The following is a 110537-nucleotide window of genomic DNA, read 5'->3' as shown; positions in this document are numbered from 1 at the left end:
TTTCTTTCAAGGAATGTTTACACACACTTGCTAGTAAATTTCACAATTATTTACAAAGTTACGACAAGTAACACATTGAATTAAATGTGAAATTTTGAATTAGAAAGACTGAAATAGTATTTTCTTGTCAAACGTACTCCAAATTTTTACGGCGTACTACTATTGTCACAAGCTATTTTCATTCTCATGGAATTTTAGTGTGCTTATCATTATTTTCTGTTATACAATATGAAGATCCAAAGATGACGAAGAGTCAGACAGTTTCCAAATACTAAGTGATTTAATGATAAAATAAACTCCAGCCTGTGCAACAGACACAAACAACAACCGACCAAGAACCGAGGAAACAAAGTAACTTGAACACGCGAAACGTGAACAAAGACAACAGGAAATCATGATAAGCAAACTAAGGAGCTGTTTACACGAAAATGTTTTCAACTAAAAACGTAAAACTTTTATGCATTTTGGCCGTTCGTTTACACGACAACGGCGTTTTGGGTGCATGCCTGAAAACGTAAACTTTTGAAAACGGGTTTCGTGCAAGTTTTTGAAAACGGTCTCCGTGTAAACTACAAAAACGCGAATCTCTGAAGACGATGACGTTGTGCACATGCTTATTACGTGTTCAGTCTATAGTGTTTCATCGCCATCTAATGGCCTGGCAGCAGAAAACAGCGTTTTTAGTCGTTTTTGCGGGTCTGTGTGAATGGGGATTGTTTTGACAATGGACACTTCGTTTTTCAAAGGAAAAACTACAAAATTCGACTGCTTTACGGCATATACGTCACTTCCACCACCACCCCCACTTCCTTAAAATCGGACGTGCGAGCCAAATGTTATAGTCATGGCCGAAGCAGCACAGAAAAACAAGAAAGTAAAGGTTTTATCGGAGCAAAGCAAAAAGAGAAAGTGATCGCGTTAAAGGCAGAACGAGGATCAACATTGGGCCAGCATTTTCTCGCTGGCGTGAGCTGAAGGAGGAGGAGGGGTGCCCGACCGATGCGGACTTGGCAAAAAAAAAAATCAAATGAAAGCCTGTGTCTAAACGGCGTGCACAAGTTTGGTAGGGGCTACATTCTTGCAAGTAAATATATAAGATGTACAAAATCATATTTTAGGATACCTAACATGTCTGTGATATTTGTTTATTTGTCTTGCCTCAAGTTATAATGCAAATCGATTTGTAAAATTTGCAGATTCATTTATGGTAGCTTGATATTATAATATTGACGATATATGGTTATTATCAACCACTCAAACATTGCTTTGAAGTATCATATAGATTCAGTAAAACGGCAACCAATAGACTAGGCTACTATAATGATGCTGGCTTGTAAACGTGATCATCGCGATCATTTGTCGTTAGAAAAAAAATAAAACCCATGAAATTATATTCATATGACATGCTGAAATATATGCCACTGTACCTGGGATGAAGACATTTCACATGCGACGCAAGCAGAACACCTGCATGTGACCTCCTCCTACAGTGTTCAGGGCTATCATGGTTGTCAACAATTGCACGTGCATGTAGGATGACAGAGTTTACGACAGTAGTAGAGGTCTAGAGGACAATACTGTTTCCCAACTGTAGGGGGACCCCACCCCGAGAGCAAAAGTTCCCTGGTATTACTTTAAGCATATCGTTGTCGTGTAAACGTACCCTAAAAGTCCATGAGAATGAAAGCTAAACTGGCAGTTCATGACAACTACAGCCTACATAATCAAGAACATATTTTGAACTTTGTGGCAGTATTATTCAAAACCATAACAATTAGATGCTAACAGTTTTATAAATGTTATACTCTTCTTGTCCTCTTATCCAGATTATTCAAAGCTAAAACTGTCTGCTTGTGTCATTAACTGTGTTGCTTAATGTCCGTGTGAACATCACTGATGAAAATGGCGAATCGGAGATGACATTGGCCGATTTGGTCCTCCCTGTACTCCCCTCATCATGTTTCATGGGGGACGGGGAGTTCCCTCGGCTGCTCAAACCCTTACTGTGCCTCTTTCCAAATGAACAGGTGATCATAGTCTTAGTTTGTTGCCTGGGGTGACAGTATCGGCCAGTATTAAACAAACCGGCCTCACTAATTAAGGGGTGGATGGGTTTAGTTTGGCATCTACGCTCTCTTTGTAACTCACAACCTCTCACACACATACACAAACGCATATACGTGCCCCAAGCACATGCTCGTCCTCATAAACCCATGTATGCACACGGAGCTTAGTTAGGCAACTTGGACTGCTGTGTTGCACCACATGAGAAGGTGTGTGAGAGGGAGATCTGTGCATGTGTAAAACAGGAAAGGAAGATCGAGCGAGAGAACTTGCGCGTGCCCTCTCTCCCTCAGTCCGTGCCACCCCAGGGTGGGAATGCTAAGACAGACAGGCGGTTTATTTTTGGGTCAGTGACAGTGTGTCAATGGCTGCAGATGCGTCGCAAAGGAAGGCTCTGAGATACCAGCAGACCGTGGTCAGTCACCATCTCTGTCTCTGCTCTCTCTCTCTTTCTCTCTCTCTGTCCCTCACCTTTTTTTGGTTACTGTCTGGTTACTCTTTAGACAGTTGTGAATTGCTGTTCTTCTGTCATTTGAAATCATATGATCTCAAAGATGTTGCACAATCTCTGCATGACTTGTATGACTTGAGTCACTGTGCTGCTGCAGAACTCGCGGGAAAGTGCAGCTGTTTACTCAATCTCTCGTTTCTCTGAGGACTTCTGCAGTCTGTACTACCTTTTTTTGTTCTTTCTATAAGTTTGACAAAAACCCAGTCCATACTATAGTGTGACTTTAAATAGGAGGTTAAATAAAAATGAGTGATCCTTAAATTATGGAAAGGATCTTTTAATCACTTTTTCTTCATTTCTGTTTTGAGATTGACTTTTAAATCATCTGAATAAAAGTATTACAATCAGGGAACGTCTACTTTGCACTTTTTCTAACAAGTAAAAAAAAAAAATGTTGACCAAAACCATGATCAGAGATTTATTTCATGTGATAAATGTTATAACCTAGATGACAGATAGAAGATATAGAAATAGATTTATTTTCCAAGATTTAAAGACAAAAGACTAATCGAAGAATCGCCCACATATACATTGTAAACTACAAAAAACTACAAACCCATTCAAAAGTGTGGAGTAGGTATTACTCAAAACAGTAATATTGTGAAATTAAAAAATAAACGTTTCTGTTTTAATATATTTTAAAATGTAATGTATTCCATGTAATCGAAGCTGAATTTTCAGCATCATTACTCGTGTCTTCAGTGTCACATGATCCTTCAGAAATCATCCTAATGCTTAAGAAACATTTATTATTATTATCAATCTTGAGAACGGTTCTGTCATGACAACTCTCGGAGTGTTTGCCATGGTAATGGGTATGACAATGTTGATATATTTGGTCTTGGCAGAATAGATCTGCTACACTGCTGCTGCAGAGCAAGTACAGGACTACTATGACACACTGTGAGCAAGTAAGACATGCTGTTGCTGTACAAAAATAGCATACATAAATTCACATCTATACAGGTGGAGCTGGGGAAGGTGGAGGGTGTCTGAAAGCGCGCTGCACTGCTATAGCAAATGCTGATCAAGTTTGATCAGCGAGCTCATTGGCTACTGATACAGCAGGAAGTGAACCAATCAGCTGTGCCCTATAGAGAAAGATATGATTGCAAGCAGATTGAGTTAAGGATACGCCTGTGCCATCTACAGAACTTTGTATTTGTGCTGCTATGATGCTTTTTTCGGGACTCTTTGATGAATAGAAAATTCAATAGAGTATTCATTTGAAAGAAATCCAATTTAATGCATCTTTGCTAAATACATTTGTTAATTTATTTTATCTATTTTTTAAATCTTACTGACCCCAAACTTTTAAAAGGCAGTGTAAGTGGAAACCCAATCATAAATTATAAATGTATTCCTTAATCCCAGCCTGTCATAGGAGGGCAGCAATGTGGTCCCTTGAGCTCCAACGGCTGGTGTGATTTCTGCTTTGACTGAAGGGGTGAAGAGTTGTATGGGTTTTTTTTTTTTACGTGGTTGAACATTTGAGCATTTGAAATGGTGTTGGTAATAGATCTTGTTTAGAGTGTAATATAAATAAGGTAGTATTGCTTTCTTATGTAAGCAGTTAAGGTCATCTTTTGTGAGTCACTGTGTCACTGTGATTTACTGAGCAGTATGTAACATTGATTGAAAGAGCTAGAGGAAACGTGTAAATGTTCTATCAATAAGCATATTTTGGTTTCAGGGTCACCAAGAGTGTACTTCACACTAACAGGGATTTACAGCAACAACAACAAAAAAGTTATAAATTTTTGTTTGATCTCTTGATTTCTGAGAGTTCAACTTTATGTAAATGAGCAGAGATTCTATGCAGCGACAACTAGTGGGAGTGTAGAATTTGATCACGTGATATAGTTGGATGCTACAATAGAAATGGCTGCTGTAGCAACCAACATCACAGAAACGTCTCAGGCTGTTTATTCGCAGTCAGTGCAAACGGGGCTTTAACCGTATTTACGGTGATATGTTATTTTAGAGCACAGTTCTGGTTGGATTTTTTGATTTGCTGTTATAGTTCAACCTGAATCTCAATCGTTTCCGGTGTTTTTTTAGTATTATTTTAGGATTCATTAATATTTTGATTTAACTTTTCTTTTCTTTTTTTGTTTAAGTTTTATTAATTTTAATTAATTTGAGTAATTCTGAAAGTTTTTTATTCTTTTTAATTTCTGTTTAGATTGAATTTATTTTTTATTTCCATTTTGGTTTTAGTAATTTCAGTACTTCACCTTTAAGCTTATGTATTTCAGTTAGTTGCCAAGACAACATTTCAGAAGAGTTTTTCATATCTCATACTTACATTTTATTTTATTTCAGCTTTATTTCAATTACTAGAAAATATTTTTATAGTTTTAGTTAAAAATAACAACACTTCTTGTTTCACACATGCGGCCATTCTTTTTTAAAATAATTTTTTCCAATTTTATTTTATTTTACATTGCATTGCTGAAGTGTACATGTAGCAAAGTTAGCTGAATGAAAGTCTCAACAGAATGGCCAGGCATGTTGGGATATGTTGACAAGTGTGGTCATCACAGCATGGGAAGAACATCTATTTTAGAAGACCTTCAACAGATTTACATATGACTTTACATAACATCTGGTGATGACACCATGACAATTGCCTCAAAAGTCTTCCCATACAGCCATCAACATGACCAAAAGCACAGCAGCATGTCATCAAACAACTCTTCCAACACACTAGCCCATTAGCCCCACAGCACATTAGCCCTTTCTGATATAATTACTTGTTTGTAGATGTGTTCTTAGAACATATTAAAATCTTTGATAGTGATTTACATACATGAATGTGTGAGCTGCACACATTGCCATTTCCTGTTAGTGCTCCAGTGCATGACAGTGTTGTCTGGTAATAGGTTTCCAACTTTTCTTTGGGAGTCTTTGAGAGATAGATGAATAAATTGGAAGAAAGAAAGATCCACACAAAGGTGTATGGGGAAGTGTGACTGTGATCATTGGGTCACACCAAAGCTATTATTAACCCACCGGCTAGTATTACAGGCCCTGGGTAGAAAGGGGGTAGTTCCAATCTATGGCGGACATTGGGTCAGCAAGGGGGGTGTAGAAGGCCGGAGGTGTAGAAGCAGACTGGGAAGGAGGGGGTGAAATATGGAGAAAGCAAGGGATAACATGTACAGTGGGAACGGGTGAAAGTAATTGGATAGATGCGTGGAATGAGAGTGAGAGAGATGTGTTACGAGGAAGAGGTAAACCTATCATCTACATGGGCCCATTCCAAAGTTGAAAGTGAGCGCTTTAATTCAATAAAACTGCAAATGGTAACACATACAGAAACCAGTTAATATCCTCTGAAAAATAATAAACCACAGAGGAATGGTTTTAAGCCAAATATGTTATAAATGTATAGCTTATATATTTCTAAAGTCACAAACAAAAATGAGGTTAGTTCACCCAAAAATGAATATTCTGTCATTAATTACTCACCCTCACGTCGTTCCAAACCATAAGACCTTCGTTCATCTTCGGGCCACAAATTAAGATGTTTTTTTGATGAAATCCGAGAGGTTTCTGACCCCCATAGACTGCAACGTCATTGCAACTTTCAAGGCCCAGAAACGTATTAAAGACAAAATAGTCCATGTGACTCCAGTGGTACAACCTTAATGTTATGAAGCGACAAGAATACTTTTTGTGCGCAAAACCCCCCAAAAAACATGACTTTATTCGCTAAAGTTCATTCCCCTATGCTATTGGCGTAGTAAACACAGTGCAACTCTTCCAGGTTCTACATTAGAACGCCGGCTAACTATTGGCTAGGTCCTGCGTCAGCATCACACGCATGTATCATGGTGCTCACGTGACCTGCATTAGCCAATAGTTAGCCGGCATTCTGACGTAGAACCCAGAAGCGCTGCTCTGTGTTTACTACGGCAACAGCGTGGAAGGAAGAGATTGTTGAATAAAGTTTTTTTTTTTTTTGGGGGGGGGGGGGGGCTATTTTAAAGATGTCTTTCACGACGTTTCTGGGCCTTGAAAGTTGCAATGATGTTGCAGTCTATGGGGGGTCAGAAACCTCTCGGATTTCATCAAAAATATCTTAATTTGTGTTCCGAAGATGAACGAAGGTCTTACGGGTTTGGAACGACGTGAGGGTGAGTAATTAATGACAGAATTTTCATTTTTGTGTGAACTAACCCTTCTCTTAGTTGTCTGTCCTAGATAGCAGCAAGGTTAAATGGAGAGCAAATTGACTATATAATGTGTGTGTGGTACGTAAGATTTTTTTCTCTTTCCAAAGCAAGCATTACAAATTTAATTAACGTACCCCTATTATGCTTTTTCGGATATTACCTAGTGTGTAATATAGCTGTTTGTGAATGTAAAAGGTCTACAAAGTTTCAAAGACCAAAGTGCATGATCAATGGAGTTACATCTCTCAAAATAAATAATTTAGTCTGAACAAGTCATCAGTAATTCCAGTTTAGCTTCCTGCACGAACCTACGTAGGTTTGTAACAAATTAGCATAATGCCAGCCTATATTCTTTATTGGCTGCCCACAAAGAACATCTACTTTGACCCTCAAACACTGTAGTTGTAGCCCAGAAGAGTAGTTGTGGCCCGTAAGAGTTTGGTTCATGTTGTTGACATTTGAGAAGACGCTGTTTTCGCTGCAAATCCACTTTGCATGCACTTCCAAAGTATGGGAACTCGGGCTCGAATTGATACAGTAAAACCGACGCCATCCCTACTGTTCGTATTACTATGCAAACAAGTCCTGAGGAAGCCTCCGGAGCTGAAATTACACTGTAAGCTGTAAAAAAGACAGTAACATTAGAAGTGCTACAGTGTTGGCCAGAAAGTGTCCCATTTTCAGTTTATTTTGGCTGATCAAGTATGACAAGTTCTGCATGTTTATCAACTTTATTCAATTCAACCTTTATCTCATGTTTTTTGTAAACATATTTGATCAAGTTTAGTCTCAAGTTAGATGACTGAAGTTTTTAGCACTTAACATCACATCTAACTTTCATTGTTTACTTCATTACATTTCTTAAATGACGCATAGGCATTTCAGTCTCACTAATAGATTTCAATGAGAGTTGTTGTGTTTTTTTTCCAGGGCAAATTATGTGTGTGTGTGTGTGTGTGTGTGTGTGCGCGCGTGTGTCTGCGCGCGTGCGTGTCTGTGTGTGTTTTAGAAAAAGTGATGGGAATGAAGACACGGGAAAAGTGTTTTCCAGATGTCTGGATCTTATCCGGATGATTAGCCTATAAATCTGAATATAGACCAGTGGAAGTCGAAGCATGTCAAGAAGATTTCCCTCTATTTTTGGACTCCCTCTCCTCTGCCACCTTTCGGGTGTTGTTTTGAAGATGAGGGCGATGTCTTACTATTTTTTTTTTTTCTGAAGGAAAAAATTATTATGTGACCACACTAGTGAGGAATATTAAAAGCACACACAAATAGTTTGTACTTTGTTTGGACAAATTTGAAAGGATAACACAGTGGTTTGTCTTGCATATCTGCACTGAAGAGCTTATGTGTTGGACTGGGAAATCATTTGACCTGGTAACTGTAACTGTATCATTGGATATAATATTTTTAATTAATTTTTAGTTTTATATTTTCCATTTTAGTTTTAATGTTTTAGTATTTAATTTTTTTTATGTGACTATATAATTTTTATTTAGACTTTAGAAAATTCTGTCATTATTTACTCACCCTCGAGTTTTTCCAAACCTATAAAGCAGTTGATGGACCCCCTGACTTCCAAAGTATTAAAAACAATACAACAGAAGTCAATGGGGCCCATCAACTGTTTAGTTACTGACTTTCTACTAAATATCTTCTTTTGTGTTCAGCAGAAAAAAGAAATGAATACAGGTTTGGAACAACTTGAGGGTGAATAAATGACGGAATTTGTCTAGCCTACTGAATTTTCATTTTTGGGTCAACTATCCCTTTAACTATATTAACCCTACTGAAAGGGCATCCAAACCTTGCAAAGGACAGTCTGTGAGATATCAATATAGTGCCAGTTTCGGTTGATCCAGGGGGATTATCCGTGTAAGTTGTTTCGGATAAATGTGTCTGTTATTTATCTACGGATCTCTCGTGTAACAAAACCTTGTTATTTCTTCTGTGACCAGCTGTATGGAGAGTACAGAGAGCACCCTGGTGGGTCCCAGCGGAGAGAGGCCACTCGCCTTCTGATGGAGAGACAGCGAAAAAAGCATGGACATCACCACCATCATGGACACCACCATCACAGTCACCATGGGCGGAGGCTCAGCCGAAGTCGCCATCACAGCCACCATCACCTGGAGATAGGGAGCGTTCATGACAGACAGGAGGAGGAGCAGGCCCACACCTCCTCATTCAAGAAACGCCGCTCCTACTCCAAGTGCAGAGGTCAATAATAATGAGCCTTGCAAAAGCAGATACGAAATATGTTTCAGGTTGGAATCTGATATGAATTATGTTTTCCCAGACTGCGTGGCTCGAGTACAGAAGTTCCTCGTCTCTAAATTGGGAGAAGACTGGATCTTTCTGGTGTTGTTGGGTATTACCATGGCATTAGTTAGCTGGACCATGGATTATGCTAGTGCCAAGAGTCTACAAGGTACTACACTACCCAGAATTCCCCACCTACCGCCTCCTTCTCATTTGCTTTATCCTTCTGTTGATGAATTTTGCTTGTATGTTGTAGCTATTTAAAGTCTAATTTAATTTCCCCTGTTCTATTTTTCCAACTGATATATCCCATATTCTTGTGTCACTTTTCCATGTTTTCCCCAATTCTCATTTCTAAAACGTCTCCATATGGCTGGCATTTGTCTTGCTCTTTATCTATCGCACGTGCTTCATCACTTCTGTCCTTCTCTGTGTTTCTCAGCCTATAAGTGGTTTTATGGGGAGTTGAGGGGAAACATCCCACTGCAGTACCTGGTCTGGGTTTTCTATCCCATGGTGCTCATCTTGTTTGCCTCCCTCTTCTGTCACCTGGTCGCTCCTCAGGCCATTGGTGTGTAGTCTCGCTGTTCCCCTTTGTTTTTAATTTGATAATTTACTATTTTTCATACACCTTCTGCTTTTTATTTTAATTTTTTTCTTTATATCCTATTTATATTATTTGCAGATCTCACCTGTTGAGACAAAAAAACCTAGTTTTGTCCTTATAACAAAGGAATCATTTAGTTATTTTCTGCCTTTTTGTGGCAAGTGGCACGTCTCAATGGCTGTGTTGGAAAATCATACACAATTATTTTCTGACATTGGGTGTTTGGTGAGTTGATTTTGGATCCTGCCTCTTTATATAATCTCAGTTTTTCATTAAGGTGTCTACATACACTGTGTCCGTCTTTTGGAAGCACCCTTACTGTATTATGTGCCCCTCAAACTTACCAGCAACATATTTTTCTTTTCTTACACTACTACTGTAACTGCTTTACACTGTTTACAACTCAACAATGCCACCTCCTGGTTTATACAATGCAATCACTTTAAAAAGACCATCCAGATCTTCCCAACCAGGTTATAAGGAGAGATTTTCTCTGATCTTATAAAACTAAAATTTTGAAAACATTTGTCTGTCAAAAGGTTAAACTCAGCATGAAACAGAAGTTATGATAGTCTTTGCTTTCTTATTGTGACGTATATCCAAGTGAAACGGCTTCTTGAACAAGGAAAAAAAATTAGGGCAGGACTTGATTTTGTCCATCAGGAATTGATTGGATGATTTGCTATTGGTCAAGGTCATGTGAGTGACAGATTGTCCCGCCCCCACGACAAAATTTCCTCAACGTCATCAGAGAAGAGATGTTGTTGAAAGAAGAAGGGAGAGTTACTTTGAACAAAGATCACGAGGGCACATGAAAAAATAATAATAATGATGTGCACAGATAAATCATTTATAATAAATACTGTAATATTCCATAAAACAATAAGAATTGTCCATTTAGAATGAATGACTTTAAAGTAATTAATCGAAATCGGTTTCTTCAGTTCCCTTTATTTGTTAATTTCTCCACTTATTACAGTTTTCCAGAATTTCAAAATTAGATTCTAAATTCTTAGTACTTGACCATATAAATAAAAAGGGGATTTAACAAAAATTAAGAGCTAAAAATGTAACAAATATACAATGTTTTTCCTCAATAAAGATATACAGTAAAGACATAACTTAACCTATATACTGTATACATAAAAAAAATCACAATCCATAACCATGAAAGAAACATACAAAGTCCCTTTTTAAGGAAGTCCAGTATATGTACAGTACACATTTCTGGTTTGGTGTCGATGAAAAAGGTTGGAAAACAAAGTTGCAGATTACATTATGATCAGTTTCAGCTGACTTTTCTATATCCTCCTGGGACCCAAGAATAGACTTTTGTCCACTGTAGTGGACATTATATTTTAGTGAATTTCTCTGACATCATACATGTCACATGACACAACCTGGGTGTCCTGTAAAGAGCACATTCAGGACTTTTCAGAGATACCAAATGTTTGGAGGTTTCACCATGAAAACAACTTCTCCTTGGTCTTTAAAAATGTCTGACATTAATTTAGTGATCAAATGTAGCATTCTTATGGAAATATGATAATATAGTGTAATTATAATATAAATTGGACTACTTTTCAAATTGTATTTCATAAAACAACATCTCAGGAAAATGTTAAGGGGTTTAAAAAAAAAAAAACTTTCTGTTACAGAACAGGGCATTGATTTCAAACGTGTCCACTGTAGAGGACATCAGGACTAAAATCATGTTTATCAGGCATTCTGGGAGACACGACAAGTGAATATGGAAATAAATTATACATCAATATTCCTATGAAATGTTAGATATTATTATTAAAATGTTGCCAATTATTACTCCAATTATTACCCTTTATTCTTTTATTAAATGTTGCTCCCAGAACACATTAATGTGCAAATTAGATACAGTGTATAGATACATTGCATTGAATGGGAATATTAACTTATGGCCATTTTACCCACATATTGCAAAAAGTAAAATGGTGTATCAATTCATTCCATTATTTCTTTCATAACATAGTTGAGAATAATCTTTATACAAATTTTGGTTGAAAAAATCCTGAAACCCCAAAATGTATTGGTGATTGAAAAAAAAATCCCATTGTTTTTGCCTATACATATAATTTCATGTCATTTTATTTTTTAAACAACTTAGTCCTGGCGTCCACTACAGAGGACATAGCATAACGTATGAATAAAATATTATTTTATATATATGTTTTTTTACTATTTGTTTATTGTGCTCTAAACAGTGTGATGACATGGAAAAAAACTAAATTCAAAAAACTTTTTTTTCTGGGTCTCAGGAGGATATACAGTAGTGTACACGATCCATATTCATTATCATATTTAAATTTGTTTAAAGACCTTTCACATTGATTTTTTTATATATATATAATTAACAGGCATAATTTCATAATTTGATTGTTTTGTTTTCATTTCTCTACTAACTCTTATTTTTTCCCTCAGGCTCTGGCATTCCAGAGCTGAAAACCATACTCAGAGGTGTTGTGCTGAAGGAGTATTTGACACTCAAGGCATTTATTGCGAAGGTGGTGGGACTCACTGCTGGCCTGGGCAGTGGTTTGCCAGTTGGCAAAGAGGTTCGATTTTAATTTTTTATTTTACAGTCTCATCTAACATACACAGGGGTACAATTTGTCATTTCATATTTACAAAATGCAGAGTGATTTGGTGGGCTTGAGTGCCAGTTGTGTCAACTTGACTGGCCTCAGCATTCTAACCTTTAAATTGTGCTATTTTTATACATTAGGGTCCCTTTGTTCACATAGCCAGTATCTGTGCAGCTGTGCTCAGCAAGTTTATGTCTTTCTTCTCTGGAGTCTATCAGGTAAGCAGAAGTGCATGGAGATCATGTGATGCATATTTGGCATCTCCATTCATAAAATGCTGAATGCTCGTTTATCATCAGGTGGCAGGACAGAGTTTTTTTATTACACATTATTTTTGAGGACAGTGCTGACAATGCTGATTTATCATCCAGTGTGTTTATATTACCATGAATTATTACCACCTTCCCCCACCTGTCCCCTCAACTGTGTCTGCTTCCCTTTGTTTGTATGCCTCTGTGTCAGTAGAGCCCATATTGTTATACAGACATCCTCACTGTGGGTTGTGCCGTAGGGGTTGGATGCTGTTTTGGAACCCCTCTTGGAGGTAAAGTGTATGGTGCAAAGGCATTGTCTAGTTTTTTCTTAACCTTAATCAGTATAAATCATGACAACTTTCTGAATAGTTTTAGCATGTTATTGAATATATATATATATGGCTGTCTTGATGTTTTGGTCTTGGCTGACTAGATCTGCTACACTTCTGCTGCATAAATAGACATACATAAATCATGTAGCAGATCTAGGCAGGTGGAGCTGGGGAGGTAGAGGGTTTCAGAGGAACTCTGATAGCACGCTGCAGGACTAGTACAGCAAACAATGAACCAGTTGAGCAAGTAATCTCATTGGCTGCAGGATTAGCAGAGGACAATCACCTTGTGCCATGCAATAATTATGTGAATGCTTGCAGATTGCATGTAAACAACCAGCTTGTGCCATGTAGAGTTTAATGACTGAACTAGATATTTATTTTTGTTTGCCAGTAAAATGTATAAACATCATTGTCAAACTTCGTTTTAAGTATACATCTAACAAAGATTAATCAACTGAAGTAATACACTTAATTTAACATAGCCTACTAGCGTTCAAATGTTTGGGGTCAGGTTTTTAGTTTTTTTTCCCCCAAGAAATTAATACTTTTATTCAGCAAGGATCATTAAATCAATCAAAAGTAACAGTAAAGACTTTTACGTTGGTACAATACAAGGAGTGCGTTCTCGAGACACCAGGCACTGTTTTGTACGGATGGGCGGATGGGCGGCCGGAGCGCGTTAAGAGTTTTTGTGTTAGAACGGTGTCGTGTTAGCGGCCCCTAAGTTAATAACTAATGATCTTCGCAACGGAAGTGAATCAATCAAAACTAACTTTAGCTGGACAATAACTTTATCCTAATGCTGTTGTAAAGCCTAAACAATCTGTTACGGTAATTTCTATTATAACTGTAAAGCTGCTTTGAAACAATCCATATACTGTTAAAAGCGCTTTATAAATGAAGGTGACTTGACTTGATTTGACTACAAAATATTTCTATTTAAAATAAATGCTGTTCTTTTGAACTTTCTATTTATCAAAGAATCCTGAAAAATATGAATAAAAAAATATTACATAAGCACCAAATCAGCATATTTGAATGATTTCTGAAGGATCATGTGACATTGAGGATTGGAGTAATGATGCCGAAAATTCAGCTTTGCCATTACAGTGTCACGCTGTATAGTTGCACAGAAGCGCACGACGATAGAGAATCCAAAAATAAAGTCACACACATTAAATCACATCAGAACATGCTAAGAAAATAAGACACACAACCATGTTAAACTCAGACAATACAGGAACTAAGGTGAACTCAGGGCTTAAATACAAACTGGGTAATCAAGGTAGAGACAGAACAGGTGTGGGGAACTAATTGACAACCAAAGAAACAAACTATGGCGGGAAAATAAGAACAGGAAACAAGGAAACAGGAACTAGAATTAAACCAAACATACACGTGACACACAGGAATAAATTAATATTTTTTATTTATAAAAAAATAGAAAACAGTTATATTAAATCATTATAATAGTTCACAATATAACCGTTTTACTGTATTTTTATCAAATACACGCAGCCTTGGTGGATATAAAACTTTTGAACGGTACCGTAGTGTTCCTATTTTATCATCACATTTGTGGTCTTTGGCATCAGAAAGTTTGAAAATCCCTGATGTAGATGACAGTAAACCATTCTAAATGTGTATTTTGTTTATCCAGGTGTTTTGTTTAGCATTGAAGTTACATCAACATATTTTGCTGTGAGAAACTACTGGAGGGGCTACTTTGCTGCCACATTCAGTGCTTTTATTTTCAGAGTGCTGTCTGTGTTCAATAAGGATGCAGGTGGGATACTAAATAATATTCCTGAGTGAAGGTCTTAACAGCCTTGAGATGATCATATATCAGATGAGATGACGTTTCTCTTCCATTTGTTATTGTTTCAGTCACCATCACTGCTCTCTTCCGCACCAACTTCCGCATGGATTTTCCTTTTGATCTGCAGGAGCTCCCGGCGTTCGCCATTATTGGGTGAGAGTGCGGGGGCGAAAGCGTGTCGTTCGTGGTGAGGGCACAATCCTGAAGTGTGTGTGTGTGTGTGTGTGTGCCATACTGTAACCCTTGACACACTAGTTGACCTGAGCACACAGCACTTTACCTTCTGTATTATTGTCAGCTGACCAAAGTGACCAGATGTTGGTATTATATTTGATTTGTTAAAACATCATCTTTTGCTATTTGATGAAGTTATTCTATTATCCTCCATTATGTTCCATAATACATGTGTTTACATTGATCGGAAACAATTCCACAATCCTTTCAATATCTGTCTATTTCATTATCTTGTTTTATTATAAAACTGAAAAGGCCAGAATGGCTAAAATGATGTGATAGTTTTTGTCTTTCTTACTTTTTTTTACCCGCAGGATTTCTTGTGGGTTTCTGGGAGCTTTCTTTGTTTACCTGAACCGTCAAGTTGTCCTGTTCATGAGAAGACCTAACATTCTCACACGATTCCTAACAAAACAGTAAGCACCAAATGACAACAGACAATATTAGCTTTAGTATTAACTTCTTTAGCATTATTATAGGAGTACCGGTATGTAGTACTCGCTTGAGAGTTCTTTTGCTGTAATCACAATCTTTAAAATGAGTCTACAAACAAAATACTTGCAATATGTGTCATATTTTCTCTCTCAGCCGGCTGATTTTCCCTGCTGTTGTGACATTAGTGATTACGACACTGACATTTCCTCCAGGGTTTGGGCAGTTCATGGCTGGAGAGGTCAGATTTGGTTAACAAATAACAGTACAATTTTGTTCATTGTTATAACTTAAAAATTAGGATCATGCTATTATGCAGTGGTTCTCAACCAGAGGGCCTCACCAAACTTCCAAGGGGGCCTCAAGATGATTTAAAAAAAAAATTAAATCAAGATATTTCATATTTTAATTCACCCCCTCAACAACTGTTTTTTGTCTTTGAAGAACATCTGTTACATTTGTAACCTTTTCCACATGAGCTAGGAACAGAGCCTGCCCACAAGGCTGTTTATAGGCGCAGATGCTTGCTGAGCGCAGATTGGATTTGGGTCGACCCTGAAGGGCTCGGGATCCTGGGGTTATATCCATATGCAAACTGTAGAACCTGATGAATGTGTGCGGAGAGGACCAGCCTGCCGCACCACAAACATCCTATAAAGGTGCACCCCTTGCAAGAGCTTTGGAAGACGCTACACTCCTAGTGGAGTGGGCCCTGACCCCTATAGGCAAAGCCATTTTGTGCACCTCATAGGGAGAGGGTGATAGCATCTGAAATCCAATGCGAAATATGCTGCTTGGTGACCGCATTACCTCTTTTGCGACCACCAAAGCATACCAGAAGCTGAGTGGATCTACGCCACTGGCCTGAGCGGTAGACATAGATCCTCAGACAGAGCACGGACCGGACATAGCAGGTGGAGGCTTTCTTGCTCAATCATCTCATGATGCGGAGGAAAGAAAGCCTGCAAAGGGACCGGCTGAGGAGCCACAGAAGGTACTTTTTGGAATGTAGTCCTTACATCACCTGGTGCAAAGTCTAAGCAAGAGGAGGCTACTGAAAGCGCCTGAAGGTCTCCTGCTCTCTTGAGTAATGTTAATGCTAATAACAGAGCCACTCTGAGAGTCAGCATTTTTTCTGAGACCGACTCTAAGGGCTCAAGTGGGGTTTCCGTTAAGGCCCCTTCGAGCAATGCTTGGTCCCAGGAGGGAACTCGCAACTGGCAGATAGGCCTCAACCATCTGGCACCGCACAATAACCGAGACACCAAGGGGTGCCTCCCAACCGAGGCTCCATCCAAAGAAATGTGGCTAATGGAAATAGAAGCCATATATACTTATATGGTAGCTGGAGCCAGCCCTGCTGAGAGACGCTCTTGAAGGAACTCCAGCATGATGCAGCATCCTCTTGAAAGGGAGGATTCACATGGACATTTTTAAAATGTGTATACATTATGCCAAGCTCTAAAATATTTTATCAGGTATCCTATAAAGGTATCCTTAATCCTTATCCAGTAAATGTGTAACAATTGGGAAAATCATGGACATTCTTGGAAATTCATTGGTGAAAATGAGTGGGAACCCTAAAGAACATTCAGCTCTTAAAACTTCTGGAATCTTGAAATTTAATCCACGGAAACTAGGAATGTCCACCAATTTTTTTAAAGTTTTAAAAAACGAAACGTTGCCATTATAGCAGATATTGTTGTGGAGAATGGTGGGGCTTGGAGTCACAAAGGTTGAGAACCACTGCGCTAATGTTTATGGTCTTTTTTTTATTCAGACAGTCTTGGAATAGTGTCATAGTTTGGTTGGATTTTTGAAATATATTATTTGATTTGGTTGTAAATGTGGCTTAAATTTGATGGTATTATTCCACAGCTGATGCCCAGGGAGTGTATTAATTCTCTGTTTGATAACTTCACCTGGACTAAAATATGGGGTTCCTCTCTCCCGCCTGGTCTCGGTCGCTCTGCTGTGTGGTTTCACCCTGACGTCAGCATCTTTGTCATTCTTATTCTCTTCTTTATCATGAAGGTTGTCCTTTTCAATCACTTGTTCACATTGTCCTCCATCAATCATCTGTTATTTATCTTCACTGTTTTAAGGTCCTTCTGTTGTCTTTAACTATGTTGGGTTTTTTCACGTATCTTTGTCTAGCATAAAGTGCCACAGCCACTCAACATGCTTTAACCTCTTAACCTGCAATTGCATGTTTAAAACAATAATATCTTAGTAAAAAACCTAAAGTAATATTGCCAAACTATATATCATTTGAAAGCTTAAAATCTCTAATTTTTTAATATTTGGTGGCTGTTATCTAAAATAAATTACAGAGGAGCAGTAATTTATTAATTTGCAACAAGAATATTTCATGTTCATTAGGAGTATTTAGGCCTTTATTTTGAAATAACAATAAACACGAAAAATCATGAAAGATTGGTAGAAACCTCAGTTTGTTTTCATGCCATGAGTTCAAAAGACAACACCAATTCCATTTTATGAGAAAAAAAGGTCTGAAAATGTTTTAAATATAAAGAAAAATGTATGGATTCTCGATTTCTGATTGGCTGCGAGCTATAACGCTATAACGTAGTATTTTTATGCATTTATTAGAGGTTGAATTCAAATCAAATACTGCCAAACCACCCATACTACTTCTGAATAGGATGTCTACTTCATAAATTGTATGAAAATTATGGAAATACATGGTTCAGATCACTCAAAACATATGAAAATGGAGGCGCCCTTATATGGGCAGTAATGGAGTCTAGTGAAAAAGTTGGGTACTGCGCCCAAATAAAATCTTACTGAAAGCTCTTTTTTTTTAGATATCAACCTAAAATTTGGAATACAACTTGTTCAGATTTGTGTCTTTAATTTTCTTGCAGTTTTAGAGTAAAATATATTTTGTAATATATATATTTTATATAAAATATTAATAATTATATTTTTACATTACACCATTTCATAAACTCAAACTTATATAACTTTTTTTCTGTTTCATTTTTTATCATTTCTAGACTTCTACAATAATCTGGAAAATGTCTTCTTTAAAACAAGACCAGCCATAGGTCTATATTCCAAAGCATTCCTGAATTACAACCATTTAAGTTTGGATAGTGATGTTTATGTCTATGCAAAAAAAAGGGGGGTGCCAGTTAACAGGTTAACTAAAGTAATGGTTGTACTTTATTTAACAGTACGTGCACTTTCTGTATACTTAGTGTTTTTCATTTTAAAACACTAGAAAAGTACCATGCACTGACATTGGCTTTAGTTATCAAATCAGTAGCCAGTAGATGGCTTCAACAAAACCTGCTTTTATTCAGGACAGTCATTATCTCCCTCCATCTGTCATGTTTGAAGCTGCTGAAGCAATAATTTTTCTCTTGAGTTAGGCTCGTACAGGTTGTGCTTGTGCTGAAAGAGATTTTACAATTAAGGCAATTGTGTGTGAAAACATTATTATTCATCTCACAGTTCTGGATGTCTGCAGTTTCCACCACGATGCCCATCCCGTCTGGAGCTTTCATGCCTGTCTTTGTACTGGGTAGGTCTTAGGTCTTATTCATTTATTGGTGACTAGCATTTATGGATTCATTATGATTTATTTAAGGATCACTTTAACATACTGCATTGAAGGTTTTTTTAACAACATCAGGCAAAGGAGCTGCTGCTGAAAAAAATAGACTTTTGGCTAACTTGGGTAGATTTACAAATATATGAATGTTGATTATCAAATAATCACTTCACTCAAAAACATACGAAATACAGTCATTTTTTACTAGTAGTCTCACACTGTAAATACGTAAATTAACTTTACACATAGAACTCAGCCAACCACATTTTGTTTTTTATTTGATCAATAAAACACTGGGCTCAAATCTTCTCCAACGTTTCTCTTACAGGTGCTGCATTTGGTCGTTTAGTGGGTGAGATCATGGCAACTCTCTTTCCTCACGGTATCCTGTTTGATGGAATACTGTACCGCATCATCCCTGGAGGGTACGCTGTCATTGGTCAGTCATCCTTTCCTCCTCTTCCGATCCACCACTATTTCCTAATGTTTGCTCATACTGTGTTGATGATCTCAGTCCCATCTTCTCATAGTCTTCTATCTTCCACTGCATGTGTCCATACTCTGTCTGTCATTGTCACTCCTGTCATGACCCTGTCTTATAGCACTCCATCTTTCTATCCTGTTACTCTATCGGTCTATTCTTTTCTCTTACCGTGAAGGTGCGGCGGCGCTGACGGGAGCCGTCACTCACACCGTTTCCACAGCAGTGATCTGCTTCGAGCTGACCGGTCAGATCTCTCACATCCTTCCCATGATGGTCGCCGTCATACTGGCCAACATGGTTGCTCAAGGCCTGCAACCGTCACTGTACGACTCCATCATCCAGGTCAAGAAGCTGCCCTATCTCCCCGAACTGGGCTTCGGCCACATAAGGTGTGCAGACATTGCAAACGTCACCGCTGTGGCTCCACGCATGCGACAAACCAGCTTGGCTCACAGCGCAGCCAGGTTCCCTCACCCTCGCATGCTGACAGCACCTTAGAGTCCTTGTGATTCATTACCAGCGGGAGCCATTAGTAAATACACTTGTCAACGAGGGGCGGCAACATGAAGCCTTGGCACTCTTCCAGCTAACACTGAGCCGCTCAACACTCATTAGATTTGGCCTATTCATACCTCTTTATCAAGGACACACTCTCCGTCTTAATATACCTTTTTGTGGGCTGGAGCAGTGGTTCTACTTCAGGACCCAGAGTTAACATTGCAAGTAGTGACCCAACACAGTGCAAAAACTGTTTATGGTACAAAAATGTGATTAAAATCAAATGCTGAAGACTATTAACATTAATATGAACTGCCTATACATTTATATACACACACACACACACACACAAAATTGACTAATACCAAATTAAATCTTTAATATTGGCCATTATGGTACAGATATATTGTGCAATCCATAGAATACTGACAATTATGTATATGCATAAACAAACTGAAATTTAATGTACCACTGTATTATGAAACAAACTCTGGGACTAAGTAATATGTTGATTAAAACTTAATAGACCTATTTATTTTGCTATACTAACTACACACTATTGTATGGCTAATTGCATTTTATTGTTTGGATTAAGCATAATTTTTCATGTTGTCAGAACAGACCTGTGATCCACTTGAGAAATTAAACTTTTTAAACCATGTCACCCTGTGGTCTTACCATTCTGTTTCCCTCCAGCCAGTATAATATCTTTGTGGAGGACATCATGGTGAGGAAAGTGAAGTTTTTATGTTCCCAGTCTACATACAGAGAAGTGCTGCATTTGTTGGAATCGACATCTCTAAAAACCTTCCCGCTGGTTGACTCAAAAGGTAATGTCACGCAGGCCGTCGAGACAAATTACCTGACTCTAATTGAACCTCTCATTATGGCATTTTTCTATCTGCATGTAGTATACCTTGGTGAGCGGTGTATTTTTATTTTTTTTCAACTCAAAGAGTCTAAACCAACTTTCAACCTCATGTTGTTACTAGCAACATGAAGTTGCTGCTTTGTAGAATTTCAAATAAGTCACATCCTATACAAGATCTATCTCGACAGTTTGGAACAGAGCCCTAGTGTCTGACATCATTTTAATGCTCATTTGTAACTGGATTCTGAACTCACTTCACCTTCAACAGAATCTATGATTCTATTGGGCAGCATTGAGAGGTCTGAGCTTCTCGCCCTCTGTGATTGGTGGGTGTCAGCAGAGAGGCGGATCCTAATGCAAGGACAAAGCTCGCAAGGTCAGGTGCCTAGTGCCAAAATCAGCTGGGAATCATTTGCCTTTGTTGATGAGGAAGAAGAGGAGAATGAAGATGATAAGGTATCTGCTAAGAGAGGATCCTACCTATCCTTCCATCCATAATGAAAATATAAGAAGAAGAAGAAATTTTGCTTTTGTATTCCTTTTCAAGCTGACAATTTGTACTTACTGTTCTGTGTGAATGTTTAGACGATACCAGTTCAAGAGGAAAGAAACGGCCCTCTGCCTCCACCCAAACCTTCAGAACCATCCACCAATCACACGTCTCCTGGTGAGAAACATAACCAATCCTCTTTAAATCTTTAATAAACCTCAGGCAAGCACTTCTATTAAACAAGCATCTTGAGGCGATATAAGTGATACTCATCCTCTAATCCGCCTTTTCATTTTTTTTTCCTTCTCTCTCTCCTCCTCTTCTTGCCTAGATAAGGGTCCTTCCCAGTCTTTCGGGACAATTTTACGTAACTTCTTTTCATCCTCTTCAGAAAGACACACAGAAGGTCAGCCACAGGTACAATGTTTGTGCTTAAAGGTCCCTTATGAAAACCTGCATGTGTGTGTGTTCCATCAAGTGAATGCACTAAATTAATTATTGTCAGCATGTATGAAATTTTAATGAAAGGTCGATAAAATGGGAAGAGCAAATATATTGCTAATGGTCTGCATTAATATTCATCAGTGTTTTTCAAGGACATGTGCGGTTAAAGGGAAGTGAACGGTCTTACATAGAATGTGTCAATATGCAAATGCTCATTCTAAAATATCAATGAGTTTGAATAGTTGGAACAAATGCACCATGTCATCTATTATTGAATTATCTTGCCATTTATTTTCAACCCAGGAGCCTTATCCTCCACCTTTAACTGACACAATGACACCAGAACAGGTATTACCAATTCCACAATACAATAAAAAAATTAACTTCCAAGTAGGCATTTAAGCATGAAGAGAAATGTAATTAATTTAGGATCTGCATATTGTTGGATGTTTTAATTCCTATGCAGTTTATAAATGCAGATGAGTTGCTAAAATAAAATAAGCCATAGTGGAGTTGAAAACTGGTTCTGACTGGTTCCCATAGATCAAAGCCTGGGAAGAAAAAGAGATGGACAAACCTCTGGATATCGATCAGATCAGAATAGATCCATCCCCCTTCCAGCTGGTGGAGAGAACGTCACTTCATAAGGTGAGCGACATCCCCAGTCAAGTTACTTTTACACATAATATGGCGCTTTATACAATAGAGATTGGGTCAAAGTAGCTTTACAATAATGAACAGGAAAATAACAGTGTTAGTGTTGCAAAATTCATAAATTATGAAACCAATTCAACTTCAGCTATAAAGCAACCATACAGAAGACAATAGTTTCATTATTCACCTCAAGTCAGTTTAGAGTTGATTCAGATCAGTTCAATAACTGTGTCGAGGTTGCAAAGTTCATCAATTATGAAACAAGTTCAATTTAGCTATAAGCAGCTCTACAGAAGACAACAGTGACATGATATATCAGAACCATGGCTGAAATGTTTAACATTTATGGATATCTGCTGATATTGGACATATTTGAATGCTTTTTCCCTCCATTTTTACATTTTAGATTACATTTTCCGTCATCTAACTCTCAAACAATCTTTAAAAACACTGATAATTTAATTGTTAAATGTAATCTAGCAAATCTCAAAATTAATACACATTTTCATACTATACATTATAATTTTAGCTTTTAACATATTTTTATATTTTATTTTTTATCTATTTTGACAAAATAGTGTCTGTATATATTAAATCATTGTATTCATTTATATATATATATATATATATATATATATATATATATATAAATGAATACAATGATTTAAAGGGGTCATCGGATGCCCATGCCCAAGTTGGTAAGATTCTTTAGGGTCTTCATGTAAAGTTTGTAACATACTTTGGTTAAAATTCCTCAATGGTTGTGTAAAACAACACCCTTTTTACCTCCTCAAAAACAGTTATGACTTAATTCATCATTAGCTTTTCATCAACCCACAAACATCTGCGTGAGAAACCCTGGCCTAAATGACACCTTTTACCAAATATAAAATGATCCAGACTCTCAAGATGATTCAGGATTTTGAAGGTCAATAAAAACGTTACCTTTTTTTTCACCAGACTCATACCCTGTTCTCTTTACTGGGCCTCAGTCATGCCTATGTAACCAATACTGGAAAACTGGTGGGAGTTGTGGCGCTGAAAGAGGTAGTAGCTTATCCATCTGTTGTCATAGCTAGTTATTTGTCTTTTGCTGAATTCGCTTATTTGACTGTTGCTGAATTCAGAACCGCATACTAACATACTACTCGTACTATTTTTGCCATAGAAAGAGTAGTTTGCTAGTATGCTGTTCCGAATTCAGCATATTTAACCCTTCTTTCTTCTTCTTCATCAGCTCCAAAAAGCCATCGAGGGCTCAACGCGCAGTGGCGTGCGCTTGCGCCCCCCTCTGGCCAGTTTTCGTGACACCATTCGTAAAGCTGCGAAGCCCCCTCAGGCCTCTTCCCCTCCATCCTCGCCCGTCTCCACCACTGCTCCTTCCTCGCCTCTGTCCTCACCCGTGGTCCCTCACGCCCATTCCCCCGGCCCAGCGGCCCCAGTGAAGGAAGGGAAGGAGGAGATGGAGGTGTGGATTGAGGGCGTGAAACGGGAGGTGATTGTGGGGAACAGCAGTAGCACAACCACAGTAAGCAGCAGCAGGAGCAGCAGTAGCGGGACAGAAAGTAGTGACAGTGAGGCAGGAAGTGCCGATAGCAGCCCAACCCTGCCGCCCTCCTCCTCTCCACCCCCCATCCCTCTCTCCATCCTGCAGCCCGTCCCCGAAAACAAAGAGGGTGAAGAAAACGAGGACGAGGAGCCCCTTTAGAACAAGTAAAGTTTGCTTTTCTTGTATTTGCGGTGTGATCCGTGTACGTTCGTCCACTTTTATTTTTATATAACTATTTCATGTTTTTTATTCATTGCTCGTTTAAAAGGTTTTAAAACATCTGTTCCTTTGCCCCACTCAATTTGTGTTCATCCTCTCTCTTTTCCATTTCTTCTTCCCCTTTCTCCTCTTTATTCTCTTTTTGTAAATAATTTTCTTTTCCTTTTTTTCTTCCTCTTTAGAGGAAGAAGAAACATAATAAGAGAAAGAGTTCTCATCTTATTTTTCCTCTTCTTCCTCTAAACATTTCTGCGCATTTTCCCCCTCCTTTTCTTCTTCTTTGTCCACTTGATCTTTCTCTTCTTTCTCTGAAAATATCAGTAAATCTTCTGCCTTTTTCTTCCACTTTTTTCTTCCACCTCCCCTGCTTATTTCAACGCATTCTCATCCCAAGGCGTTATATACTGACGCTTTTGCCAAAGCGTCTACATCCGACGCACATGGCACCCTTTAGCGTCAATATAACACGCTTCGGTTATGGGTAGGTTTAGGTCTGGGGTAGTGTTAGGGTTAGACCACTAGGAGGCGCCATATATCTGTGTCTCATATTGACGCTAAAGGGTGCCATGTGCGTTGGATATGGGGATGAGAACGGGCTGCTTATTTCTATTTCCTCTATAGATGTCTTTAAATAAATGCTTTCTCTTCCACCTGCTCTTCCTCCTTTTTTCTCTATTTTAAAAAAATCCTGTAAAAAAATAAATGTAAACTGCCCAGTAGAATATGTATCATGTATCATGAGACTTGTTATTGAGATTATGGTCAAATAGGTGCTAGATTTTTTTTTCTCCCCAATACTACTTTAAATATTCCTTCCACGTCTTTTCAGTGGGAATCTGAAAACAGAAATGGGGAAAAAAAAAGGTTTTATATAGCCGAACCATTAACATTTTCCTTGGTGGCATAAATCAAGCGCAGCGTCAGTTCTGGCAGGTCACGTTAGTCAAGCTCGCATCAGCTGACTCTCAGCTGATCCACGTCTACCTATAGGAATACGACGCCTATCACTGTATACATATATAAGCTCCTTCAGTATTATCAACAGATATGGCGTTTCTCAGGAGCTGATTACCCTCCTCCATCCCCAGCTCCTCCTCTCGCCCAGTCAGGATTTGGCATTCTGATTCCCCTTGAATCAGAATAAATTCTCGAATTATGTTGTACTTTAAAATCTTGATTTAATGAAATCTGTACACATTCATGTTGGTTCTGTTCTGTTTACCCTAAGGGGGGTTATTGCTCCTCTCCCTGCTCTTATCCATGCTAGGCTGCATGGATCCGCAGGGAGTTCTCCCCCAGAACGGAACCATATCACCAATCCTAACTGTATGCTAATTGTCAATCGTATTTGACGATAGTGGTCCTGACAGAAATGATGCTGATAAATGCTAAATCAGGTTTACATGCGGCAGTCTGGGACATTCTTTCAGACCTCATAAAAGCACTTAAAGTCTTCATGCACCTGGACCTGAACCCTTTTTATATTACCAAATGAGCAAAAATTTACAACAAATCCAAGATATTTCAAACAAGGAACATTTTCACTGCATTACACTTCTGTAGTTTTCCAAAATATCTGAAACAAAATGTGGCCAGCAGGTGGCACATTGTGGACCTTTTCAAAATCTGAACCTACTTTTCACCTGAAACATATTCTCCTCATACCCTCTTCGAGTTATACATTTGTAAGCGATTAAAATTCAGGGTGTGCGCACTATCGTCTCTTAATGAAACCCTTCATGTCCTGCTGTCATCTATCAATCTTTTCTCTCAAAACTCTCTCTCATGTCTTTAAACCAAGGACTCTTATTTATGAACAATCTATGTTGGTTCATGTGATCTACTGTCCTCGATTAAATTTTTCAGGTAATTTAATGTGATTTTTGTGTCTGTTTAGTCAGTGAGCTATCACTTTATTTCCCTCATCTTTTGCTTGTCTGTTTTTGTCTTATTTATTAATTTATTTTATTCATCTCTTTCCCTCTTGACGTTATGAGAAATTGACAGAAAATGTATTATAAAGTCATTTCGAAAAGGTTAATGATGTTGTTTTTGTCTCATTGTTGTTTCAAATTTGTAGTTTACCTTAGGAGGAATGACATTTATATATCTAAAACCATTCAATCTTGGTATCTTCTAGGAATAAATAACAATTCAATAAACAGTGACAAATTTTTCTATTGGCCTGGTCGGGCCAGTCGTTAAAAAAACTTTTTGTGGCCTCACCACAAAAAAAGTAATAAATAGATAAAATAGGCCTAGTTATTATCTCCGTTGTTTTTGACCCATAATCTCAATAAATAAAGTTGTGACACCAAAAATTAGCCTAACTATATATTTCAAATATTGTTAAAGACAAGTAAACTGTCAGTAATAAAATAATATCAAATTACAAATAATCTAATTATGAGCAATAGCATAAATACAATAGAACACACATACACATACGAATAAAATAAACACTGCTTTTCATGTTTTTCAGGTAAGTCTAACCAGCCCGATCTCACGGCAATTCGTACGAATTTTACGAGGTGGCTAATTCGTACTAATTCATACGACCTCACTCGTACAAATTCGTACGATTTTTGCTAATTCGTACATATTTTACGAGTTACCAAATTCGTATGAATTCGTACGAATGACCTACCCCTGACCCCACCCCTAAACCTACCCATCACGTGGGTTTAGACAAATCGTACGAATTCGTACGAGTGAGGTCATATGAATTAGTACGAATTAGCCACCTTTTAATCACTCGTACGAATTCGTACAAATTGGTCGTGAGGTAGCGTTGGTCTAACAGTCATTTTGAGGTATAGAAAATGAATGATCAAGTGTAAAATAGTGAAGAGCAGTGAGTGATTTCTTTTCTTTGTCCTTTATTGATGGATTAACATTAAAACAAAGACAGCAGCAGGTTTATTAAGCGGCTGTCACTTTAAGAGCTGCACGGATCCAATATACTGTTATTATACATGCGTTTTCTTTCTCAACTGTTTATGTTTACTTAAGATATAACAGACTATGTTTACTAGGATACTCGCAGTGACCGGCATTCTTTGACGTGATTTTTTATGAATATGTCCGTTCAAGCGCAAGAAGACATGAAAGGGCCATCGGGCAGTCCTTATTGTCGAGCCCTGCTTCATAAATGGCTTCATCACACACACTTGACTTCTTTATCCTTGCGTCCTTTAAAAGGAGCCATTTGCCACCCTTTAGGTGGCTGCATTTTTCTTTTGCATTTTGTGATTTTAATTATCTTTTGTGCTCTTGCACCCATTACATTCCATGCACACATTTTACTCTACATTACTGACCTTACTGACGGTTACATTAACACCTGTTTTTGTTAATAAACCTTGAGTTAATTTTGTGTGTCCTTTATTTGTTGCGGCCTTTTGAGCCACAGGCTGTAACAAAATGGGTGCTCGTCCGGGACGAACAAGACACTGGGTGGTCACAGTGAGAGAATATTCTAATATATTTCTATCCTATTTCTCGTTACTGATCATTTATCAATCTCTAAAGCCATTAACAAATGAGACAGTGCTTCACAATAAGGATTTTATTTACAACACATTATAATGCACATGATTTGAATGAGGTTACATGATGACACCGAATGGAGTTGAAGAAACTGTAAGATCGCTACCTACCTAGCTTTATTTTTTTTTATTCCTCAACAATCAGAAATCCCATTCTGATTTCACTGCATTTCTTTGTCATTTTGCACAAAATGCATCATATTTCACAGAGTATGACAGAATTATGACCTTGTGACATCATTGCTGTCAGCTATTAATGTTGCCATCCTTTGGACATTTCACAAAGAGCTCTTACATCGAAGATGCTAAAGGTGTATTTTCCAAAGAATGTGATTTTGTTCGTTGAACACAAGAGATTATTTTCACTTCTCTCTAATTTTGTCTGGTTTTGAATTTCGATCCAAATACAGCAATTGAAAATGACTCTCCCTCAGCAGATACTAGTCCTACGATGTTCGAAATATCACAAAGAATGACAACTTGCAGGCCTCGTTAGTATAGAAAAATAAATGTTGCCTCAGTATTGCATAACGACATTAATCAAAACTCTCAAACTCATCAAAGAATATAAATCATTGCTAAACCAAACGGCTTCTAAATCTAAATTAGTGTTAATGTTGCCACATCCAAAACACTTTTTCTCTCTCTTTTGGAACGTATACAAGTATCGACAAAGATTTGAGATGTGCACGCTAGTAGTCGAGGGCACTTCTTTCTGCAATTACAGCTTATTAAATAATTAGTGGAAAGCCTGCAAGCACAAACCAGAAAAGCACCTTCTTTTTACTTCTTTCCACAGTCATACGGTCTGTCGTGACAAAAACATACTCTGACCAAACATGTCAATTAGCCCATTACCACATGATTTTACTGAGGTAATGAGTTTATCTCTTTGTATTATGTCAGCTACAGGATTCGAAAGCGACAACTTAACATGGAAAATATGCATGAAGCAAATAGTTCATCAAAACTTGAAATGGATGGATCCATGAGTTGTCTTCAGGATTCCCAGTTTAGTTTCCTGTAGTCTCAGACTCAACGGATTAAAAGTATCCAAAGTTTCCTCATCTTTTTGCATGAGAAGATTGATGGAACTTCCCGGAATGACGATGATGACTCTTCAGTTTTCCTTTTGTTGTTCAGTGCAAATCAATATTGAGCAGCTCAGCCAGGCAGTACACAAACAGATAAACACAGATATCGATGAAAAAATGAAGTAGAACTGAAAAAAACTTTAGGACAGAACTGGGCTGTCGCTAAAGAAGATGGGCAATACATTCGTTTATGTCCATAGTAGTGCATAAGTCTTAGTAACAATACAATTAGGATGTTGAAAAGGGCAGCACTGTTTCCATTTGGGCAGTATTGTGCTTGGTTATATTAAGAACAAAAATTGTGTGTGTGTGTGTGTGTGTGTGTGTGTGTGTGTGTGTGTGTGTGTGTGTGTGTGTGTGTGTGTGTGTGTGTGTGTGTGTGTGTGTGTGTGTGTGTGTGTGTGTGTGTGTGTGTGTGTGTGTGTGTGTGTGTGTGTGTGTGTGTGTGTGTACATACAGTAGGGGACACTTCACGCAAACAGCAAATTCGTAACGTTTTTTTTTTTTCGAGAATATACCTTTAAAGACACATTCATACATTCGTACTAACACACACAGTACATACATGTTATATATACAAATACATATTGTTTCATTGGCTTTTAGTTTTATTACAAAAATCAATATATATATTATTACTATGTTGATACTGTTGATTCAGTCACTTAAATACTCAAAAAAACGCATGCACTTTCTTTTGGTTGTATTGATTTCTCAGTATTGCACTCTTTGTTTTCATTTGCAAGTGGCCTTGGACTTCAGCACTCCAGCAATAAAACAGCAGGAGCACATATCATCCCGGCTTTGACGCTCTCCGACGTTTGGTCTCTATGCGCCCGCCGTTCCGAGAGAGCACTCTTTCAGCGTTTATAACGAATAAATCTGTGATGTAACAGTTTGTACACATCTGGGGTAAAAGGGCATATACAGTAGCTTAATTGGTTTGATAATTTCACAGACAGTTTAGTTTTTTTATGTTCCTCGCTCCGTCCTTTCAGCTGGCCCTCAATTTCAGTTGGTCGCCACAACAACCACGGCCCCATCCTCCATCTCTTCTTCCTTCTCCTCCAGCGATTGGACGACGCAGGATGTGACCTCGTAGGTCATGTGCTCAGCCATTGGCTGTGCTGGTGCTCTTCCTGGGCTCATGACCCCAGCTGGGGTGGAGTCCTCTCTCTGTGTCAGGATGGAAATTACAGATGTCGGCTCGGGTTCAAAGGTAAGTGTTATGTCATCCTCCTTGAGAGAGAGAGAATTTTTTTTTTTGTATCATGTTAACATAAATTGGTGAATGATGTAGAAATGAAATATCCTACCTTGACTTCCTCCTCCTCTTGCTGCTCTGGGATGCATTCGGTCTCCATGACAGATTCCTCACCGTACACTTCCCCCATGCCCATATCAGCCGTGGACAAGCCCATGTGTCCCATCAACTCCACCTGATGGGGCTCCACCTGAGCCGCCGCCCACAGGTCAGCTAGTCTCGGGTGAGTGGGCAGCCCCAAACTGTGAATAGTGCTGTTGGGAGTGGCTTGTAAGGAGTGTGAGGCGCTGTGCAGTCGATGTTCCAATGACTTCAAGAGAAAGCATGAGAAAAAGAGTTGAGAATGTATGAAGTGATAATTGGTAAAACACTTTGATTTGACAAAGTACAAAAGTGCACACTGACCATATTTTATGAGGGAGTGAACTACAATCCCAAGGAGCGTTGCAAATGATGAAAATGATTGAAAATGATGAAAATGATTATTTATTATTTATTATAAAAACAACATATTCTAAGTTTATTTACTGATGAGTTTGGGAACTTTTTAATGTTTTTGAAAGAAGTCTTTTTTGCTCACCAGGGCTGCATTTATTTGATCAAACACAAAGTAAAACAGAAATATTTTGAAATATAATTACAGTTTAAAATAGCTGTTTACTATTTACAGTATTAAAAACAGTATTTAAAGATATAATAAAATTTCTGCACCCATTATTCCAGTTTTCAGTCAGTGTCCCATGATCCTTCAGAAGTTATTTTATCATTATCAATGTTGAAAACAGTAATGCTGCTTAATATTTCAGGATTTTTAATGATTTAAAAGATCAGCATTTATTTAAAATAGAATATTTATGTAAAAATGTAAATATTTTAATGTAACCTTTGGTTGTCATCCTCGCTGAATAAATAATTTCTTTAAAAAAAAAATCTAGCTGACCCCAATCTTTTGAACGGTGGTATTCTGCAAACTTCATTAAACTCGTTAAATCATCTAAATCAACAACTTGTATGTTAGACACTATACCGACTAAGACTAAGCTATTGAAAGAGATGCTTCCAGAGGTCATAGATCCTCTTCTTAATATCATTAATTCATAGGATACGTACCAAAAACTTTTAAGCTGGCTATGATTAAACCGCTTGTTAAAAACCACAACTTGATCTTAGAGAATTAGTCAATTACAGGCCGATCTCAAATCTACTGTACCTTTTCTGTCAAAGATACTAGAAAAGGCAGTATCCTCACAACTATGTTCCTTTTTAGAAAGAAATTAAATCTGCGAGGATTTTCAGTCAGGATTTAGACCGTACCATAGTACTGAGTCTGCTCTCATTAGAGTTACAAATGATTTGCTCTTATCATCTGATCGTGGTTGTATCTCCCTATTAGTGTTACTTGATCTTAGTGCTGCATTTGATACCATTGACCACACCATTCTTTTAAATAGACTTGAAAATTATGTTGGCATTAGTGGAATTGCGTTAGCATGGTTTAAATCATACTTATCTGACCGTTATCAGTTTGTAGCAGTAAATGAAGAGATGTCTTATCGATCAAAGGTTCAGTATAGCGTACCACAAGGCTCAGTACTAGGACCGTTGCTGTTCACTCTGTACATGCTACTCTTAGGAGATATTATTAGGAAGCATGGCATTAGTTTTCACTGTTATGCTGATAATACTCAGTTCTATACTTCACACCCTGACGAAACATTCTTCCGTCTTGAAAAAATATATCTAAATTACGTCATATGCTCTCAACGACAAATGCGGAACAGTTAGTTCATGAGTTCATAACATCAAGGCTAGATTATTGTAATGCTATTATGGGTTGGTACCCTGCAACTAGAGTTCTTACCAGAACCAGGAAGTATGACCATATTAGCCCGGTTCTGTCAACTCTGCATTGGCTCCCTATTAAACATCGTATACATTTTTAAATATTGCTGATTACTTACAAAGCACTAAATGGAGCTCTTAACACATTATAGTCCGTCACGTCTATTGCGATCTCAAATTTTCGGCCAGTTGATAATACCTAGAATATCAAAATCGACTGCTGGCGGTAAATCCTTTTCCTATAGCACCAAAACTTTGGAACAGTCTTCCTAACATTGTCCGGGAAGCAGACACACTCTGTCAGTTCAAAGCTAGACTAAAAACACATCTCTTTGACCTAGCATACACATAACACATTATAGACTTCTATAATTCAATATTAGGCTGCATAGATTAGGTCAGCCGGAACTGGGAACACTTAAATCCTGATGTACTTGTTACATCATAAGAAGGATGGCGTCTACGCTAATATTAGTCTCTCTGTTTATCCCGAGGTTTACCGCAGTCCGTCGGATCCAGGCCATATCCGGATCTGATGAAGGACCTGCGCCTGTACATGACGACAACGCAGTCCTGAAGTGTCAACTAGTCTCTCCCCTGTGAAGGCCTCCTTCCCTTCCCTTTACCTCTGTACAGATAAAACGTTGTCAGGATAATTCCGGTTCACATGGCTACGCGGAAGCGAGAAAAAAAATTGGTATTATATATTTTTCAAGGTTTGTACCTTGGAACCTATTTCATGGTTTGTGTTCTCGAGCCACCAGACACTGTTTTGTGCAAATGAGCGGCCGGATCGCATTAAGGGTTTTCTTTCTGTTAGAACGGTGTCGTGTTAGCGGCCCCTAAGTTAATAACTAATGATCGTTGCGACGGAAGTGAATCAATCAAAACTAACTTTAGCTGGACAATAACTTTATTCTAGAGCTGCTGTAAAGCCAAAACAATATATGTTACTTTAATTTCCTATTATCACTGTAAAGCTGCTTTAAAACACTCTATATTGTTAAAAGCGCTATATAAATGAAGGTGACTTGACTTGACTTCAAGCTAACTAAAGAAGCTAAATGACAAATGTTTAATTTGACTATTTGCAACTTGTTGCAACTGTTTTATAATATATGTGCCATAATGTTTTAACGAGATTAGTTGTCATATTTACATATAATGACATTATAAAGTGAATCTGTAGTATTTCTAATCCGGAACTGGATAGTGTTTTGAATGTGTATTGTTTACCTACAGTAAAATGCTCCAGATTCATCAAATGCAAGACATGACAGTTGCACTCCGTCACCCTTTTCAGTCATGTCAGTGCTGTTCTCAAAACAGCGAGACCACCTACAGCTCCATCCCGTAGACCAGGGGTTTTTCAATCCTGGTTCTGGGGACCCAACGCTCTGCATATTTTGTCTGTCTCTCTAATCTGGCACACTCAGTTCAGTACATGAGCTGATCTGAATCAGGTGTGTTTAATAAAGGAGACATATAAAATGTACAGAACGGTGGGTCTCCAGGACCATGATTTAAAAGCCTTTGACAACACCCGGCTACAAGAGATCAAGTTGTAGTACTCCACATAACTCTGTAGTGTTTCTCTGAGCATGTTAACATGACAGCATGTGCTTTCTGACCTGTTGGTACTGCATGAGCTGCTGCTGCTGGTACTGCTGATATTGTTGGAACTGCTGTAGGTTGTTCTGTTGCTGCAACGTCAACTGCTGCTGCGTCAGGTAGTGGGTAGAGCCGTCAAAACCCTCACCCGAAGCCCCGCCCCCCATGATGTAAGAGCCGGCAGCGGGAGAGGCCATGCCTGAGGGCTCGTTGCTGATTGGCTCCCACGCATCAGAGGAGGATAGACAGTAAAGGCCTTGGGAGACGTAAGTGTGAGGCCACACGTCTGCAGAGGAATGATGCAGCGGCTGGTCTGAAGGACAGACGTGAAAATAAAGGAGAGACAGACGAAAGGTCGTAAGGTGAAGTGGAGAATTCAACTGCAGATGGAACCAAAGTGGTTTCTGAGAGAATTTCTTTTTATGTTCTAATCCAGGGATTCCTAAACTTTTTTGAATAAGTACAATGTAACTAAGTCACTTTAAAATAAAGGGCTACACTTTATTTTAGGGTGTCCTTGTTAGGGTTGGGGTTAACAGGTAACAGTGTAATTATACATATAAGGACTGAGTAATATTGTAAGTATGTACTTACTATAGGGTTAGGTTTAGCAAAAGGGTTTGGTTTAGGGTTAGTTGCATGTAATTATGAATAATTTATAGTTATTACTATAGTACCTACGTGTAACACGTGTAACAAAAACACTGTAAAATAAAGTGTTACCAGATTATAGATAGATAGATAGATAGATAGATAGATAGATAGATAGATAGATAGATAGATAGATAGATAGATAGATAGATAGATAGACAGACAGACAGACAGACAGACAGACAGACAGACAGACAGACAGACAGACAGACAGACAGACACAGACAGATAGATAGATAGATAGATAGATAGATAGATAGATAGATAGATAGATAGATAGATAGATAGATAGATAGATAGATAGACAGATAGATAGATAGATAGATAGATAGATAGATAGATAGATAGATAGATAGATAGATAGATAGATAGATAGATAGATAGATAGATAGATAGATAGATAGATAGATAGATAGATAGAGACAGTGTTGTTCAAAGTTACTTTTAAAAGTAATGTGTTACCATATTGCATTACTCCATAAAAAGTAAATAATTTTGTTACTTAGTTACTTTTTATGGAAAGTAATGTTACGTTACTTTTGCATTACTTTTACTCACCTGGGCTGGGCTTGCTTGTTTGTTTGTTTTTAAATAACAAAGAACACAAAAATTCTAGTTTTGGCAAATGTAAAGGCCCTTTCAGACCAAAAGTGAAAAGAATAAGCCTCAGGCTAAAGGAAATGCAAATTCACGCATGTAAAGGCGCAGCTCAAACAATCCTTTCAGCTGTGCTGCCATTCTGGATTTTAGACGAACAAGGAAGTTCAACACTCTTACTTCAGCGATAAAAACAAAAAAAATAAACAATGGTTGAATTGGATCATCGAAGGTCAGCAAGAAAGGCAATGTTTAATAAAGTGTAATAAATACATAAAGTATATTTATATTATTTAACACATTTAATCACTGCAGGTTTGCTTAATATTTTAAAATTCTACACATTCCGTTCCTCCGCCATTTACGCTCGCTATGAGAAATGAGAAACTCTCCCAGTATAGATCGGGCAGAAACAGGTGAAGGGATACAGATTGTTAAACAGTTTTCGTGTGATATTATATCGCATGGCAGTAAAACGCTCTCAGCCAATTAGTTTAGAGAACCAGAACTACCTGAGACCTCTTTCAGGATCTTTATTATTAAATTATTATTATTATTATTATTATTAGTAGTAGTAGTAGTTTTAACTGAAGCAAATTACAGTTGTCCTGTAAAATAAAATAAAAATCATAAAAAATATTTTATTTTACAATACAAATTACCAATATTTATGTCTTAAATTCTTTACTTTCAAAAATTCAGTCGCTTTGGCTTTTAACATTTTAAATCCTTGAGCTTTTATTTTGGCGACATTTTGGTGAAAATCTGTAGAAATGTAGGAAATTATGGGAATGTGTAGCCTATTTAATGTGAACTAAGCCCAAAATGCACGATCGTGAGGAGAAGCATTTACTGTGAACCGAGCCACACTAACATCCCTTACCATTTAATTAAATCTTTATTTTGATAATTGCACTGAGCTATATTGCAATTTCTATTTTATTTTTGATTAATTCTTTTTTTATATATTCGATATAATTCATTATTAGCTTCTTCTCATCAACTCACAAACTCCCTGCAGTTCCCACACGAAACCCCATGAGTTCATGAACCCCCATTTGAATTAGCCTTTTCTAATACCATTTTAAAAACTATAACAATCATGATTTTTCATCGTTACTCCGCTACATTAAATCCTCATTATTTTGACATAATCAGGCTGAAGAGATCCTTTTTGTTAGGTGTTACTCTGCAACCTGGCTTCTTATAGCTCTGACAACTGAACCTCAGGAAAGCCGCTGCTCCGCGATTCTCCCCTATTGCCTTTGGGCCTGCAGCTATCAGGCATCTCTGACACATTTCCACACACTAAAAAAAGTGGTGGCAATGCGCTCTAGACCTGTCAAACGGACTCCAAGGCACATCAGTCAAGGCTAGGTAAAGGCTGTGACCACAATATAAATAAAATCTGCAGAAATATCTAAGAGCTAACATCAGTGAAACAAAGAGGTTTGGCTATGAGTCTCCTGTCAAAAAATCCAAACAGTTCTTACTGCAAGAGCGGTTGAATATTCACAAGGTTTTAAACTGCCAGTGAAATAACCGTGCAAGCATGAGCTTAAGAAGTGTGTGCTTGTAATATCTGAGCCGTAGCTTAAACGATTGTTCTATTCATCTGTAGTCAAGCAAAGTAAGCAAAATGACAAATCGTTGATGAAGCATAACAGAAAACATATAGTGCCTTATTAAAACAATGTCTGCATTCTGTTCCGGCACAAGGTGGTAATTCTGAATGAAAGTTGTTTGTGACCCTCACCTCTGCTAGTGATGCTCTCCTGGTTAACCTCACTGAGGTGAGCCACGCTGCCCTGGTTGGAGTCCACACAGAAACTGTCTCCATCCATAGAGGTCCAGGCTAAGAGTGTGGCCTCAGAGATGGCAAACTGCTGCAAAATGCCTGCAAAAAGTAGGATTACATTTTTTATTTTAAAGATGAAATATACTGAATACACATTTTAAATATTTACATATTCATAGCAGTTTTGTGGGGCGGCACAGTGGCTCACTGTCGCCTCACAGCAATAAGGTCCCTGGCTTGAGTCCCAGCTGAGCCAGAAGTCCTTTCCGTTTGGAGTTTGTATGTTCTCCCTGTGTCTGCGTGGGTTTCCTCAGGTTTCCCCCACAATCCAAAAACATGCGGTAGCCTATAGGTGAATTGGAGACGCTAAAATTGTCCATAGAGGTGAATGCGTGTGAGTCCCAAGTCATGTAATGTGGAGGGTTGGGGAAAGACCTGGAAACCTATCCCGGAAAAATAACTGGCAAGAAAATTCATGGTCAGTCTCTCGCGTATAGCAAGAGATGGCCATAGAATATCATAGTCGGATATGACTGGAATGGTCAATGAGAGAGCAAGGATGCATTAAATTGATGAAAAGTGAAAGTAAAGAAATGTATATATCTGTTTTACCTTAGTTCTAGTTTACTGTTGGTCGCTATGGTTACTGGTTAGTTTTCACCTGTTCCTTGTTTCCTTTAATGATCTGTGTTCCTCTGTGTATATGAGCCCTTAGTTTACTCGATTCTGGGTCTTTTGTTAATATTTGTTAATATTTATGGATCTGTGATATTATTATATGTTCTCTCTGGTGTTTTTTTAACGTTCAACTTGATCATTCATTCAGTGTTACTCGTCGGATTTAATATACATGGCCACCGTGACAATATCATAGTTTCCACAATTTTGGCAGAACAACTGTTTTCAATATTGATATTTGATATTTTAGCACCAAATCAACACATTACAACAGATTTCTGAAGGATCATGTGACACTGAAGACTGGAGTAATGATCCTGAAAAGTCAGCTTGTTAAAATATATTAAAATAAAAAAGCTATTTTAAATTGTAATCATATTTCACAATATTACAGTTTTCACTGTATTTCTGATCAAATAAACAGCATTGGTGAGCAGACGAGACTTCTTTTAAAGACATTTAGAATCTTAAATGTTCCAAAATTGGGGGGAAAAAAACATTATTAGATTTTCTGAAACTTCTTGTTAGTAAAATATACAATATTACAATTTAATATAAAATATTGCACAGATTTTAGTCCCTGTAAACTATTTATTTACATCAATTTCATCTTTAAAGTGCCCATGATGTTGTGCTAATAATACAAAGACAATTGGAAGTAATTTACTGCAAAAAGAAGCAAAACTGCATGAGATTGAATACTATTGAGCACTATTTGTAAGATATTTGGGTAACACTTTAGTTTAGGGTCCAATCCTCACTATTAACTAGTTGCTTATTAGAATGCATATTAGGATATTGACTGTTTATTACTCATAAAGCCCATATTAATGCCTTATTCTGCATGACCTTATCCTACAGCCCTAATACACAATACCTAAACTTAACAATTCCCTTACTAACTATTAATAAACAGGAATTATGAGTTTATTGAGTCAATAGTTAGTGAGAATTGTACCCTACTCTAACGTGTGACCAATATTGGATGTGATTTTAATGAGCAATTTGCACTTTTCAGTCATCTCAACATCTTCAGTCAAACATCTCACCCGCTGCCATTCGTGCCTCTTTTTCACCGTCACTCAAGTCACTGTAGGCGTCATTTTCAAGCCGTCTCTCCCTCTCGCGGTTCAGGTTGGAGCGGCCCGCTCCTCCTTCCGGCCCTGCAGAAGGTATACCCCAGCTCTGCCACTCAATCATATGGGCCACGCGACCCTGGGCCATGGCGGTGGGCTTGGTCACTTTGTCCTTCATTGATCTGGAAACCCCTGAAGAGAGAAAAACACAAATCAGCAACTGCACAGACTCTACGTGGAGCTGCAGAGAGGGGCGAATGAAGGCAGTGCATTGTGGGATATGTGCCTTTTGATTAATCACCTATAAGGCATACTAGTGCAAGGCACTGTGCATTATAACAACTGAATGAGTGATTATGAGCTACAGCCTGTTGATTTGATCGATCACGAGGCGTGAGAGGGATGCAATTTGGTTGACCATCTTTAGAAATACATTATTCACAAAACTAATGAATTACATGAGATTCATAAGCTTTTATGCATGTATGAATAATTAGAGACAAAAGAGAAACGTCTAAACATTTCCTATAAACAAAATGGCTCATTAGCATGCAAATTTCTCATCTGAACGAGACGCATTAGTTTAATACCTAAGCCTCTGAATGCAAAAGAGAGCTTAAAGACAAAGTAGTCTGAGGGTAAACTCGTTGACGGTTGTGTGATTTTTCTCGAGGCTGCTGACAATGATAAAAACCCCATCTGATGAAGTGACTGCCTCTCTTTAAATACTTTGATAAATCACCTCCATTTGTTCCCAGGGGAAAACAATCTAATGGTATCACTTAAGCACCTCACCCCATTTTCAAGCATTTAAGAAAAACAAGAGAAATACAAAAGATACAGGACATGAAACCAAGAGATATTCAGATACCTACGTTTCCAGAAACCTGTTGTGACAATGAGCAGTATCTATTAAAAACAACACCACACACCACTGTCCAACAATTTGCTTCACAAAAGAGCACTACACCTCACATAACCACAAAACACACTACAATACACAGCTGACGTCACACCGAAAGACTACGTTTCCCAGCAGCAAGCTTGTGGAGATGAATAGTGCACTTACGTCAGGAGGTTTTTTTTTTTTTTTTTTTTAACTCTTGTTGGATCTGACTGGGGATTTCATCAATGGCTAAAGAGGCCATTGACATGCACTAATTAATGGAGGAGGCAGGTGGTGAAACTGGAAAGGGAGGGAGGGGGGGGGGACCCACAGGGGCAGCCATGTTGGCTCCAATCGCCATCTCCTCCTCTGGAGCCAACATGGGGTCGGTTACCAGCTACCGAGACAGACACACACCTGACACACCTGTCAGAGAGGACTTAGCCAGAGCTCCAATCCCATAGGCGTTGGAGTTCCGCTTCAGACGGGGCAAAATGGAGGTGGTGTCCTCCACGGACAGCTGGTGAAAGAAAGAAAGAAAGAAAGAAAGAAAGAAAGAAAGAAAGAAAGAAAGAAAGAAAGAAAGAAAGAAAGAAAGAAAGAAAGAAAGAAAGAAAGAAAGAAAGAAAGAAAGAAAGAAAGAAAGAAAGAAAGAAAGAAGCATTAGAGAAGCAGCAAAAGTACGGGAAGTGGGAGTAAAAATCGATTAAAGCAATAAGCCACGAAAATTTGGCCTATTACTTTCATTATGCAATGACAATGATAAAGGATACCATGACCAAGGCTCAATTAATAATTACATTTATTCATCATAATTCATTATAAACAATCCTCCTGTCAAAATAGTTCATTAGCTTAACTGTGGACTGTTTACGGTTGCTGGCAGCAACTTAAACTAAAAGCACAAAAGGGTTAGTTCGCCAAAAAAGGACAATTTTGTCATCATTTGCTCACCCTCATGTCGTATTGTTCACGATTTCTAATTCAATGAAATTCAATAAGAATTGAAGCTGTGAAACTTCAAAATGACAAGAAATGAACCTAAGCTCGCTCCATACAACAGTTTTCTGAAACTTCTGAAGCTATTCAATAACTTTGCATGGAAACAGACTAAAATTTAAAGTCAGCAAGAAACAGAAGATGTGATAGTCTTGTCTACCTTATTGTGACGTATATCAAGTACAACGGCTTCTCGGACAAGATAAAATGTAGGGTGGGACTTGATTTTGTTTATCAGGAATTGATTGGATGGTTGTGGTTTGCTATTGGTCGATCTCATGTGATTGACAGGTTGTCCTGCCCTCGCACCAGAAAACATGTCATCAGAGAAGAGAGAGATGTCACTGCAAGAGGGAAGGGAAGTCATTTTGATTGTTGATTTTTGTTTTACCATGCCATGACTTTACCATTTACCAAACTCACTGAGAATCTTCACATTTGCCCTATTTCTCTTTTATTTAAAAAATAATGTTGTTCAGTTTATGAGCAAACCATTCTTTTGAGTCTTTACAAATTAATCATTTTATTCAGTTCACAATGATTGGGTCACAACTGTTAACAACGTAAATTCAGTTCATAACCATCATATGGCTCCAGTAAACGTGAAATTTAGTGCACACACAGTGTAAGTCATAGTGAGTCATACACAGCACCTTTAAGATATAAAGTCAGCAAACTCTAGTTGGCATTCGCTGTAATTGCTTGGGTAAAAAACAACAAGTACATGATGCAGAATTGTTCCTTTTGTGTTCCATGGAAGAAAAAAAAGTCATACAGATCTGTAATTAAACATTTTTAATTTTCTGCATGAATGAGGCATAAAACCGAATCAAGATAGCATTTTTGAACTTCCATTGTCAACAGGTGTTTTTTTTTTTGTTGTTGTTGGGTAAATGCATGAAATAGGTCTGTGGTAAACACAAGCTCTAGATATTTTCATGTTTTATTCTATTACAACATTACACTGTAAACCCGAATAAGTTGGCAAATCTCAAATAATTTCAGGTAATCAGTTACATCAAATTTTTAAGTTAATAAATGTTACGTTTAAGCAGAACTTGCAGATTTTTATTTTGTAATCATACATTTTAAGTGGTCTTAACTTGAAATATTTGAGTAAGCTTATTCACACACAACTTAAAATTATCATGTAATCTCAACTTAAATATTTTTCGTAGTGGAAACTTGGCTGTAACCAGCTAATTAAAAAAATGCTACCTTGCTAATTGTTGACACAATGCTTTGATAGCATTAACATAGCATAGCACTCAATAAATGAGTACAGTTATTTAAAACATTTAACAAACACTGTTATCAAACCAAGCTCATGCTCCACTCGTCACCATGATAACCCCGCCAAAAAAAAAAGAAAAAGGCAAAGCATGCTGGGAAATAGAAATCCCAGGCAAGTTTCATTTAAATTTAAGTTTGTCTAAATTAAAAGAAACAAGTTAATAAAACTCAAAACAATGAAACAATTTAACAGCTGCTCCCGACGAGCTGGATGGCGCCTTGCATGGCTGCCGTCGCCCTTCGGTGTATGAATGAGTGAGTGAATGGGTGAATGTGAGGTAAATTGTAAAGCGCTTTGGTGGCCATTGGGTCTGTGAAAGCGCTATATAAATGCAGTCCATTTACCATTTACCATTTAACTTACATAAAATGTGTAAGTTTTATGAACCTAAAAGAAAAAGAAAGTTCTAAATACTCATAAAAGTTAATTTGATTAAACTAATTTGTATAATTTAAGTTGGCCCTACTCAAACCAATTAATTTTTTTTAGCGTTAGGGTTTACAGTGACCCCACTCATGATTTTAAACTTTTTCGTGTCTTGAAAAAAGCTATTCCTAACAAGCGGTTAAATGGGACTACAGAGGTTGCCAGGGAAAATAAACGTCATCACACAGAACAGGTAAACTCATACTCACTAGTCTGCTTTTACAGCCTTGAAATATTGATGGTGATGTTGAAGTCGTGCGACTGTAGTTCGCTTATAGCCTGACATTAAGTTTTTACTTAAGCGATTTTAGGCTTCAAAATATGTAAGCTTGTTTCCACCACAGAATATAAACTCACAATTGCGAGAAATAGACTCGCAATTCTGACTGTCTTTGAGTTTCGAGTTTATATCTCACAATTCTGACTTTATAACACACAATTGCGACTTTATATCACGCAGTTCTGACTTTATAACACAAAATTGTAACTTTATATCACGCAATTCTGACTTTATAAAACACAATTGCGACTTTATATCACGCAATTGTGAGAGAAAAAAAGTCAGAATTGTGAGATAAAAAGTAGCAATTACCTTTTTTATTTTTTATTATGTGGCGAAAACAAGCTTCCATATCAAAAAGACTGGGTATAGTTGTAACACCTCTTTGTTTCAGCATCTGTAACTCACTGAATTTTTGAGCTTGAGTGCTCAAACTTGTATACAAAGTACCCACATTTGTTCGCTATACAAACGGCACCAATTCAAACCTTGTGAAGAATATCAGCCCTTGTGAGTCGATGTCAAAAAGATGGTGTGCCTTTGTTACAACCTACCCCAGGGTACAGTAGTTTGTAACACATGCTGGGGTAAGTTGTAACAATTAGACAAAAGAAGCAAAAATAGAGGCCACACCATGCAATATGCTTCAAAAACTTTTTTTTAATGAAAAACCATGGCCAAATTGTAAACAAAACGTCATAATTGCAGCACTCTATTCAGCTAATTTGCAGTCACATTATCTATTTTAAAACAGCTTCAAATGTGATTCATCCAGACCTTTGTTAGAATTATTCATGACCACATTTCTACTGTCAAAAACAGGATAGCAAGTAAAATTTGATTTGACACTTCCTGATTTATCTCTAAAGGTGGCATTAACTGTCCTTTTTTTATTTTAGAATGAGAGCAGATGTCTCTAACTCCATGGGAACCACATTGTGTTATCATCTCCCACATCCAGTGCCACCTACGATTCACAAAACAGGCCGAATCTCAGATAACATGACGTGGCCTATCGAAGACAGCTGGCGACAGCTCAAACCCCCAGAGAAACCTGCCAGTGACGAAACACTGTGGAGTCACAGCAGATATTTAAGATTGGCACTTTTTGATTTATATTAATACAAACCCTTTAGTACTTTTCAACCATCATACTATTATGACATTTTTCTTCACAACATTCCTGTTCGTTTAAAGTTATTTGGTCATTAATAATGTTTAGCACAAAAACGTGAATTATACATTGTCCGTGGAACATTTTTTTCCTGAAACGGTTTAGTCGGATGTTCGTCTAACATTTTTGGAATGTTATTATTTGTTTCAGAATGTTTAGAGAACATTCAAACGTAACATTCCCATAATGTTTGCAAAATTATAAAATGCAATGTTCCCTTAACGTTCATACAACACTTTTTAAACGTTAAAATTTTTATTTATAGTTTCACTTTATTTTGATGCTCCCTTTAACACATTCTGCTGACTATAAGTAAAGTCTATTAACTATCATTTGTAGAGTATTAGTAGAGTGTTAGTAGACTGGTAGGGTTAGGGTTGGAATAAGGGTTAGAATAAGTTGACATGTAGTTGCAAAGATACTTATAGTCAATAGAATGTCTGTTGGAGAACCATCATAATAAATAGTTAGCATATATTAAGCAGACAGTCTACTAATACTCTAATGAGAGTTAGTTGACATGTAGCTGCAAAGTTACTCATAGTCAACTAAATGTTCAAAAGGGACCATCAAAATAAAGTGTTAGTTATTTCAGAGAACATTCAGATATAACATTTTTATAACTGTATGGGTTGTTATCAAAATGTTTCTACAACATTTTTGTTAGCTGGGCAGAGAGTAATATGATATAGATTGTTATATTGATTAAAAATTATAAAAGAGAAATAAAACATGAGACAGAGAAAGTATAGTATTAAACGCAAAAGTGTCAATATCAGACTTACATTGATTCCTTCCCAGGAAAACTCGCCATGTCCTTGCTAGAAGAAATTAATTGAAGAATAGATGGGAAAGATACAGTAAAAGAGAAGAAAAGGCATGCTTTCAGTTATCAGGAAACAGCAGACGGCTGAACATCAAGCCAAGTACAGAACACTAGATCTGGAAGAACAACAGATAAACAGAAAGAAGGAGAAGGAGGCGAGATGCTGTTCATCTGTTACGAACTGTTGTGCAGACCAAGATATATCTTTGTATGAACCCTTGTTGCGATATATACAGCTAACATGGTGTAAAATATTCATGAATGAAGTACCACCTAGTATCCATGTTGATATCTGCCTAGAAGTCTTTACATGAGGACAACAGCAAGAGGAGATGGAGGCGACTTTGATGAGTAGCACTGGAGTAAGTAATCCTAGACAACCCAAACATACAGCGAGCGAGCGATCGATCGATCGCATTTACACCGCACCCAGCGCAGCGAGACAAACGCCGGTGCCAGTGCGAACAGCAGTAGCCGCTCATTGTTCATTAAGAGAGAAATCAATATGAAAGGTCAAATGGAGGTCATTGTCAGAAAGGCATTGGCGTGCCGTGGGGCAAATGTCTGCCCCTTGGAAACTCTGAACAAACTACCGGCACGGTTCGGCTGTTCAGGGGTCGATCGATTTGTTTCCCACCATCTTAGTCTTTATGGGTGCTTCTGTTACATAAACTGTGGAGCTGGCTCCTAAAAATACATTTTTGAGGCTGGCTTGCAATTATGGCAGCCACCTACAATTTTTCTGTGAGGGGCGGATACAGCTAAACGAAAATTAACATCAGTAAATTAGTTTTCTTTTCCACTGCAGTGATAAAGTGATTAATGTTTTGCCTCACATTTTAAGGGGACGCCTTTTAAAGGCCTTTCAGATAGGATTTGATTTCAAAACAGCATTTAGGTCACAATCATTAACCTTTTTATTACTAAAAAGAATGTGTCTATGTGGATATCACAGAAATCACATGCTCTGGATGTGTCTCGAAACCTGGGTTGGTTCTAGACCCTTTTTAGGGGGGCTTCAGCGCCCCTGTTTGTCATCTCAGCCCCCCTAAAACTATAATCACCTATTTGAACGATCGGGCCAGTGCTGCTTCCTCTAGAAAGTTGATCATTTTCAGGTGTTTTTAAGTCTTGCCAATATAAACATTCAAGTGATTTTAAGACACTGCGAAAGAGAACTCAATGCGGAACTCGCACGCTGTGTGATAGATCGTTTCAGCGCAGTCGCACACACACCCGAAGCGCGCACACAGAAAGCTGACTCTCACGAGTACCAAACTGAGCTCTCTTTCCCGTCTTTATGTAGCCTGGGAAAACCCAGACGACTTCCGGCAAATTTAGATTTGCTCTGAAAGTTAGTCTGGCAAAGAGCTCATTCAAGCCCATTTCCAATCCGTCGAAATCGAGGCACCAATCAGAAACGTTGGGGCGGGCTTTACACGATGACGACAGCGCTGGGATTTTGAAGCAGATTTTGTAGCCTACATTACAAAGATGGATGCCGCCGTCGAACATCTCTCGGTCGAATCAGCTATCGCGTCTGTTTTAAGCGGTTTGAACGTTTCCTTTTTGTTAAAAACCGAGAAAAGAACAACATTCGGAGCTGCATCGCCGCCGCTCTGCATACGTCATCTCCTTCATCGCTCTGATTGGTTTTAGGTCTATCCGCGACGTCCGTTGGTGACGCCCCTCTGGAAATGATTTGTCTATGACGCTTTGCCAGACCATAACTCAGTTCCAACTGAGAATGGTCTGGTTTTAACCAGGCTAGTCTTTATGAGCAAATACACATAGAATTATGTAACAAAGACTTTATGGTTATCCATGTAGACACAGTCTTAAGTGAACTTAAACAGTTAAGAAAATATCTGTTGTGTGTCACCCTAACCCTAACCCTAACCCTAACCCTAATATAACAGATCCATGCATTAGGTCTTAAAGGCCCTGTTTACACCTGGTATTAAGAAGCGTTTTAGCCGATCGGATCACAAGTGGATGAATCTAAATACAGGTGTAAACGGGGACTAAAACTTTTTGAGATTGTCTGCTTTCGAGCACTTCCAGAGGTAGTCGAAAACACATTTGACCGGATTGGTTTCATAGTGTAAACGCTTATGTGATCGAATGCGTTTGAACAGCCACAAAAGACTGCCTACTCTCCGTCTACTGAGCTAATGCGTAAACATTATGGGCACGCTAGCCAGACGGGATTTAAACTTTGCATTAATACCCAAGTTTAACTTGAAGATGAAAAACGTACTACCAAGCACAATGTTCCCTCACCATTCCTGATTTCTAACACCCTCGCAGCGTTCGGCATGGTCTTGTAGCTATCAGGGCAGAAACGAAAGTCGAGAATTGTGAATCAATGTTGGCATCATTACATTGGTCAAAACAACATTTCTTTAGGCAGAGCAAGTAAATATCTGAGCTAAAAAAAATATTTAGTGTTGTCAATATTTTTTGTTTTTTAGTCATTTTAACTTAAATTAGATTAAACTGAATTAAAATGAGTTATAACTTATAAAAAAAAGTTGAAAATTGCTGAAACTTATTTGGATGAGTTAAATCAATGTAAAAACATAAGTTGTCATAACTTATTTATCATATAATTTTTTCACAGTGTAGTTGACATTAATACTATAATATGATGACAATTTTCTGTTAGTCATTCTGTGATTGCTTCTGAAGAGTGAAATAGAGTGTGAAATACAGACTGAACGGAACGTCAAAACATCCCACCGCTATATGGGCAGATGATACACAAACTATGTTTCTTGGCTGGATAAAGCAAACCAGCTTCTTGCTAGTAAAGTTTTGATGGATGGGGATTGCAATCAAGGCAAAGAAAATGGCGGTGAGGTACAGGAGTCGTACTGAGTCTGTTGTATTGATGATGACCAAACAACCATGTGTTGGCTCTCGATGCACTGATCACACATTTCAGTAAATTCAAGTTGTTTCCACACACATTCAGGATAATATTTTGATTTTCTTGTATGTTGATGTGTTTAGTAATTCTGAATGGATCTGTGTACTGTAGGTGTATGCAGTCAGGGTAAGGCGGTGGTTTATTTTTTTTTTTTTTTTTTTTTTTTTTGCCATTTCTGATGTGGTCCTGTTCGGTATCGCAACCTGACTTGTCTAAAATGCAAACATGCTCTTTGCTGGTGTACTGTACACATACAATACACAGTGAATTCTGAAAGGTTTTATTCTGTAATGTTGTTGTTTTTTTCATGTGTGTGCATACATTTCTGAATTATATGGACTTCTTATATAATTTGTTCGGTGTCTTTTTTTTAGTCTCCAAGTGTCCTTTTTTGGAAAGACACCTAAATTTAACTTTTTTTAAAAGCTTGCAGAACATTCAGTTTTGTGAGAATCACCCTTCAATCTGATGATTTACTTGGATGTAGCAAATGATGACAAAATGGACGTGTTTTTCACCCAAAAAGCTGTCAAAAAGGTCTAAATCCTTAATGAAAGTGCATTAGGCAGTGAAACAAGAAATAGTTACAGTATCAGATGAGGGACAAAATCAATCAGGAGGATTGTAAAAAAATAAACCACTATCCCATATATTCCTATTAGATTACATTTCTCAGAGGACACCAAGTTAGTTATGTAAGCTTGGCAATTTGCTGCTTACTTTTTCAATGTGAGGATAAACACAAATGTTTGATTCAAACGGGTTTAAAAACACAAAAAAAGTCTGTGAAATCCAAACTACTTCCATCTGGCCTTCTAATTAACCATATAATGATTTATTTTAGTGAGGATTTAGGTAAGTTTGAGTGCAATTTGAGATAGCGCTAAGCTAGCTAAAGTAGCCTTGCTACTTAACAACTAGCACCTGATTCTTCAGAGTTTTACATAGACATTTTTTTTCTTTTATTATTATGATTCTTATTTTCGCAACCAGCAAGTGCCTTAATGAATTAAGAGATAGGCCTAATGAATGATTTATTATGGTAAGGTTTGCTAAGTTTGAGGGCGATTTGAGCTAGCATTAAGCTATATAGCCTTGCTACTTGGCAACAATCAGCTGATTCTTGAGAGTTTTTCATTGCTAGGCAACATTTTATGACTTTTTTTTTCCTTTTATTATTATTATTCTTATTTTGGCAACCGGCAATCACCTTTTTGAGTGCAGCTCTCTAACACGAACATATACATGCACAGACACTGTTTCAATTCGCTCCAGCTACAGTGAGATGACACCACCTTTTGGCTCAGCTTCCAAACTCTGCATTGAGATATAAAACATGTCATTTTGGTTTGGATGATATCAGAATCCAAAACAGTAGATTTTGAGCCAAATTCATCTGTTGATGAGTAGAGCGACAAGCCAGGAGCCGATGCCCTTGGGTAGGACGTGAACACGGACGGCAAATAGAGAAGACGGATGAGGCTACGTCTTCCCAGGGGACAAACCCGTTATACGGAAATACTGTATGGTAATAGCCGGGCTCTGGGCTCTGGTTCCCGCGGCCTTGGTGAGACATGTAATATAGTGGCTTTTCAAATACAGATAATACCATCATGCTTTCTCTGACTTTCAGCACTAGGGGGTGGCAAGACATGAGTTTGGCACACAGGGGGTCCTTGCGTTAGCTAAAGACTTCATTAAAGTGCCATGAGGCACAAATGTCAGCACTTGTAGGTATAATAGCTTTGGACAGAAATGCAGACTTCGCACAAGTATCATCTCGGCAAAGGATGTCATTTAGATGTGATCCTTAAAGCTTAAGCTCACAACATGGGACAGAGGTTTGGTGCCCAAGCAAAACTTAAATATGCAAAGAGCTGTTTTACTTACCTGCTCCCCATCTTTCCGAACAGGAACTGCATCCACCGCTGCAGAGAGAGAGAGAGAGAGAGAGAGAGAGAGAGAGAGATAAGGGAATAGCCATGTGGCTTATGCAACCTTTACCAAATAAGCTAAGTCAAACTGACAGCTCCTCTCTACATTTTCTGCTGACATTCACACAAAGACCTAAAATTAGATTAATTATCCATCCAAAACCGCCAGCACTCTGTGAGGAAGGAGATTTGTAGCATCATGTTTCTATATCGCAACGTTCCTATAAAATGATAAAAAACATTAGTGATTGCTCTGCGTGATGCAATTATGCAAATTATTAGGAATTGTATTTCAAAAATAGGCTGAAGAGAAACTGAATTTGAGATTAACCCTTAAACAAGCACTTATTTCATTTTATATTCTAGCTTCCTATAAATTTGCACTCTAGCATCATTTGATTATGAAATATGTTGACGGTGTGTGTGTGCGTGTGTGTATGTGTGTGTGTGTGTGTGTGTTTACAATGACTCATTCAAACTGACAAACAAGAAATGACATGTAACCCAGTTTCCACTAACATTTTGAATGATGTGCCTGAAAACAATCAACCTGTAACATTAGAGATTGCATAAACACATAAAATTGTAGCATAATGACTGTTTTTAAGGCAAAGCAATAAATGGAGCCTCGACCATTCAGTGATGAATCTCAATACAGTGCACAATTAAGGCCAACCAGCAATCAAACAATCAAACACATGTGAGTTATCATGTGCACTGACTGTACGCTTATTTAAAGGGGTCATATAATGCCATTTTTGTACAAGTTAATATGAATGTTTAGGGTCTAAATGAAAACTTTGTAATATACTTTTATTAAAAATTCTCATTAGTATTTTAAGAAAACACTAATTTTACCTGGTCAAAAACAGCTCTGTTTTCAGCACGTCGTTTCAGTGCATATGCCTTTAAATGATAATGAGCTTCGCTCACTCCGCCCCTCTGTTCTGCGGGCGTTTTGATACAACGCACGTGGAGTGTTGCCTTGACAGTTGAGGGTATATATTTTGGAGAAAGAATGACAGCGGGGGTCTCTGACGACACATCTGTGCAATCGTATCAATTTGAACCGGAGTCGGACCCGGAACAAGATGACGGCCGCAAAGAAGTTCGACAATTAAGGCTCGAACAGGACATTTCTGAATGGTTGGTTTTATGTCACTTTAATCTATTTTTGTATTCACTGGCAGGGTAGAGAAGTGAGATACGAACCCTATGTGTTTACTGATGTATACGTTAGTTCATTGACAGATTGACGTTACAACTAATGGTCATGAAAAACTTTTTCGCGATTTGCAAATATTAATATAAAGGTTAATAAAACTTTACACTTACTTCTTCTGGAGGTGCAGAGGGAACATAAATAGTTGCTACCGATTCTTTTTTCAGGAGCAGCTTCTTTGTTTCCAGCTCATACTGACCCTCGTTTATAAAGCAGTCTGGTGAGAAATGATTCGCGCAAACATGAAAGCATTGACGTTGCTCGTGGGGAATATTCCCTTCGAAAACAAAACTCAGCCACTGCGTCTTCAGCGGTTCGGATTTAGGAACATTAAAATGACTGCTGTGTTCGTTATTACACCCAAGAACAGAACACCACAATCGCTTAGACGCCATTCTGCTCCAGCGTATTAACAATAAGGACTATGATGACAGCTCGCTCAGGGCGTGTCTGTGTTGAAACACTGCTGTCAATCAACAATCGTGGGAGGGGCGTCCGACCGTGTGACGTCACACGGTCAGACGGCTCGATTTAAGGCTGGGAAAAACATATAAGGTGATTAAAACAAAAACAATGGATAGATTTTATCATTATATGATGGTTGTGTACAGGCACTGCCAACACACATTTCAGTACAATCAACTTATAAAAGTGCATGTACCATTATATGACCCCTTTAAATGGTGTTTTTTTGTGTTTCAACTGGTTTTGAGAATGCCACACTTGCTGCTTGTGCTCTCATCTTTAGTGAGAGGAAGGATATGTTTGCAAAGAGTGATAAATGGCTGTACAAGAGAGGTTGTGTGGAAGCCCTTATTGCATATAGAGGGGGTTTGGTTGTGTATTGCTAACTGCAGTGACACTCTCCCTCATTTACAATAATCCAGATTCATCAGTTCATTGTAAAATAGGGGTTAAACCAGGTGCATGCTGTGTAATATTGTTGCTTGTCAGATTGTATGATATGAGCAGAATAAGAGTTTGCGTAAAGCTGTATTCGCATTGTGCCTGTCGCTGCCATAATAATGGCTCGCTATAGTGGAGCAGTGACACAACATTATTTTTAGAAACAGTAAACACGTCACACTAAAAGATCCAAGACTGGTGATTTTTTCCATACAACAAAATAAATCTTTTCCAAAACAAAAAAGTGTCAGACAGCAAAATTGTTGCCAAAATTGTGTTGTGAATCTTGCAGAAATTCTGTAAGAACCTTCACTGTGCACAAAATTATTATTGAATGAGACCCTGCCTAGCTGCACATCACATGCTCTCTCACTCCCCCGTCTCTCTCTATTCAATTTAGTTCTATTTAATTCAGCTCAATATCAGTGAAATTGAGTTGAGCATTGGCTTGATTCATTGAACTCATTTACAACAGTCCTAAACTGTTGACGCAATAGAATAACAAAATTGTGATGGGGTTAATCACGTCAAAACAGAATGTACCAGTCCTTGTTCTATCTGCATCTGATTTTATTTTGTCCACTACAGACTGATCTCAAAATACATTAATCGCATCCTGTGCATGTGTGTGTGAGCGTGTGTCTTTTAATTGCTGGTCTCTCTCTGTGTGTAAGTACAGCAGAGCCTTTGGGCCTTAGAGCCATTTCCTCAATCAACCTAACCCACTCTGGAGAGAAGGATAGAGCCAAGCAGAGCAGTGCAGCTCTGGAGGAGACCAATGAACCAGAGTGAAGAGTAAACAGAGAAAGACAGATAAAGTGAGTTAAGGTCAAGCAGATCTACTCATAATCAATTAAAGGAGACAGTCAGAACTAACATGGCAGAAGAACATTAACAATGATGAGAGCATGATGGACGGACAGACAGACAGACAGACAGACAGACAGATAGACAGATAGATAGATAGATAGATAGATAGATAGATAGATAGATAGATAGATAGATAGATAGATAGATAGATAGATAGATAGATAGATGGATAGATGGATAGATAGATAGATAGATAGATAGATAGATAGATAGATAGATAGATAGATAGATAGATAGATAGATAGATAGATAGATAGGGATGAATCCCTGCACATCCCAGTTGTCAGGACCCATAACTTTCTAACTGTCTGTTCCACCATGATGTTGTTACGGACAAAACACTTCCACTCATGCAGGAAAACACATTGAGAAAATCCCAAGAGACATGAAGGATAAGCCATCACATCCAAGGTCGCTAAGCGCCACATGGCCGCTGCACTGTTTACCCTGCCCATCTACATTTATGTCTGAATCTGACACTGGGCATTATGAGGGCCCGAGCTTCAGGGCAAAGGAAAGAGAGAGCGAGAGAGACGGATAAAGAAGCAGTCAGACGAGCTAAATAAATATCCATTTGACGAGGATAAAAGCTAACGTCAATAGACACTGAACGATGAGGAACAGTAAGGAAGATTCCTAGACAGCCAGCTTAAGCCTGACGGTCTCACGGAGAGAAGCAGCAGAAGATCTGCATTGCCAAGGACCAGATGGAGGAACAACTGGACCATGGACAATCTGGCTTGACAGATCTCACAGCCTAGAGAACATCTTTGAGATTTTATTCTACAGCAAAAAGGTATGAAGAAGTAGGAGAGAGGGAAGAAAAAGGGACAAATAATGGAACGCAAGCTGGAACTCTGACACACGGTGACGCTCACAGTGACTCTGATTAGGAGTGAAGTCCAAGAGGCTGACTCACCTCCAGTACTGAGCCAAAAACACATGGAGAGGGGGGAGGGAAAGGAAAGACAGAGACAAAGAGGATGAGAGAAAGACCAAGACACTGAATGAAGGGAGGAACACTATGCAATACGGTATAACAAAGAAAAACGGAGGACAAAAGGAGGTAGGCGTAAAGAGATTAAAATGACACGGAGTTAGAAGACACAGAGAGAGACTCAGAAAGAGAACCGAGTCACAGAGAGAGAGAGAGCAAAAACTTACTAACCATCACAAAATTGACCATCAGGGTGAAGAAGGGAGGACAGTGAGGCACACAACGGGTGTTTACACTTTACGATTGGGTTTGTGTCTACGCAAAATGGATATGAATCAATTGTTCCCAGGCTATATAGATGCTAACACAGAGCAGTGATATTTTCTGTTGAATGCTCTCTTCGGCTCAAATGAAAATTGGTGTTACATACATTACATACATGTGTGGCCTAAACAACAAGATGCATTTACACTTGACTGGGAGGCATCTTTAAACCACTTCATGATGTGGTCTGACTGAGTGACGTCTCAAATTTCTTGGAAGGGCATTTAAATCTTTTCATGATCAAGTGCAAATACCTCTAAAGTGCAAAAGACTGAACATGGGTGAAAAAAACATGGACAGTAAGGGATAGATGAGGAGAATGAGAAATAGAAACCTAAGAAATTAAGTGAACACATTACTTTACAATCAGTTACAACGAAATGAACAGCAGAAATTACTGTTTAGATGAGTCAGCTATAGGCCTAGTTATTAAAGTAGGACAAAGTCTGGTTTGAGAATAAAATGATATGAAAAATCAAATTTGTGATTGTTTTTCCATCTCTGTTCGAAATCTGCAATTGCAGTCATTCGCGGAATTATCAACTTTACGTGAGTTGTACTTCGACACCGCACAGCGCGGATGAACACATTGAGGAGAGTGTGCAGCTGTCAATCACCGCGCCGGTGTCGATACTGGCATTCAGAATCACAGATATTCTTTTTGGAAGTATGACTAACATAATAATTTTCACCGGACAATGTCATCTGAACAAGTAAGTAACATCCACTTTTGTTCTGGTTCTGACATTGCAGTAAATCGCGCTGATTAAATCCAAAAATCGCTTATCATCACGCAAAATCGTGCAAATTATACTTTGTTCTCAACTTGTTAATGTTAACAATGTCAGCATTGCGTGGCTACATGTAATGTCCTTCCGATATGTATCCTTGTTTTCGCATGGGCCCGGTTGCAGTCTCTTTTTTTCTGTAGCCACTCCGAAGTCCGAACGAAGTCTTTTGCATTTTACAGCGGGTGAATCTGTTGTCACTGGTGATTGTCATTTGAACCTTTCTGGATCCGCCATCAAATTGATACGTTTAATTATATCAAGTGCAGTGAGAAAAGGCTATAAATCTCCACCTCCAGCATCCTCACACGCAATATAGCCTACTAGCCGAGACTCCTTCTTTATGTGTACAGATGTGACGTAATGACGCAAAGACATGCTCGAATCTCCCGCGGAAATCCACCAGTGCCACTGGAATTAAAAACATTATTACAAGCTTACCGTTTTGAATCGAGCTACGGCAAGCAGATAGCGTTGAACACTGGCTGGTTATGTATTTTCTCAAATATGTATTTTGGATCATTTTTAACCCAAAAAAAAGCTATAAAAATATAATTTAAAAAGTAATTTATTCTTGTGATTTTTTTCAGGATTCTTTAAATGTAATAGTTACTGTTATATAATATGCCCTAAATATATTACAAGTCTAACTGATAGTCATAGTAACAAAGGCATTGCACTGATTTATCTGTACGTTGTGATGCCAGTTGGGCATTTCTAACTGAAGCAACATTTTTCAGTTACAAATAAAGTTTAAAGAGAGAAAGAACGAGAGAATATTTTATTCCATTTCATTGCGGTATTGATTTGTGAACATTTCTTCACTTGGGATTTAAAGGTGCCCTAGAATGTGAAATTGAATTTATTTTGGCATAGTTAAATAACAAGAGTTCAGTACATGGACATGACATACAGTGAGTCTCAAACACCATTGTTTTCTACTTAAATCTCGTTTTTGAAAAACACCCCTGAAAAATAGGTGAATCTCCACATAACACCGACTGTGACGCAACAGTCGGGATCATTAATATGTACGACTCCAAGAATTTGCATAATGCCAGCCCATGTTCAATGCCAGGCGGAACTGCGCAGCCGAAGCATAGCAGTTGCTCAGTGTTTGGATGTACACATGAACACAAAAGTATTTTTTAGTTCCTTCATCCGAGCCTCTGAAGAAACAATGGGTTAATTTTATTTTCTCTGGAAATTTCCAAACATTTCACCGACGACTGTTTCCTCAACTTGGGCCAATACAGAGCTGGCCTCGGATCGAGCTACCAAGCAACACTTTCTGATGTGTAATTGTTCAAGTTCAGACAGGTAATCTTTCTCTCAAAATCGTTCAATACTGTTTATGCATCAGTAAGTCAAGCCATAGTGACTAAAATATCAACTTCACATCGTTTCTTTTAGTAGGATGAAAAAAAACGTATTTAAATTGTGAATAAATTATATACAGAAAGCGATCAAAGAACAATCTTTCCACACAGCGCGAGTTTATCTGGACACTTGCCAAACTCGTTATGAATTCAATGACGCACGTTACACTGCACAACGAAGCTCTTACTGTATTTACATGATCGTGTTTGCATTGGTGAAAGCATTAGAGAGAGTGCAGAAACTGCGTTGCAGTGATAAGATCTTCATGCTCACGATCAACAGACTGTGATCTGCTTGCTCAATGCTCAGTCATCACGGCAACATTGTATGTGATGGGAATAGATCTAAATACTTTAAAAACATCTCACGATTCGTTCTCGATCTCGATAGCTGTAATAGTAAAAACGTATAATAGCTGTAGTAAAATTATTCGAGAGAGTTTCACATGTAATACAGACCTATTTCATATGCAAGCATGTCAGCCAATCACAGCAGAGGCCGGTTACACACAGCAGACACGCCCCTTCAAACAAAGCGTTCAAATCAGAGGCTAAAATCAGGCTAGGAAAAATGCCTTTTATTTCTAAATTATGACTATTTTTTATCTAAAAAACATACTAACATTATAGGGCAACCCAGGAAACATTATAAAATAATTTAAAAAAACATTCTAGGGCACCTTTAAAACTCACCTCTAAATGATTGGTTTATGAAGTGACCTTCAACCTGATATTAATGGAAATATTTAAAAGAAACAACTGCTTCTACTGTCTCAAATTTAATTGGAAGGAACAGACAGGTGAAACTGGATGTCAGTGGCTTAAAATAAGGAAAGTCTTGGGGCACCATTAGAATAAAACCTAAAAGTGTCCCGAGGATTGGTTCCCTGTATAGACAGCACTGGATAGGAAGTGATGGAAACACTTTAGAATACTGTTATTGTTAATTAATTACTACACTGGAACAAATGAGTAATGCAATGTTAACATTCTAGTAAATGCTATTAACTAACAAGAAACTCTGATTAACTAATTAGTAAGTATTAGCACTGAGTTGAATGTGGTAGTTCACTATTAGCTAATCAATAACTATGTTTTCATATCTCCCAGTGGACTAAGAAGTACTATACATGTTTATAATTAACGTGAATAATGCATAATATAGGTGATAATGAATTCTAAAGTGAAGATCAAAGTATTACCAACTGAGATAATGACTAAAGTGTTACCAAATCCTTCAGAATCAATTACTAATTATTTGGATCAGTATTCTAAAGTGAAAACCATGATAACTCCCTAGCAATTGCTGAAGTCATTGTAAACTTTTGAAGTTTTTGGATAGTAATTGCTTCTGATGGATTTGGTAACACTTGAGTCATTAGTGGGTTACCATCAGTGTTAGGTGTAAATAATTACTTAAGTCATTAATTACTGTAAATGAATTACTTTTCCATTGAAAAAGTAAAGTAAGGGATTACTCTTCATTTTTCTGTAATTTAATTACGGTTGCTTCTGGTGTTATTGCATTAAATACTGTAGACTATAGAACAATTCTATATAAAATAATAGTAAATTTAACATCAAAATTAAATGTTTAATGTTAAAATGTATGTTTTTAATTGAACCGTCTCCCTTTAAATACTTTGGTCAGTTCACAAAAAAATTATGCAATTTTATATTATTTATTTGAAAGAATTAAAAGAGCAGTTTCATGTCTATCCTTGTAACTGGTTGAGGTAGATATGGGATTTAGATGGTAAATAGTAATAAGTAACGCATTACTTTTTAGAGAGAGTAATTAGTACAGTAATCTACTGTTATGAGTTGGTCTGAACAAGGCACATGACAGGAATAATCCAGGACACTTTAATTCAAAAATACTCAGTAAAACTCAGGGAAACAGATTTCTCAACACCTAAACATTGACTAGAAAGGACAAGGACTGCAAGAACACAGGGCGTATAAATACTAGACAAATTAGGGCACGAAAAAGCTAATAAATTGGACGACTGGTTTAATGAATCAAACAGACACAGACTAGGAAAACTAGGTCAACTGACACGGCACACAGGTAAAAACAGGACCGAACCGAAAACACAATGAAACAAAGTAGACACAGAGAATACATGTTACATTATCCAAAAGGAAGGGGAAGTGGAACAGAAGAAGACAAAAACAGTCCAGGGCAAACAAAACATTCCATGGGGGAGTGGAGGGTGGGAGGAGCCAGGGGGAGCCAGGAGCAGGAGGAGCCAAATGAAAGTCCAGAGTCCAGCCAGGATAATATCCCAGGGCGTAGTCGAGGCAGAGAGGAGCCATGGTAGAGACTTGGCTGATGACACCCTGGGGACGACCGATGTAGATGGAGACCCAGGCGGAGCTGAAAGGATGAAGAGCCCATGTAGGAAGGAGCGACGTCTGACGAAGCCAAGTCGGTGAGACGAGGGAGCCCGGTGGAGCTGTCAGGACGATGGTTTCTGGTGGAGCCAAGGGAGGGAGGAGCCAAGGCGGAGCCGATAGGTCTACAGGCTGTCGTGGAGTGATGGATTCGTAGGCTGGAAGTGGAGCCAGGGGAACCTCCTTACCGGGCAGAGCTGGAGAACTGAAGCTCCGAGGCAGTTCCTCACAAGAGTTGGAGATGCAGAGGGGCTGAAGGGAACCAGCGGAGGTGGGTCTGAGGAACTGGCTGATTTGGGAAGAGAAGGCAGGAGAGGGAGGCTGGGAGGGATCACAGGGAGCACCGGCGACATGGGGCTGGGCGGAACCAGTGGAGATACAGGAGACTCAGGGCTAGGCGGAACCAGCGGAGAAAGAGGGGATATAGGACTGGGTGGAAGCAACGGAGAAAGAGGGGATACAGGACTGGGTGGAAGCAACGGAGAAAGAGGGGATACAGGACTGGGTAGAAGCAGAGGAGAAAGAGGAGATTCAGGGCTGGGTGGAACCAGCGGGGAAACAGGAGACTCAGGGCTGGGTGGAATCAGCGGGGAAACAGGAGACTCAGGGCTGGGTGGAACCAGCGGGGAAACAGGAGACTCAGGGCTGGGCGGGACCAGCAGGGGTGGAAGAAACAGGGGATTTACCTCCTCAAATACCTCCAAATTCCTTTCAGAGTCCAAATATTTTCCAGAGGCCATTTAATTCGCATCCACAATGGCAGGGTTGTGGGTGGGGCTTCCCTCCATGCTCTCGGACTCCACAAGCACTCCCTAATTGACGCGCAGTGTTTCCGGCTCACACACCTAGACTCTCCGTGAGGCTCAGGATCACGCCGCAGGCCGATCACAATCTATGGTGGGCTCTCGCCAATCTCCCGTGCAGATAATAATCCAGGAGTCTTTAAAAGTCTTTAATTCAAATATACTCAAAAAACTCAGGAACAGATTTCACAACACCTCAACATTAACAAGACAGGACAAAGACTGCAAGAACACAGGGAGTATAAATGCTGGAACAAATGAGGGAACTAATAAGCTAATTAATTGGACAAGTGTAATGAATCAAACAGACTCAAGACTAGGAAAACTAGGCCAACTGAGAGGACACACGGGTAAACAGGACAGAACCAAAAACACAAGGAAACAAAGTAAAACAGAGCATACATGTTACAATAACACTGTTGAAGATGTAATTAGTTGCTATAGTAATTAATTACACATTGTAGAGTAACCAACACTGGTTACCATGATGTTCACTTTAGAATACAGTTCCAAATGACTAGAAGGGTGTGGTAACACTTGAGTCATCTTCATATCATATCATACCTTACAAAAACTTCAAAAGATTACAATGACTTCAGTCATTAGGCTATACTTAGAGTTATCATGCTTTTCACTTTAGAATACTGTTCCAAATAATTTGTCATTTCTCATTACTCATTTGTTCCTGTGTAGTTATTCATTAATGACGGAACAGTATTCTGAAGTGTTAGCAAAGCGATAAGAGGTAAATTCACCATAAGACATTTAAGAACTTCCTGTCTGTCACTTCCTGTGCCTACCTCAATCACCCTCTTTCTCTGCCTTCCTCTTTCCCTTTACAGACGATTATTTGAGGTCCTTCTCTCTCTCTGTGATTCCTCCTAAACCTTTCAATCATACTGAGCCAGTCACCTTGGACCGTGTCTGTCACCACACAAGCTGGATCATGCAATCACATGCAAACAGCACACACACACTCAGGGAAGCATAAGATTGAGTGTGTGTGAAAGAGACAGAGAGAGACCATCTGTATGTCAGCTTGTCTGACCCTCTTTCAGAGCTTGAAATGAAATCAATACAAAGAGGTATCCCTGAGTAACGCAATAGCTCAGAACAGAACAAACACGTACAGAGAGCGACCCAGTGCAAACATCGACATTAGTGCCAAGATCGAGCCATCCACCTGATGCCCACCTAAACACACCCACACAATGTTTCTCACCGACAGTCCTGTGACAAACAAATATGAGACGTTTTACCGATCTTTATACAGTTATTAATTTAGCAAATGCTTTTATCCAAAGCGACTTCGACAAACACAAGCATAAAAGAGTCAACAATATGTCACAAATTTTAATAGGCTAAACCAGAACACCACAAAGTTGGTAGACAGGGACAGTAAAAAGAGAGATTTTTTTTTTTTTTTTTTTTTTTTTTTACAGAAATCTTTTATTACACAGAAGTGTGTGATTTCACTTTCAAGATTGCCAACACACACTTCTCAACTTATTGCCTTGTATACCCACACCTGGCCCCGAGACAACTATTTGGGACGGAACTACTTGGGTCAGATCATTCATCATTCGGCTACAACAACAATACTTTTACACTTTTATATTAAATATAAATAAAATATTTTTGTATAGTAACGGAAACTAATTCTGACTGCTATATTTGATGACATATGTAAGCAATAAGGTACGAGAGGCTGTGCGGTATCGTGAATAAGTCATGGCTGAAGGGCGTTGTTAGGCATGACATAGACTGTAAAAAAGAGCTAGTTACCTTATTGCTTTTATAAAACGGTTAACGTTACCACACAATACAAATATTAAAGGCAAAAAAAATATGTATCAATGCAACTTTCATGAAGTAAAATCACTAAAAGCATTCCTTCCGCTGGAAAAAATAGTCCCTGACCGTGAACAGCAACAGAAGTTACATTATTTCGCCATTAGATGGCAACAAAGACTGTCTTTATTAGTGAGTCAGTCAGTATTAAAGGGATACTCTACCCAAAAATGAAAATTCTGTCATCATTTACTCACCCTCAAGTTGTTGCAAACCTGTATCCGTTTCTTTCTTCTGATGAACACAAAGGAAGATATTTTGAAGAACGATTGGAACTTTGGCACCATTGCTTCCATAGTATTTTTTTTTTCTACTATGGAAGTCAATGGTGCCAAACAACTGTTTGGTTCCAATCGTTCTTCAAAATATCTTCCTTTGTGTTCAGCAGAGGAAAGAAACTCATACAGGTTTGAAACAACTTGAGGGTGAGTAAATGATGACTTTTTGGGTGGAGTATCCCTTTAAGGACTGAAACTTCTTGTGAACACGGAGAAGCTAGCAGCTAGACCCAACTAAAACCCCTTGGTTAACTGTTAAAAGGACAAGATATCACAGCGGACATTCAAACCTGATTTTTTATTACGAATATAGGACTTCCTGAAGGAAAATGCTATATCTACTGTAAATGCAGGTAAGTTACACTCACTTACTCGATCTCTCACAATCTTCTTTATAAGCTTCAATGAACAATATCAATGAGAACAAACGCATCTTTACGTTGCTAAGAGTGGTTGCTAGGGTTGTTGTGTAGTGATCTATGGTAGCGATAGTGTTTTAGGTTTTATGGTGAATCAGAATCAAGGACTGGAACTAACCGTTTTATAAAAGTAAATATAACATAATATCATGTTTCAAATAAAGATGTTTGTTTTCTGGAATATAAAGAAAAACATAGGTAATCTATAAAAGGACCATCACCATGAAAGAGTTTTTATAATATATTCAAGTCTCTATTATATAGACTTGAATATATTGTGTACGTATATAAATAAATAAAAATCTATATAAATAAATAAATTCTTAATTAAAAAGTCTTATCCCTTACCTGTAATAAAAATTTGAAAATGTATAGGCCCTACTATCTTAATCCATGATAATATGTTAATGCTTAATGCTGACCCTCACTGCTCAAGTACAGAAGCGTATAGCAAATTCCCAGTGAATATGTTTGACAGACTATCTAACATAACTTTAATGAGGAAAGTGTTATTTCATGCTTGTTTACCGAAAGGTGCAAGGACATTTCTAGTTTAATACTTTGATTAGTAAATTGCAATTGCCCTTTACAGTCTGTCACCAGATTCAGGTATAGTGCCCTTTAAAGGCTGTGCTTGATTCATTACACAATATTGTGAGAGGAACAATAGCTGTGTAAGTGCTTCTAGGACTCCAATTAAAAAATCCAAACCTGATATAAAAAAGTTTCCAAGTAACATATGCAGTGCATTTTACTGTTAGCACTGAATCTCTAAAGGATTTTTGATGATCAACGTAGACTAACAATGTTTCTATTTCTGGCTAGCAACAATTTGCTTTGTGAGCTCATGAAGTCAAGAATAACAAAAAAATCGATAACAGGGCCTTGGTTGAGCCATTAAAAGTGTCAGTGCAACATGTCAACAGCACATAAATTTCCTCAGCTTACATAAAAAGTGTTTGCCTCACTCAAAATAAGGGGGTGAACAACCACAGGCCCATATCAGGCACTTGACCCATATTATTTAGCATGCATCTTGTCCTCTCTCCTCTCCTTTTCGGTCACTGTAAAGTAGACACTATTTATAGCCAAACACACTAAATATGCCATCCACGCTCCTCCCCAGAGCACATAACAGATAGCCAGCTAAATTCAGTGCCACAACTTGAAGCTGCAAGAATTTTTAGTCTAAAAAATAAGCATTTCTATAAGAGGTGATTAAATTTAGCTCTCTCAGGAGGATATAAATACGGGCTTCCCTAATTACCCAATATGTCCCGCACTGACACTTTCTGCAATAGCTTTTTATGTAAAAGAAACCTAGACTCCGTGTTCCTGTGACATCACAGCTCAATGACAATCAAAGGTCAAATACAGCGGCATTTTTTTTTTTTATTAGTCCATCAGCTGTCTGTGTTTGTTTTGATACTGCTCCCTCGTCTTAATGGGCGTACAACATCATAAAACACGTTTAAGAGGAACAATTCTGTGTCCTCTCTCTGTTTGCCTGCCTGCAGCCTCACGGTTACAAGAGAATATTAATCGCACCAAAACACCTGCAATTTGTCATCGACGGCTGCGTTAAAGCGTACCCATTTGGCGGGAACAGGTGCCCACCGGTGTCATTGACTTTGCAGAATTTGACCTACATGTGAGGCGCATCCAGCTCCACGTCACACCTGAGCGCTTTTTGCTCGTGAGCGCGTGGGACCCTGCACCTCTGATCCTGAAAAACACCCTCTTCAGTTAACCTCTTCGGGCAACTCACGAGCGTACGCGCTCAAACCTGTGAACTGCTGCTATTTTCACACAAACAGCTCCTGACGTGACCTTAGCGCGGTGTCAAATGTGGCGAGTCTTTGAGACTGTACGTTCTGGATATGCATCGAATTCAACCATTCGCTCCAAAAATTCCACTTCAGATCTTTAAAACCGCCGGGTGAACAGCACCTACCGCATGCAGACGGACACATACGGATATCAATTCCAGACGCACTAACGGCTCTCAAAAGCAGACAGCTCAATCCCGGCTTCCCTTGAGAAGCGTGCCGAATCACTGTCAAAGCCTGGAGGACAAATGGCCTTTAACCAAAAGGTTTCCATAGAAACACACACGTTTTCCCCGAAAGGGGGGATGCTTGCGAGCAGAGCGTTGCCTATCGCTCCTCTACCCCTGGCTGGTCTCCTTTCAACCTGGAAAAGAAAGGCTATCAAAACAGAGAGGGTCTTACTGATGGTGCGGGATCCGATACAGCCCATGGTGTCTCAGCGAGGGCCGGTTTGTGAGCGAGGAACGAGAGCCACCCTCTCAGCAGACATTCTCTCCTTCTCTCTCTCACACACTCCTCTTCTTCTTCTCCACGTCTCTGACTCTCCCCTCCTGTCTCTGTAAGGCTGTATGCGAGAGCGAGTGTGTGTGTGTGTGCCTCCAACACGCTCTCGCCGTCATCCACCCTCCCTCCCTCCTTGGCTCACTGCAACCCCCTCATTACTCTCTGGTGAGACGAGATATCAGAGTTAGTCAGTCACTAAGTCAGTGTGTCTGTGAAACAGGTGAGATTGCTGTGAAATCTCTCTCCGGCCACTTATGTTCCCTTAAATCCCTTTGTAATCAATACAAACGTTTGAAATATCAAACAGCTGACAGTGACATTGAGAAATGTCAATTACAACAAGAGGAAAGAGCGCTGATCAGAAGTTACATGCAATTCCCTGGAGTTCCAGGACTGAGAGGATCAATATCTTGGCTAATCGTACGGGGCATCTCTTTTCTTTGGTTCTCTCCATTATCATTTGACAATGCGGTGCATCTGTCTCCCCACCCAACTCTTGCCGCCCCTCCCTTGCTCCATTTTTTTCCTGTTGCGCTTGCACTCTCCAAAAGCAAACACAACCATCTATTTATCCCTCTCGGTACCTCAGACTCCCTCTTTGCGTCATTTCTCACGCTCAAATTGAAGAGTTTCGTACATCTATTTAAAAACGGTTCATCATGATTGCTTGTCATGTCCAGCGTGCCCGTGGAGACCCGTAACCTTGAATATACCCACACACAGGCACACACGCTGCCCAGACTGTACATGCGCACTCTCCCTGCCTCAAGCAAGCAAGGTTCCTTCCTTTTCCTTCTTTTTTTCTTAAACAAATTCTGTCACTGCATTCAACCAGCACTGCCGGAAGAAGAAGCTTTGAAGAGGAATGGAGAGGGCTAACCCAGGAGGTGTGCTTTGACTCATATTAAGGAGCATGAGGCTGTGCAGCTTGAATTAGTATTCAGGAGGAGAGAGAGCAAGAGTGATGAGGAGAGGAAAGAAGGGATGACAGGGATGGGAGGAGGAAAAGAACGGATGAAGTATGTGTGCGTGTGGTAATATTACAGGGAGCTGTCCAGACAGATGCCGAGGTTGACTGCTTTTCCGCTTCGCAAATGTGTTATGAAATGTACTACAATTCTCTAAGCATTTCGTTTTTCACTTGGTGTTATCATGTTTTAAATCAAATCGACAACATAAGCTACATTTTTAATTGAGGGCATTTTGTTTATCATAAACTTACACTTTAAAACACATACACAATTTGTTTCTGTGTAGGGACAGAGCAGGGTAAGCCCCTGCAGACTTTTTGCCACGTGACCATATTTACATTTAGTTATTTGGAAACTTTTATTCAGCAAGAATGCAATTAATCGATCTAAAGTGCCAGTAAAGACATTTAGATTGTTACTTATATATTTCTGTTTCATATGAATGCTGTTCTTTTGAACTTTCAGGTTCATAAAAGAATACTGAAAAGCAGCACTGTTTTCAACATTGAATAAGTGTTTCTTGAGCATCAAATCAGCATATTAGAATGATTTTTGAAGGATCATGTGACACTGATAGTGGAAAGGCCCAGGTATATTTCATTTTCCGCTCCGTCAAAGTATACTCCTTTGGAAAGACGCGTTTGCTATCTATTTTTCAAGCCCTCTAGTCACTTGCAAATCGGCTGTTGTACACGCACCGTCCTCGTGGACACAAAGGCTGCGTCCATAATTCCATAAGGTGCTTCTCAATACTCTAATTTATGCTTCCTCATTTCCTTGCTCTTCCGGATTGAATTCAGCCATCTTGAAGGACATCTCAATTCTCTAATTGGACTTGCGAGGAATGAGGTGTGAGGAAGCTTCCCAAAGAAGTCATGAGTGAGGATATACAGGTGTATCCTTCCCTCGCATCCTAAGGGGGTGTAGATAAGACGTGAATAAGAAATGAGAAGCACACATACTCTCTTGAGTAGATACTTATTTTGAGTAATTGTTTATTCTGGTGACCTACCAGAGTCAGTTGCATCGCTTCACCGCCATTCGTAAATCCTCTCCCGTGGCCTCAAGTGTCCATCGTATGCGCACTTAAGAATCTCGCTGGAAGTAGTAGGTCATCCGGGTACTTTTTGCCAACTATTTTATGAGTACTGTTACTTCAGGCATATACATCTTTTGTAACACTGTTTTTTGCCTACTATATTATAGGGAAGTATGCGATTTTGGATGCAGCCCAAATTTTGGCTGCATACAGATAGTGTTTCGCGGACATCCGCAGACCCTCCTGATAACGAAAATTACGTCACACAGTCAGTGCTTTGACAAAGCTCACGACGAAGGAGATACTCAAAATACATCTTTAATCCAAGAATCAAAATAATAACTAGGAGAATAACTCGGAGGAAACACAACCACGAACACACTGACATCAAAAAATGCAAGACCAGGAACAGTCTGGAACTGAGGGCTTAAATCCAACAAAAGAGCAATCGAGATAATTAACAGAATACTCAAATCAATCAGAAACCATAGTGACAAACAGCCAGGGAACAGAGGAGAACTGAACTAATTAACAAACTGGAAAGCTAACCTAGAAATACAGACATGACACAAAAACAAACTCAAAACGTGACACACGGAAAACTTTTTCAAAAGCATGTAAAAAGAGAAATAAGGTTTTACCTCTACCTCATTTCCTCTTGTCTACAGGACAACTTAAGCAAAAAGCTTAACCCTCTCTCTTCCTAAATAGTGAGATTTTTTTTTTCTTGTATCAAAAATGTCTTCACTCAGCATCAACTATTATTTAGCAACAAATCTTGCTAGCAAGTTGATTTAAGATAGGTCAACTTACCCAACGCATTTGTCAGACAGTCAAAACACCATTGATAGCACATCAACATACCAACAGCTTCATAAATTCAGAAGCCCAAAGCGTCCACACGTCGTGCTATATAAATGACTACACCAATCAATGCCTCAACTTTCCCTAACTCAAAAAAGGAGGCGTATACCTGACACTGAGGGAGATAAATAGAGAGGAAGAGGGAGGGAGAAGGCTCATCCAGACATCACAAAACCAACATTGGGACACCATATCATAATTTATTTATGCGCCCAACAGCTTGCCTGAAGTTACAGGAGGCTCTCTCAAAGGGTGAGTCATCCTTTTCTCACTCTCTCTTTCTCATTCTCCCTCGCTTTCTCCACCCTATCTCTCATTTTCAAAGCAGCGACTGACATCAAATTCACATTGAGGCTTTGACTTCCTGTCTCTCTTGCCTATTTTATGTGTGTTTGTGTATCAAATGATCTTAACTGTATATGCACCATATACATTTAAGCTTGCATGCTGTCAACTTAACATTATTGTTGCATGCTTTTAGGCTATACATGCTTGCCACTTACTATCATGTTAATAGCATAACTATAAATAGCACTGAACATGTACTGACCTCCCAATGTTCTATAGAAGGCATGATGATGGGGGAAAATGCTCTGAACAATCCCCATAGCAAACTGCACTACAGCCGCTGCAAATCCGATTTCTTCCCTTTACATTTGCAGTGTGAGTGCATCTGCCCTGCGCTGTGCCGAAAGAGCTTTAATTCAGACAGAGAGCCAGGCTCCGGCCCGGATCTACTGCCCTTGGCCACGATCAATAACTCCATGTTAGACCAAAGTAATTCAGCAGGGTTTTATTCACTCTGAACATTTCTTTGGCCCACGGAGAATGTGAATCACCCAGAGATCGCAGGCCCTGTCACTTTGTACCTGTGCAAGGGCTCTATAGTTTACTTGATCTACAAATGTGTTTGCTTCAAAGGGTTAGTTCGTCTATCTATCTATCTATCTATCTATCTATCTATCTATCTATCTATCTATCTATCTATCTATCTATCTATCTATCTATCTCAACCCAAGCATGCATGTTAGCATAAGGGCTTTGTTATAATATAATATAGAACACTCACTGGCCTCTTTGTACCCCCTTTTGCCCACTTTTGCCTTCAGAACTGGCTTAACTCTTCTTGGCAAAGATTCAATAAGGTGTTGGAAACATTCTTTAGAGATTTTGGTCCATATTGACATGATAGCATCAATCAGTTGCTGCAGATTTGTCGTCTGCACATTCATGATGTGAATCTCCCGTTCCTCCACATTCCAAAGGTGCTCTATTGGTTTGAGATCTGGAGAGTGACTGTTGTGTAGTGAACTCATTGTCATGTTCAAAAGTTTCATTTTGAGATGATCTGAGCTTTGTGACATAGCACGATATCCTCCTGGAAGTAGAAGATGGGTACACTGTGGTCATAAAGGGATGGACACGGTCCGCAATAATATACTCAGGTTTAAATTATGCTCAATTGGTACTAAGAGGCCCAAAGTGTGCCAAGAAAAAATCCCGCACACCATTACACCACCAGCAGCCTGAACCGTTGATACAAGGCAGGATGGATCCATGCTTGTATGTTGTTTACGCCAAATTCTGACCCTACCATTTGAACGTCACAAGAGAAATCGAGACTTTCCAGACCAGGTAATGTTTTTCCAATCTTCTTGTCCAATTTTGGTGAGTGTGTGCGAATTGAAGTCTCAGTTTGCTGTTCTTAGCTGACAGGAGTAGCACCCGGTGTGTTCTTCTGCTGCTGTAGCACATCTGCTTCAATGTTCGACGTATTGTGCATTTAGAGATGCTCTTCTGTAGATCTCGGTTGTAAACGACTGTTGTCTTTCTATCAGCTCGAACCAGTCTGGTCATTCTCCTCTGACCTCTGGCATCAACCAGGCATTTTTGCCAACAGACCTACCACTCGCTGGATATTTTCTCATTTTCGGAACATTCTCTAGAGATGCGTGAAAATCCCAGTAGATCAGCAGTTTCTGAAATACTCAGACCAGCCCGTCTGGCACAACAACTGTGCCGCATTCAAAGACACATAAATCACCTTCCTTCTCCATTCTGATGCTCAGTCTTGACCATTTCTACATGCTTAAATTCATTGAGTTGCGTTAACGAGCAATTGCACAGGTGTACCTAGTAAATAGGCTGGTGGTGAGTATAGTAATATAATATAAAATAATAAACAATGTTTATTAAAAGTAAAATGGCTGAATGAGCAAATTTTAAACCTCAGTTTAAAAGGTATTATTTTAAATTATCTGACCTACTAATGTAATTTCTACTTGAGTTGTTTGGAATACTTGTACATATAAATACATAGCAGCACATTTCACAATTCAGCTAATGATCGACTTGTAGATTTGCCAACTCAAGAGGGAAAAAACATTCACAATATCAAGTATTTCTCGTAACCAATGTTTCGTGTCCCCTGATAGTCTCAAGCAGTGGCGGCTCCAGACAATTTTGATTGGGGGGGCAATGGGGGGTCCTGGTCATTTCAAGGGGGGTCTCATGAAAACCAACAAAAAATACAGTGGACACGGCTAATAAATGCATATTGCTGCTACTTAACAAATGGTAAATGGACTGCATTTATATAGCGCTTTCACAGACCCAATGGCCACCAAAGCGCTTTACATATTGCCTCACATTCACCCATTCACACACCGACGGTTTTTTGTTTTTAATTAATTAATCAATTGCAGTTTGCAAACAATATGCTCGAACTTTAATTGCCATAGCCACACCCATGACAGAAAACATATTTACAAAATAGTATCCTCCTCATCCTCCAATTCCTCGGTGTCCTGTTTCCAGTCTTTACTAAGAAATCCTATGAAAAATTATTTACAAAATCTTCTGCAGGACAGTTCAATTCTTTACAATAATATAATATATTATAAAAGAAAGTTAAGCTGTTACACTGAGATGGTTTAGGAAAACCATAAAGTGTTTTTGTACAGTCAATTAATTGTACAGGCAGCATTAAACCATCAAAGTTAAATGATTGTTTATAGCTTATGAATTTCCTAGCCTATATTTTCTTTAGCAGGGGGTTTCAAACTTTTTAATGGCAATGAGCCCTAAACAATACCCTTGTGAGATTCTTTATTTAGGCTTATAATATAATAAAATATATGCCCAATATAATATAATATAAAAAAATGAATTGAAGTATTTGAAGTGATAGTTTAAATGCTTCAATTTGTTTTCATATTATATTATTATAATATGAAAACAAACTGAAGCATTTACTGTAAATAGCTAGATCTAATAGCTAAATATTTTCAAGAAAAGTCAAAATGTGAACTCTTTTATAGTAGCCTAATCTGACCATGCCTGAAACTATTTAAATCTATGTAAACTAATGATGTATTTTGAGTTTGCACGCGGGTGGGTGTGTAATTGTTACCGTTCTGTGTCCATCATCCGTTATTTCCACCACTTTAATCAAACCACTCTTCTTTAAAACATGATATTGTGATTTTATTTCACATGTCTTTGCGTTTCTCGTCGCCTCTTGTATTGAGATAGGCTTTGGTCCGCACACACGACTCACTGCCAATCACACGCGCTCACATCATTCTCTTTCTTTGAAACCTGTTAACTGCACTCACCAGTTTGAGCACTGCAATTATTTCTCACATACAATCAAATGGATTTCCCCACACATTTCGCGTCAGTGGCATATTATTCTTTTCTGCGCGGCCGCGGCATCAGAAGTGCACGACCGCGCACGCGCGCAGCTTAGAGGGAACGTGATTCTTATGTTTATATATTTTGTATGTCGAATAAATTATTAATTATTATTGTTCTGCGTAGTTTGAAGATAAACATTTTTAAATATTTATCCCGGATATATATTTTTTTTAATCAGGAAGGGGGTGGGGGGTCAAATGGGGGGTCAAAGCATTTTTTGGGAGGGTCTTGAGACCCCCCAAGACCCCCCCTGGCGCCGCCTCTGGTCTCAAGAAGTAATAACGGTGGAAATCAAGTTACTAAAATAATATGATGGCATGCTACCCTAAATGAGAGCCAGGGGCATTGCGATTACTACTCTGTCTATGAAAGAGTGCTTGTCTTCTCCCTTCTTAATTTGCTCAAGGGAGCATAAATGCTTATTAGCATTGCCACAGTAATTTCTCCTTGAGGGAGACCACTGACAACACCCGCTAAACAGAGTCTTCCCTTAATACTTCATATGATACGTGGGTGTTAGCAAGGCAAAATGATACCAGTCACAGCTAGAGGAAACTTTGTGAGCTGCTTTATCTGAACCGACATTTCTCCTTAAAAATGGAAAGTGCTTTAAGAAAAGAAAAAGCAAAAAGAAATCAGCATGCAAATAACGGCTTTTAAATTGTACTTTGCAAGTGATAATCTCGCCAGATCTTAATTACGGTTCATCTACTGCTATTTTAAAAAATAATGATTCAGCAGCACAGCTGATTCACAGTGGCATGCTTGCTTACCAGACAAAGTCTTGAATATATATACGAATACAAGGCCAAGCAATTTGAAAATAAAGAGGAAGCCTGTTTAGACATGCATCTCGATTGGGAAAGCAGCAGAAATGATGTTCCTTTGGCAGTCCTGTGAGGTGACGTGTGCCAGCCCTTGCTTAAATGAGATTGAGTATCCTCTCCATACTGCACAATACAATCTCAAATCATAACTGCTGTACTGTAGTCTTGCTGTCAGCTTCACTTCTGTTATGTGTTTATTGGGATAATGACTGTACTGGGAGAGTCTGGCTATATACAACCACACTCCCTGGAGCTCAATCTCCAGGTTTTCTTGCTAAACAGTTCGTAGACTATTGACTATTGCCCTCTTCTGGTGAAAACTACACACTACATGCCAGGAAAAGCTATTATAAGGTCAATAGAGACTAGATTATGCTGGTACGGTCATGAACAACACTAAAACAATCTGGCCCTATAGGGACCCATTAGGTAATGTGTGACAAAAAAAATGTCCTGAACCCGGTACATTTTTCGACACTTTTGATATACACTATAGTTCGGGCTGTGTTCAGATTGGAATATATACTGCTTAGTTACTGCATACTGTGCAATATAAACTGTATAGTGCATACATTTTTTTAAAGTAGCCTACAATGTGATACTATTTAACTGTATAGCAGTAGCAGTATGCTAAATGTTGTCACATGACCATATAGTTGGGAAATATGAGGAAAGATGCTCCCCTTAACAACAATGTGCAATTACTTTTAAATTGTAACATGTTTAGATAAGACATTTGAGCTTGTGCATGATTATGATGCATCAGCCAATGTGTTATTAAGGGAAATAAATAGAAATGGAAATGGAAATAAATAGAAAACTAATTTAGTTCTCATTTTATTTTATTTTTTGAGATGGCCCCTGGTCTGAATAATTGAATGAAGACAGAAAAAGCAGCACTAAAAGAGATTAATCCGAAAGGTAAATGTGTTCTTATGGGCATAATTATTTAATTGCCCATATTTTAATTGAAGATACAGTATATCATAATAGCGCTAGTTGAGTGAAATCAGTCAGTTTAAATGAATAGTGTTTCATTTAAACTGACTGATTTCACTCAACTAGTCTATTGGTTTTAATTAATAGCAAATGAATGTACATGAACTCATGCAATTGTTGAATAATAATAACCCCAAGAATTACAATAAATATTAGATAAAACAATAATAAGTATAGCAGCATGCCACTCTGTCTAATAAATAATTTTATTTATTTTTTATTATTTCCCTTTAAAATAAAAACTTTATTATATATATACAAGTATTATTTTTTTTTACAAACATTAATGTGTCCACAAATTCCTCATTAACAAAATGACACAAGAACCTTTAATATTCAATATAATATAATGTCATAAACCCTTGGAAAAGTAAAGTAAGGGATTACTCGTAATTTTTCTGTAATTTTAATAACTGTTACTTTCGATGTAATTGCATTAAATACTATATAGACTAGAACAATTCTATATAAAACAATAGTGAATTTAACAATTTAGCATCTCATGTTAAAATGTATGTTTTTAATGTAGCCATATAACTTTAAGTAGGAAGAAGAAGAATTTAAATATTATATTAAACATTTTAATAAAAATTTAAATTAATACAATTTGAATTTTATATTATTAATTTGAACGTATTAAGAGCAGGTTCATGTCTATCCTTGTATTGTTCAATTGTTCGAGGTTGATATGTGATTTAGAAAGTAATTAGTACCGTAATCTAATTACACTGTTGAAGATGTAATAGCTAGAAATTAATTACAACCCCATTTTTAGAAAAGTTAGGGCATTTTGTAAAATGCAATAAAAACAAAATTTGTTTATTCTCTTGAACCTTTATTTAATTGACAAAAGTGCAAAGAAAAGATTTCCAATGTTTTCACTGACCAACTTCATTCTATTTTTAGAATATAAACAAATTTTGATATTTAATGGCTGCAACACACTCCAAAAAAGTTGGGACAGAGGCTAAATAAAAGTGAAAAGATTATAAATCCAAGTTAAACAGTTTTGAAACAGTCCACAATTAGCAGGTGAATTAGTAATAGGAGAGGGTAATGTCATTGTCAAACAATAAAATCACATTTCTCAATGCAAAATTGCAAAGAATTTAGGTCTTTCGCCATATACAGTTCTATAATATTGTAAATATATTTAGAGAATTCAGAGAAATCTCAGTGTGTGTGTGTAGGGCAAGGAGACCTCTGTTGAATGTGTGTGACCTTCAAGTCCTCAGATGGTATTACATCAGAAACCATCCGCCTGTGTTAAATACAGCCAGGAGTACTTTGCAAAACCATTGTCACTTTACACAGTCTGCCACTGCATCAAGAAATGCAACTTGAATCTCTGTTACGCAAGGAGAAAGCTATACGTCAGTTCTATGCGGAGATGCTCTGAGTTCTCTCCATCTCAGATGGTCTAGAAGACAGTGGAAATGTGTGCTGTGGTCCAGCCCGATCTCATGAAAGTGCGTATCTATACCACGAATTAAATTTTTTCGTGTCATTTATACGCCAAAAGTAGTTTTTGCGTGTTTATGATACGCAGTTTTTCGCGTGCATATGATACGCATTATTTAGCGTGTAATACGCACGCACTCCCCATCCCTAATCCTACCCAAGAGATTACAGTGCGTAGCAAATGCACGCAAAAACCATTTTTGGCGTATGAGGGTCATTCTACGAAAATGGTGGCTTTCCTGTCCCGGCCTTAACCACCAGGAAAAACACTTAAAAATGTCAGATAATGACACCAAATATATGTTTTTTGTTTTAATTGAAGTGTTTTATTGTTAATAAAACATTTGTAAGACAGTTATATTGCAAACAAATTTTTTAATATATTGTAGAACACGGTCAGTACCATGAAATTGGCTTGTCCCTCTGGTCAGGAGTCGTGGTTTAGTGACGTATTTTGATTTAAAATATATATTTTTCGCCCCCTTTAAATGTCATAATACAAAGGAAAGTAGTATATTTATTTAGTGGACTACTTAAAAAACTAAAATATTAACTAAATATTATAAATAATTTACAGGGAATAGCTGTCCCTCAATTTCATGTCACTGGTGTTACAATTTATAAAAACCACTACTTTGAAATAATGCAACATCCTTGCCAACTTCTTTCTGGGTCAAAGGTTAATTTGGAGGCGGGGCTGTTTTGAAAAGCACATGGTGAGTTTGCACTCTCTCTTCATCTTTTAGCAATTTGATAAATAATTTGATAATTTCATGCGAGGACTTAAGATGCGTCACTGGTGTTCTACAGATTATAGTAAGGGAAAAGGAAATTTGATTAAAATAATTGTTCAAATTGCATGATTAAGTGATTTATTTACAATTTAAGAAGTGTGGTTTGAGCTACTGTGGTAGCCATCTTAGATATGTTATCTTGTCTGCAGATTTGTCACTGGTGTTATCGTCACTGGTGTTACTGTTGCTGCTGGTAACACCAGTGACATGACGATAACACCAGTGACAATCAATAACACCACTAACGTTTTTCTCAACATAAGGTTTCATAAAAGCCTCAACAATAAATATTACTAATAAATTGATAAAAATTTGTTTGAAATAATCTTATGTTATGTCATTGGTTTCACATTGCGTCACTGGTGTTACATTGCGTCACTGGTGTTACTGCATGGGATATTGGTGTTCTGGCATCAGAGTAGCCCAGTTTTATAGAATATGGTTTTTGTATACCTAACTGTTGCTGCGTTCATTAGTAAGCATTTTAAGGATATGATCATTCAATTTTGATCACTCAACCTCAATTATTTCTAATGTTAAAACAAAAAACACAATGGTAGAAATAGAAAAATGTCACACAATAGAACTTTACACATACCTGGTTAAAGCAAATTATTACTAATCAAGACAATTTCTTAATATTACATTAACTTTTTCTGTCTTTGATTATGTATGCAAATTAAATGGTCAAATTACATTCTGGAAAGCCTGAATTGTCATCTAAAATATAGGTAACACCAGTGACAAAAAGGCAGGTCAAGCTTTTTTTTATGTAATGTAGTAAAAATATAAAAATACATTAAGCTGTCATTTAAGTTGATTTATAATGTTAAGAGGTTAACTATTATCTGACTATAAGTTTTGGTATAAAAAAAAGAATTACATTTTTTAAAAGTTGTCTGTTCAAAAAGCCACCATTTTCATAGAATGACCCATAAATAGCACGATAAATTAAATTCGTGGTATAGATACGCACGTTCATGAGATCGTGTTGCGTGGTCAGATGAGTCCAAGTTTCACCTTGTTTTTTGGGAACAACAGACATCAAGTTCTCAGTCCCAAAGACGAAAGGGACCATCCAGACTTTCATCAGCGACAGGTGCAAAAGCAAACATCTGTAATGGGATGTGGGTGCATATGTGCAAACGGCATGGGTGATTTGCATATGTGTGAAGGTACCACTGACGTGAAGGCGTATGTCAGGATTCAGGACTGTACTGAGACATACTGCCATCAAGATGATCTCTTTCCTGGGAAGCAAGACAATGGCAGGCCTCGTTATGCACGTGCTACATCAGAGTGGTTTTGTGGACATTCTACACCGGATTGGATGTGCTTGACTGGCCTATAGCCCATCATGAAAAAGAGACTCAAACAACAACGACTGTTGAGCTTGTATCAGGCGAGATTGGGCAAAAATTCCACTTGCAAAACTGCAACAATTAGTATCCTCAATTCCCAAATGATTAACAAGTGTAATTAAAAGGAAAGGTGATGTGGCACAGTGGTGAGTCTCACGTAGCCAGACCTTCAGACTGACGGACACCATCGCTTTCATTGCCCGAGGCCGTCTGATTGACATGTAAAGCAACCAATCACAGTTCATTTTGTTCCGCGACATGTTTAGGGGTGTGAAAATGTAATGTTGATGTCTCTACAATAACAGACCAGTGTGTCAAACTCTTGGACGTATTTTAAAGAGTCTACGCCACAAACTTTATATAGCCTACTTCACAGTTTTTTAAAATCCAGCGTTTAGTTGATCATGATAAGCGCTCATTATCACTGTTGTAAACACTATATGGCTTTCTTCTTCCATGAGGGGGTTTGGCGTCACGGCATCTTTGTTTCCAGGCTGACTGTTAAAAAATGGGGGACACGCACGACTCCCGGGAAATCCTGTAGAATTCAATCAATCAGATGATGACTTTGAAACTCCTGAAGTGTTTTCAATTTTGCATCAGACATTTAGCCAACGATCCTTGGGCATGACATCTGAAGCTGAGACTATACACAGTGGTTAACATGTCTCTGTTCCAACTTTTTTTGGAGTATGTTGCAGCCATCACAATCAAAATTTGTTCATATCTACAAAATACAATTTTTGTTGGTCAGTGAAACCATTAGAAATCTTTCCTTTGTACTTTTTTCAGTTAGCCTAAATAAAGGTTAAAAAGATTGAACAAATCACAGATTCTTAAATGTCCCAACTTTTCTGGAAATGGGGTTGTATACATTTTAGAGTAACTTACCCAACATTGTCTCTGACTAAATCTCACAAATGTTGATATTCAGATGAAATAGAGCATAGCCTTTCATCAAATGGGTTGAGACCATTTGTGGTTAAGAGAAAAAAATAAGGTAGGCCTACTACTATCTCATACCCTCAAAAAAAATAATAATCAAAATGAGGTCTCACACACAATGTCATTTATTTCTAGTATATTTTCGATTTTGCTATAGATAGTAACATATCTCTGAACATACAAAGAGGAGTTTTGTCATTCTGTTTCAACCTACTTAGATGAAAGGGGTCTACTACAGACACCCCCTAATCATTAGCCCCATAGATATCATATAATAAAGGCCTTTATTATATGATATCTATGATTAGCCCCCAGCCCCCCGCCCCCCTACCCAGATTTCCCATGGACTTCCGGTAGTACCGGAAGAACCTTTGTTTGTGTATGTCAAGATGGCGGCTGGAATGTATCTAGAGCACTATTTGGACAGTAAGACTATTGTCTTTGTTTCGATATTCATCCCCATAAATAAACATCTTTCGTGTTCACAGTGTCCAGCATGTCTGCACGTTTCACATACATACACTATTTACAAAAAAACGATCGCGCAACGACACAAAACAGTGCTAATAAAGACAGTACGGTTATTGGGCTCTGAAGCTAACGGGCTAACGGTATTTAAACAGTGTTATGATGTGAATGATGGTTTTGTAGATTTGTTTGGTGGGAGCGGAGGCGATAAATGTGACAACGTTACTGCTGTTAAAACATTTAAATAATGTAAATAAATACCTGGGAACATTAAAGCTCAGTGTCAAGCATTAAATGCAGTGTTCCAGCACAATCGAGTTCGCTTACTCGTAACGTTACAGATGGAGATCGTTTACTCTAGTGCTGGTTTGCAAAGGCGCTGAGCCTTATGGACCTATTTATTGCTTGCTATTTGTGTAGAAGATTCATATGTCACTTGATCTGTTTAGGCATAGAGAATTTGCCATTTGAACTGCAGAGGAACTTCCAGCTGATGCGAGATCTCGACCAGAGGACAGAGGGTGAGTCTACACAGTAGACCTGCCTCTAAATCAATACAGTAATATAGAATAATATCTTCATATCAATATTACATGTTTATATTGCGTGACTTATTAGAAATCTTATTAGGAATCTCTTCTAAAGTGATTATTTTAGTGTCCATTCCTCATCTTACATGTAACTTAGCCTACTTATTACAGTACTTAAAGTAAATTACATAATTGCATAACAGTAAATTGCATTATTTCAAGCAACTAAACCAAACCTAATTGTATAGTAAATGCACATTGTTTATTAATATTACTCTGTACTTATTTTTAGAATTACACTGTAATAGGGGCATCTTCAAATAAAGTTACATTTCTTCTTTCTGTAGATCTGAAAGGACAGATTGATTCTCTGGCTCGTGAATACACAGCTAACGCTCGGACATTGTCCTCCGAACAGAAGCTCTCCCTGTTAAGACAAATCCAGCAGTCTTATGGGAAGTGCAAGGAGTTTGGAGATGACAAGGTCCAGCTTGCGATGCAAACCTATGAGATGGTTAGTGTGAATTTTGCTCATTGCTAATGAACTGTTATAACAACTGCAAATTTCATATGTTATAAAAGTTATTGTAAATTATGATAATATTTCACAATATTTTGATCAAATAAAAGCAGCCTTGGTGAGCATAAGAGACTACTATCAAAAACATTAAAAAGATGGTATCAACACAAACTTTTCAATGATAGTGAATATTAAATGTATTGTAAAATGTATCTGTACTGTACATTTAGTTGCTTTATAACTCCATATGGTGGATCTAATTCCATTTATTCTATGCTTTTAGGTGGATAAGCATATCCGAAGGTTGGATACAGACCTGGCTCGCTTTGAGGCTGACCTCAAGGAGAAACAGATAGAAAGCACCGATTATGACTCTACCTCTAGCAAGGGCAACAAGAGTGAGTGCAACATAGGTACTTATGTCTATTAGTGCTGTTCTGACACATGCACATCTCATACGTGAATCTCATGCATCAACAGTGTTTCTGATGGTTTATTGTTTGAAGGTGATCATCGAGGACCCAAGAAGAAGGAGGTGACTCGCACTAGGTCAAAGGTGAAGAACTCTGATGATGATTGCAGCTCCAAGAGCGGACAGAAGAAGGTCAAACTCACGCAAGGGTGAGAATCACACACATTTTCTATGATATTTCAGATTTTATAGGTAAAGTGTGTCATTTTTGTGCCACTTTGTGACATCAAACAGAAGTGTAGAATTTATTTTTTTTACAACTGGTTTGCATTTGTAATTAAATATTTCTGCTTTGTACCCTTAGTACATAAATACTACCATTCAAATGTTTTGTTTTGTTCTGTTTTTCGAAATAAATGAATACTTTTATTCAGCAAGGACAGCAAAGACTTTAACAGATTTCTTTTTCAAATAAATCCATCTTTAGAACTTTTATTTGTTGGAGAATCACTGTTTCCATCAAAATATTAAGCTGCACAATTAATGTCTTCAACATTGATCATAAGAAATGTTTCTTGAGCACCATATCAGCATATTAGAATTATTTCTGAAGGATCATGTGTCACTAATGACTGGAGTAATGATACTGAAAGTTCAGCTTTGCATCACAGGAATACATAACCAGTTACAGTTAAAACAGTTGTAATAATATTTAAAAATATGACTGTTTTTACTGCATTTTTGGGTTTCAAATAAATGCAGCCTTGGTGAGCATAAGAGACTTCTTTCAAAAACATTTTTTTAAAATCTTACAGACCCCAAACTTTTGAATGGTAGTGTATGTGCCACAGACAGGATAAGTTTTGTTTTATTTTTCATCTTTTAATAGAGATTTGTTTAGACTGTAAGTCATAGACTGTTTGTGATGTTGAATAGATCAAAGGAGAGGGGAGCTGGAGCCTCCCAACATGTACATAAATATCTAAGAAGTTGTTTTGAAATACATTTTTAATGTTTAGAAATACCAAAGCGTTAGCGGTTTGCCCTACAGCCTGGTAAGCAGCATTTACATTTGCCTTTCTAACTGTTTCTGTCAATAAAAGGGGGGAAAATAATACAATTGTATTAAGACTTAGAGGTGGAAAAAATGGAACTCCGATTTACTAGTTCCTTTTAAATTCCAGCTCTGAGTTTTCAACCCCGGCTGTGAACTTTGGGAACGTGCACCCCTCGGATGTGTTGGACATGCCAGTGGACCCCAATGAGCCCACCTATTGTCTCTGCCACCAGGTTTCATACGGAGAGATGATTGGCTGTGACAATACAGACGTGAGTCTCCTTCCTCATGCACTGTGACAGAGGCCAACACGCTTACAGCCTCTCATACCTTATTGCTTACATATAGATATTTATTCTATATTTATTTTATTATATTTATTTCCCCTTTAAAAGTTAAAATGGAGGTTAAATTCCTAGTCATGTAACAGGGCTCCAGACTGCACAAAAATATGATTATATTTATCTTTATATTATATTATTATGTTATATTGTTGCTGAGAACACCATCGGCGACAAGATAAATGTACACGTTATGATTTAAAAATTGGCATGTAATGCCTTTTTTTACCTGCGTATTCTCTGATGAGTAGCCTATCACATCTTTTGTTGTATTGACATAACAAATGAGATGATGCGTATCAATGTTTCACTGGGAAAAAAACACTGAGTTTGATCGCCAAAATACTCACGAGGAAAGCGAGGATCAGATTCAGCAATTCTTATTCTCAAGATCTTTTAGTCTATGCTGTTTTCTGTAGCGCACGTGCCATTCAATAATCGCACTAAGCTTCATGCTTTGTTAGTTTTAATATGTTTGCTACTTTTAATAAACAATATCTCAGTTTTTAAATTGTGGCTCTTTAATTTGCCGTGACAGATCACTGTAGCGCCTCAAGCTGCACATGAACCGATCATCTCTTCTTTACTACTAGTTATAAAATAAACATGTATAAACACAAATAAACATAGCACGAAATAAACATGAATAAACATCAGAAGGTATGTTGAAAGACACTGTACAACTTGTTGTACAAAAACATTACAACAAATGTTTTATGTGTCATGCAATAGCTCAGTTAGTGTTTCAACCATGAAAAGACGTCAATAAAACCTCTTGAGAACAATATGTCACATAACTTACCTCACAATAGCCAATAAATGTCCATAGACTCGTTAGTCATTAAATAAATGCTCTATATTACATATCTATTATATTTTTACTTAACCTGTTGTCTACATGATGAGAAAGAATGGAAGGAGCTAAAAATACAATTTTGCATCGCCTAAGCTGCCTTTCACCAAATTTACATCTCAGATATTACTAATAAAGAAAAATAGACTGGGTATGTGCAAGAAATAGTGTATGAAAATGTTTATGCATTGAGAAGGAGGCCAAACTACACTCAATGGCCAAGTGATGCTAATTATTGTCCCTGACACTGGATCAGATTCTGTGTAAAGAACAACTATTTATGACTGTATATAGTTCTCAAGTTGGAAAAGCCGTTCAGTTCCCACTTCAAGTGATCGTTCTTTCCAGCTGATGCTGTAAAAGGAGGGCAAACGTGACAAGATGACTGAAATTAAAGTGTTTAAAAATTAAAGCACGTTTATTCTTATGTTCCACTTTTAAAAAAAAATTTTTTTTACTTTTAGGAGCCAATGGCTCCTTAATAGATTTTTTTTTGTCTGGAGCCCTGTAGTGTGTACTGAAAACTTCATTCCTTGATCCCAATGTTATATTACAGCCTATTCCTATACATTTGTATTCAGAGTTAATATGCTCATGTTAAATATGTGTTTCTCTTTCTTTAGTGTTCTATCGAGTGGTTCCACTTTGCCTGTGTGGGTCTGACCACCAAGCCCAGGGGGAAATGGTTAGTAGTCATGTGATTTTGCCCTTGAAACTGATGCAATTCAATGTTGCCGTACATCAGTGTAGAAATAAGTAACTCACAAAATAAAGCAATATTGAATAGCGGTTTTAGTGAATATTAGTGCTGTCAAATCGATTAATCGATTCTAAAATAAAAGTTTGTAGCCTAATATATGTGTATATATATATTATTATATTTATATATATATACATATTTTATATGTGTGTGTGTGTGTGTGTATATATACATACACTCACCTAAAGGATTATTAGGAACACCATACTAATACTGTGTTTGACCCCCTTTCGCCTTCAGAACTGCCTTAATTCTACGTGGCATTGATTCAACAAGGTGCTGAAAGCATTCTTTAGAAATGTTGGCCCATATTGATAGGATAGCATCTTGCAGTTGATGGAGATTTGTGGGATGCACATCCAGGGCACGAAGCTCCTGTTCCACCACATCCCAAAGATGCTCTATTGGGTTGAGATCTGGTGACTGTGGGGGCCATTTTAGTACAGTGAACTCATTGTCATGTTCAAGAAACCAATTCCTGCTGGAAGTAGCCATCAGAGGATGGGTACATGGTGGCCATAAAGGGATGGACATGGTCAGAAACAATGCTCAGGTAGGCCGTGGCATTTAAGCGATGCCCAATTGGCACTAAGGGGCCTAAAGTGTGCCAAGAAAACATCCGCCACACCACTACACCACCACCACCAGCCTGCACAGTGGTAACAAGGCATGATGGATCCATGTTCTCATTCTGTTTACGCCAAATTCTGACTCTACCATCTGAATGTCTCAACAGAAATTGAGACTCATCAGACCAGGCAACATTTTTCCAGTCTTCAACTGTCCAATTTTGGTGAGCTCTTGCAAATTGTAGCCTCTTTTTCCTATTTGTAGTGGAGATGAGTGGTACCCGGTGGGGTCTTCTGCTGTTGTAGCCCATCCGCCTCAAGGTTGTGCGTGTTGAGGCTTCACAAATGCTTTGCTGCATACCTCGGTTGTAACGAGTGGTTATTTCAGTCAAAGTTGCTCTTCTATCAGCTTGAATCAGTCGGCCCATTCTCCTCTAGCATCAACAAGGCATTTTCGCCCACAGGACTGCCGCATACTGGATGTTTTTCCCTTTTCACACCATTCTTTGTAAACCCTAGAAATGGTTGTGCGTAAAAATCCCAGTAACTGAGCATATTGTGAAATACTCAGACCGGCCCGTCTGGCACCAACAGCCATGCCACGCTCAAAATTGCTTAAATCACCTTTCTTTCCCATTCTGACATTTTTCAGTTTGGAGTTCAGGAGATTGTCTTGACCAGGACCACACCCCTAAATGCATTGAAGCAACTGCCGTGTGATTGGTTGATTAGATAATTGCATTAATGAGAAATTGAACAGGTGTTCCTAATAATCCTTTAGGTGAGTCTATATATATATATATACAGTATATATTAACTTTTATTTTAGAATCGATTAATCGCGATTAATCGATTTGACAGCACTAGTGAATACATTTGTATATTTCAACTTTTACCTAATTTTTCTTCTTCATTAGGTACTGCCCAAGATGTTCACAGGAACGGAAGAAAAAATGAACATGCAAAACAAAAGAATTCACAGAGAGGGAGGTAGAGGCAGATGCAAGGGTTGAAAGTGTTTTTAAGGCCCCCCATAGACACTAATATAGATCCACTCTCTGCTTAATCTGGTGCTTGTCATCCTCTTTTCCATCTTCACATCCCTCTCTCAGCCAGACAGTAAGAAGGGATGACGGGTGAAGATGAAGGAGGTGTAGGTTTTAATTTATGTATTCAATAATGAAGATGACTTTTGTTATGGAGTATTTTTGGTTCTGCATTATTTTATATTCTTATATTTTCGGTTTGTTTATTTGGATTGTTTTTATAAAGCTAATTTTAAACACATGAACTCAGCAGTCAAAACAGTCAGGGAGCGTATCAACACTTGATCTCACAGTTCTTTTTGACTGGGTTTTAACTCCAGACTGGATAATTGCTGTCAGTATCCTTCTCAGATGGTTTCTAATATGGGATTATTTCCTACTAGTCTCAGTTTTTGACTTTTAAAAAGTGGAACAGGTCCCAGAGTGGGCTTGAAACCGATCCCTTACCTAACTTATTTTCTCATTTCAATATTCATAAAAGGGCAAGAGTTATATCAACATACCTCACCAGATCTGACATGTTTATATGACAAAAAAAAAAAAAAATAGCTGCTCACTGGGATCATTTAACTTGATTTTTACTCACACTCAGTACAGAGCCTTTCCACTATTGTGTCTTTGTCTTACATTCACAAATCCTGCACTTGAAGACCACCTCTTCTCTTCAGGTCCATTCCACAACTGTAGATTTCAATGCAGACATTTTTTTGGTGCTTATGGTCACACACTACTTAGATCGTATTAACTCGGTCGTATTCCAGACTGTTGAAAAGCATTAACACAGCATGTAATGTTCAATTGAACACCTGGTCATTAAATGCATTTTCTTTTTGTAACCTATGAATTAACTCTAGTATTGCTGCGAGTTAAGCAGCTGGGTTCTTTGCGACTGGATTTTGGTGCTTATGAATATATTAAAGATGATGTGTTTGGTTTGGTTAAATGCGTGAAATACACAGTACAGCTTGCAATGGTTCTCAGTCATTGTGTCGACGTTGTTAAAGCAGTATGATACTTTTTGCGAGATGTCAGAATCAAATGTGTTGATATCAACTTGTACGTAAGATTTGGTTGTTTTAATAAAGCAATTACAGGTGTGTCAGACAATGCAAACAGTTTCAAATCCTGGTGCTACACTGTGTGCTTTGCCGGTTCTAATTGATTATATTGTCTGGTGTACGATGAAGGGTTTGTGTCATGTGTTTATTGCCTTTGTGACGTTGCTTTGTGATTTGATTGTTCCCGATATTCTAGAGTACTGTACTAATGTCAGATAATGGGTCTGGTGTCTTCCATGCTGAATGAACAATGCCTGATTCTGAAAGCGTCACTGTGTCTGTTGGTCATTATTTCATTCTTTCTGGCTTTTTTTGAATGTTATGGTCAGAAAAGTGTCATGACCGTAGTGTAAAATATTTCAAGTAATCTCAGTATTTAATCATATAATTTAACAAAAAATTTTATTTACACTATCGTTCAAAATTTTGGGGTCAGTTTCATTTTTTTAATAAGTTTCAAGACTATTTATTTGATGAAAAATACAGTAAAAACAGTAATATTGTGAAATATTACAATTTAAAATAACTATTTTAAAATGTAATTTATTCATCTGATAGCAAAGCTGAATTTTCAGCATCATTACTCCAGTCTTCAGCGTCACATGATCCTTCAGAAATCATTTTGATATACTGATTTGGTGTTAAGTAACATTTCTTCTTATTATCAATGTTGAAAACAGTTGAGCTGCTTAACATTTTTGTGGAAACCGAGATACATAGATTCTTTAATAAATAGAAAGATTAATAAAAGAACAGCATTTATTTTAAATATAAATCTTTTGCAATATTATAAATGTTCAGTGTCATTTTTGTTCAAGTTAATGCATTCTCTCTGAATAAAAGTATTCATTTCTTTCAAAGTAAAAACGGTAATACATTTAAACGGTTATATAGTATATGGTGGCATAGCCTCTGAAATATCTATAGAGACATTGCACAGGAAAGGTAAGTCCACGATAGTGTAATACTGCATTGCAGTTCTCATACAAACCACTAGAAGCACCCTATCACTTGTAAGAGATCCACGTTGTGCAATGCTGCAGTGATGCTACCGTAATGCTGCTTGTGGTCCTGATGCTGCTAAAGTACCTCCATGGACTTAAGACCTTTATTGTAAATCGTTTTGTTAACACAATTGCTGAAAGTAAAATAAATATAATACAAAATTTGTAAATACATTGCATGAAGAGCTAATGCACCTTTAACAGGGTGCGGCTGCCTGCAGAGAGCGTCATTAGCTGTTGTTGCCGCCTAGTGACACTCAAGGGGGATTGCATTGTTATTATTAACTGCTACACATAAAAATTGGCCATTACTTTAACTAGAACTAACTAAAGGAATTAATTTCTGCATGTACACAGTTAAAATGGTGTAGGTTTCAGAAAGTCTTTAAAAACGTTCACTGGCTCCATGCATATTAGATACGTTGTTGATCTTCCGTAAGGAAATGTGCTGGACATAAAAAAAAAACAACAACAGTGCATTTCTTATTTATTGAGCTGTGGGGATGAGCAAGATGCCAGACAGAACATCATTCTAACCTACACGGGGACTGCCAAGGCTTTGGGCAAAGTCATCCCAGAGCTCAATGAGTATGTGGACACTGTAAATAATGATGTGCAAATGGAATCAGTAGGCTACAATTTATGGAAGAACTTTCTTCAGAAGAAAATTGATGACTATGTGCGCTCCAGCAAACAGACAGATAGATCGGTCAAAAGTATGGAATAATTATGATTTTTTTTTAAATGATTATTATTATTGGTTTTGAAAAAAGTATTTTATGCTCACCAAGGCATTTATATCACCAAAAATAAAAAGTTTGTATAAAGAAAGAATTCATTAAAGTATTAAAATGTATCAAAAGTGACAGTAAAGACATTTATAATGTTACAAAAAGATTGTTTTTCAAATAAATGTTTTCATTGAACTTTCTATTCATCAAAGAAACCAGGAAAAAAAACATTATCAAGGTTTCCACAAAAATATAACGCATCAAAAACATAACTAATAATAAGAACCAGCATTAATAACTGAGCACTAAAAAAGTAACTGATCATATCTGAGCAGCAAATCAGCATATTAGAATGATTTCTGAAGGATCGTGTGACACTAATGATATAATGATGCTGAAAATTCAGCTTTGCCATCACAGGAATAAATTACATTTTCAAGTATATTAAAATAGAAAACAGTTATTTAAAATCGTAATTTTATTTCACAATATTACTGTTTTGATAAAAATCTTAATTATTCCAAAAATGTTGACCTGTATACTGTAAATAGACATAGGCCTATCACATCCACTGAGTCATACTGCACTGACTGTAAAACTGTAAAAAGTGATCAGTTGACTTAACTAAAAAAAAAGGTGAGGAAACCCGTTGAGTTACCGTAAATTTATTTAGTAATATTCATGCATAATTGAAAAAATTAAGATATGTGAACTTGACAATTTCACATTACTTATTTTTTTTGTTACGCATGGTTTACTACATAATAATTTTAAGGCAACAGGTTTCCTCACTTTTTTTAAGTTAAGTCAACTGATCACTGAACTCATTTTTTCTTTTCATGTACATGCATTTGAATAATTACTCAAAACAGACATTATTGTCTCGCAATACCATTAGCAAGTGCTATTCACTCCCTATTATAGTGATTATACATGGTTAACTTCTCATTGTTTGCTTAACTATAATCTGACTCTTGATTTTCTTGATATTTGACATTGATGTGATATGATTGTCATGGAGCTTCCAGTGGACCTGCAAAAGCCTGTAATCACCCCTTCATCCAGATCACTTTACACAGCATGTCATTATGTGACTAGCTGTGATGTTGATGAGTCACTGTATCTGAAATAAATTTTCGATCATATAACTCATTAACCTTTTTTATTATTTTCTGATCGACCTGTAAACTGCGCCCCCAATAGATATGTATTACATGTGTTTACATATTTAATGCCAATTTCCCTGATTAATGTGATTTGTGTGTGTGTGTGTGTGTGTGTGTGTGTGTGTGTGTGTGTGTGTGTGTGTGTGTGTGTGTGTGTGTGTGTGTGTGTGTGTGTGTGTGTGTGTGTGTGTGTGTGTGTGTGTGTGTGTGTGTGTGTGTAATGAGGGTGAGCTTGCAGTGCCACACAATGAAGTCCTCTATTTGCGCTTTTCTGAGTCCTGCTTGTTCTATTCAACTGTAAAACACTTTGTAAACAGTGTTGAATAAAGCTTTACTGTCTACTAGGCCTACTTACTAATAATAGCAAATGTAAAACATATGCTTTGGATGTATTCTGTTTTAAAATTATATTTGGAGAACTTTTTTACTGCGTAGAATGACTTTATACCCAAGACCATTGCTGTAAATCATAGATTTATATATATTAAACAGATTTCATACCCTGATCCCAGACCCAGATTTTATACCCTAAAAGAGAGTTTTACTTTTATACTATGAAAATATTCTATAAAAGTAAATATTTCTCTCAAAAGTTAGTGCGCTCAGTTACCAAGGAGGCAAAAGTGTCAGTGAGATGAAAATGAAAAGAATTAAGGTATTACTCTGTCATTTCAAATCAACTATAAGTTTCACAAACTATGGAACGTGTGAGAAAATATTATGCAGGCTATTATGTAATTATAGCTAAGATACGCTATTTTGTTCAACATAATACTGCTAAACACATAATTCGACATGTTGTGGAAATAACATTGGTGGAAACATTCAGATAAAAAGTGTTTGAATACATTTCTGAATTTTTTACTTTTCTAAAGGTCCACATTGGCGAAAGTGTTTATAGTTGAAGACAACCCTTTGTATTGTCGGAATGCCATATTCATAAATGCAAAGAACGTTTTTTTTTTTTAAGTAGATGGATGCTTTGACTTATAGGCCTACTGTAAAAAACTTGAAATTGCTTTATTCTTATTTAGATGTAGCCTTTAGGTTTGTCGTGGTATTGGGTCTTGTTGTTGTACAAACCTAATAAAAAAAGTCGCAAAAATAATATACTAGGCCTTCTGTTTGGTTCGGATGCTGCACGCTCGGCCGTCACAATACTGTTTCCAATCACAGTCAGTGACGTGAGGGTACACTTTCGCTACCGTAAATCCCAGAAACAAACAAACGCACATTTAAAATTGTGAGCTTAAATATTGGACAATGAAATATAACGTAGCAATCCCTGACGTGAAATGTCTTATTTTACAGCATCGATTAAACTATACACCTTGAAGTCTGCAAAACTTGACAAACTGTCGCGATTCGCGCGAGGCAGGCGCTTATACTAACTAATCACGGTAAGAAGGAGCCGCAGTTGCTTCTCTCATGTTTATCTCCGCTGGAGCCTGGCTGTTCCGCTATGAAGACGCGTTTAATCCTCTCTAAGAAAACAACCACGTCTGTAAAGGTACTGGCATAACAAATAGCATGCAAATACGCGCAACCCGTCCGTATGTCACATTAAAAGACTGCCATATAATTGAAAGGCTTCAGTTTGATCGGATTCATTCATTTGGTCCTCCTGAATCGGACAAGTGTTCCTTCAGTTTATTAACTTCAGAGGATCAGCTTTGAAGGCACACAGTTAAATCAGTGTTCATGCCGGACTTTGAGCATTTTAGATTTTCTCATACCAGAATGAATCCTGTATTAGGGGAGAACGTGTATTCGTTCCAACAGAACCAGGTGACGGGCTTCGCGGACTCCGCGTCATCGGGCCACTGGACCGATCCAGCGGGCCTTTTCTTGAGCGAACACACGGGTGGCTTCGGGCAAGATGGGTTTGACCTGGGCGCTTTACCCCCTCCCGGGACACCGTATCTACACCTGGGTAACTATCTTCACCGGGTGTCTCCACCTGCTCCTGCCGCGACGGCCCTGCGTAACGACCTGGGATCCAACATCAGCGTCCTTAAAACTCTAAATTTGCGTTTCCGCTGCTTTTTAGCCAAAGTGCATGAACTGGAACGTCGGAATAATGTGTTAGAAAAGCAACTGCAACAGGCTTTGGATGACAATGCAGAGTGTGTAGAAAATAGAAAGCCTTTAACGCGAGATGTTGGGGTTCAAACCGGCTTCGTTGGATTGATTCCTGTTAGGCCAGACCTGATACCCATTCAGAACGCGAACGACACCGCATATCTGTCCGGAACATTGTTGTCACCTGCTTTCAATAACACCACCCTCCCTTTCGAGTCCAATAACAGGACAACAGTTGAAAACTTGAACCCATCCAATCTGACAGACTCTAATTTCAATCTCACCCCAAATTTCCCCATCAGCCCGATTGATCCTGCTCCAAAAATCACCAGCAATGTTAACGGGAAATATGTCAGTACCGGGATTGGTTGTACCAGCAATCTTCCACCCAGATTTCACCCTGGCTCTGTCTGGTCTTATAATCCGAGGTTCAGCACCGGGCGTGAGTCGCGGTTCTCGGGTACAGGTGTGTCGTCATGGGTGCCTCCAGACGGGGTGGGTGTCCAGATCGACACCATCACCCCAGAGATTCGGGCACTGTATAATGTGCTCGCCAAGGTAAAGAGAGAGAGAGACGAATACAAAAGGAGGTTAGTATGTGTGCAATGTGATGTTCTTGTAAATGACTGTATAAAGCTTCAAAATGCAACTTTTACGCACAACTTTACGCGCTCTTTGCGCGCGCAATGCAACTTCTGTAGCCTTTCCATGCCAGTTACATCTAGTCAGTATGATAATATAGCTATACAGTACCAGTCAAAAGTTTGTATCTTATGCTGCATTTATTTGATCAAAAATACAGGAAAAAAGTAATATTGTGAAATATTATTACAATTTAAAATAATGGTTTTCTATTTGAATACTTTAAAATATAATTTATTCATCTGATGTCAAAGCTGAATTTTCAGAATCATTACTCCAGTCTTCAGTGTCACATGCTATTATGTTATAATGTTTTTATAACCTGTGATACTTTTTTCATGATTCTTTGATGAATAAAATGTTTTTTTTTAAAAGAACAGCATTTATTCAAAGTAGAAGTCTTTTGTAACAATATGTTCAGAAGTTTGGGGTCAGTCATTTTTTTCTTTCTTTTTTTAAAGAAATTGATACTTTTATTCAGCAAGGATGTGTTCAATTAATAAAAAGTAGTAAAGATTTATATTGTTAGACAAGATTGCTATTTTAAATAAAGGCTGTTCTTTTTAACTTCTGAAAAAAAGTATCACATGTTTAAAAAAAATATTAAGCAGCATATTAGAATGATTTCTGAATGTGACACTTAATACTGGAGTAATGATTCAGCTTTGCATCACAGAAATAAATTATATTTTAAAGTATATTTAAATAAAAAAATAAAAAATCTGTATTTTTTATCAAATAAATGCAGGCTTGATGAGCAAGAGACTTCTTTCAAAAACATTACACATAGTAATGTTTCCAAACTTTTGACCGGTATGTGGATGGAGTACCTTTGCTTTGTTGGATGTCATTAAAACGCATGTAGAAATTTTATTTAAAATCAAACCATTAAATTGACTGCTAGCTAGCATTGTATTTGGGTTTGTGTAGTTCTTTCCCCCATAAAAACTGAAAAACCCTCATTACCATCATATATCATTACCATAACAGAAAATATTAATATGCAGCACACATTATACAGTGCACTCTGGTAATATAGACCAGTGAATCCCGATGTTAACATGTTTCTAGCAGAATCTTCATTAACAAAACAACATCCACTAAAGCAGAAATCCTCAGGTTTCACCACCGTGACGTGAGATTAATACTAGTGTATCATTGAATATTCTTATAAGAGCTCTAACAGGGTTAGACCTGTTCAACTCTGTGGCCCTCACAAATCTGGTATAGTAGATGTGCTCAATGCTCAATTACATGAGCATTTTGTGGAATTTGTATGAATGTGTTTGCACTTTTCTTTAGCAAGATTTAACTATTAGGGCTGACACTGACTCTAATCTATCTCTAATTCATTTAATTTAATTTCATAAACAGAATTCACCTACTGTATATTACTCTTCTTACTGTATAAACAAACACAGTGCATATCAAAATGAACTTTGTTGCTTTTTTCTGGGGCTTTTTTTATGTAATTTTTAAAGGGTATATTATTTCTAAACACATAATGTCATCCTTGTGTCAGATACTTTGATATAATGAAAAATATGTTAGAATATCATTTCTTGATTTTATTTTCAGTTATTTTTGCCCTAGACCCCCATTAGTTAATTAACAAATTATTTAAAATATAGTAAAAATGCTGTAGGATTATCGTTTGCATTCAATAGTTTAAAGTTATTACATTGTTTAGGCATATTTCTTATTCATTTATTTTATTTTGAATATAATATGTTATGTTTAAATTGGACCACTACCTGATTCTCTTTCAGTGTTGTAGTTGTTGTTGTTTTTTGTCTTTTATTGTTACCTAAAGTATGTTTAGGCAAACTATATCATATTATATTATATAATTTTTTAATAGAGGTTAAAAATAGAGGTTTTAAATTTAAAGCATTAATATTATAACATGTGAATAATGCTAATTAGTATTAAATTATAATTTTAGGAGGGTTTCAGAACAATACATGACTAATGAGTAAAATAACATGGAGTTTGAGTCAATCCCCTGTATAACCCTCCCTCCCGATGAGTCTCCATCTCTCTCATTCCGTCTTCAGCCTCCTCCCCTCTGCGCCCTAGCATCTGCAATGCAGTACTGAACTGAGTGCTACTGCCAGCATGCCAATAGAGAATCATTCAACAATCTCTCTCTTACCTTCCTGTTCAGCCTCCCTAGACTTCCACCAGCTGCCAGATACTGAGTATCAGCCAAAATAGCACAGTCAGGTTTACTTCTCAAGAACCCCTTTGTTGTATGTTTTTCTGTGATATGTTCTTATTGTTTTTCAGTTGTATATGTGATTCAGTGGCACCTGGTTTCTGGAATTGCTGATTCAGCTGTCAGTGTATTCGTTGGTGTGTTAAGAAGAAAGTTATTTGGATGTTATTTCAGTGTTACACTAACATAAATCACCTGCTCTAACACCTGCAGTGATACTGCAGTTATGGACTAAAACGGAAGAGGTGTGTGTGTGTGTGTGTGTGTGTGTGTGTGTGTGTGTGTGTGTGTGTGTGTGTGTGTGTGTGTGTGTGTGTGTGTGTGTGTGTGTGTGTGTGTGTGTGTGTGTGTGTGTGTGTGTGTGTGTGTGTGTGTGTGTGTGTGTGTGTGTGTGTGTGTGTGTGTGTGTGTGTGTGTGTGTGTGTGTGAATGAGAGAACTGTCCTGCACTTCCTGTCTCTGGCAGTAGTGTGCATCTCTTATGTGGACAGTCTGGTGACACATTACAAAATGGCACAAAAAAGGGGATGATATACTACTTGAACACTGTACTATCAACCCAAACTGTTGGGTCATGTTACATGAGAGATCCCTGGAGATTAATTTGCTCTTTGCTGGTGGTTGCATTTTATGTGTGGAAGTGTAGAATTTCATGTTTATTTTTGTAGAGTTGTACAGACTCAGTTTTGAGTCAAATTCAGATTTTTTTAAAACCTTTTTTTACACAATTTAAATTTTTTTATTTTTAAATGCATGTAATTTCATATATATTTACATCTTTATATGCAACGTATAACTAAGCCGCCATTATAGGTTGGATTACAGACAGTTTTGTTTGATATTTTCTTGAATGATCAAAGCCAAGGTATACAACAGTACAACCCATTGCAGTAAATGGACATCAAATTAAATCTGGCATTTAACCTGATTAAGTTCAGTTCTGTTTGGTTATGCTAGTGACACATAAATTTCACACTTCACTTTTTAAAGAAAGTAGTACCTCAGTTTTTCCTCCTCCTACATTAGCAACTTGCGTCAAGGAACTCAAGCTTTGGCTTGATGCAAATTAGTTCAAATTTAACTCGGGTAAAACAGAGGTAATACTGATCGGCTCTAAATCTGTTGTATGTAAATTATCCGGTCAAGTGATAGATTTGGATGATGACTTGATAATGCCCTCTACGACAGTTCGAAATCGATTCCACTCTTTTATTTAATGATGACATCGGTAAAGTGGTAAAGACAGCTTTTTTCCACCTACGTAATATCTCTCATATTCGATCTTCTCTTAGTCAGCATGTCACGTACTGCTCTGAGACACAAAGGTTGAGGATCCAAAAAGGGGAATCCAAGGAACAGGCAAAGATTAAAAAACCAAGAACACGGGAACAACAGAGAGAATGCTCGGAATTGCAGTAGAAACACTAAACAAGACTTCGCAACGAATGAATGAGTGTACATGGTTTAAATAGGCACAGACACAAGTGGATGCAATCAGGGATGATGAGTCCGGGCAGTGAGTTATGGGAAATGTAGTTTGTGAGGGAATGACAATAGTCGGATGTGGAGTGCCCTCTGGTGGCTCTCAAGGGCGCTCCAGCTGGCGACCGTTACACAGCAGGATGCTGAAACAATATGTTCAAAACTCTGCAGCCCGCTTGATAACTCACACAAGAAAGAATGAGCACATTACTCCAATCCTCTATCACCTTAATTTGGCTTCCGGTTTCCTTGCGTATAAACTTCAAGGTACTAATCCTCACTTACAAAGCTCTCCATAACCTTGGTCCTACTTACTTATCTGACTTACTTCAGCCTTATGCTCCTGTTGGTTACTTGCGCTCTTCTAGTGCGGGATTGTTAGTCACCCCTAAGTTTAGTCTGGTTTAGTCAGGTCTTTCAGTGTTGTGGTTCCTAGGTTGTGGAATGCTCTTCCTCAAGACAATCCGTCAAGCTTTCACCCTTCTCTCCTTCAAAAACCTCTTAAAAACACGTTTTTTCTCTGAATGTTACTCTTCAGCTCTCAGTCTGTAAATTGTACCTTGTTATGGATATGTTATTAGTTTGAATCCTTCTTTGTTTGTATATTTTGTAAGCGACTTCTGTATATTACTTTCTGCCCTTGGTATGTGTTTTGTGTCTTGATGTTGATATTTATTTGGTTCTGTTCCTTAACCTATCTTTGTAAAGTGACCTTGGGTGTTAGAAAGACGCGATATAAATAAAAAATATTATTATTTATTTATTTTATTATTTATATATCATAATTTAACATTTTAATAAAATTGAACACAATTTATGTATTTATTTATTTACGAATTAATAGATAGATAGATAGATAGATAGATAGATAGATAGATAGATAGATAGATAGATAGATAGATAGATAGATAGATAGATAGGTAGGTAGGTAGATAGATAGATAGATAGATAGATAGATAGATAGATAGATAGATAGATAGATAGATAGATAGATAGATAGATAGATAGATAGATAGATAGATAGATAGATAGATAGGTAGATAGATAGATAGATAGATAGATAGATAGATAGATAGATAGATAGATAGATAGATAGATAGATAGATAGATAGGTAGGTAGATAGATAGATAGATAGATAGATAGATAGATAGATAGATAGATAGATAGATAGATAGATAGATAGATAGATAGATAGATAGATAGATAGATAGGTAGGTAGGTAGATAGATAGATAGATAGATAGATAGATAGATAGATAGATAGATAGATAGATAGATAGATAGATAGATAGATAGATAGATAGATAGATAGATAGATAGATGATTATCATATTTGAGACCTGATATGATATAATTGGTTGTGATTGTGTGATTGGCCAATTGTCTCGTCTTATTAATTATTCTAGATGGGAAGAGGAATACGCAATGCGGATGGATCTTGAGGAAAAAGTTGCTGAGCTTGAAGAAGTAAGACCAAATCAATTTAATATTTAAATGAATTAAACTAATAATCAAATCTTATTTTCCACTGTCTCCGATCAGTGCATCTGATGACACTTGTTGTGCTGCACTATGTGTTGCAGGACCTGCAGGAGAGCGAGGTGTGCCAGGATGAACTTGCTCTGAGGGTTAAGCAGCTTAAAGCGGAGCTGGTTCTGTTCAAAGGCCTCATGAGCAATGTGAGTTAAGCACAATATTCACGTGACCTGACCTCAAAAATACCTCAGTAAGTCATTTAGTCAATATCGTTTATTTCAATAGAAGCACAAATAATGCTGAGTCCAGTCAAACGGTGTCCCACAAATGTCTTAGCAGAGTAATTGATCCTCTTTACTTGTCCATTCCATTTTAATTAGACAAATTCAAAAATACCCTCACTTATTCTCTTTCATTTCCCTTCTCTCCTTTAGAATCACTCAGATTTGGACAGTAAGATCCAGGAGAAGGCCATGAAAGTGGACATGGATATCTGTCGCAGGATTGACATCACGGCTCGTCTGTGTGATGTAGCGCAGCAGAGAAATTGTGAAGACATGATTCAGATCTTCCAGGTTTGTCTTTCATCATCAGCAGTTACAGTTACATGAAGTACACCTGTGTGTGTGTGTGTGTGTGTGTGTGTGTGTGTGTGTGTGTGTGGGTGTGTGTGTGTGTGTGTGTGTGTGTGTGTGTGTGTGTGTGTGTGTGTGTGTGTGTGTGTGTGTGTGTGTGTGTGTATGTGTGTGTGTGTGTGTGTGTGTTTACCATTGTTTATAGTGTTGCAAAAGATATCTATTTCAAATAAATTAACTTTTAAAGAATACTGAAAATAATCTATCACGGTTTCCACAAAAATATTAAGCAGCACAACTGTTTTCAATATTGATAATAAAAAGAAATGTTTCTTGAGCACCAAATCAGCATATTTGAATGATTTCTGAAGGATCATGTGACTCTGAAGATTTTTATTCATATTACTGTTTTCCAGCAAGTAGCCACACCTCCGTCAACCTTGACTCGCCGTCCTCGAAAACCAGCGTCACAGACAATCAGAGGGAACGAGAGTGATGAACCAGTAAGCATCTCTGAAAGTGAGGAAAGCGGGAATAAGGAGGTGGATCTGTGTTGCTCATCAGCCAATCAGATCAATGAGGAGATGCAGAGGATGCTCAGTCAATTGTAAGAGGCACCATTGAACATCTGAATTTTTTTATACAGACTGTTTCAAATCATTTGAGAGAAGGAGTGTTTGTTTTTATGCCCCAGACGCGAATGCGAGTTTGAGGATGACTGCGACAGTCTTGCATGGGAAGAGACGGAGGAAACTCTGTTACTCTGGGAAGATTTCCCAGGATACACCTTCAGTGTTGAAAACCAAGGAGAGGTACATCCATCTTTTATTAGTTTTTCCAGTGATGGACTTTGGAAATGACATCGGCATGATAGAATTATATACACTGTAGAAAAAAAAAGTTGCTGTCTTAAATTTCTAAGTACAGGCACCTTGGCTGTATATTAAATTATATTAAACTGACTTAAAAAAATTGAGTTGAAACTTGAAAATTGCTTAACTTATTTTGATGAGTAATTTAATGTAAAAACATATGTTGTCATGACTGATTGATCATATAATTTTTTACAGAGTATGAAATGAATCCAATTACACCTGGGAAAAACAAACATGCATTTGAACAGCTGAACATGCAGACTCATTTAACATCCAAATATAAAATTTAAGTTTGCATTTGCATAATATTTATTTAAACCAAGTCATCAAATCTCATGAAGTTTATACATTTTTAAAACTACAGAATAGATAGATAACTACAGTATTGCAGTAAAAAGCAGTTATCTTCTGGTGTTGCTTTTTTAAAAGATTTATACATTATTCAGTCTAATATTTTGTTACATTTATCTAGCTTTATTTTTGACCTATTGATATGTTTTTCCGTCCAAATGTTTCGAGCAGGCACACAGAAAATACCCGTAATACAAGCATAATATGAAAACGCTCACACTAGGCCTAATACAGCTTAGTGGTTTTTGTTGGCTCATCAGTTTTGCTATAAACGGCAAGCGAATGAGAAAAAAACAAAACACTGAGTCACCATTTTAACTGAATTGATTTCCATCATGTAGAGAAAGCTACAAGACATCTCCCAAAAAAAATGTCTTTGCTAATTCACCCTGTCTCACACAGCAAGACGAGTCCATAGAGAAGGTGATAAAGGACACAGAGTGCCTTTTCAAGTCCCGCGAGAAGGATTATCAAGATACCATTGACCAAATTGAGGTAAAGAGATTGTGCTTGTGCCTAAAAACCTAACTCTGCATGTCTTTCTGTTACTTTAAGTTTGTTTTGTGTTTGTCTGTACCTGTAGTTGGAATTGGCAACTGCTAAGTCTGATATGAACAGGCATTTGCATGAGTATATGGAGATGTGCAGCATGAAAAGAGGGCTGGATGTTCAAATGGAGACCTGCAGACGACTAATCACTCAGACAGGAGACAGGTACACACATAAACATACACTCACACACAGACACAGACATTCTTGAATATGCGGGACTCTTGAATACTTGAATATTTACGGGGACTCTCCATAGGCAGAATGTTTTTTTGAATTGTACAAACTAAACTACCCATTGCAGAATCATTTTTAAGCCATTTGGTTTACGAGGTCACAGGAAATGTCCTCATAAACCATGTTTACGTTGTAAAACCCATGTCATTACACATTTGTGTCATCATAAACCATAAGAGTACAGACACACACACACACAAAAAAGAAGACTAGTCATGATAGTCATGTTGTAGGTTCAGAGGTTTACATAAATAACTATTTCAAACTGCCTTTTTTTACATCAACATTTTTGTAAGGTTTAATTAAGGTTTAAACAGTTTTTTAACAAGAGTCTTTGCTCTGCATCAGAACTTCTCATTCTGGACCACTCATCATAAATTTGCACAAGCTTTTGCCATATATGTGAATTAAAAAAAATGACTGGCAAACATACTCTGGTTCTGTAAAGAAAACAGCTGCGAATTAATTAAATGTGTTTTTGTTAAAAAAAAAATAGACTAATTTAAACCCTTGTTTGTGATTATTGATTATGTTGCACTGTAAATTATTTATTTTTCTAATAAAGAAGTTAAAAAGTGGATTTAAGCACATTTTATATTGCCCTTTTACCCCATCACATATTTTATTTGAGTAATTATCATAAATGAGATATTGAATTTGTCATAATATGAGAATTTGAAAGCTTAAACACTCAAAATTGATCCTGTGAAAATCAGTTGCCGATTTTCTACTTTAAAACCTCATCAACCACATAAAGCGTTTTTAAAGTTTTAAAGTCCCCCTGCATTTAATCATTTTATCTCATAAAACTCCTCTTTCCCTGTGAAAATGATTCCTTCATGCCTTAAAAGGTTAATTCACCCAAAAATTCAAATTAGCTCATAATTTACTCACCCTCAAGCCATAGGTGTACATGACTTTGGCTCATCCAATCTTTATAATGAGAGTGAGTAACGCCCGTATGCGAGTCTAGTTCCAGCAGAAGAGTGACCTTTGACTCGACGCAAGCTTAGTTGTGAGTAGCGGTGTTAGCAGTGTTTTGCTCTATCCTCTGCGCTTCCGCATTCATCAATACATCATGCGTCGGGTCAGAGGTCACTCTTCGGCCGGAACTCGACTCGTGTACGGCCGTTACCGGAAGCCAGTCATTATAGTTTATAAAGTCATAAATATGGTTCTTTTTCTTACAAAAACACATCGCTTCACTTCAGAAGGCCTTTATTTAAAATAGCTTGAATGTAACTCTATACCCATGCTTCATTTATTATACGCAGAACCATGAGTATGCAAATTAGTCCCAGTTAGTTACCACAATGGCAAGTGGTAATATTGGTTTCATTCAGTATGTTTGAACTAGAAACTGATTCAGAAGAAGAAGAGGAAGAGTGAATTATAGAGGCTTGTCTACAAGTTAATTTATCAGAATGGTAATGCGTTTTATTAGCCTGACGTCGTCATTCTCAGATTCTAGTCAGAATGTGAGTCTGATACTGCTCCATTATGGGGCGTGTTTCAACCGAACCAGGAAAGAAAATGCCTCTGCACTCAATTGGATTGACAAATCCCTTGATCGCGCTTCTCTGTTCCTCTTTTAAAATGAATGCGCTGTCTACATCTTCTATAACAGACGCGATGGCGGAATCTACACATCTAAATTCTCCAGTGGCAGCCATTTAAATTCAATGAATTCAACCCAAGCGCTCTTTGGTGACGTGGATGATTACGTTACGGTTGATCATCTGTCCATCATCGTATAAAGCCCGCCCTGACAATTTGATTGGTCCGAACAGCTTTGGTTCGGGCGTACTTGCTTCACAACGGATCAAGTCCAGACCGAACTTCCCGACCTCAAATGTTGTGGGCGGGGCTAAGTTCAGCTGGCATCCAGGCTAGCGTTTTATGTATTGCTCTCTACAACGTCGTACAGTAATTGATATGATTAGCCTTCGGCTTGAATATGTTATCAAACAGCTTATGTTGCTAATGTTACACAAACCATGTTCCCGTTCACCATTTCAGAGTCAGACAGCTGCCTTTTTAAAATCAACATTCTTAGAAACGCTTTCAACATCATAATAGAAGCAAGTGGAGAAACGCCCCGCTCCACATGGTGACGGGATTGGTTATATGTATAAGCCGGTAGGAAACAGGGGCGGTTTCAAACTGTGTTTTTAAGATTGTCTCTGATACACTGCAGTTTTAAGGAGAAAATACTAATTTGCACAGGGTTTGTAAAGCCTATTTATACAACATTGAGACATATAAACAACATTAAAAACTTGATTTTCACCACTGGGATCTTTAAAATTGTTCTTTTCCTTTTTATTCGAAAAGTGGGTTGTGTTCCTAAAATGATGTGTAAAGATGAAGTTGGCTGCAAGTCATAGTGTAAACCATTGACTGTAACAGTGGCATCTTTGGCTTTAAAAGATAATGTGAAAGATGACATGAAAGTGCGTTCTCCTGTTGTTTTTGACCCCTTCACCTTTTGTTGCTTACTATGGAGGGTGAAGCCAGACACCCACTGTTGTCCCTCATTTCCTTCACAGTAAATCCCCTCTTCTTGTTCCGGCTGCTGTGGAGGAGGGAGAGAATGCAGAGAAGGAGAGGAAAAAAGCAACTGCGGCAAATCCTGACAGCGCTGAACCGTGTTGTGACATGCAGTCAAACTCTTCTGTCCCGGACCACACATGGAAGAAGGCTTGATAGCCTATAAGCCCCTCCAGCACCTCAGTAATAGCTGCAATTATAAACATATCGTTTCATAATAGAGACTGTGATGCTGCAGCAAGACTCACAGTAAATGGGTTAGTTACCTTCTGAAAGGCAAGTAACCTTGTGTGGTTTCACTAGTGCCCTCTATTGGAATACACAGTTAATGGCCCTAAAAAAACCCGTCTGTTGTGCAATTTCAGTATGAAGTACCATATAAAATTCTGGCCAAAAACATAACACTCTTTCTTGATGACATCATTTTATTTACAGTTTTTTTTGTGTGTGCAGATTATTCCTGCTGTGTAGTACCTTTTTTGTCATTTAAAAAAGTTTTGGTTATACTTAGGCACTATTATTTACACAGTGGCAAGAATATTAACAAGATGGAGAGCTGATGTGAAGATCTTAGAGTTAACTTACATGCATAATTATGGTTAAATTGTTGTTGTTATTGTCTTTTACTATATTTTGATTTATTATGCCAATTCCAACATGATTGAATGTGTTAAATTGAGACAAATCAATTAATACCACACAAAAAAATCCATTTGTTATATTTTTGCTTTTGTTTTCTTGTTAAAAAATAGTCATGTCATGGAGAATGATGTCATTAATTAAGGAACTGGCTTTTGTTAGGTAACCAAAAAAAACAAGGTAACACTTTACAATAAGGTTCATTCGTTAACATTAGTTAATGTATTAACTAACATGAACTAACCATGAGCAATACATTTGTTACTGTATTTGTTAATCTTTGTTAACGTTGTTTGTTGATGTTAGTTCACAGTGCACTAATGTCAACCAGATTTTAATAAAGTAATAGTAAATGTTGAAATGAACATTAACAACGATTAATAAATGCTTTATAAGTAATTTTTACTATATGAACTATTACTAAAAGATAGCATAGTAGGAATGACTCACCCCAGCATTAATCACAAGGCACTTTTGACAAAAAGAAAATTGTCTAAAATATTTTTTTTAATCAACCACAACGGTATAGGGCTTTTAACCTTGAACACTCAAATAATAAGAGCAAGTTATTAATCTCTGAACAAGCACTCAGCAGTTTCTGCATCAGCCACCAGTAATGCCAGCGATATGATAAGTGATATTTAAATAGGTCTGCCGTCAACTTTTCGCAGCTCTAAATGGAGATGATTTTGAGAGCAGAATTTCGCACTGAACATTGAAGTGTGTGGGTGTCTGTTTTCATTTACAGATTTTATCTGTGGTTTTTGTGTTGTGGGTGAAGGCCAGATGACTAATCACTGCCCTTGTTATTTGATTGTGTTTCTAGGTTGAAGGCAGCATCTAAATCTTTAGCATTGAATCATTACGCATTGTAACATGCCCTTGATCGCTTAGCCTCAGTGAATGTCTTTAGCCATTCAGTTGCATTAGCATTAGTCAAATAAAGTGAATTTCATTAGATTCACTCAATGAGGGCCAGGGTTACAAAAACAGATTACAAAGGTCATTCATAAAGTGCATCTGGCTAAAAATAAAAAAAAGCCAAAATGGCTTTCAGATTGGATTCAGAGTAAATAATTGGTTGAAACAAATTGGTTAGGTCAAAAAAATGAATATGCAATGAGTCATTATGCACTTATTCTTAAGTGATGACTGAACATGTTAAGTGCTGCTGAGGGCGATGCATTCCACATTATTCCTCTCTCCACGCTGAACCTCTGCTAAGCTATTATCTACTTGTTTATTTATTTGTTTGTTTGCTTGTTTAATGACTTATTTAAAAAAGAGGGTTCTTGATATCAGTCACAATTTTAGCCAAACAATTCAAGACTTACGAATCGAGTTCAGTTCGTTTCACTTAAGTTTCATTTAAAATAATAAACTGCATTCACCTTAAAACCATTATGTAATCTCCAACAAACTTTATAAATAGGCTAATTATGACTCAGTATGCTGGCAGTATGTTTAAAAAAATATGTTGCTCTCCTCATCTTTACTTTACCTTGTGTTTTTCCTTCTATATTTCTCAAATGAGAATTACTGGTGAAACCAACTGTAAAAGAAAGGCTTAACTAACATGTTTGTGTATAAAGGTGCCTGAGAGAATTTTGAATGTCGACCGGCAGGTTTTGAAAGTCTTTTGTATTTACACTTGACTCTTCATGAGGCGTTTACTGACACATATCAGCTTCACAACCTTCATAATAATGATAATAATGTCTGTCTGCTTAAAACTCTTAAATCTCAATAGCAGCAACATGTGATATGTTCTTGTAGATGTAAACCATTAAATCAATAGAGCTTCTTCTGTGATAACTCAGCCATAGCTTATACAGTAATGCCATCTCATGCAGCAGTTGGACCGTTTGTTAACATGAATGTAAGGGAGTCCATACTGAACAAAGTGATATTATGCCTTTTATTACAATCGAAGAACATGGGCTCACATGGTCCAAACTCTCAGTTTGTAATATGATGTTAAATTAAGTGGACAATGTATAAAGGAGAAATGTATAATCATGATTATCAGTGTGCAATGAACGGTATGTGGAAGAGGGGGATTTTATCACCCAAAGAACAGGAACAAATCAAAATTTGTTGGTTGTGTGAGGCAACGTTAGAAAACGGCTTCTGAACTGTCCAGATGGTTTAGGAATGGGGTTTTTTGTGCAATTAGACTACTATTTATTAAAAAAATGAAATTGTTCTCGGTCTAGATATCTGAAATCTAGAACAATGAAACTTGTAAAGATGGTCTCAAACAAAAAAATGAAAAACCGTGTACAGATACTGAAGTGGACAAGCTGAAAATAAAATTATTTTAATGCAAACGTTGCTCGTTCATTCTTGTTTGCATGAAGTATTTTTTTTCTTACTTATTATTAATAAATCATTGTATAAGGGGAAGAATATTTTTCAGTAAATTTGTAGTTTGTAATTTTTAAGCCAAGACAGCAGTGCCTGTGCTGATATGTTACTGCTGTATAATGTATAACTGTATAATTATTTTACATGCATTATAATTCAAACACACATTAAGAAACCAACATTTTGAACGATTTATTGGTTTCGGTCACCAATAATTCTCTTATGTGCTCCAAGACGGCCTTTATTTGATCAAAAATACAGTAAAAACAGTATAATTGTGAAATTACACTTTTAAATTGTAATTTAATCATTGATGATAAATCATAACTCCTGTCTTCAGTTTTACACGATGCTTTAGAATGCTGATTTGCTGCTCAAGAAACATTTCATGATAAGCATTATCAATGTTGAAAATTGTTGCGCTAATTACTATTTTTGGGGAAATCCTGATGTTTATGGCAACAACAAAAAAAAACTTTAAAAAGATGTTTTGTTCAGTATTAGTCACCATGCAGTAGCCTATGTGTATATAGTTTCACATAATCCTGAATCCAAAAATTAGACCTTCACCTAAACTCTAATCATTTCTCATGATTCATCCACTGCTGGGAAAAACAGCATTTCCTTTATTGTCCTACAGAATCTGTTTCCAGCTCATTATATTTGTTGATTGTCTGAGTCACAGTTTTGCCATTAGTAGTCAGCTCTTTGGCCATAGTTTGGGCACAGGGCTGAATATGTCTCTCATTGATTGGTACTGTGAGCTCAGCAGTCATTACAGTGATGCTGTTTCCACAGCGACCGGACTGTCTCTGGCACTTTGCTGAGCTTTGTTATTGGCTGCACTGCTTCTGTTTGCTGCTTATGCTGCCAACACTAATAATAACCCATATCTACCTGAAGAGCTTTTAGCATAATGATTATTTAGATTTATTGCATTTCAAATGGAGATTTTTGAGGTATCTCACCTCATGTCACAGCTCAGAAGGATTTGGAAACTTGCATTATTCACATCCATAAAAGAATCAAGCATTGCACAAGTTGTCAGTGACCTGTGATCAGATGTGCAGATAATGTTTGATGGAAAGCTCCAGTGCATCCCTTCTAAGATGATGGTCTATTCTAAAACATACACCCATTTTCCTGTGCCTCTCCTCCCTTTCTTACAGTTAAAATCCCAGGCCTGTGTGAGGGGGGTTGGAAGTAGCTACACTGTGCTCAACCACCGCAGTGCTGTCCCGTTAACGTTACCGAGAGGGGCGGGAGTGTGTGTGTGAGAGAGAGAGAGAGAGAGAGAGAGAGAGAGAGAGAGAGAGAGAGAGAGAGAGAGAGAGAGAGAGAGAGAGAGAGAGAGAGAGAGAGAGAGAGAGAGAGAGAGAGAGAGAGAGAGAGAGCACAGAAAGTGATCGTGATCTTTCTCTCTTCTCTCTCTCATCCCCTCCCCTTCTCTCTCACTCAGGCATACATACACTTTCATGCGGACACGAGAGGACTATTATTTTTTTTCGTCCTGGTCGTTTTAATCTGTTCTAGAGAAGCGTTTATCATGCTTATGTCTCTTGGTTTACTGCTATTTCTAACAGCCTAACAAAAGTTAAATCCTGTCATATTAATCAAGTCATCACTTGACTGCGTATGATTTTTCTATAGCCTACGTGCTCTCTGGAGGATATATAGTCGCACCCAGTGTGAAAAACTGAAGGAAGCTCTTCATACAGAAGATTGGATTTGTGTTTCGAGGCTTTGGTCGCCTGAGGCTCTTTCGGTAATGCAGCACTTTTTGTGATGACGCGGTCTAGACATCGCTTCATGAGTCCATCCTCATGGGAATATTATATACAGCACTGATGTAGTTTATAGCGAGGGGTAGCCTACATATGTTTTTTTCTTCCTTATGTATGTTTTTTATCGTCAATATAGGAAGTTTGGCTTTTGACTACTAATCCTCTCTCTGTCTCTCTCTCTCTCTCCGCATCTCGGTGACGACGATCTGTTTTATTAAGCACCTGCCAACAAAATGTGAGTGCACTGTATTTCCACTGTATTTAAACAAATAAACTTAAACCAAAAACTCAGTATTTTTGTTTTTAAATCACGTTTTATGCCTGCGATGCTATAGGCTAATACAGTTGGGGTATTAAAACGTGTTTTGTGTGTGTGTGTGTGTGTGTGTGTGTGTGTGTGTTCTCTTTATTACATTTAGCAAAAGTAATTCAGCGTCTAAGGTTATTTTCAAGACAGTTCGTTAAAACACCGCAAAATCTCTCAGATTTTAGAGCTGATACATCATAATTTGCCTAGACTTTAGTGCTCTGCTCCATCTATCGGAATTTAGGGGAAACTGCATCGAGAATGCTATTAAATCGTACAGCAGCAGGCCTATACATAAAACTTATCTGCATTCAACTGTGCGATTTTGGCTATTCGATGATGCTATAGATGTTCGTCTGGCGCAACCCAAATCGACTTTTAGCCCCGTATACGACAGTTAGGCCTATCTCATTCACATAGGCCTACATCTTCAAATTCAGTGCGTTTTAAACAAAACACTAAAGTTAATTATTGTGGTTTGTGTATTTATCGATATACATCCAATGCTAATCCTACAAAAGTGCTCGAGCAACTTCTGTTTCTGTGTTTACCTCCAGATGTGAACACGACTTCTGTAGCCTATACGTGTGTTTATTTAGCATATTCTGACTAGCTTCGCTTTAATGAAACGTTCGACGTTTTTTTTTCTCAATTAAAAATGTTCTTTTTTTCGTTTGGGAGCCTCAATTAGACCCAGAACCCCTCACACCTTTTAATTTGCTCACTTGCACTTATAAAGCTTTTTTAATGCTAAATGTGATACAAGTGTAGGCCCTAGCTACCTATTTAATAAAACTTAAATAAACCTAAATAAAACTTGTAGGCCTATATAATTCATTAAAAAAGCTTTTTTTATTGCACATTTCATTGACAATGTCTTTTCCAATGTCAATGTCACATCTATCAGGCTTAAATCAATGAGCTTTATCGCATCATGGCCTACTGAATTGAGGCCCAATTCAAATTAATGACATGAAAAACTGACAGGATGTAGCCTGCCTAATATTTGTTTAAAATGACTGAACATTTTACAAGTCTCTGAATGAGCCTTTTGCAGAGCCAGTGGTGCAGAGAACGGCCAAAAATAGGTCCTCTCAACCCCTGTCTCCTCTTCCATCAGGTCTGCCCCGGATGCTGCTGCAAACGCTGGAGCCCCAGAGGGTGAGGGGGGCGCACCTGCCGGACCTCCCAATCTCTCCAGCAACCGTCGTCTCCAACAGACACAGGCCCAAGTGGATGAGGTAAACCCTATCAATGTGACCTCAAATAAGATTCTGAACAAGTAGGATGAGGTGAATTTTCAAAAAAGAGTAACATGTAGAAGAAGAAAAAAACTGAAATTGTTAGAATAAATAAAACTGAGACAAAGATAGAGATATTCTGCACAGTGGGCATAAATGTTGGACCTTCAGTAAAGGCCTATGGTTCAAGGAAACATAGTTTTTGGACATGGACGTGACATTATGTATTAGTAAAACTGTCGATTGTAGCAGTGAGGGAGTCAGAGAGTCAAAGCTATCAAAGCTAGATGGACTATTAGTAGGACTTTCTTGGAACCATAAACATTTCATGAAGTCAAATTTTTAGGTACTAGCCAGGCTCTCATACAATATTCATCCTATACTGCTTTCAATGTTTAGTGTCTATGAAGACATTAAGACATTTCCATTTTAAGTGACTTTCAGTTTCACATTGCATCTCTGATGCCATGCAATGATGTCATACTGCTGATGTCTGTGTCTGTCTTCTGTAAATGTGTTCAGGTGGTTGACATCATGCGTGTGAATGTGGACAAGGTTCTGGAAAGAGATCAGAAGCTCTCAGAATTGGACGACCGGGCGGATGCGCTGCAGGCCGGAGCATCACAGTTTGAGAGCAGCGCCGCTAAACTGAAAAACAAGTACTGGTGGAAGAATGCTAAGGTGCGCTCTGGGAAATTTAGCTGCTTGGGTCTGTTTATTTACATCTGGAGTCCTTGACCTCAAGTCCCATTTTATTTAAATCATTTTAAGATACCTATATACATTCACTGTTAGAATTAAATCACTGAATACAGATTTGACCTCATTCATGAAACATAAGCAAAATGTATTTGTAAACTGTTATGTAAGCTGTCACGTTCACTTCAATGCGGCAAACATAAGAGGTTTACGAAGGATCAGGGTTATTGTAGTTAACTTAAACTAAAACTAAAACCATAAAAAATGTGTTGCTTGAAAAAAAAATTGTTTTTTTTCAGCAGATTGTCTAGTCAACAGTTCTCATTTCCATTTAGTTTAACTTGATGTACTAATATAACTACAACTAAAACAAAAACTACTTAGACATTTTTTTTTAATTATAAAAATGACAAAAACACACAACACAATTACTAAAACGTGAACTAAATTTTAAATGAAAGCAAAAAACTACAACTAAAAAATCTAAATATTAATAAACACTATAATAGTACATCATCAATAATACTAAAATAGTATTTACACAGAAATTCATTGAAGGAGGCCTATTGGCTATACATTTTTAGTTCACTTGTAATACTAAATAAGATAAATAAAATCTAAATGATTATATTAGACTAACCTATGGATTAACCTATGGAGTTATAGTTTAGCATCAATAATGTATTGATTTAAACTAATAAAATAAACAGTGCCTCCTTTGCTTTGGTGTTTCTATATTGCCAGCAGTAAAGATGGCTCAGCTGACTCAACACTAAAGCAGGAGCGTTCTCATTTCGATATAGCCTGAATGCAGCCCGGCCCATAAGTCACAGCGCTGGCCAGCGTTCGAGATATATTAGGCGAGGTGCAGTTGTGACGCAAGCTTAGATACTGCAGTAGCACAACGACTCCAGCCACTCCTGAGACGAATCATCTTTAATAATATACCCGTATTAATAAACCCCCATTAATCATCTATTAATAGAAAGAGCTTTTTTGGAGCATGACTTGGATCTAAATATTTCAATATTTTCTGATTATAAATAGAGAATTCATATTATAATTTCATTTCCTAACTTCCTTTGCCTTGTTTTAAATAGAGATGTCACACTTCTGATATGTGACACCTTGTACAAGCCTGCATTGGTCCTCTGACAGCTTCACTTTACATATTACTTTTTTATCTCTCCATCCAGCTATCTGTCAATCCATTCCCTCGGCATAGATTTATAAGCTCCCCCTCATTCTCCACCCCTCCAGATAGAATAAATTTATAGCTCCCTTCCACCAACCCCCCCACCTCCCGCCCCAGATGGCTGAACAGCTGCCCGTCCAATCGCATCTCTGAGCGGGGTGGGGGAGGGGGGCTTCTAGTCCCAATCTGGATTACAGCATTTCTGGATTAAAACCCAGATGTGATTTGTGATGTAACCTGCTCTAATAATTCCCTTTCGCTCCTCCTCTCTCGTTCCCTTTCCCATATCCCTGTCTTATTCCGTATCCGCAGATCCTCCTCTTTTTATGGAAACGTCTAGGGGTGGGCGATATCTCGATATTTAAAATATATCGAGATATTTTTTAAACACGATATGGATTTTGACATATCGTAAATATCGATATATTGTTTATATTTAATCCTGATTTCGCCACTTTGCTTGTTTGCCTTCTCTGTGCTGTGCTCGCCCCCGCCTCCTTGCTTTTGTTCCCCCTCACCTCGCGTGTTGTCTCATTCAACAATTGTCTCATCCGCAACCAGCCCGGAGGCTACAGAACTCGAGTGTGTCTGTGCGCGAGCGACAGAGCACGAGAGAAACCGAGTGTGAGCATTAATTGCATTAGTAAATTGGTAGCCTACATACTACAATATATAATTACTAAATAAGAGGCATGGAAATTCGATTAATGGACTCCAGTAATCAGTAATACTACAAACGTCTTGTTTTAAACTACTGCAGGGCTCGAATTTCGGCGCGGTTATTGCGCATAATTCTAATCATTCCCGCAGGTCTCCCATTTATAATGCGGGAAATTCCCGCAATCGTAATCCACACAGATTATAAAATCAAATCATTCTTTTAACAACTATCTGCCAGACGCAATTTCACAAACAGCGTGTGTTCAGCGGTGCCGCGTCTTCTTTCTCGTCTCTCATAATGTGTTGTGCAAGGCAAGCATCAAGAGCTGCGGCGATAAAACACACTCGCGTTTAGGAGTCGGGACATGATGGATATTCACTCGCACAATCGGGCCAGCAGTGCATCGTGACTGAAGTTTACCATTTGCACGTCTTTTTAAGTCTTACCAGTTTAAACATTCAAGCGATTTTAAACTAATCAGTGCTCGCGCGCTCTCTGAGAGATTATTTTCTATGCGCACATTCATAGAAAATCCGCCTTAAGAACAGCTGGCCAGTAACAAAAGTTATTTTTCGCGGATTATATTGCTTTAACACGCAAAATTGTCAATTTCGGTCGTCGTGAGTATACTCTAAACATAGTCGGTTTTGTCTTTAATAAGCATAAAACGCATGCCAGTATAATGAACACAGGATCCGTGCACTACCTCTTAAAGTGACGGCAGCCATTTGTGTCATTCATTTTGTTGTCAATACAACAAAAGATAGCTTTAAGTTAAAGGAATCAGGATTAATAACCTATGTATTTAATTTATTCAGGACTAAAATACTACTCAGTGTTATTTTCCATTTGATTACTTTATTCAGTTTCTGTATATGAATCACGTGATTAATAATGACAAAATTCAGGCCCTGTGTTTAATTTTTCTCATTTGGTTACATTCTGTTATGGAAAATTAATTTTCTATTGATTGTAGGCCTATATTTTGAGTTGTATTCACATCCATTTTCCTGTAAAGATATCGAGATATATATCGAATATCGAGATATAGCAAAATATATCGAGATATATTTTTTGCTCCATATCGCCCAGCCCTAGAAACGTCCCACTATTAATCTCACTCATTCTCTCCCGCCTTTCCAAACCAGATTGCTTTATTATTCTCTCTCCTTTGTGCATTTCTTTACTCTTAGTGAAGCCTTTCTTTTTGTAACTTTTCTCTGTGTTTTTAGTGGAGCATCTCCTTGTGAAGGAGAAATGTTGATTCTTAAAGCAGATCTGCATTCATATGGGTCTTTATGTTGTATTTATATATTTATTAAATAGCATTTTAAATTGTCCTGCGGTGTGACAAATGAAAGGTGTAAAGTATTAATATTCCATGTTCTCAGTTAATATGAGGTCAGAAAAGCTGCATGCAAAACAATAAAAAAAAAAAAAGCAAAATGCTGTTTAAAACAGTTTTATGCGGAGTATAGCATGTCATACTTTTCCCAAAAGTATTTTTCTCTGTAAGAAATAGAAAAATGTAACTAGGAAAAGGGAAAATAGAAAGATGTTTTAAAATGTTTTAGTACCGTACACTTTTTTTCAAAGTAAAATAAAAC

The 110537-nt window shown here is 37.7% G+C and overlaps 5 protein-coding genes across 11 annotated transcripts in view; 4 read left to right on the top strand and 1 right to left on the bottom strand.

Moving 5' to 3' along the window:
* The first annotated feature begins 2280 nt into the window (after window positions 1–2280).
* clcn1a (chloride channel, voltage-sensitive 1a) lies at window positions 2281–24287 on the top strand. 2 transcript variants are annotated; one of them, XM_056235363.1, is made up of 23 exons: window positions 2281–2479; window positions 8718–8979; window positions 9059–9190; window positions 9464–9592; window positions 12083–12216; window positions 12387–12464; window positions 12712–12790; window positions 14496–14621; window positions 14723–14807; window positions 15203–15304; window positions 15477–15561; window positions 17199–17354; window positions 18801–18870; window positions 19229–19339; window positions 19560–19773; window positions 20579–20712; window positions 21022–21209; window positions 21339–21420; window positions 21575–21660; window positions 21991–22035; window positions 22231–22335; window positions 23302–23388; window positions 23579–24287. In XM_056235363.1, exons 1-23 carry the CDS (start codon window positions 2429–2431, stop codon window positions 24047–24049), a joined length of 3012 nt encoding a protein of 1003 aa, XP_056091338.1. In that variant the 5' UTR covers window positions 2281–2428; the 3' UTR covers window positions 24050–24287. The 2 variants fall into 2 exon arrangements, with proteins under 2 accessions (XP_056091338.1, XP_056091339.1); XM_056235364.1 differs by lacking the exon at window positions 9464–9592.
* A 4919-nt stretch (window positions 24288–29206) lies between these two features.
* On the bottom strand, window positions 29207–63641 carry fam131ba (family with sequence similarity 131 member Ba). 3 transcript variants are annotated; one of them, XM_056235360.1, is made up of 9 exons: window positions 63425–63641; window positions 48976–49013; window positions 44113–44148; window positions 39572–39674; window positions 38242–38460; window positions 36473–36613; window positions 33489–33781; window positions 30068–30325; window positions 29207–29990 (listed from the first exon to the last, which is right to left on the bottom strand). In XM_056235360.1, the coding sequence occupies exons 1-9, from the start codon at window positions 63450–63452 to the stop codon at window positions 29763–29765; spliced, it is 1344 nt and encodes a 447-aa protein (XP_056091335.1). In that variant the 5' UTR covers window positions 63453–63641; the 3' UTR covers window positions 29207–29762. The 3 variants fall into 3 exon arrangements, with proteins under 3 accessions (XP_056091335.1, XP_056091336.1, XP_056091337.1); XM_056235361.1 differs by having other exon boundaries at window positions 39581–39674; XM_056235362.1 differs by lacking the exon at window positions 44113–44148.
* A 13187-nt stretch (window positions 63642–76828) lies between these two features.
* Window positions 76829–84372, top strand: ing4 (inhibitor of growth family, member 4). 4 transcript variants are annotated; one of them, XM_056235352.1, is made up of 9 exons: window positions 76829–76912; window positions 77404–77475; window positions 77832–77998; window positions 78288–78402; window positions 78511–78625; window positions 79436–79471; window positions 79601–79745; window positions 81291–81352; window positions 82914–84372. In XM_056235352.1, the coding sequence occupies exons 1-9, from the start codon at window positions 76876–76878 to the stop codon at window positions 82951–82953; spliced, it is 789 nt and encodes a 262-aa protein (XP_056091327.1). In that variant the 5' UTR covers window positions 76829–76875; the 3' UTR covers window positions 82954–84372. The 4 variants fall into 4 exon arrangements, with proteins under 4 accessions (XP_056091327.1, XP_056091326.1, XP_056091329.1 ...); XM_056235351.1 differs by having other exon boundaries at window positions 78288–78417; XM_056235354.1 differs by lacking the exon at window positions 79436–79471.
* A 4048-nt stretch (window positions 84373–88420) lies between these two features.
* iffo1a (intermediate filament family orphan 1a) lies at window positions 88421–100560 on the top strand. The gene is made up of 9 exons (XM_056235367.1): window positions 88421–89673; window positions 94831–94891; window positions 95008–95103; window positions 95335–95475; window positions 95892–96082; window positions 96170–96287; window positions 97104–97196; window positions 97285–97415; window positions 100037–100560. The coding sequence occupies exons 1-9, from the start codon at window positions 88703–88705 to the stop codon at window positions 100191–100193; spliced, it is 1959 nt and encodes a 652-aa protein (XP_056091342.1). The 5' UTR covers window positions 88421–88702; the 3' UTR covers window positions 100194–100560.
* A 3924-nt stretch (window positions 100561–104484) lies between these two features.
* The window catches only part of vamp1a (vesicle associated membrane protein 1a), an 8157-nt gene continuing 2104 nt past the window's right edge, over window positions 104485–110537 (top strand). Inside the window, exons 1-4 of the mRNA XM_056235370.1 lie at window positions 104485–104808; window positions 105047–105062; window positions 106255–106375; window positions 106898–107056. Coding sequence (XP_056091345.1) covers window positions 105061–105062; window positions 106255–106375; window positions 106898–107056 — 282 coding nt within the window. The 5' untranslated portion in view covers window positions 104485–104808; window positions 105047–105060. The remainder of the gene's footprint in view (window positions 104809–105046; window positions 105063–106254; window positions 106376–106897; window positions 107057–110537) is intronic.

This window comes from Rhinichthys klamathensis, unplaced genomic scaffold, assembly GCF_029890125.1.
Source record: "Rhinichthys klamathensis goyatoka isolate OS25496 unplaced genomic scaffold, OSU_Roscu_1.1 h1tg000420l_1, whole genome shotgun sequence".
NCBI classification, from domain to species: domain Eukaryota; kingdom Metazoa; phylum Chordata; class Actinopteri; order Cypriniformes; family Leuciscidae; genus Rhinichthys; species Rhinichthys klamathensis.
This window is presented reverse-complemented; position numbering and strand designations above follow the sequence as displayed.

Bases quoted from the DNA above. Each gene is read 5' to 3' on its own strand.
- clcn1a (XM_056235363.1), top strand. From the start codon at position 2,429: ATGGCTGCAGATGCGTCGCAAAGGAAGGCTCTGAGATACCAGCAGACC. The intron at 2,480-8,717 runs GTCAGTCACCAT...TTCTGTGACCAG, and splicing joins TGAGATACCAGCAGACCGTG to CTGTATGGAGAGTACAGAGA. The intron at 20,713-21,021 runs GTAATGTCACGC...CACCTTCAACAG, and splicing joins CCCGCTGGTTGACTCAAAAG to AATCTATGATTCTATTGGGC.
- fam131ba (XM_056235360.1), bottom strand. From the start codon at position 63,452: ATGGGCTGTATCGGATCCCGCACCATCA. The intron at 44,149-48,975 runs GTAAGTAAAACA...AATTTCTTCTAG, and splicing joins TTCGGAAAGATGGGGAGCAG to CAAGGACATGGCGAGTTTTC. The intron at 39,675-44,112 runs GTAAGTCTGATA...TTCTTTCACCAG, and splicing joins TTTCCTGGGAAGGAATCAAT to CTGTCCGTGGAGGACACCAC.
- ing4 (XM_056235351.1), top strand. From the start codon at position 76,876: ATGGCGGCTGGAATGTATCTAGAGCACTATTTGGACA. The intron at 78,626-79,435 runs GTGAGAATCACA...TTTAATGTTTAG, and splicing joins AAGGTCAAACTCACGCAAGG to AAATACCAAAGCGTTAGCGG. The intron at 79,472-79,600 runs GTAAGCAGCATT...TTTAAATTCCAG, and splicing joins GCGGTTTGCCCTACAGCCTG to CTCTGAGTTTTCAACCCCGG.
- iffo1a (XM_056235367.1), top strand. From the start codon at position 88,703: ATGCCGGACTTTGAGCATTTTAGATTTTCTCATACCAGAATGAATCCT. The intron at 89,674-94,830 runs GTTAGTATGTGT...TAATTATTCTAG, and splicing joins AGAGACGAATACAAAAGGAG to ATGGGAAGAGGAATACGCAA. The intron at 94,892-95,007 runs GTAAGACCAAAT...TATGTGTTGCAG, and splicing joins AAGTTGCTGAGCTTGAAGAA to GACCTGCAGGAGAGCGAGGT.